This window comes from Pelodiscus sinensis, chromosome 1, assembly GCF_049634645.1.
Source record: "Pelodiscus sinensis isolate JC-2024 chromosome 1, ASM4963464v1, whole genome shotgun sequence".
NCBI lineage: Eukaryota > Metazoa > Chordata > Testudines > Trionychidae > Pelodiscus > Pelodiscus sinensis.
In genome coordinates this window covers 65,575,906-65,720,084 of record NC_134711.1, presented here as the reverse complement: position 1 = coordinate 65,720,084, position 144,179 = coordinate 65,575,906, and the positions used below count along the sequence as shown (strand labels likewise).

The 144,179-nt window shown below is 42.4% G+C and overlaps 2 protein-coding genes across 5 annotated transcripts in view; both read right to left on the bottom strand.

Annotated features, from left to right (window-relative positions):
- Positions 1–32,510, bottom strand: part of TPH2 (tryptophan hydroxylase 2) — a 92,023-nt gene extending 59,513 nt beyond the window's left edge. Inside the window, exons 1-6 of the mRNA XM_075919425.1 lie at positions 31,795–32,510; positions 24,465–24,617; positions 22,679–22,862; positions 22,481–22,581; positions 16,275–16,342; positions 4,235–4,431 (exon numbers count right to left, since the gene is read on the bottom strand). Coding sequence (XP_075775540.1) covers positions 4,235–4,431; positions 16,275–16,342; positions 22,481–22,581; positions 22,679–22,862; positions 24,465–24,617; positions 31,795–31,899 — 808 coding nt within the window. The 5' untranslated portion in view covers positions 31,900–32,510. The remainder of the gene's footprint in view (positions 1–4,234; positions 4,432–16,274; positions 16,343–22,480; positions 22,582–22,678; positions 22,863–24,464; positions 24,618–31,794) is intronic.
- A 15,693-nt stretch (positions 32,511–48,203) lies between these two features.
- TBC1D15 (TBC1 domain family member 15) lies at positions 48,204–126,617 on the bottom strand. 4 transcript variants are annotated; one of them, XM_006121546.4, is made up of 19 exons: positions 126,414–126,617; positions 103,963–104,074; positions 96,355–96,453; positions 96,026–96,100; positions 92,499–92,637; positions 86,176–86,386; positions 76,205–76,307; positions 75,092–75,142; positions 74,592–74,789; positions 71,679–71,807; positions 63,847–63,950; positions 63,450–63,544; positions 62,293–62,409; positions 61,382–61,482; positions 53,890–53,989; positions 53,338–53,435; positions 50,985–51,101; positions 50,247–50,333; positions 48,204–49,579 (listed from the first exon to the last, which is right to left on the bottom strand). In XM_006121546.4, the coding sequence occupies exons 2-19, from the start codon at positions 103,972–103,974 to the stop codon at positions 49,361–49,363; spliced, it is 2,055 nt and encodes a 684-aa protein (XP_006121608.1). In that variant the 5' UTR covers positions 103,975–104,074; positions 126,414–126,617; the 3' UTR covers positions 48,204–49,360. The 4 variants fall into 4 exon arrangements, with proteins under 4 accessions (XP_006121608.1, XP_006121607.1, XP_014428269.1 ...); XM_006121545.4 differs by lacking the exon at positions 103,963–104,074; XM_014572783.3 differs by lacking the exons at positions 103,963–104,074; positions 126,414–126,617 and adding an exon at positions 103,799–103,954.
- Between the last annotated feature and the right edge of the window lie 17,562 nt (positions 126,618–144,179).

Sequence of the window (144,179 nt, the reverse complement as noted above, 5' to 3'; positions counted from 1 at the left end):
CCAAGTAAGTCAACCCAGCCAGGGCTTTGTCAAGCTGAGACAAACACCTCTAGGGATGGAGATTCCACCACCTCCCTAGGAAACCCATTCCAGTGCTTCACCATGCTCCTAGGGAAATAGTTTTTCCTAATATCCAACCTAGACCTCTCCCACTGTAACTTGAGACAATTGCTCCTTGTTCTGCCATACATCACTACTGTGAACAGTCTGTCTCCATCCTCTTTGGAACCTCCCATCAGTAAGTTGAAGGCTGCTATCAAATCCTCCCTCACTCTACTCTTCTGCAGACTAAACAAACCCAAATCCCTCAGTCTCTCCTCATAGATCATGCGCTCCAGCCCTCTAATCATGTTGGTCGCCCTCCGCTGGACCCTCTCCAATGCGTCCACATCTTTTCTATAGTGCGGAGCCCAGAACTGTACACAATATTCCAGATGTGGCCTCACCAGAGCCGAATAAAGGGAAATAATCACTTCTCTGGATCTGCTGGCAATGCTCATCCTAATGCAACGTAATATGCCATTAGCCTTCTTGGATTCAAGGGTACTCATATCCAGCTTCTCATCCACTGTCATCCCCAGGTCCTTTTCTGCTGAACTGCTACTTAGCCATTCAGTCCCCAGCCTGTAACAATGCTTGGGATTCTTCCGTCCCAAGTGCAGGACTCTGCACTTGTCCTTGCTGAACCTCATCAGATTTCTTTTGGCCCAATCCTCTACTCTGTCCAGGTCACTCTGGACCTTATCCCTGCCCTCCAGGGGTATGTCTAAACTACACCCCTCTGTCAACAGAGGGATGTAGATTAGGCACATCGTTATTGCAAATGAAGTGGGAAATTAAATATCCCGTGCTTCATTTGAATAGAAATGGCCACCGCTTTTTGCCGACACAGCACTTTGCCAGCAAAAAGCGGCAGTCTAGACGGGGATCAGTCGACAAGGAAAGCCTTTTCTGACCAATTCTGTAAACCTCGTTACATGAGGCATAAGAGATCGGTTAGAAAAGGCTTTCCTTGTCAACTGATCCCCATCTAGACTGCCACTTTTTGCCAGCAAAGTGCTGCATTGGCAAAAAGTGGCGGCCATTTCTATTCAAATGAAGTGTGGGATATTTAAATCCGTGCTTCATTTGCAATAGCAATGTGCCTAATCTACATCCCTCTGCAGAGCAGAGGGGTGTAGTTTAGACACACTCCAGCGTATCTACCTTTCCCCCTAGCTTAGTGTCATCTGCAAACTTGCTGAGGGTGTAATCCATCTCCTCATCCAGATCATTAATAAAGATGTTGAACAAAACCATTCCAAGAACAGATCCTTTGGGCACTCTGCTAGAAATTGACCGCCAACCTGACATCGAGCCATTGATCACTACCCATTGGGCCAGACAGTCTAGCCAGCTTTCTATCCATCTTACAGTCCATTTATCCAATCCATATTTACAGTCTCTCTCCGACACCACCTGCGCAACCACGCATTTACTTCCTCAATTCGACGATCCCTTTTCCTTCAACCGGAAGGATGGATGAGAACACCACTTGCACTTCAAATTCCTTGATCCTCCTTCCCAGTGCTACATGTGACCCACTCAAGGTCATTCTTCACCATATCATTAGTTCCTATATGGAGAAGCAGGAAGGGGTAGCGATCCAAAGGTTTAATCACTTTCCGAAGATTCTCGGTCACATCCTGAATACGAGCTCCTGATAAGTAGCACACTTCTTGAGACTGCAGGTCTGGACGGCAGATGGATGACTCAGTCCCTCTTAGGAGGGAGTCCCCAACCACCACCACCCGTCTTCTTTTGGGGGTGCTGGTTGTGGAACCCCCATCCATACGACTATGCATCCCATGCCTTCCGGTAGATGGTGTTCCCTTCTGATTTCTTCCCTGAGAGGTCCTTGCCAAAGCATTTTCCACTGCAGTGCCTATGGAGAGAGCCTGAAAAGTGGTTACTTACCTCTACAGGAATGGGGGATACCTGAGTTGGCCGCCTTCTCCTTCTAGAGGTTACATGCTGCCAGTTTTCTTCCTTGTCCTCTACTGCTCTGACTGGCTCTTCAGCCTGCTGTGCCTGCAGGATTAAACGCTGCCTTCTATCAAGAATTCATCCTCTCTGATGGAACGTAGGGTTGATACTTGGGCCTCCAGTTCTCTAATTTATTCTTCCAAAATAGAGACCAACTTTGTGCAGATGAAATCCCTTCTTTCGTCTGGGAGGAAGATAAACATGGCACATGCTGTGCAGGTAACAACAGCTGACCTATCACCATCCATACCTGCCTTCTTCTCTGAGAGATTCCTCAGTTGTTATTAAATGCTTCCTTGAAGGGAAGGAGTGTAGTGAAAAGATGTTAAGGAACGGTGAGTGTATCTTATCCCTTTCCCAACTCCCTCTCCAAACTCCCTGTTAACAGCCCCTTGTTGCTCTTCTCTGGACCTTCTCCAATTTCTCCACATCTTTCTTGAAATGAGGTGCCCAGAACCGGACACAATACTCCAAATTGAGGCCTAATCAGCACAGAGCAGAGCGGAAGAATGACTTCTCATGTCTTGCTCACAACACACCTGTTAATGCATCCCAGAATCATGTTTGCTTTTTTTGCAGCAGCGATACACTGTTGGCTCATATTTAGCTTGTGGTCCACTATAACCCCTAGATCCCTTTCTACCATACTCCTTCCTAGACAGTCACTTCCCATTTTGTATGTGTGAGACTGATTATTCCTTCCTAAGTGGAGTACTTTGCATTTGTCCTTGTAGCAGGATGATGATTGGTAGGCAGCGGGCTCACCATCATAGCCCCCCCCCTTTACCTGCTGTCCTGCCAGCTTAACGTTTCCTAACCCCATGCACCCAAAAATGCCTGGCCCCAGTAGTCCAAGCCTAAGTCAACTCTCAGTCAGTCGCGTTGTGCGGGGCAAGGGCGTAGCTCCACAACGCCAGGCCTGGCACTTCAAAATCAAAACTTCAGAACTGTACTAGAATCCTGCAAAGTTAATTTGGGAATATTCAAGCATAGCTGGAAAAGTGCATGTCCACCATCCGTAACTTTTGCCATAGACACAGACAATATCATGAACCAGGAGCCATGGGCAACAAACCACAGAGCTAGGTAGTAGTTTTGCATATTCCTCCATTTATTAATTTCCTTCTAGCATAGCTCCCTTGTGTTCAAGTGTGAAACATATACATGCTATCTTAAGGGCCCCTTATTCTTCACAAAGGTCTTTTTGGTTCTGGGAGTCTCATGCTTGATAGAGGAAAAATGAGCATCTGCTGTGCCTGAAGCCATCTTTAAAATTCTACTGTCGCAACATTTAAAATTCTGTCTTCTTCCTTCCTACTAGGTGAACAAACAGGAGAAGCAGTATTCCTTCATTGCATTCATTTCCACAACACAGCTATCTGTACTTGCCGCCCCAGTCACACCACAAGACCTTTCTCTACTGCCAGGAGTGGCCCGAGGCTGGCTGCAGCAGCTGGCGCCCTAGGCGGGGTGGTGCAATTGGCACTCCTGCCTGCACGGCCATCAATGGCCATGACGTCATCATCGGGCGCCCGGCCCAGCGGCGCCCTAGGCAGCTGCCTAGCTCGCCTAGGCTCACGGGCCATCCCCGTCTACTGCCAATATAACTTTACTAGAAGATTTACCCAGCATTGCTCGGGTCCCTCAGGACAGGAGGCTGAAGGGGAGTGCAGAAGTCATGGCTAGGGGTAGAAGTTCAGGAGTCAGGGGTACAAGTTCAGGGGTTGGGAGGTGTGAGGGTGGCTCAGGGGAGGTGGTGGGGGCAGCTGATGGCTGTCCTGGCACAACCAAAACCTGACTTTGCTTTAAGTTATGATAAAAGGAAACGGCATATCAAATTTGGTGGTCTTAGATCTTACTGTTTAGGAGGAGTTCTTGAACAAACAGACTCAAAGACAGACAGAAGGACGGACACATACAGAAACTCTCTCAAATATATAGCAGATATGGTATGTGGTGTACAAGTATGTTACCAAGCCACTTCTCTGAACTTCATATATTCCTGTTAAAATAACTATCATACACTCCGATTTCCCTCCTGTGGAAAACATTACAATGCAACAGTGTGTGTGTTGACAAATGGCTTAATCCAAAATCCTTTTATGTCAATGGAGGTTCTTCCATTCAGTGGATTTTGGATTAGGTCCTAGGAAAAGATAATATTTTTCCATGATATAACGGCTATACAAAAACTAAACATGAACCTTACCTTTAAGAAAAATAGAAACATCTTCCAGTTGAGGTACATTATCCTCTCTATATCCACAGTACTTGGTCAGCAAAGGGAAGTTTTTTAAATATTCACGGCAAGCGTGAGTGGGATAGAGTTTGGTGAGTTCCCTGAATACTGTACCCCACGTTTTAATTTCTTCAGCTGTATACTCCACCCTGGGAATGGGTTGACCACTAAAAAAGAGGAGAAATATTCTTAACACACAACACAGTTGCTAGACTGATTTTAGACAGTAAAATCTTCTGAGCGGGAACATCACTTCCATGTGTCTTTTGTTTATTTCTACATCAGTAAATAACTGTGTGCACATTAGTGGTCCTATATAAATAATAAAAACTTGAAATCAAACCTTCTATTCAGACATATACAAACATTATTGGGAAGCTCCCTGAAATTGTTTTTGTTCTATATTTATAATGCATATATTGTGATATCAGAAAGGACTCCTTGTACCTCAAACTGTGTATTTCTGAATGTGAGGCCACATATTCTTTCACATCTGATTGCATTACTATCACAAGACCCTTTTTTTTTCTCTTTCAATCAATTTCTGGTCGATGACAGAATTTTATCCATCACCTCCGGGCTCATTTATCTAGTAGTCCCTTGTGAGGGACTTAAATTCTAAACAATTAAATCTACCAAATCTCCTTTGTCCGCTCTTTTGTGGATGTGGCCAAAGAACTCTAATAGATCAGAGAGGCACAATTCTCCTTAAAGAAGCTGTGTCAATTTGTCTCTATCATGTGGGTCACACCTTCAGAATTAGCCAGCTGGCATCCAGTTCAATTTAAGAGGGAGGGCACCATTCACGTGTGTGTAAGGCACCTTCATGCCCTACCCATCTTCAGATTGCCAGTCTGATCCTGAAGAGCACAACAGGGGCTGTAAGTACCATCTGCTGCAATGAGTCCATTCTATCTAGCCATGTCCCTTTTTAACCAGCCACACTGTGCTGGGGAAGTGAGGGAGAGGTTGGCACAGATCCAGCAACATTACTCAACAATTCCCTGCAAAAAGGGAAGCATCAGTTGGCTTCATATCTGCTTTGTGATTCAACAAAGCCAAGAATTTGGGAGATTTGTAACTTGAGTGTTTTAATTTACTTATTGTCCCAACTAATTCATTAGGCCCTGAATTAAGGTTAATTCACCTTTAAATTCCCTATCAGAAGGTGCATCCTGTCTACAGGAGTCTGTTTTTTCCTTCCTCCCTCTTTCCATCTCATCATGACACTAATTTCCTCAGCAGGAGGATCAGTGAAACTAGTTCTGAATTGAGCCTGCTCTACCACATCTATAGGTCACACACACAAATAATTCCATCTCACTGTGATCTTCCGTTTCAGCCTCTCTAGCCCCAGGCTCAGAGCCCCACAAGCTGCCTGTGTAACCATCACAGGGCAGATTTGAACGTAGGACCTCAGTATAGGAGCCTCTACTTCTTGACCGATAAAGCCAGCTGGCTCTCAGCTTAGGCTGTAGAGCTCCCTTGCTCTCAGCTCTTGCTTTAGGTGGTCTAAGTGCCACTACATGGGACAGTGAACTACACTAGGTGAATGTTACACCTGCATCAGAACAAAAGTGGTGGTACATTATGAATCTGCAATCTGTACAATGAACAGGGTAGCCTCAAACCTGAATTATGAGTTGTTGAACTTTTACTTCTGTTACTTTTACTGGAGGCTTTACTCCAATTGATTACTAAGAATTACCAAGATTTTATCCATGTCTAAGTTCAAAACTAGTTCCTGGCTAGCATCTTAAATACATACCTAGAATCTTGACTGTACTCAATTGTACTTTGGCAGCTAACCTATATCACTTCCTGTGCCATCACGGCCATACTGCTATTTGTAAGCAGACTAGCTTGGACAGAGATAGTGTATGTATGTCTGTCGGAGCTGGGAATTACATTTCAAGCTTCTGCGCAGACTTATCCTACCCAGACAGCTAGGTCAGACCAACCTACAGTATTTGGTAGGTCCATATCTATGTAAAAAATGTAAATAGGTAACAGTGAAAGAGAATGTAAGCAAGAGAGAAAATGTATTCTGTAACTAATCACAAGATAAAAATTTCCTCTCTCCTTCCCCACTGTATACTTATTAGTTTTATATAAAAACATTAAAACAGCCTGTAAAAAAGTTATGAAGGGTTTTTTCCCTGCCATGTTGTTTTTTCTACCAATTTCTTTACTTAAATAATCAAAGCAGATATAACCAAGAAAAATGAAAAATCTAAAAAGGGATGCATAAAATTGAAAAGAACATGAAATTAGTATGTTTCTTCCCCTATGTGCTAGGACTTAGAACTATTACAAATAAAATTAGAATGTGATTGGAATTAGTTTGTCTTGGAAGCTTGTGTGACAAGAAAATTACAACACAGCAGGTATTTGTAGGTAGTGCAGAAAAATTACTAACTCCTGGGGATGGTAATGAATTCAAAATATAGGCTTGATTTGGCAAGACAAAATTAAAAGTATGTAAGTGTTATATTTGTATGTGAAGGAACAGATACCATTAACTCCAGAGAAATTCACTAAATCAATCACAGTAGTGCTAGCAAGACTAATAAGGGTACTCTGCAATCTTCAGAATAAAAAAAAGCAGAGAGAAAAACAGCATATGACAAGAGAAGAAAATTCTGATAGCAACACTGAGAGCTTGGCTAACTTTAGCTTTTCTTTTACCAGGCCAGATCCTGACGAGAGGATTACATACCTTGTGCAGTAACTGAGGTTCTTTGAGATGGTTGTCCTGGTGAGTGTTCTACATTAGGGCTGTGTCTACATTGGCACCCTTTTCCGGAAAAGGGATGCTAATGAGACAAGTCGGAATTGCAAATGCTGTGGGGGATTTAAATATCCCCCGTGGCATTTGCATGAACATGGCTGCCGCTTTTTTCCGGCTCGGGGCTTTGCCGGAGAAAAGCGCCAGTCTAGACGGGATCTTTCGGAAAATAAAGCCTTTTCTTAAAATCGGGAATAAGGGATCTTCCGGAAAAGGCTTTATTTTCCGAAAGATCCCGTCTAGACTGGTGCTTTTCTCTGGCAAAGCCCCGAGCCGGAAAAAAGCAGCAGCCATGTTCATGCAAATGCCACGAGGGATATTTAAATCCCCCGCGGCATTTGCAATTCTGAAGTGTCTCATTAGCATCCCTTTTCTGGAAAAGGGTGCCAATGTAGACACAGCCTAGATGTTTTGGTATCCAGTGCTTATAGTCAAAGATTTTTAGCAGTAGTACTCTGGGTGGCGCAACACACATGGTACATATCTTGCACCCATGCCAGCAGTTAACTGCTGTGCACCATCAACCATCCCTCAGTCCTTCTCTACTCTGGATAGTCATGTTGATCTGAAGCAGAGGGAAAGAGGAAGGGTCATGGAGCACTCACAGGAACAACCATCTCGAAAAACCTCAGTTACTTCACAGAGTGAGTAACCCTCTCTTCTTTGAGAAGTGTCCCTATGGGTGCTCCACATTAGGTGACTGTAGAATATTGTCTTGCTGTGGAAGTCAGGGTGTAATTACCTATGTGGTGGTGGTGTTAAAACAGACTGTCCGAAGTGAGTGTCCACTGAGGAATGTTGCTCTATTGCATAGTGCTTTGTGAATGTGTGGATTAATGTTCATGTCACTGCCTTACAGATGTCTGTGATGGGAATGTTGTTGAGGAAAGTCCAACATGTAGAAACAGCTCTGGTAGAGTTTGTATGGGCTGTTTGGGGAGCAGGGATATTGTTGCATTCATAGCATAATTGTATACATAGAGAGATCCATTTAGAGAGTCTTTGTTTAGATATTGTTTTGCCTGTGGATCACTGAGTAATACAGAAAATTAGACATGGGGATTTCCTAAATGTCTTTATTCTCTCTAGGTAAAAGCCAAGTGCTCACTGCACATTGAGGGAGTGGAGCACTGCCTGCCTGGTTGCCTGTATGCAGCTTTGGAAAGAATACAGCTAAATAAATGGGTTGATTCAAGTGAAAGGGTGAGACTACTTTTGGGAGAAATTTGGGCTGGAATCTTAAGATGACTATCTTTCTGGAATAGCATATAAAGGGAGGGAGGGTCTGCCATGAGGGCAGCTAGTTGCCCTGCTCTTCAGACTATAGTAATTGCAATGAGGAAGGATATCTTCACTGAGAGCTATCATAGGGTGCAGGTGGCTAGATGCTCAAATGGTTTGCCCGTGAATATGTGAAGTACCATAGGGTATGTCTACACTACCCTCCTAGTTCGAACTAGGAGGGTAATGTAGGCATACCGCACTTGCAAATGAAGCCCGGGATTTGAATTTCCCAGGCTTCATTTGCATAAGCGGGGAGCCGCCATTTTTAAAATCCCGCTGGTTCGAACCCCGTGCAGCGCAGCTACACGGGGCTCGAACTAGGTAGTTCGGACTAGGCTTCCTATTCCGAACTACCGGTACACCTAGTTCGAACTAGCGGGGTAGTGTAGACATACCCATATTGAGGTCCCACATCAGGGAAGGTTGTTTTAATAGCGGGGAAGTGTTTAGCCCTTTCGTGAAACACTTGGTAGTTGGATGTGTAAAAGTGGTGTATATTTTGATTTTATGGTGCCACATGGAGATAGCAAAGTTATTTCGGAATAATGGCCGTTATTCCAAAATAACTATGCAAGTGTCTACACAGCAATTCTGTAATTTTGAAATAATTTCAGAATAGCAGACAACTTATTGCAACTTCTGTAAACCTCATTCTACAAAGAATAACACCTATTCTTTGTTACAGTTTTCAAGTTACAGTGGGGGAGATCTAGATTGGATATTAGGAAAAAGTATTTCACTAGGAGGGTGGTGAAGCACTGGAATAGGTTCCCTAGGGAGGTGGTGGAATCTCCATCCCTTGAGGCTTTTAAGTCTCGGCTTGACAAAGCCCAGGCTAGGTTGATTAAGTTGGGATTGGTCCTGCTTTGGGCAGGAGGCTGGACTTGATGACCTTGATGGTTCTGGTGGAAGTGTCTGCTGAGCCAGTCCGCAATGCTATTCTGTGTTCCCAGAAGATATGTTGCAAAGATGTCTTTTTGGGTGGCTATGCACCATTGCCATAGACGTATGGCTTTCATGCATAATGGGTAGGATCATGCTCCGCCCTGTTGGTTTATACAGTACATGCACCCCATGATGTTTGTGAGGATCTTGACAGTTTTGTGGCGTATTAATGGTAGAAAATGTTTGCATGCTTGTCTTACAGCTCAGAGCTCTAGAACACTGATATGTAAAGTGGATTCTGCTATCATCTATCGTCCCTGAATTGGGTGGTGTGAGATGTAGGCTCCCCACCCCTTGAGGGATGCGTCTGTGATTACTGTGGCTGAGAGGGTTTGTTGTTGGCAGGGGATTCCTGTGCACACATCCATTGGTTGCAGCCACCATTGAAGGAAACTCTGGAGGGCATGTTTAGTAGTTTGTGCAGTAAGTGTTTGTGGTATTTGTATGAGCTTTATAACCATCCCTGTAGGCACTGCATGTGCAGTCTTGAATGTTTAACTACAAATGTGGTGGCTGTGATGTGCCCTAATAATTGGAGACATTGTCTGACTTTTAGTTGGGGACTTCATGTGACTGTTGCAATTAGCTCCATTAAGGTGTGAAAACATGGTTGAGGGACCTTTACCTTCACTTCGATACAGTATAGTTGGGCTCCGATAAAGTCCAGCTGTTGAGTTGGAACAAGAAGGGACTTTTGGTAGTTTATCTGGAAGCCTATGGTGGTCAGTAGATGCACAGTGAGTCTGGTGGTTGTTGCCTCTTGGAGGGACAATGCCATTATTAGGCAATCATCAAAGTATGGGAATATTTTATGCCCAAGTTGTTCGGTGGGCAGCTGTGACCACAAAGACTTTTGTGATGACTCTAGGTACTGTGGTGAGTCCAAATGGTAGAATTCAATACTGGCAGTTTTGAGTGGTAAGCATGAAACAGAGGAATCTCCTGTATGCCAGGTGTATAACAATATGAAAATAAGCATCCTGAAGGTCCAGGAATGACAGCAAAACTCCTTTTTTTAGAAGTGGAATTATTGTTGCCAGTGGTACCATTTTGAAATGTGGATGGCAATTTAGTCAATAGACGTAAATCCAGAATAAACCGCCAACCCCCACTTTTCTTTGGTGTGAGAAAATAGTGGGAGTACAATCCCATTCCCCTTTGTTGAAGTGGTACCTCCTCAACACAGCTTCTAGGTGTAATAGGTGAGTGACTTCCTCTTGTGACAGAGTCTTGTGGGAAGGGTCCTTGAAGGTTGGTGAGTAGATGTGGTAGAGGTAAATGGGATGGCATAACCTTTGAGGATTATTTCTAGGACCCATCCGTCAGAGGTAACATTGCACCAGATGGGGTAATATGGTAACAGGCAGTGACTGAATAGATGGTAGGTTTCGCAACCTTGAATTGGTGGGAGAGTTGTTGAACCCGTGACCAAAACATAAAAAAGGTTGCCACTGTTGGGATGAAAATGATGAGGCTTGCTGAGGTTGCTTTGGGGAACACTGACATGTGGTGTCACTTCCACCTCTTCTTCCTCATCTGATGAGAATGGCAGTGCTGAACTCGCCAGTGTCGAGACCAGATTAGGTTGAGGGTGGACTGGTGTACCATGCGTACTGAACAATGGTGTCCCAGGTACCAAGGTTAGTGCTAACTCAGTGTATATCATAAGCAGTGTTGGGGTGCACATAGTTATCTGCACCAGTGGTGCTGAAGGTGCTTCCATTTGTGTGCCGGCAGTTGTTGACACTGCCTTGCAGGAAGCAGGTGCCAACTTCTTCAGTGTCAATGGTAGCCGGATAGCTGCTTCTTAGCTCACACACCAGTGATAGGGTCTTGCAGTTCCTTTGCCTTTGTCCCTCAGGATATCGGCATACCTGATGCTCCCAGTGCTTCTAGGTCCATGGTAAATGGTGCCGTCAGTACCAAGGCTGAATTTTTTGCCTGGAGAATGCTGCTTCTTTAAGTGTTCACTCTGAGGTAACGTTGGGAACCTATGTTTTGTAAGCTGTTTGGATTTTCCAGGTGGCAAACGGGGTCCTTTGTCCAAGACCGCTGCTGAAGACATCTCTCATGGAAGAGACCTAGTCTCGAGGTCTGAGGACGGCCTGAGGGATTTCTAAATTAGGAGGAGATTCAGTCATAGGTCTCTAGTTTTAAGGAGGGGTTTTCACACTCCTGTTGGCTAAAAATGATGAACTGCAGCCAATGAGAGCTGAAAGGCTCTGCCCTATTGATGCTTAGAGAAACAAACCATCTAGTGGCCCGCCAGTGGCTTATCTGAGTGGGCCCATGACCCAACTTTGAAAACCCCAGTGTTAAGGGATCTAGCTGACAATTTCTTGCAGTATGAACACTTTTGTGGGATGTGTGCCTCACCAAGACATTGGCTACACTGTGAGTGTCCGTTTGATATTGGGACAGTGTTTAAAGTGCAGTGTTTGAATCCCAAGGAACCTAGCATGTTGTTAGGAGCTTGGCTCCAATACAATCACCCAGAGAGTGCTAGGGCTCAAAAACAGGAACACTCGTCAAACAAATCCTAATTCACTCTTGTCTCATTTAATGTCAATGAGACTAAAGAATGTGCAATAATTACATGGAAAATAACATTAAGAAAATAACTAATGGATTTGTGACTTAGTATGTGGAAATAAGGGAGCAAGGCAGCCTACACCAAGTATACCATGGCTCGCAGTTTGTGAATCATTACAGAAGATCTTAGTTAGTGATTTAAATATTAATCAGACCATGGTCACTTGATCCTAGGAGCTGAAAGGCATTTTATTTGTGGATGAGTTTTTCATGTTGGTGGGGAACAAGGTATGAAGTATTTCATTCATTCACCTGTCCGGACAGCAACAAAGTATTTGCAGATAACTGTAACAAAATAATATACCTGATACAGAAAAGGCAAGACCCAAATATATTCGGCCCTCTATGAAATTTCCTGAAAAGACTGCTTAAGAATGGACTCAGTATTGTCTCATTAGCTTCCAATATCAGAGAATGGGGAGAGGAAACACCACCAAAATATAAGGAGAAAACAAGAGAAAAGTGAAAAGAAATATATTAAAATGTAACTGATCTGGAACAAAACAGAATGAGGCATAAATATAAAAGTGTGGGCTAAATCCTGACTCCTATTGATTCCTACTGAAGCAAGACTGAGCCTTTTCATGAGAACATTTCTTTGTGAGAATGGAAGCAGAATCTGGCCCTAGCAAATTTTTGTTTAAAAAAAAAACATAACAACAAGGATTCCACTGGTTATCAACCACAGGAGGATGATAAAAGGCCCCCAATTCTGTTCTCATGTGCCCTAGTTGCATATTGGTATAATTCTATTGATTTTCATCAGGCTTAAGCTATTGTATTCTTTGCCCCAGCAGCTTGACTTTTAACCTGTGAAAACTTTGTACTTAACTACTGTAATTGACGGTTGTATGCACCTGCTAAGTCAGATCTATCATTTTCTGCATTTTATAAAGGTATAAAACAGATCTTACAAGACAAGCTTTGAATGTGGCCGTCTCCCACACTGCAAGCAAACAAATGCATTACCTGTAGAGCTGTCACTTGACTAATATCAAATTAGCATCAGTTTATAGCTGAAGCATCCAATCTCAGAGTAGTAAATAAATCCTCTTGCCAGTGCAGGATTTAAGATATTTCTAATGCCCCAGTCTATGTTCTAACTATAGCTGAAATTAAGAACCAGGCCTTTTTCCTCACAAACATTTTGCGATTCTGTCTCTTGTTCCTCAGGAATGTTCTTTCATCTGTGTATGTGGGAACAAGGTAACATTTCTAACAGCTTGTTTTAATCCTAGGTAGTGACACAGGCACCCCAGTGAATGTGTATCATGTTCCTCTGCAGACACAGAAATCTATGGGCAATGCTCAGCATGTTTAGGCTTGCTTGCTCCTCTGTCACTTACAGGTTAATGTAAGCTTTGGAATGGCTTGTTTTCCTTCTTTGTACCATACAATTTAATGTTTTCCCTTACTTCTGTGGATTATATTATTCGCTTTGCCATTTCACAGTTCTGATAAAAAACTCAGAGATGTGGTACCAACCTCCAGTGGGATTCCTCTTGCCTCTTCGATAATTCTCACATACATCTATTCTTTTCTAGAAATTCTTTTCCCAATCAGCAGCCTCAAACCTCATTCTCTCTTTTTAAATTAATTTGTAACTGTCTATTTCCCCATTTTTGCTGTATATTCTGGCCTTATATGTTGGCACTCTCTCTTTCTCTTTGGCGCTGGCACATAGCTATCACCCCTCACCCAATACATATGCCTCTCTGTTTTCCTTTACCTTCCTTTGAGGGCTCATTTTCCAAATACAGCAAACTGGCTGGCACTTATTAATAAGTTAGAGATGTAGTGTAAATCTTTTCTTCCTCTTCTCTCCATTTGCCCAAAGACTGTGTGCGTCATTTCTGCAGCCTCCCCACTACCAGATAACAGTGATCTCCTTTCATACAAGTCCTAGGCAGTGTTTTGGGAACTAAGTATCAGTATTCTACTCCCAGTTCTGCAGATATGAGTGTGATTTATTTTGTAACTGTGATGGTTGTCTGTAGCATAGACAGTCTCTCCAGATGAACAGTAGGGCTGCGTCTAGATTGGCATGATTTTCCGGAAATGCTTTTAACGCAAAAAAGCCCCGATCGCCATTTTCACAATTGGGGCTTTTTTGCGGAAAACAAATCTGAGCTGTCTACACTGGCCCTTTTGTGCAAAAGCTTTGCACAAAAGGGACTTTTGCCTGAACAGGAGCAGAATAGTATTTCCACAAGAAGCACTGATTTCAGACAGTAGGAAGTCAGTGCTTTTGCGGAAATTCAAGTGGCCAGTGTAGACAGCTGGCAAGTTTTTCCAGAAAAGCGGCTGATTTTCCGAAAAAACTGGCCAGTCTAGACACAGCCTAGGAGTTGAACTCTTGTGAATCTCAAGTGAAAGGGATAAAGTTTGTCTAATTAGACAAGTGCATGGTGCATACAGCTGATTGAACTTTGTGATGTCTCTTCCACAGGACATTCTGAATCAGAACAAACACCCAAAGTTTCAAAAATCCCTTGGGAGAGAAAATTCTAAAAATACTTCATTCCAGAAAAATCAAAACTTTTTCATTTGATTTTGCTAAACAAAACAAAACAAACAAACAAACAAAAAAAGAGCAACCAGATGTCCTGATTTGGAAACTCTTTGTATTGCCACCAGCTCCTCACAGATTAGCCCAGGACATCACATGGGTTTGCATAGGAGCAGTTGAGCCACCACAGCTTCTAGCATTGCCACGCCTCATGCTTCATGGCTGGGAATGTGAAAGCCTTGAGACCCCTGTATTGAGCCTGCCTGCCTTGGCGCCCTAAAGGCTTCTAGAGCAGCAGTGTCCAACTTTTCTATGCCCAACATAATTTTTTAAATTTCAAGACAACCCAGCATCTATGCTGGCCCTTCTGAGGCCCCGCCCCTACCCTACCCCACCTACTCCATTTTCCCTCTCCTTGTCACTTGCCCTTCCCTACCCTCACTCACTTCACTGGGCTGTAAAGGGGGTGCAGGCTTGGGGACAGGTCTTTTGGGAGCAGGAAGGGGTGACAGGTGCAAGCTCTGGGAGGGAATTTGGGAACAGGAGGTGAATCCAGGCTAGGTCAGTGCTGGAGTACAAGAGGGGTGCTGGCTCTGGGAAGGGGTTCCAGGTTGGGGCAGAGTGTTGGGGTGCAAGAGGGAATAGAGGAGGGGCTTTGGTAGGGGGATCCGGTCTAGGACCTAGGTGCAAGAGGGGGGGTGAGGTGTAGGCTCTGGCCAGGAGCAGGTGTTTATCACAAGTGGCTCCCGGCAGGCAGTATAGCAAGGCTCAGACAGGTTGCCTGCTGGCCATGACTCCGTATTGCTCCCAGAAATTGATGGCTACGAACTTGTCACTGTGCAGCCATTGGGGGGAGGAAACAGCTTGTCTTCGCACACTGCCGCCATCACTGTCCTCACAGCTCCCCTTGGCCCAGAGCCAGCCAATGGGGCTGCAGGCACAGGCAGTTTGCAGACACGCTGTCCCCCTTTATCCAAAACAAAAGGAAAAACTATGTAGCACTTTAAAGACTAACAAGATGGTTTAATAGGTGATGAGAGCACAGAGATGAGTTTGAAGCTGGCAGGCAGCCTGTCTTGAGCCCTGCTGTGCTGTTGGACTTCAGTGGCCCAGAGATCGCGATTGACTGGCTGAGACTCCAGGATTGACCCATTGATCCTAATTGACAGGTTGGTGACTCCTGTTCTAGAGTCTGCAGCTCTAAGGCAGCTCCACCATGCTGACTGCTTCAGAGTCAATGACACTAGAACTTCCAGGCTAAAGTTGGAACCTCCTGCTGGGGCCTCAAGGCTTCCAGACTTCTTGACATGCAGTCTACATCTGGCTGGGGCAGAAATTTATAAAGATCTAAATGTTTCCACACTTCATTTTGGACAATTCAGCATCTTCTGATGAAAAACCACTTCCCAGCCAGCTCTAATAGTGTAAACCCTTTGTAAGCTACTGCCCTCTAGTGACTGTTCCACAGGGAGGAAAAGGGGTTCCACGTGTAGTGAGGAAATTCTTTTTTGGCTGAAGTGGTAGAGACCTGTGTTTTGGAGTTAAGAGACCTGGATTCTAGGCCACCTATAGGAGATGTCTGTGTCCCTTGTATGTGGATTCATTTCATCATAGGATATTAAAAACATTTGTAAAATAGCTCCTTACATTAAACTAGCCAGGAACATAATGATGACAATGCAGCACTTTGTGTCTAAATGCCTCACTTGCTAATCATTATATTGAAAAATTATATGATTTCATGCTTTAGGTTTGTCATCTATAGAATATGTTAAACTGGTCAAAGTTCAATAGCTCATTTGTCTGTTGCAAAACTTCATGCTAACAGAATTAAGTAGAGTGTGAATTTTTTCTAACTTAGCAACACAGTAAAGAATTATACCAGTACTTACTATTTATAACTCATGGCAACATCCACAAAATACTTTCTTCTCTGTCGATATACATTGTCCTTAAATCCCTTAAGAAGGAAGAAGAGACTAAATTATAACAAAGAGAAAGAAAATCAGTTGAAAGAATTTTTAAAGAAATCATAACAGTATCTATTTAGTGCTTAATTATATTGGTTTCTGATTAGCAGCTTCTATTTTACTGTGGGGAAAAAAGCCTAATGTTCCAAAAAGGAACATTTCCAGGAGAAGTGCTCTGTACGAATGCCATCACACAGCCAAAAATATTAAACATGGGGAAACTACCTATGACTCAACTTCAGGCCACCCAAACACCTCCATGACTTTCTCAAGCAGGCATGAAGCTAAGTCCTTAACTCATGTGTCACACTTCTTTAATGGCTTGAAAACTGAATTCATGAAGGGCTTCTTTTGAAGATGCTACTGTGATAGGCACCATCTTAACTATCACACTGGGGACCGAACAAAACACCTCTGGAGAGAAAGCAGGAGCCAGAGCCATAGACAGAAGGGCCCACTTGGATGGCCCCAACTTCATGTTGGGTGGGCAAGAATAGAGGGCAGAGGGATTAGGACAGGAGAGACGGGGGTAACACCCAACCCTGCTCCCTGGCCAGAGAGCTGGAGCAGAGCGGGGCAAGCTGCAGTACCAAGATGGAGGGGAGCAAGTGGAGCAGGACAAGTCCCAGCCCTGCTGCCTGGCTGGAAAGCTGGGTCAAAACGGGGTTAGCCCCAGCACCCTGGTCCTTCACTAGGGCTAGTTTGCCAGGTGGGCTCGAGAGGGATGGGCCTGGGTAAAAAGTGGGCAACTACATCTTGAGCTCAATCCCTATTACTGTAGCTGTAACTGACTTATTTTCTTTGAGGATCAGGTCCAGAGGGTGGTGTGTGTAACATACACACCTGTGCTTCTATACTACTTTAGGTTATTCAAAACCACATGCAACATCTCTTCTTTATACACAAACACACTCAGACTAGGTCTAGACTGCAAGGTTTTGTCGGAAAAAGTTACGCAAAATGCACTCCACATTTTGCGTAGATTTTCCTAATTCTTTTGTCAGAAGAGGCTTTTCCAACATTTGGCCTGTCTAGACTGGACCAAATGTCAGGAAACAACCCTCTTACGGAAGCCCCCTTCTTCCTCGTGGAAGGAGGAATACAGGAGCTTCCAAAAGAGAACGTTTGCACTTCCGCAAAAAATAGCAGAAGTACAAATGTGTTCCTTGGATGTGGCGGGGTTTTTTTAGGATACCTCTGGTATCCCGAAAAACCCCCATCGTGTAGACATAGCCTCAGACACATTTCAGTTTTCAGGCTATGTAACAAATGTTCACTTTAAGGGAAAGATTGGAATGGATTTAAATTTAATTTCAAACAGGCACAGTAGCCCAGAAAGTATATTTGCACTTGCTCCACTCAACTAGGCAGTAGTGTAACCAGAAAAAATACCACTTTCCCATCACTGTGCATGGACAAAACCCACAAAAATGATAGATAAACAGCTGTTGTTCAACATAACCTCAATCCATAGATTCCCAAACCAAAGAGACTATTGTGATCTTCTAGTCTGACCTCCTGTACCACAAAGACCAGAGAACTTCCCTCAGAACAATTTCTACAGAGAGCTTTTAGAAAAACCTTCAATTTCAACTTTAAAACTATCAGTGCTAGAGAATCCCACATGACCTTTGGTAAAATGTTCCAATGGGTAATTATCCTCACTAAAAAAAACTGTGCCTTATTTCAAGTCTGAACTTGTCTAGCTTCCACTTCCAGCCACTGGATCTTGTTCTACCTTTCCCTGCTAAGCTGAAGTGCCCAATACTGAACAATTGTTCTCCACGTAGATAGTTATTGATGATACTCAGTTAACCCCAATCTCCTTTTTGTTAAGCTAAACAGATTGAGCTCTTTGAGTCTATCACTAAAGGGCATGCTTTTTAGTCCTTTAAATCATTCTCGTGGCTCTTCTCTGAACTCTCTCCAATTTATCAATGTCCTTCTTGAACTGTAGGAACCAGAACTGGACACAGTATTCCAGCAGTGGTTGCACCAGTTCTAAATACAGAGGTAAAATAACCTGTCTATTCCTACTCAAGAGCGCCCTGTTTATGCATCCCACAATCACATTAGCTCTTTGGCCCCAGCATCACACTCGGAGCTTCTGTTCAATTGATTACCTATCATGATTCCCCCAAACTTTTTTTCAGCGTCCCTGCTTCCCAGGATAGAGTCCCCTCTATTGTAAGTATGGCCTATATTCTTTATTCCTACTGCATATATTTACATGTTAAAATGCAAATTGCTTGCTTGCCTAAATTTCCCAAAAAATTGGGTTTATAACTATCATGGGGCTTGCAGCTGCAGCTAGAGTACTCAAAGTGGCAGGAAGCAGCCACTATAATGTACATGCATATATGTGTGTGTATGTGTGTGCATGCCTGTACTTGTACTGCTGGGAGATGTAGGAGAGAACGCAAAAGGGACTGTGAACACATTCAAGCCTCCTATTCTGAAGCACAGACCAAGGCAGCAGGCCTTGCAACATCATTCAAATGTTTGGCAGACTCATTTTGTTTTGTTCCACTGGCATTACTCATCTAGTGTACATCTACCAAGAGAAAGTTATTTCATGAGCCCTACTTCTTCACAGGTCACGGTTTCCAAAAAACTTTTTATTCCTTTTTCCTCCCCTATATTTTTGTTGATTGCTTTATATTGTTTAAGTGAATTTCTAATGAAGAATAACAGTGACAATGATGAATTATAATGTATGGCACTTAATGGAAAAGGTTTCTTACATGCATAAAGTTGTTAATCCTGACTGGAGTTACCTAGGCTATTTCCTTTGTGAAGCAAGTGCTGAGTTAATCAGCTGCACACTTTGGATCAATAAGTGGAACTAGAAGTACACCTTTTTCCTCTTTTAAACAAAGAAAATGGTTCTGGAGGCCCAGACAGAATGGGACAGACAGCAGAATATCTAGTTTGTTGTGGCTCAAGAGTTTGTCCCCTGTAGCAAAATCCTCCACTCCTGTGTGGTCCTGGGACCAGGGTCTAAGTGCTGTGTTAGCAGAAAGAAATGGGATTAGATCTGAGTCTGAGTTCAAGCCCTGGTCTTACACTGCAGTGTAGACATACTCACGATGGTGTTGGACTGCCACTGTATCTGGGTAGTCCTCCTGGCCCTTTATAGCTTTTATACTCTGCCACAGAATAGTCAGAGCAGGGACCAGAAATAGTCTAGACTCTATAGGTGTCCAATAGTTAGGGTTTTTCTCCTATTTCTAAGTACTAGCACTCTATGTAGGATCACAAATGTGATGTAAATTATATCTATCCCATTTCTCTAAATTGTAACACATACTCTGCTTTTATGTCATGCACATGTATTTTTCATTGTCTATAAAAATCAATGTGATCTGCAGAAACCTGCCTTAAGTATTCGGTGAAGGCACCGCTTTAAAATGTAAAACAACATTAAATGACCCATCATAATCATCAATGTGAGGCTGGAAGGAGCCCTACTGAGGCTGAAATGCTTCTATTTGAAGCAAAGTTACTGTTAAGTGGCTGAAGGTAATCTGCAGATTTGGGAGTTCCCAAAGATACAGACTCTCATCCTTGTCCATGAAAAAGAAGTGAACAGAATGATTCAGGATTGGGGGTGTGCTCCCTTAGCCCAGGGGACTGGTCTAATACACCAGTCTTCAGCTTATTGAAGGGAGGGGCTGAATGTGCTGGCTATTTACCCTTAAAGATGCCCTACACTGAGGTGAAACAAAAAACAGGACTATGTAGCACTTTAAAGACTAACAAGATGGTTTATTAGGTGATGAGCTTTCGTGGGCCAGACCCACTTCCTCAGATCAAATAGTGGAAGAAAATTGTCACACCTATATATACCAAAGGATACAATTAAAAGAATGAACACATATGAAAAGGACAAATCAAATTTCAGAACAGAAAGGGGGTAGAGGGGGGAGGTAAATGTCTGTGAGCTAATGATATTAGAGGTGATAATTGGGGAAGCTATCTTTGTAATGGGTAAGATAATTAATGTCTTTGTTTAAACTTAGGCGTAAAGTGTCGGATTTAAGTATGAATGACAGTTCAGAGGATTCTCTTTCAAGTGTGGTCTGAAAAGGTCTTTGAAGCAGGATGCAGGTAATCAAGTCATTGAGACAATGTCCTTTCTGGCTGAAATGGCAAGAAACTGTTTTTTCTTTGTAATCCTGTCTAATATCTGTTTTATGGGCATTGATTCTTTGGAGAAATGTCACTGAGGTGATCTTCCCTACAGTATAGGACCACTTTGCACCAGAGGCACAAAGTAAAGAAGCCTCAAAACAGAGGAGAATCCATGACTAGTCCATAACATGACTCTGAACTAGAGGTACAGATTGTACCTCCAAAACTGGCACACTCTGGTCTGGCAAGATGCCTCATCCAGCAGGACCCTGGATGCTCCTGGACCACTGAGACTGGGAGCCTAAGGAGGGACAGCTGGGGCTGGGGCTGGGGCAGCGGGGGCAGCAGCCCTGGCTGGGGGCAGCATGGGACCAGGGCTTCAGCAGCCCACAGCAGCACAGGGCCAGGATAAAGAGCCTGGCAGCATGGTCCGCACAGGGCTGGAGTTTCTTGGCACCCTACAGGAATGCAGAGCCAGAGCACTGCAGCAGCACCTGGGAGGCATGGAACTGTAGTTGAGCTTTGCAGCAGCCCAGCGTCAGAGACCCGCAGCAGCCTGCTCCAGAGCCCCACAGCAGCTCTCTGGAGCATGTGGCCAGGGCCAGAGCCCCACAGCAGCCCGCTGGAGCACAGGGCCAGGGCCCCAAAGCAGCCCACTAGAGCACAAGGCTGGCAGGAGCCCCATAACAGCCAGCTGGAATGCAGGGCCAGGGCCAGGGCCAGGGCCAGGGCCAGAGCCCCACAACTGCCCCTGGATGTGTGGGGCCGAACCCTGGGGACAAGAGCAGGACTCTGTGCTGTCCAGGGAGCCAGCAGCATCTGAGCAAGCCATCCAGTCAGTTTGGGGGAATGGAGAGGGAGGAGGAGTCAGGGTGCTTGCTGGGGCAGCCTGCCAGCAGTAGGCGATGGAACTTGGGGCCGGTGGCAGGAGACCAGCTCAGTCTGGCAAATTCTCTTGTTTGGGACTGGACAGGTCCCAACGGTGCCGGACCAGGGAGTTCCAACCTATAGTAAGATGTGAAGTAAGAGTTTTCCAATCTGTAAATTCTTTGAATACATGTGAGTGATATTATTTCAGAATGTTTAATCCTCAAGTTACTAAATTCAAATGCTCTATATAGTCCCTCCCCCCATTACAAAAACCAAAAATAGAAGCAAGCCAACCAAAACAGTTGAGGAAAGTTTTTGATGGTTTCCATCAAATTTTGATGGTTTCACTTTAATGATTGCCCATCTATTAGCACAAATACAATGTGTGTACTATAAACAGAGAAGTTGTGCTAGGCAGCCAATCACTGTAGTTCACTCTTAAGGTCTTATAGGTTAGGCATATGTTGAAGTTAACTATGGGAGAATGAAACCAAATAATTACTAAGGGCTCACTTTCCTTTCTTTTTGATTTGGTATTTTTTGGCATTATACAGTGTATGAAATAGGGATTTATACACTGGCACTGATTTCAGAAAGCACAGTAAGTCATGCTCAGACTGGAGAGTGCTCTGATACTGTACCTTCCAACGATCCTCTAGTTAGAGGGCAAGCATCCTTTCACATGCTTTGTTTTCCTACACTCACTTTGAGATGCATTTTTATTTCATGTCCACATTTTTTATTTGTGGCAGAACTTAAGTTTACAATAACCCAAACTGTTTAGAATATCTATCCTCCATCTATTTGTAAAACATGGATGCAGGCTGTAAATGGGGATCAAAAGTGATTTTGGAGTGCCTCAGTGCTTAGGTCTCTCACCTCAGCAAACTGAATGAATTCATTTATGCAATCAGAGACCTGATTTTCATTAAGTGCTGAACACCCACCTGCTGACAATCAGGCCCCTACATTGAAATTCTTCGTAATAGTGCTTATAACTCAACTAGTTGAACAAAATGAATAATTATCTGCAAAATTATTTTTAAATTATGTTGTAGATAACAAATAGCTCTTCAACTAGGATTTAAAATCCAAATAAGATCATGACTTTATTTCACACTTACTGGGTGATCTGCATCCAGCTCAGAGCCATACATTAGAACTCTCTGTGAACATCTGTCTAATTCAGCAATCTTCCTGGGGAACCAAGGGACACAGTCAAGTTCTGTGGAAGATAGAGGGGAATTGAAAATATTAGAGGGGGAAATTGTTATAGTTCGCAAATTGAAATGTTTACTATTTTCTAAATAAAGCATCTTTACCATCTTCATCAGTCCAGATGTTTTCTGGTGGATTAAGAGTTACGATGTTAGTCTGAAACTTTAGCAACTGAATTAGTTCATTAAATTCTTTCTTACTGCAGTCACAGTCCACAAAAATTTCTACTTCTGAATTCCTTCTCTTGGATTTTCTTGATTCAATGTGAACCATACTCACATGTTTTTCCTGTGGGAAGATGAAACATTGGACTCCATACGTAAACGATTCATTTAGAACAATATAATTGGCAGCATATTAAATATATTTTTAAAGTAATAGAAGTTTACATTAAAGATACTCAGCCTTCACTTAAATGCATAATGAGGAATTTGAAGTGTGTTCAGGGGAAAATGACGCAAGCTTAATGTATTATTCTTTTCATTAGATGATGATGATTATTATTATAATAGTCCCAGGGAATTTAAAGGTGATTTACCAAGATCATCTTTTGCAAAGAATATTGTATTCGTTGCTTTAAAAGGGATAATACAATGGTACATTGATAAGAGACGCAGATACAAAATATTCAGTTGGTGTTCATTTCAGTATATTTTAGTTTTTCCAACAAAGGGCACAATTGGTACAAAAACAGCATTTTATTCAATATGTCTCTGACAAATAAAGCCAATATTTATTTTGTGATTATAAGTATATTTCATTTCTCATCTACTTTTCTTGTACTAAGTATGAATGACCTAGAATAAGAATAACAAAATGGAAGTCCAGACCAATTGATTCTCTAGAATAATGACCTTGGCAAGATCTACAACTTAGTGAATATGGGTGTCAAAATGGCTTTACCATTAATAATGCCTCTCCCATCACAACTTCTGATTTGCTAATGGATGTCAAACATTCATAATTATTTCTACTTTTGCATGAGGCACAACCGGTCAACCAATCCATTACTTATGACTACCTCCCTCTCCACCCACTAAAGGATGTAAAATCTGAAAAGATCTGGTCTATCTTTCTTGGCCACTATACTGCATTTTCATTCTGGGTGAAATTCACCCCAAGACAAAAGGCCAAACACAAGTTTCCAACAATGCTTACGCACCTTTAGGGCTTACATGTTACATAGTTTTTCCTCTGACCTTCGACATAGGGGTATGTTTCATCCTTGGTTAATACATTTTCATCTTTTATAGCTTCCATCCTGATTATTTGTTGTAAACTCTTGAAGATATTTCAGTTCTTGTTCTTGGGTACTGAATGAGTACCTAGTTGCATTAGTGGCATTCCCCCTGGCACTACAGCTGCTGACATACTAAAGCCTCACTCCTGTAACTGATAGGGTATAGATGACCTGCTATGCTAGTGACTCTGTCCATATGCACTGAACTGTATTAGGGCCTGACTGTATATTAATGCTCCATAATTCCCATTCTGCTGACCAAGACCCTGTTCTAACACTGCACTAAAGCATGTGCTTAATTTAAAGCACATAAATAGTCCTACTGGAGTCAACACCAACACTGGGAGTCAATGGGATGACTCGTGTGTTTTAAACTTTATCACAAGCTTCAGTACTTTGCTGGCTTAGGGCATTTAATAGCTAGAACTTTAGCAGTCCATTCACTTAATGGGAACTATGTATAGGCCCAAAGTCAAACACATGCTTACAAGCTTTGCTGGACTGGTTACATACTCTGTAGGTAATCAAATGGAAAGTATTATTTCATGTACTTCTTTGTCTTCAGTGGTGCTACACCAGTTTACACTAGCTGACAATTAAGCCAGATGTCCCTTCCTATTCCAATAATAATAATTATTTGCAATATTTACCTGGAAGAGTCTCAGAGCTTTCACCAATCCACCAATTTCATTTTTCAAGGAAAACACTACAGCTGTCTTTCCACTATCAGAAACCGATTCACTTTTGCCGCTTCCTTTATTTCCTTTCTTTTCATCATTTTTACCAGAATTGGCTCTGTTTGGCTGCAAGAAAGTAGATAAAAATGCATTCATTTCAAATGCACATTTTTGAAAAATATCAAACATTCCTTTCACACAGACAGCTTTTGCCAGAAAATACCTCAATTAAAATGATCCTGACTATAAAAAAAGGTAAGCAGCATATTCAAAATCAGAAAAAGTTGTGGCAAACGTCAAAGACATAAGAGACTAATACAGAAATATGACACAAATATCGCAATGTTATTATAAGTAGTAATCAGCAAAGACTGGACGGAACAATTCCTTATTTGGCTTTACTGTTGCATCTCTGACGGCAATGGAGTTGTGTCAATTGACACCACTGATTATCTAGCCCACAGTTTTGACTCTATTTGAATTGTCCATAAAATCCATAAACAGAAATGTTGTATTCTACATTGCACTAGATTTAAAGTTGACACCTATTTTTCATTGCTCTTAATGAACTAAAAACTATCCATTGATTATATCAATTAAACAGGAAGATATGTTTAGGTTCTATCTATCAGAAGAAATTTGAATTAGCTGAACCTTTTAAAAATAGTTTCAAGCCAAATAAATCTGACCAGTTACCCCAAAGGACATTTCTCTTTTTTAAATTTTCACATTGTTGAGCCTCCCACACCTGTAAACTTCTCTTACCATTCAGTTTACTTCCCTATTTCACAATAGCACATTATCATCAACTTCACAGCTTAAGTCTTTTTGAGGTGCTTCTAAGTAGTCCATCTATACCAAGAGCTTTAGTCATAGTGGCCAAGATTTTCAAAAGTGACTAGCAGATTTGGATGTCATGCTTGAGACACCTGAATGCAGACAAATCTTCAGAGGGCATGTGTTCTTCACTTTTGGTAAATTAGAAGACCCCTTTTAAATGTTTCAGATGTTTGCAACCAAAAAATATCATTATCTCGATCACTGTGTCCATTTCAGATTTAACTGTTCATTAGTATATTCTGTTCTTGAGATAAAAACAATAAGCCAACAATTTGGGGAATGGGGAGCCAACAATAAAAGGGTGCAGCTAAAAAGGCTTGAAACAGTTAAAGCCATGTTCAACCTGTTCTAAAAATTAGTTTTAAGAATAGGTGGGAACCCTGAGGCAAATCATCTCCTTGTTTCCATCAGATCCTCCACTGACTTCAGCAGAGCTGTGAATTTATTCCAACTGAAGATATGCCCTGAGTCCCAATCTCTGCTTTCAAAAGAAGCTTTAACAAGATTTTGCCTATTCCTCATCGACCAGGCAAAGTATTTTGAACTTATTTTACACTAACTCCTTTTAAAATTGGATCAGATCTTTTCTACCCAAATCTCCATTTGTGGCAACAAGGACTAATCTGTTAACTGGTGAAGTTTCACTACAGACAGTTCAGTGCATAGAGACTAACCATGCTAGTCCATACTAGAAGTGTCCTATACCATTTAAGTTATAATATCTTCTGGGTAAGTAGCATGCAGTTCCCAGTTCAGTTTCCAAAAGCTAGGCATTCTGGAATACTTCAGACAGACAGCATACATGGCAGAAAGTAAAGAGATGAGTAATGTATTTCAGCATCTCTGAGTCCACATTGGCACCAAGGGTACGTCTAGACTACAGGTTTTTGTCGACAGAGGCTTTGTCGATAGATAATGTCAACAAAGCTTCTGTCGACAAAGAGAGTCTAGACTACATCCAGATCTGTCGACAAAGCAAGCCACTTTGTCGACCTGAGACTGTAGACGCAAAGGACAGTGTAGATGCACTAACGCCTTCTGTCGACAGAACTCTGTTATTCCTCGTAGAATTAGGTTTACCAGCGTCGACAAAACTGCCGAGTTCTGTCGACGTTATGTAGGCTAGACACACCATACATGTGTACATTGGCAGTAACAAGCAGAAGCAGTTAAACTAACTAGTTTCAAAACTAATTAAAACCTGCACCCTGTTTTAACCCTTTATTAGAATATTTGTGAATTATCTAGGGCACGGCTACTCAACTTTGGAAGGCCCAGGGCCACATTAATACTCACAGCACATGCCGAGGGCCACAACCCATGTGACAGCACTTTTAATAAGCAATGAGGGTATGTCTACACTACCACCCTAGTTCGAACTAGGGTGGTTAATGTAGGCATTCGAAGTTGCAAATGAAGCCCAGGATTTGAATTTCCTGGGCTTCATTTGCATCTTGCCGGGCGCCGCCATTTTTAAAGCTCCGGTAGTTCGGACTCCGTGCCCGCGGCTACACGCGGCACGGAGTAGGTAGTTCGGATTAGGCTCTCTAATCCGAACTACCGGTACACCTTGTTCCACGAGGAGTAACGGTATTTCGGATTAGAGAGCCTAATCCGAACTACCTACTCCGTGCCGCGTGTAGCCGCAGGCACGGAGTCCGAACTACCGGGGCTTTAAAAATGGCAGCACCCGGCAAGATGCAAATGAAGCCCGGGATATTTAAATCCCGGGCTTCATTTGCAACTTCGGATGCCTACATTAACCACGCTAGTTCGAATTAGGGTGGTAGTGTAGACATACCCTGACAGTCCAGGAATTTAACTACTAAAGTGCTTATCAACAGAAGACCATTATATTGACTACTTTTTTGTTTTGGCTCCCACCCATGGGCCGCAAACAAACAGGCCATGGGCCGCATGTGGCCCATAGGCCTCGCGTTGGGTAGCCCTGATCTAGGGTGGTTTTGTCTGTATGGGCATAGATCATATTAGAGGATTTAACCAATTTAATTGCTCTTGTGAAAACTTGCTCTGCCAGCAACAAGCACAGGTGCACCAATGTGGTATACAGTTTAGCAGGAAAATAAGCTTGCACATAGTTTTTTAATTGTTTGGCCAGTCAAAACTTGTTTGAATCCAGTTTACTTAGAACTTGTGGAAAGGGCCAAGCAGTTCAAAAGTCATGTCTGGGCCTAGTTCCCTATTTTATGTTATTTTATGTTCAAAAACATTTAAAAAAAAATTAAACAATGTTTGCCCCCATATTGGATAATAGGATTGTCTGAAATCAATCCAGATGGAATTATGTTTAGATTGACTCCAAACTCAATGGTTAAAACATTTTTCAAACATGGGTAAAAGTTAAGTGTAGACAAGATCTGCATGGGTTTGCATTTATTAAATGGATCACCCCATTGTCTTTAGTTGGTAATCCTCTTTTAGGTCCTGATTCAGGAAAACAGTCTAGTGTACACTTAATTTGAAATATGTGCTCCTAATATATTTCTTTTTAATATTTTGTTATAATAAACATTTTTCAAATTATTTTTGGGAGATAGCTTATCTGTGAAGTATGCAGCCTACACTTGCTTTGACAAAATGCTATTTTTAATTTTGCAGTCTATCCTCTAGACTTGTCAGCTGTGTACACATTTTTGGAAGAAAAGTACATAGCAGCATGATAATTAACTACCCAATCCTGAAAGGTGCACAGCACCTACTGACTTTAAGTGGGAAATTATGGTATTCAGCATCTCTCAAGACTGAGCCCCCGTGTTCTGTAATTGTGACAAATGAATAATATCTGAAGCGACTGCTATAAGCCACCATTCCCCTTTGCTAAACTAGATGAGTTAATCATTATGAACACAACAGAAGAAATTGTGATACTGTGAGAACTAGCTTTATTAGCCATGCAAGTTACTACTCTATATCGGGTGCATCTACACTGCACCATTATTTCGGAATAATTAGCATTATTCCAAAATAACAATGTGAGCATTTATATAGCAATTCCATTATTTTGAAATAATATTAAAACAGGCAACTTATTCCAGCTTCTGTAAACCTCATTCCACGAGGAATAACTCCTCTTCCGAAATAGATATTTCAAAATAGCTGCAGTGTGGACATTCCACTGCTGCTATTTTGAAATAGCTCCTCACCAGGGTCATTCCTAGTAATATCCTCCCAGTGCTTCCTGCGGCTCTAAATCGAGATAGTGCATCCACATTAGGGGAGCCTGCCTCTGACTAATTTTTAAGCTTCCCTGAAGTGTGGACACTATTTCAAAATAAGTTATTTTGGAATATATCTTCTGGAATAGCTTACAGGCAGTCCCCGGGTTACGTACAAGATAGGGACTGTAGGTTTGTTCTTAAGTTGAATTTGTATGTAAGTCGGAACTGGTACATATTGTAGGGGAAACTCTAGCCAAACATTTCTCCAGAGCTCAGTTTTATTCTCCCACACCTCACTTCCCTCAGTCCTTTATTCTCAAGCTGAGGTGTCTGCTGAGAAAAGCCGCTCCGCATCTCCCTGGTCTGCTGGGGGCGGGGGGGGGGAGGCGCTAGCTTCGCGTCTCCCTGGTCTGCTGGGGGGGTGGGCGCTAGCTTCGCGTCTCCCTGGTCTGCTGGGGGGGTGGGCGCTAGCTTCGCGTCTCCTTGGTCTGCTGGGGGGAAGCAGCTAGTGCGGGGTTGCCTCACCCCGTTTGTAAGTAGGGATCCGATGTAAGTCGGATCCATGTAACCCGGGGACTGCCTGTATTCCGAAATAAGCATGCAGTGTAGATGTACTCTATGTCAGTATTTCTCAAACCACAGTAAAACTCCATTGGTCCAGCATCCAATGCTCCGGCACTCCTGATGGTCCGGCACCATCGGGAACCCAGCAGTGCTCAGGGCAGCTGGACAATTGGAGCTGCTTTGCGCCCGGCTTCCCCAATTCAGCCGCTGCTGAAACTGACCAGCAGCTGAATCGGGGAAGCTGGGGGCAGAGCATCTGGGGTGCTGCCGGGTTGGTCTTGCAGCCCCAAGGGGTAGCACTACGGGACCAACCCGGCAGCAGCTGAAACTGACCAGCAGCAGCTGAATCGGGGATGCCTGGGGCAGAGCCGGACTATCGGAAGGGGGGGCTATGAGGGGTCTGTGGTGGCTTCCCCTCCACCCCACCCCAGACCCCTCATAGCCCCCCCTTCTGATAGTCCAGCATATCTGATAATCCGGCACCTCCTGGGTCCTAAAGGTGCCGGATTATCGGAAGTTTACGGTATTTGGAAATGCAAACTTTTCCGCAGATCACCAGCCAACCACCCATGATGACAAGATGGGTGCAGGAACGTGTGGGAGTGTGAGGTCTGGGTGGAAGGGAGGGTGCAGGAGGGGGATGGGGATAGGTGTCTCAGTCTAGGTGGGAGGGGTGTGTGAGATGGGTGGGAGAAGGGATCTGAGCATTAGGGGGATACAGGGATTTGGCCAATGGGAACAGTGGGAAAGGCATCCAATCAAGTGGTTTCCTGCACTGCCATACTGCCAGCTGGGTAGCGAGGGAGCAGCAACGCACAGAGTCGCTTCCTGCCCCCACAAGCCGGATCTGGCCCGCAAGGCTCAGGGCTCTCTATTCCATAGCAGGAAGCTGGCACTGGCGCTCCAACCTTGCAGAGGGAGTGTGATCCTTAGTCTAAGGTTACCCATTGATATCAATAACGCAAATAAAACAGTGATGAATAAACACTTAAATAGTCATTTATGGTATTAGCACAAAAAGGGATATGTCATCTTTACTATAAAGGCAATGGATCAAACCCACATTTGATGTAAAATGGCATAACTCCAGTGAATCCAATAAAGCTATGCTGAATTACACCAATTGAGGGTTCGGCTCCATATTTTCCACAGGAGATGTATATGTGTTTGTGTATGTCTCTCTTTCTTTCCCTCTCTCTGTTTTACTATAAATTATTTAAGCAAAGATTATTAGTATATAGGAACTATGTTAACATTACAAATAAAAATATACAGATAATATTTGTTTGCATAAAATGTTGAAATACAATTATAAACCAGTTGGTGTAATGCTTTGAAAATACCAAAATATCTTCTGGGTGTTCAGATCATATTACAAAGATTAGTTTATATCTTTCAATAGTATTTTTACATGAAAAGACATTTTATCTACATGCTTTTTTCTATATGCTACTGTATCTCTTCCAGTTGAGGAATCAAAACGCTAATATTTCAAAGCCAAATATGCACTGTGTATTAAAATGCTGGACTTACCAATTCAGTGTAAATATATCCTATTTATAAATAATCTCAAAAATAATTGGTCCCAAATCTACAACCGACTCTGTGAAGATAGACTGTGGTGCCCATGGGGCATCAGTTGCAGAATCATAGTCTATAAAAATACTTAAGCACATGTCTAATACTTTTCCTCTTATTGACTCTGTCCGATTCAACCAAACACTTAAGCACATGTCTAATTCTGAGATGCAAGTTAGTTAAATTGACTTTTCTGGGACATGGAGTACTAAATACAGTGATTCGCTCGGATATTGCCTGTGGAATTTAGTATGCTGTTTGCTTTATTTTATCTGGAGCCACTGTTCAAAAGTTCTCCTGATGGTAATAAGAACTAGAAGGAATTGGTCAACCCTAGTTACAAATAAACAGCATTTCATTGAGTATTTTTAATTATTAAAAAAGAAGACCAACTCATAGGAGTGTGGTGAAGCACTGGGATGGGTTGCCTAGGCCGGTGGTGGGATCTCCATCCCTAGAGATTTTTAAGTCCCATCTTGATAAAGCCCTGGCTGGGAGGAATTAGTTGGGATTGGTGACCACCTGAGGTCTCTTCCAACGCTATGATTATATGTAAATTGAAGTGTGTTCCCAAGGTCTGTAAACTATTTGTGGCATGAACTATCTGAATAAAAATTGCTTATTTGGAAGCATCTAAGAAGAATGTTACCTGCTTTCCCTCTCTATATTCGTGGTTATGTTATTTGCCTTGCATGCTCCTTTCTTGTTTTTGCTGCTATCACCAATATTTAATTACTATTCTTAAATATTGGAACAAAGATTAAGACCGAGAGTTCTCAGGATCTTCTGTTGCTTTGCTTTGGAAACCACGTACTAGAAAGCCGGGGGGGGGGGGGGGGTGAGAGGGAGGGACAATTGCTGATGCTTGATGCTACTTTCTGCGTTTCAAAGGGAAAGCGGGGAAAGCCCCTTCAATGCTGAGCAAATGCAACCCCACTAGCTGAGCCCAAACCGCACTCCAGCCCGGAGCGACGCCGTGTGACGGGCTCGCCCCCCTCTACAGCTCGGGGCCATCCCTGGTCAAGGTTTGTGATCACAGCTTGGGACTCTGGGCGTCCTCCGAGACGACACTGAAGGCGCCCTGTAGCCAATGGTTAGCGAGCTGGGCGGCTGCAGCGCGACAGCCCGCGCGGGATACTCACTGTCAGGCTGCCGAGTCCCTGGTGCTCCCCGGGCACGGCTGAGTCGAGGGAGAGCCCTCGCCGGGCCCAGTATTTACTGGAGAACATCATCATCGCGGGCTGCATGGGGACCCGGGCGGCTTCCTTGCTGCGCGGCGGGCGGGCGGGCGGCAGGCGGCGCGCTGTGAGCTCTCCCCTGGCGGCGCCGCCGCCTTTTATGCGCCTGGCGGGAGCTGATGGGAGGCTGATAAGCGGGCTCGCGCGCGGCTGGCGGCGGCCAGCGCAGTCCCCCCGGGGCGGGAGCGAAGCAGGTGGCTGGGCAAAGGGGCGGCAGCAGCAGACTCCGGCGTTCAGCGGCAGGACTGGGCAGGCCAAGGGCGGGCCTGAACCCGCCGCCCCCGCCCTGCGAGGCGCTGAGAGCGCTCGGGATGTGGAAACGTCCTGGGCACCTCTGTGCTGAAACCCAGGGGACGCTGTGGAAGGAGCCCAGTGGCCCAGCCCCTCCTGCGGGCTGCCTGGCAGCTGGGGTCGGCATAACTTTCTGTGGTTTTTTTCTCCTGCTCCTCCTCTATACAACTCTTCTGTTTACCACCTTCCCTATCCCCCTCATGTAGCATGGACACTTGACTATTTCTTGCCCCTTTTTTTCCGCCTCTTCCCCCTCCCCTCTTTATTTAGACACTGAACCTTTCATAACTCCAGTCATTTGAAGAAGTGGGTTGTGCACACAACAGCTCTAATATCGTGCACCTGTTTTGTTAGTCGCTAAGGTGCTGCAAGACTATTAATTGTTTTTTGAATTTTTCTTATACAACACTGTCCCAATCACTGGCTATGCGCCAACTACAGCACTGGGACAACATGAACATCAAGCCAATAGGACACAGCCCCTGGGGCTGGTAGAGTCTGGTGCCTCCTTCTCTCACCCTGATCTGGGGGAAAAGGAGGTGCAGACAAAGGGCAGCCTGAGTTGTGGCCTGCAGCTCTGCACTATGATCTCCCAGATTTCCCTCAAATAATGCAGTGTTTAAACTAGGGCTCCACAGGAATAGTACTCAACTTACTTCTTGTTTGCATAAAATCAATGTTGTTAGAGATGGGGAGGACCTTGCAAAGCTTTCAGAGACATCCACTCTTGCTGTAAAGATTTCATCCTAATTAAACCTCCAGCTAGTACATGATCATTTTCTACAATATATTAATATTAGTAAGCTTTCAGGGGTCAAAGACATCCTATAGACCAGGGGTCCCTAAACTTGCAGCTGCCAGGGCCATATCGGTCAGTCTTATTCCTACGGTGGGCCAGAGCAGATCAGTTAAAGAAAATACATCATGTTGTGCTTAACTCTAAGGCTACATCTACATTGGCAAGATTTTGCGCAAATCCTTTTAACACAAGAGTTTTTGTGTTAAAGTATTTGTGCAAGAGAGTGTCTACACTGGCATGTGCTTTTGCACAAGAGATGTGCTTTTGTGCAAAAGCATCCGTGCCAGTGTAGATGCTTTCTTGCGCAAGAAATTCATGTTGCCTGTCTACACTGGCCTCTTACGCAAGAACACTTGCGCAAGAGGGCTTATTCCTGAACATGAGCGTCATAGTTTTTGCGCAAGAAGCACAGATTTCTTACATTAGAACGTCAGTGTTCTTGCGCAAGAACTCACGACCAGAGTAGACAGGCGGCAAGTTTTTGCGCAAAATCTTGCCAATGTAGACGTAACCTAAAAGTGTAAGGCTACTTCTACACTGCACCGTAGTTTGAAATAAGATATGCCATTTGAGCTACACATATTGCGTATCTTATTTCAATCTTATTTTGAAAGATCTGTCTACACAGCACCAAATTTCAAAATAACCCATTATTCCAAAACATCCCTTACTCCTCGTGGAATAAGGTTTACAGGGACATTGCAATTGCGAACCCAAAATAACTGGCTTGCTGTGAAGATGAAAGATCGCTATTTCAGGATACTCTGGTATCCTGAAATAGCGTTGCAGTGTAGACGCAGACCAGTGTTTCTCAACCAGTAGTACGAGTAGCCTTAGGGGTACTTGACAGAAGTCTGGGGGTTATGTCAAAACAATTGAAATTTGGCAAAAACTGAATTTTTGTTTTAAGTTTTACAGCACTTCATTATTTTTCTACTTTTTACACCCAAAAATTTCATCGCCCATCCAGCAATGATTAAGTTGTTCCTCATCCCCGTGGACAAGAGGGTCTCCATCTGGAAGCTGGCCATCCCGGACAGCTACCGATCGGTAGCACACCAGTTTGGGGTGGGCAGATCCACCGTCGGTGCTGTCGTGATGCAGGTAAGTCCTGGGGAGTTGGGGGGAGGGAAGGAGGGTGCTGCACTCTATGCCCGGAGGAAGGGAAGACTCCAAGCTGGGGGGATGGGGAGTGGGAGATGCCCCGTCACCCAGGGGTTTGGGCCATCCCTCCCTCGCATAGGCCAGCTGGTCCGGGGGGGAAGGGGCATGGGGCAAGGGGGCCCTGGTGTGTGTGAAGACAGAGGGCATCATGGGGGGGCACCCCCCAAGGGAGCATGCACTCACCCTGCCTTATGTGAAGCGTTCCCCTGTGTTTCTGTGCACCCTTCTGCAGGTCATCCACACCATCAGCAACGTCCTGCTCCAGCGAGTCATCTGCGTGGACGCAACGGTGGCCGGCTTCGCTGCCCTGGGGTTCCCCAACTGTGGGGGAGCCCTGGATGCGACCCACATCCTCCTCCATGCCCCGGAGCATCAAGTGGCCCATTTCATCAACCACAAGGGGTACTTTTCCATCATGCTCCAGCCCCTCATGGACCACTGTGGCCGCTTCACGGACATTTACACGGGGTGGGCTGGCAGGGCACATGACACCCGCATCCTACGACACTCTGGCCTGTTTCATAGGCTGGAGGCAGGCACGTTCTTCCCACAGCGGGAATTGGGGACATGCCTGTGCCAATATGTGTTATGGGGGACACAGCCTACCCTCTGCTGCCCTGGTTGATGCGGCCCTACACGAGGCAGACAGACCCCGACAGGGCACAATTCAATGATTGCCTCAGCCGGGCCCGCAACCAGGTCAAGTGTGCCTTCGGTCGTCTGAAGGCCCGCTTCCATTGTCTGCTCACCCATCTTGAGATGGGTGAGTGGAACGTACCCGAAGTAGTGGCTGCGTGTTGTGTGCTCCACAATGTTGTGGAGCGGAAGGAGGCCTTCCTCCCAGCATGGATGCCAGCCGAGGGCCAGGCTTTCGAGCAGCCCCGCACAGCTGCCACCCGCCAGGCGCACCATGATGGGGTGCGCATATGGCAGGCCCTGACGGAGATGTTCTCCTAGGCCCCACGGTAGGAGGGAGGAAAATGTAAAGGGAGACAGAGGCTCTGTCTCCCTTTACATTTTCCTCCCATCTCCAACCCTTCCCTCCCCCCCCCCACCACCGCCCAATAAACAACACAGTTTTTTGTGTCAACCCATTGAACTTTTTCTTAACAATGGGGATGTAGGGTGGGAGGAGGAAGGGGGCTCTGAATTGGGAGGGGGGAGTGGGAGCTACTGGTGGGAGGGGTGGCCATTGCCACTGCCTCTGCGGGGGCAGAGGACTGGATGGCCTTCAGGCCGCATCGGGGCAGGCAGCACGAGGAGCCCCCCCGTGTTGGGCCCACTTGGTCCCCCCCCATTGTATGTTTGCATACAGGACTGCCCCCGGAGTAGAGTGCTCCTCCATGGATTGTAACTACCAGTCTGTGTCCTGGCCCCCTGGCATGTGTTGTGTTAACCTGTGGAACTCCCTGCCAGGAGGTGTTTCTAGATGTACCCAGATGTTTGTTTTGATTAAGTTCCTCATGGGTAGGGGCAACACATGGGCCATTATCAGGGGTTGTGCATGCCCCCTCTCCTGGGCAGCAGGGGCAAGGGGCTAGTCAGCAGCCAGCAGGAGAACAAACAAGGGGGAGCTGACATCCGTAGAAAGAGTCTGGCCCTGCCCCTGCGCTTACCAACAGCAGCAGGCGAAACAGAGCAAGGAGGCCCCCAGCTGCTTTGTTTGCCTGGCCATGCTTCTCTGCCGGAGCAGGTGGGTCTGTCCCACACTCCCTGGAAGCAAGTGGAGCGAAGCAGCGGCTGCGGAAGCAAAGCAGCTGGATACGCCTTGCTCTGCTGCCTGTGAGCACAGAAGGGGACATGGTGGACCCCTGCTACTGCCACCAGCTTCACTAGTCCACAGGACACCTTAGTTGGAGGAACAGGTGGGGAGAAGCAGGGGCAGGTCTGCTCTAGGTAGAGGGGAGTTGTCCTGGCCCTTCCCCAGATTCCCCCTGACCAGTCCCCTCTGCTTGTGGGAACCTCATGTTGTATAATTGCATTTCTACTGGCCAGTAGAAACAGTGTTTGCCACAGGAGCAACATATCCTGAAAGGCTAGTGGCCCAGTGGTTAAAAATTGTGCTTTAAAATTGGAGTTGTTAAACTTAGTATTCAAAAATGGGGCTGTGTTTGAGTCTCTCCAGAGCACACCTCATCCAAAACTCAAGCTGACCACTTCTCACCAGAACTGTCTTTGAACATCTGCAGATACAATTTCCTGCAGCTTCCAGCGGCTGTGTTTTGCCAGTCCCAGCAAATAGGAGCTGCAGGAAGTGATGACCAGTATGTATCTGCGGCCCATACCATTCCCAAAGCTCCCATTGACTGGGAATGGCAAATCACAAATGCCCAATGTAAACAAACTCTCGTAACCTGCTGACAAATGAGCTGCATGTAAATGTAATGCCACTGGACTCAGCATGCTGTTTAAAATGTGTCGGTGGGCTCAATGTTGCCCATGCACCATAATTTGAGGCCCACTCCTTCTACAGAGCTTGTAAGATCTATTACTGAACTTTCTTTGGGTGTTCTCTACAGACACAAGAAGATCCATGGCTGCAGCCTAACCCACACACTAGGATTCAAGGACCACATTTAGCATTTCCAAGTTTTCCAAGTCCACAGGCTTTGAGTAGGATCACAAACTAGGCTGGATATTTTCAAAGTTTGTGGGATGATTATGCAGAATTTGTAGGCTGTGTTTATTGCAATTATACTCATGACTTTTCTGAAGTCTATAGCCCACTGATTACATTAAGTTAGCTTACAAACAGTACAGGCACCCCCATGAAGTGCATAAATTTCATGAGCCAAATAACTCCCATTAAAGGAACTTACAAAGCCAGTGGAACTGAATTCTGTAAGTTATTGAACCATCTGAGGTTGGTCCCAAAGGGAGTAAACAATCAAATCCTTCAAACAGAAAATGTTTAAAGCAGTACACTTACAGAAAAATCCTGATGCAGTGAGTTTCTGTGCAAAAGAGAAAGAGACTTTCATATAGTTGTTTTCTTTCTTTTTGGAAACTCAAGATACAGAAAATTTGCTTCATGGAAACTCATTTAATTTTTTTCGTTTAATGTGAAAAAATTGAAGACAGTTCAGAGAAGAGCCATACAAATTATTCAATGACTAAAAAAAATGCTTGATCTAAGGCACTCACTCTAATTTATCAAAAGAGTTTAAGAAATGATCACTGTAAATAAGTACCTTACATTCAGAGACTGTGTCTGATTGTAGAAAGCTTATTAATTTAGTGGACAAAAGCAGATCCTGTGGACTGGAAGTTGAAAAAGACAGTTACATACCTTCTCTAACCGGTGCTCTTCAAGTTGTGTTGCTCATGTCCATTTCACATTATGTGTGTGTGCCCCGCGTGCACAGTCAGAAAGCTTTTCCCTAGCAGGATTCCATACAATGGCAGGAGAAACCCTTATAGCGATGCCAGCATGGCAAGGTATATAGTCCACTGCCAACCTGTCCTCCCTCAGTTCCTTCTTGCCAAAAGTTACTCTGATAGAAGGGAGGTGGGAGGATTTTGGAATGGACATCAGCAACACATCTCAAAGAAACCAGTTATGGAAGGTACATAACCGTCTTTTCTTCAAGTGATTGCTCATGTGCATTTCAAGTTAGATGATTCCCAAGCTGCTATCCGGTGGAGGGTTTGGAGATCACCGGTCTGCAGTCTGTAACACTGCCCTTCCAAATATAGTATCCTCTCTAGCCTGATGCTAGATAGCATAGTGGGACATGAACATGTGAACAGATGACCAGATAGCCACTCTTCAAATGTTTTGGATCAGGACATGAGTAAGAAAGGCCTGTGCCCAGATTGAATGGGAAGGGATCTTTGCCAGGTCATAACATGTGCAGATACAGGACATAATCCAAGAGGAGATCCTCTGGGAGGTGTCAGAGCCAATTGTGTCAAACTAATTCTACTAGTCAAATACACTGACACACATTGGAATTACAATTCATCTGCAAGTTCAATTCTCATGCTAATGGACTGTCATGATAAGGGATAGTTGGGACACTATCAACCTAACATTCAATGAAGGTGCAAACAGCTCTTGGTGTAGATTCCTGTGTTGGTGTACCCTTCCTATCTATTGCCTTTGATTCTTATCTGCTTTAACTACCTAGTCTTCAGATTCTTAGTGATTCCCAGTTCTGCCTTCCTGTTTTTCCCTTTGATATTTCCATACCCTCTGTTTCTTGTTTCCAGCCCCTCCCCCCCGCCATTTATTTTGTGTCTGCACATCCTAAACTCAAAACTCCAGTCATCTGAAGAAGTGGGCTGTTCCCATGAAAGCTTATGATACCATCTACATGTTTTGTTAGTCTATAAAGTGCTACCAGACCATTCGTTGTTTTTTAAGTTTATCCTGTACAGACTAACTCGGCTACCCCCTGAAGCTTTTAAGCAGCCCAAGATGACCTTAAGTGTTGGAACTGACGGTTATTGTACCTTAGGTAAGTACAATTTAATTACTCAAATGGTAATTCAATGAGAACATAATGGTTGAATGTCCACATTTCTGAGGACTACTATTGGAATTGTTTTGAGGTTTAGTTTTAATCAATACAATTATCAATTTTAGACCAAATCTAATATCTCACTTCACATGGCAACCTTTTATTGCTTTCTCATACCATTCTTGTTGTTCTTTCCTTCTTCCCTTTTTTCAGGCTTAGCCATACAACATATTGAATGAAGTTATTTTATATAGGGTAAAAGAAACTGACAATGCAATGGGATTTTTAATTATAAGTGTCAGCATCTCTGTAAAGTCTCATTCAAACATACAGTTTCCAGATTTATAGTGTTCTTTATTGCCACATGTGGGCACTGGTTACTGTCACATCAAATGAGTCATCAACACAACTTTCCTGCAGCAGTCTCCCATCCAGATACTGACTAGACCCAATCTGGGAAAGACGGTCATCTACGAAGATCAAAGCCTTAAATGGCATGACTTTAAAATACATACAAATGGCACATGAGCAACTGAAAGTAGATATCAGTAACAGGAATGTTAAATATCAGTTAATTGAATAGTCGAGTAAACTCATGAAATTGTATTGTTTAGTCCACTATTCTATAGTCCTCGGGGGCAGAGCTGGCAGCCACTGTATCAGAGACAGCAGCGTGGGGTGTCAGGTGGGAGCTGCTCTGTGAGAGGAGCCAGTTTAGAAACCAACTCCCCTCACGGACCAGCTACTTGTCCTGTGCTGCTGCTGCTTCTGAGAAAGAGGCAGCAGTGAGGTGTGGCATCAGTCCCTGTCTGGGGCGGGAGGTCTGGCGGTGCAAGCCAGGACTGAGCTGGGCTGTTTGCCCGCCCAGCTCCCAATACACTTTAAATGCAGAGCCGCAGCAGGGATAGGTCCCAGACCTGTCGCAAACTGGGACTGAGCCAGGCTGCTAGCAAGCCTGCTAAAAAAGTCTACTGACAGGGAGGGGAGGGAAATGCATGTAGTCTATAGCATTAACCTATATGCTTTTGCTTATCAGTTCAACAGTTAATTGACTATACTATTATATCCCTAGTCAGTAACTCTAGTAATAAGTACAGTCTTACTAGTCCAGGTCTGTATGACAAAAGTTTTATGGGCCAGCAACCCTCCCTGCTGTAAACTCATCTTACACCAGAAAACAAGGCATTGCTGTACTAACATTCACTTTTAGCTGGTATAATTAATTTCTAGCACTTCTGCCATTGTAGAAATATTACAATTAATAAATCCCCTAACCAACATTGCTATACTGGCAGAAGTTTCTAGAGTAGGTCTAGCCTTTGTCAATCAAGCAACTTCTCTAAGGAGAAGCATAGTCTTGTGGCTGAGGATCAGGAATGGGAATTCAAGTGTCATAGTTTCCATTCCCAAGTAATTTAATCTCTGTTCCTCCATTCCCTATCTGTAAAAAAAAAAAAAAAAAAAAAAAAAAAAAAGTGTCATTCTTCTTTTCTCCCACTGTTTGCTTGTCTACTTAGATAAGTAACTCCCGAGAGCAGGGACTGTTTGTGATGTGTGTGTCAGGTCCTGTAGTTGCTACTGTAAAACAACAAAGGCTTTACTGTTGCTGATAACCCTCATTAAGGTAGTTTTTCCCCTATTATTTTTATTGAATATTCCTATTTTCTTATTTGGGGTAATAATATGCATGTGTATGCATTCATGCACATAAATTCCACGGCCTTGTACCTGGATACCAAGCTTATTCATTATTGTTTGGGGAAAAGAAATGTGTGTCATCTTCTCCAGGCCCTGATGTACAACACCGATATATCTGAGGCATGTTGACAAATTTCCTGAGGTTGCCTGACTCATGTGAACAAGATTGCCTGTCACTATTTGAAATGCTCCAGTGACTACAACAAGCTGTGCTGCCTAAGTTTTTCTTTTATTGGAATGACAGAGCAGGGCCACCTTTGCTGTTAGATTCTAGTTTCCCAGCTACGACATCAAACAAAACTAAGATGGCCCTGTTACCCAGACACAGTACCATTGTTCATCTATCACAACTGAGTTAGGTAACAAGCATTTAGTAAAGTATTCTCTCATTCTTTTAATTCTCTTTAGCATAACTGATGAAGAGACAGTGAATAACTGATCAGATTATTCAACTGTTTTAACAGTCCTACTCCTACAATTCATTTCCTAAAGAGAAATGGTTCTTTGTGTTCAATTTTAACAGTTGGACTATTCCATATTTAAAGCCACCCTGAGGGACAAATGATTACTGGAATAAAAGTTTATATCATATCTCATTACTTTACAACATTGTACATATTGGTCTGTGTTCATGTTACAGGAATCATCCAGAATTCATTAAACAGAACTACCTACCTCCAAGTTCGATACTGTAGGCAAAGAAGGAGGACACCTGAGTAAATACTCAATATAAATTCACAGACCAAAAACTACATTAAGATGCATTTAAAACAGTGTAAAACAATCATCATGAAATAACCATAGTATGATTAAAGGGCATTTTAGAGTTTGTAGGGCCAGATTTTTAAAGAGATTTTTCTCGTTTTTATCATCATCAGGGAAGAATGAAATTGTTTGGGTGCCTTCATGTTTCTCTCTTACACTTAAGGTTGTCCTAAAACATTTGGATTTTTCTTAACTCTGAGTTTCCTAGATTTAAAATGGTTAGTTTTGAGATAATTGCAACATCTTTGTAACTGGAATTTCCATGGAAACTCAAAAATGCTAGCATGTGATATTTGAAGACCTGTAGTATCAACCATAAATCTTTAAGCTATTTTAACATTCAAGGGAACATTTCATTAATACACTACAGAAATATAGCTAGTGCACAGTCAGCAAGAATAGATTTAACAACTGCTTTGCACTGTTTGGTCAACAAAAAAACACCTGACATGCTGGTGAGTCTGATCCTTGATCTGCAGTTGACATATTGTCTTCGAGTGGCCCTCCATCTGGTGGCGAACAACCTGCTGCTGCAGCCCACTGGGGTTCAACCTGTGGCCCGCACACCCCTCTCTGCCTTTCCCCATGCATCTCACACACACTGGGGCAGTGCACTTCCTACTCCTCCCCCACCCTCCCAGCACTTCGAGTGCCATGAATCTCCTGCTTTGTGCTCCAACCCTGCTACTCCCCCTCCCTCCCAGAGCTAGAACAGCTGATTCTTGGCATTTCAGAATCAACAGATTTGTAGTGCTCCAAAAGTACTGGGAGGGGGAGGAGTAGAAAAGATGGTGTTTCAGTGTCCCAGTGCATGAGAAGTGCGTGGAGGGGAACAAAGGGTCCATGGGCCACAAGCGGAACCCCAGTGGGCTGTAAGCAACTCACAGCTGCTAGTTGTCCACAACTGCTTTAAGCAATAATGCATGCAGACATGGAATCTATAAAAAACAATGACAGTTTAGCCAAGTAATCAATCAATCGAGAATGCTTGACATCTCAAACAACTTTGTTGTTATACCAACAGAACTCCTGCATGCAAATTACCTGTAGTGGAAAGGTGACCATTGAGTTATTTTGGTGTCTTGGACATCCTTTCAGCTTTGCCTTGGAGAAAAAGGTGCATTCTTAATTCAAGTTACAATCCTGTGAAGATGGCAGTTTGTAGTTTTTACAGAAGTCAGTAGTAAAGTTGAGGAAGAAAATAGTCTGACAACTTGCTAACATCTATGAACTGCTTTGGCTTTGCTTTACTTCAGGTTAAGAAAAAAAGGTGTCTTAACTAATGAAAACAGTCTAAGAGTTACCTCTAAGACTGTTGACCTTAAACAATCACTGCAATTAGATAATTTAATTTATCAACAAAAGTAACTACAAATTGGTTTCTTCAAATGTAGCCAATGTAGAAAAGTTCACTTAATTTTAACTGTATGAACAGTTTGGAAAGTCTGTTTTATTCTATTGTAAAGATCACTGATGAAAAAGAAAACTGACAAGTGTTAATTAAAAGCGGATCTTTTAAGAAAACTCAAATTATAACAAAATTTCTTTGAATTTTCTGAGAATTTAAATCCGTTCCAAAGATTAGGTGGTGGTATTTTGGGGAGAATACACTGTATTTTTATACCAAAAAATAGAGGTTAAACTCTGTGCTTTACTGTGCTTTAGCTGCAAAATGGAACTCAGACTTAAGCCTGGAGTAGTGAGCAGTGCCTGCTAACATAGATCTTCAGGCACTAGACATATTATTACTAAGTTTAATAATACAAAACACATTTTGAATCATAATTCCTTTTCTTTCTTCAACCCTGGAGTAAAGGTTCCTGATGTCTTCACAGAAGGAACAAATGTTTGCACACCCAAGTGCAATGATTGCACATGTAAATATCTATTTATGTACTCAGCTGGATATTTTGTGCATGCTATCACTAAATTTGCATGAGCAATCACAGCAATAATTTATCCAAACGCAGGTGCACTGGACAGAGCTTCAGTCTTCTCTTTAAAAAACTGTCTTTTAAGGGCCAAGATAGATCCCCCCATTTTAAAATAAAGATGATCTTGTGGATCATCTCCCCCCATCCCATCCATGATTGTATGGACCATTTTCATCTTATTTTGAACTAAATGAAGAAATCTTCCCCTCATATTCATAATCACATAACACAAATGTGGCAAATACAACAATTTTTAATGTGATGATAATTTTAAGAAAGCACTGAATATATTCTAGCTGCATTTTAATCTGTATTAGCACCCAGAGCCACATGACCAGCCAACTCTCCATGAATTATGAAGGACATCTGGGGAAATTCAGTGAGGGCTTGTTTACATAGAGAAATTGACTATAATAAGTATTGTGGAATACTTCTAGCTGAGTTACTTATTACAGGATAACTCCCCCTGTGTTTGCTATTCTGCACAAAACTAATTTTATTCCAGAATAATTAGTGCCCGTCTAAAGAGAGTCCGTTTTTCAGTATAAAGTCACTTTTGTTCTGAAATTGTGTTCATGAGGGGAGCTATTTTGGAATTGCATTTCCAGCCACCTTCTCCAGGCAAACTATCAAATGCAATATGACACCAGTTTTTAACAAGGGGTCCCAGGCCCCTTGGAGGGGGTCCCAAGCATGTTTCAGGGGATCTGCCAAAATAAACCAAAGAGCAGGGCTAATATTAGAGTAATTGGGGCTCAAGGCAGAAAGCTAAAGCCCAAACCCTCCCACCTGGGGCTGAAGTTGAATCCAAAGTAACTTATCTTTATGGGGCCCGCATTGTGTGGAGCAACTGCCCTGCTATCTACCACCTAATGCTGGATATGCAGCAAAAGAGTAGTTGTGTCACAGGCAGGCTGTGGAGCTTTTACAGCATGTGGAGGAGAGAGAGGTTAAAAAAAAAGGTTGAAAACCCCTGCAATATGAGTATGTAACAAACATCTCTCTCCTTTTTTAAAAAGTGGAATTTAAAAAAAAGCAGCCTGATGGTGGAGCTGGTCAGGTAAAGAGACACTTTTCTTGTGATATTTCTGTGGTGGACAAGGTCACTCTCTAAGGGCTCGTCTAGACTACATTCCTCTGTCGCAAGAAGAATGTAAATTAGCTCCATTGAAAGTGCAAATGAAGCACGGATTTAAATATCCTGTGCTTCATTTGCATATTCGCTTCTGATCGGTTTCGAAAAAGGGTTTTTCAAACGTGAAACCACAGTCTAGATGCGGTTCTTTTGGGAAAAACCCTTTTTGAAAGAGTCCATACTCATTTTTTCTAAAAAGGTTTTTTTTCCCCCCCAAAAGAACTGCGTCTGGACTGCAGTTTCACTTTCGAAAAACCCTTTTTTGAAACAGCAATCATACATGAATATGCAAATGAAGTGCAAGATATTTAAATCCACACTTCATTTGCGCTTTTTGATCGGGCTCGTTTACATTCCTTTTTTGACAGAGAAATGTAGTCTAGATGAGCCTAACGAGAGTGATTCATTTGCATCACACTTGAACAGCCATGAGCAGCTACTGGAATAGAAGCGTTTTAATATCTGGCTGCCCCAAAATTCCTGTTAATGTCTCCAATAGTGAATGCCATTGAATAAAATGTACTTCCAAGTTGGGGTGCACATTATGAAATGGGAAATAAATGTGTACTAAAAAAATTCTAATGCACACCAGCAGGGCCCATACAGGCCAGTTGGTGCATGACAGTAATTTACACCCCTTTGGTGCAGACTAAAGCATCACATAGAAAAGCTCTAAGTCAGTATAAAGAACAATCACTATACAAATACAATTAGAGCAAAATAATAAAAAAAATGCAACATTTAGTGATTTAATTTGTCATTTGAAAAAATATATGATATTAAAAAATCTCGGAGAGAGAAAAAAATTAACAAGGGGATTTCAAAATTCTTTCAGTGCTCAACTTCACTAACTTATAGTTCAATACTCAAAAATAGCTAAATACAACAGAAATAAGGAAATTATAATCCTTAACCATAAGTCTTATAGTCCCCCTAACAGGGTGCAAACGTTTAAAAAGCATGTTTTGCCCCAAACCATCTTCACATTCATGCCAGTTGAATTCAACTATATTTAAAATTTCAAATGTGGAAAATTAAGTAAAGCTCTTCCTCTGAGTAATCAATCCTTTCTTTCTGACAACATCAAACACTATTATAAATCAAACACTTGACAGGTTTAAGCTTTCCAGGAACTGCTGATGTTTCTCTTTCCCTATAGCTCTTTTTCCCAAAACAAAAAGCAAACACAACCCAAGAGAAGGCATCTTCAAAATAAGTTAACTTTTATATGAACAGGCCTATAAGGACAAATCGCATATTGTGGATAGTCAGATAAGTATAATTAGCTATTATATTTTTTTACAGCCAATGTAAAAAGGACTAATATTCACTCTCAACTTTAACAGTAAAAAATTATTACAGAGATGTTATAAACTTAAAAAAGCAACAAATAGTCTGGTAGCACTTTAAAGACTAACAAAACATGTAGATGGTATCATGAACTTTCGTGGACACAGCCTACTTCTTCAGATGACCAGAGTGTTGGGTATCCAGGACCAAAATAAATGGGGGGGGAAGGGGGAAGAGAACGGGAGAAAGAAAAAATGTTATAGTTATCCACAAACCAAACATTACAAAATCCAAATATTCAATCTAATTTACACTTAAAATAAATCCACGCTCTTACCACCCACTAAGGTATTAAAGCATTTTACTGTTTGTAGACTGAGATTAAAGTAATACATCCTTAAAAATCAGTGGTAGGGTTTGTCCCTTCAGTTGTTTTCCCTTTCAGTTGCATCACTGAACTGGATTGTCTACAGAAGACGCCTCTATTAATGAGTGATCTTGCAAGGGAACCATCACTGTCATCTAAACATATTCAACCCCACGCCAAGCCTTCCAGCAGCTCTTCAGTATCAGCTTAATTCCAGAACAGACTCTTTTCAACTTCAATCCCAAAAGTGGCAAAGAACTAGCAGTCAATGATTGGGTCATTACAGTAACTGAATGGCGAAGAGTTTAATCAGGTAAGAAAGTTGCAATCCTTCTTTAAACACTAACAACATCTTCTGTTTAATACAAATAAGCAATTAAAAATTATTGAAACAATTCAACCTGGATATATTCTTCCTAAACTTCTAACATACTAATATTCAAACTATTCAAATCTTGTTGAGAAAGGAGTAACATTTAGCATAATTTTAAACACATTGTACAAGCTCAACACTTTTTCTACAAACAGTCAATGAAAAAGGAGGACTGATACTGTATTTGCCATAAATGTGTTGAAATATGCATCGATCACAGAATAGTCCTTGATCTGAAGATAGGATTAGTTTTACCCAAGGATAGAACTCTGTAGAGAAAGACCCAATTTACAAAAGTAATTTGAAAGTGGCTTTTTGCAATTTCATGTGCTTGACAAATTACAGGCTGAAGACACTTCTGTTGCAATTTCAATGAAAATATGTCTTGATTTAATTAACAAAACACTGGAACCACACAAAACACTCCAGATATATGATTGAGCCAGCAGAACTGATTTAAAAAATAACTGTCATAGCATGAGCTCATGTGAAGATCCTTGTATGAGGAAGAATGAGCTTAATCCTAGCTGATGAAACTAACATGAGTTTCTTCATTCTCTACCTTTTAACATCAACAATTCAGATTTGTATCCCAAATATATATATTTGCAAAGGGTTTTTTTTCCCCAATAGTTCATTATGTCCGAGTGTTGACAGTTTGTAGAAGCCAGGATATATTGATTTCCCAATTTTATACAATTCTGAACACTGCATTCCTTCTAGCTGGCTCAGCAAGAATGAAACATGTTTGTGCACACTCATATTGCTTTGGTTTAAAAATCTGTACTAAGGTTAGGTATTACAAAAGCAAGTAACTCGGTAAAAGTTACTGAACTATCTAAGGGCAGGGTGAAGATTGGTAAACCTACCCATCAAAATGAGGAACTGTATTTTTACATTTTAATGAACAGAAAGGCAAGCATTTAATTTGGAAAGTATGTACCTCTTTAGGTTTGAAAAATACGCACACAAGTTGAATCACACAATGTCTTTTTCTTAAAAAAACACTGTCTTTGTGCATTTGGGAGAGATGGGAGCCTGTTTCATTGAGCTTTTTCACAAGTTGAGGGGAGGGACTGGGGAGAAAAGAAATCACAATACTGAATTTTACACTTTTTGTACATTTTGGTGTGGAGAGGGATCAGTCATCATATAGAATGCATGAGATAATGGTGAGGAACTGAGCAAAGTTCCTAATAAAATTTCACAATTTGTGTATGGTTTAGCAATAATCCCTATATAAACATTACTTTAACATAGATTATTTGTCTAAATATTATAGAAATATATTGTGCAAGCCTTCTCAGTGAAGCAAGGTATTTTGCTCTAAAACATACTATGGCAGAACTTATTTAAAGTAACTTGACACTTTTAACTCATGTAATATACTAGACCAAAAAAAAGTATTCAATTTTGTTACATAAAAAGAATTACCCAAAAACTCAGTGCCTAAAGGGGGACAAAAGTATCATGATGCGCCAAAGCAATTTCCTGTAAAAGAGGAAATTAAAGACTGTGGAGATGCTGAGTTCTGTATCCTTGATTTTTGCTGAATGGATTTCTTAGTTATTAACTGATGAAAGATAATACACTGACGGTATTAAAAACAAAACCTATATTGATTCAATCCACCCTTCGCTGTGTTTGTGTAGAAGAGGTGTGAAAAGTTTAACCAAGTCTCAAGTCATTTCAATGATTTATTTTACATACTGAAGTCTTTGTGTATCAATTCAAGTATTTGCTTTGGACAGTACCATCATCATTAATAATACAGTAGTAAGTTTCTCCAAAGTAGGAGGGGGAAAATGTTTCCCTTTGCCTACTCACTATCAACAATGGGCTCGAGATGACGAACAGTACACTCTTCTCTGGAGAAATCAGATTTTTCCATTGCCTTTCATTACCCACTCAAAACAAAATTTAAATGACTTGGAAACAGCCATTAGCTATGCACAATTTTCTACTAATTTTCCCATATCACCCACAAAACTAAGTTTGTGTGTCCCTAAATAAGATTTAAACAAACACACCAAATTGGTTTTGAGGTTTATTTTATAATATAATATGTACAATAGTTGTGAAATAACAATGAATATATTGGATCAGTTATGTTAAATACCGCAAGACTTAAAGTCAGACAGCATGGCATGGTATAAACTCACACTCCCTTTTTCATATACAAAGAATGTTTTATTGAGATCATTGTGACTACTATATCCAAGTAGTTTTGTATCTGCTTTTACGTGTCCCAAAGAGTCTGGCATAGAAACAGTTTAAATAGGAGTCTACTGATCAGTTAATATACTATTAGAAAAGATGATAAACATTATTGGTAAAGATAAACTTTGCAAGAAATTAATTGTAAAATTACACCAGGCGCAGAACTGATCATACCTACAAGAAGTAGTGGTTATTTAGAAAACAGTTTTCAAAAAGAGCTCAGCTTGAGTTTATTAATTTGGTCAAATTGACTTGTATGAACAGTCAAGTTTATTCAAATATTGAAAATATGCTATCCTTTTAGTATTCACAAATAATTGCTTATGTATACAGGGTATATATATGTATGCATGTAAGGGAAGAGATGTTAAATGTAAAAAATATACTGTTCATCCGTTCCTAAATTACACAAAAAAAATCAGTATCTGGACATGAAACTGTGCAAGTCAAAAACGTCCATTTCAAATCTACATTCAAACAGCAACAAATATTTTTGTAAACATTTGAGAAGGAAAACCCCTGTTCATTTACAAAACATTCCTCTTCTGGAAATGGAAATGTCCCTCTTCCATGGAAATGATGTACAGGTTGCCTATGCTGAATCTGATCAAACCTAAGAATCACCAAAGCTTAAAATTATAAAAGTAAAAACTCAGCAGATGCATCATTTCCAAATCATTCACCTTTTAACTATTAGCCATTTCCAGTTCATCACCAAAAAAAGAAATGCACTTTGCTACAAAAATAGTAAGGAATGTTATTGAAAACAAAAGGCTATTGTGGTAGAAGTTACTACAAAAATAAGTAGGTCAGGTTATGTTGTAAAGCTTTAATGCAGGAGCATTACAGTACAGAATTTCTTTCCAAAACCTTAAAGCTTAATCAAACACCAAATTCTAAACATCCACCCCTCAAGTGCTTGAAAAAAGAGCTGCAATAAAGAGTCTCTTCAAGAATTTAACCAGAAGTAATTATGTAGGTGTCAATCTATGGGCACTGTGTGTGTCAGCCATCTGTTGTGAGTTATCTCTTGTTCCATTGGCAGCAGTTACGGGCATAGAGATATTTTGATATGTTGATGCAGAAGGACTCATCACAGTAACACTTTCATCTTCTCTAGTGTCTGAATCTGGGGTTGTCACAGCACTGTTCTCCATCCCTAGGACCTCACAAACTGCTTGAGGCAATTCCTATGAAGAGGAAACATTTATCATTGTATATCTTATTCTACTAAACATATTAAATAGAAGAGAGTTAATTGGAACACATTAACAAACATAATACTCTTAAATTCCTGAAAGCATTTATAAGAATAAAGTCTAATCTGTAGTGAAAATATGTTTAATATTAATATTGCATAAAGATTGATTATTTTCAAGAAAATGTCCAGCTGCTATCTTTGCTGCCTGAAAAAATAAACTGTATTCATGTAATTATTATCTGATTAACAATGTTATTCATCTGTCCTATGAAACCAAATGAAGTCTATGTGCTTTTTGTCCAATAGGCAGTAGTGTAACTCCGACTCCCCCCTCAACTTCCCACATATCAAACGTGAACTCACCTGTATATCAGCTAATCTGATCTGAACACATCAAAATAACCTATCCAAGAGCAAAATTCCAGCTTTCTTCACACAGTAATATACTTCTGATACCAAATGTTCAACTCTGACTATAGAGGTATATGAGGCTTTTGTAAAATATCTAATCAAAGGCTGACTACATATTCCCATCACATCTAAAAACTGAACTATTTCAAAAGGAATTATTTCAAGAGCTCTATATTTATTTTATTATGGACAACTATGTATTTTTTACTGTATCAAATACTCATATAACTTTAAAATAACTTTACCTTGCAATTCATCATCTGCACAGAAATTGCTTCCGCTTTACAGAGTATATCTTCCACATCAATTTTCATAGACAGTTCATTGATGTGCTAAAAATATGTTTATAAAAAACAGAAATGGCAAATAGCAGATTAGAAAAAAATACGCTGTTGTGTTAAAATAATATTCTCCTCTGTTGTAAATGCCACATTGAGATTAAGGCTTCAAACTTGAAAAAAAAGCTTAAATCGCTTCACATCCATTGATAAATGGGAACTGAATGTGCTCAGCATCTCAAAGCAACTGGTCAGCATTTATAGGATTCTTAATATGAGTCCTTATCAATGTTCCTTGCTGTAGTGTAATATACAAACGCATCTCACATCAGGCAATTCCTAATTCCAAGAGCTCAAGAGGTAACACTACATACATTTAGAGAAGATGAAGTAACAATGATTTAGATTTATGCAATTTACTAAGTGGTTCAAAGAGAGTTAAATACTAATATTCTATCTACTAAAGTGAAAATATTGACACTTATTAACCCAAGTGTTTAACCTTTAACAGGTGGGAAATGACTGGTCCATGATTACAATTATTGGGTTACCTTGCCCCTTAAAGAATTCTGGAATGAATTAACTATAACCACTCAGGAGGACACACACTATACATTCATGTCCTTTTTTTTCCAAATGTAAAACCAGAAAAGAATCCATTCGAAGGATTAATTTACACTTAAAATTAAGAACCGTATCAGATACCTTTAGTATTTCATTAAAACCATAATGCTTGTCCATTATTTGCTGCTTTTCAGATTCCAGGATAGCACAACAGATGAGAAGATGAAAATTCTGGCAAGGCAACTCTGTCCACATTACCTGTTAAAGTATTAAAACTGCTTTTGAAATTGGAAATGAAAATTGATGGCTTTCTTCTGAAGACCAAAAAAAGACAATGAAGTACAACTTTATACACTGAGGGTACATCTACACTACAAGGCTATTTCAAAATAAGTTATTCCAGAATAACTCTTAAAGTAACTATTTTGAAATAGAACGTCCACACTACAGGGAAGCCTCAAAATTAGTCCAAGGCAAACTCCCCTAATGTGGATGGGATGCACTACCTCAATTTGGAAGCACTGGGGAGTAATTACTTTGAATAGCCTTGAGGAGGAGCTATTTCGAAATAGCAGCAATGGAGCATCCACATTACTGCTATTTTGAAATAGTAACTCTGAAATGAAGCCAGTGGAGGTGGAGGGGAAACAGCATTTGGAAAAAAAGACTAAAAAAGGGGTGGGAGGTACAGCCCTGCAGCAGTGCTGCCTTTGAAGTTGGAGAGTGGTGGCCCCTGACCAGGCACCCAGCTCTGAAGAAAGTAGCACCAACAGCAGCAGCATAGAAGGGTGGCAATGCCATGTCATCTGTAGGGCTCTATACCCTAATTTTTTTGTTTTGTTTTATTCTCCCTACCCTTTTCGCTAGCTTTGTACTCTGGAGTGCTGCCCTGCCCTGGTTATGGCCTTGTAGTTATACCAAATTAGTTATTTTAAAAAATTGAAGGTGTAATGGTTGATTGTATATATTGTTTCAGCAAATTTTTCTTAAAGCCACAGTACATATGTTTGCTTTCCTAATTACTACTATTTAAAAAGGTCCATTATTACTTTTCCAAAATTTTGCATGTCCCCTCCATACCTGTCTGAGAGACTCACTGCTTTGTCCTCAAAAAGAAGCAGCTGCTGTACTGAGGGAGAAGTGCCCATCCCCAAGCCAGGCAGCTCTGAGTCCCTGAAGCTCTGAGTCCCTGGCTGGCGGGGCTTATTAAGCAGCTGTGGGGTCATGCTACCACACAGCTTAGTGGGAACCCTAGCCACAGGACTACTTATTGTTTTTCCAGGGAAGTGCATGGCAGTAATGTTACATACCACCAGATGGAAAAGGAAGTGAAAATCACCAACAAAAATTGATCATACACAAATACTATCAAAATGCAGAACCTCAAAAAATTTGAGAACAAGACTTCCCCCAGCACCACCTTATGCCTTTTCAGACACAATCATAGTAGGGGATTACGTGTGCCCACTGCTATCCCACTGAATATGAAAATCTGTAATAAGTTATAAGACAAAAGTCCCAATTCACCATCATTCAAGTCTTATGTTGTTTGTGTTGCACTAGCTTAAAACTGGTTGAACACACTAAGAAAGCCCTTGCATATTTTTAGCATATATTGCATATACCCCATGACAACAGTCCAACTTGCTAAATCACAATTCTGTCTGAAAATATTGGATTTACTGTAGACAAGTAACCCTTACTTTTACTGTATCTGAAAGAGGTTTGACTTAAGAAATTGGGTATTTTTTCTGTTTACATTGTACATTTGACAGCACTCTATTTTTGTATTGGTAGAATGACTTGGGTATAAAATTGGAGTGATGTAGTGGTGAATCAGACCCTAACTTTCTAAAAGAATGGCATTAATCTTCAGATGGAGGAAATGTTGGCATAAACGCCACAATTTGATTAGATGTTAAATGGGTTTTTTGAACATTTTTAAAAGCCAACAAAGCATGTGATTTGTAGTATCACTTCTCCTGGCAATGAAACTGAAAAATAATGTTTGTATTCCATTTTTTAAGATGCACTCAGGAGAACCAGCACATTTTAGTAGGATTCTACAAACACCTTTGATATCTTTATTCATTAGTTGAAAGGGGTAAGAATAGCAAAAAACAATCACTACAGAAAATTAAATTGCACACACACACACACACACACACACACTTACTTAAATGGGATTTTATATCCCTAATCTAAATATTTAGTGTATGTGTCTGTGTGTAAAAATGTGAAGTTTAACCAATTAAGGGACTGAAGCACCTCCCCACCCGCCCGGGCTGGATTGGCTCCGCTGCACCAACCCAGACAGAGCATTTTTACAGTGTAAATTTAAAAAGTCTTCTTATAGGTAAGAAAGGCACAATTTATCTACAAAAACTGTACTAGTATGTCCCCACTGTGTCATCACCGGTCTTTTTTTGAAATCAACCACCTTCCAAAGACAAGTGGAATTAAATTTAGATTAAGTATCTAATTGTTTTCTTACCTCCCATAATCGAAGAATATCTTGAAAGCTAAATTCTCTTTTAAATCGGATCAGAAGCCATCGGAAGCAAAAATAAAGGTATCCCGAGTCTTGAGATTCTAACAAAAGAATGACACATTTCTTCCGAATATAAAACAAAGGAAATATGCATTTTATAGGGCTGTTATCCTGCCATTAATTTATTAAAACTAAGTCTCCATTAAACTTAGTGGGAAGTTCTGCTTAAATATCAATTACATGACACAGCAATTTTGCTATTCATGAAAACCAATTAAAATCTGTTAAATGTTTTTAATTTGAATATTTATTGTTCATGTAGGACAACAGCATACATAATGACACATTAAAGATTTTGCACTCTAGGGCACAAAGAAATACAACAGTAAGTTTCTTTTCTTTCAAAGACATTGTACTATGGCCAAATTACAAGAATAAAGCAGTCCTGCATTAAAAATATAACAGATTTATGTTGGTAAAGTGTTTAAAGGACTTTAGAATGTCTAGGCTTATACTACTCTAAAAACAACAAGTTGTTTGAGATGTTATACATACCTAAGTAACTGCAAAACCCACTGTCTAGCAAGCGAAGCAAAGTACTCAGTTGAATTAATTGTGTCTTCATACCCTGCATTTGTTCCTCAAAATTCTCATGCTTGATGGGAAATAAAATATTAGCACTCTGTCAGGTATTGATACTGATAAATAGTACACTAGATTAAAAATGGTTATAATTCACAAAAAAACTATAGGTTTACACATAAGTTAGAATAATTGCTCTAACAACAGAAGGTTACTGTTAACTATTTCATACAGTAAGGCTACGTCTACACTGGCCCCTTCTTCGGAAGGGGCATGCTAATTTTGAATTTGGGAATAGGGAAATCCGCAGGGGATTTAAATATCCCCCGCGGGATTTAAATAAACATGGCCGCCGCTTTTTTTCCGGCTTGGGGAAAAGCCGGAAAAAAGCATCTAGACTGGCGCGATCCTCCGGAATAAAGCCCTTTTCCGGAGGATCTCTTATTCTTTGAAGTAGGAATAAGAGATCCTCCGGAAAAGGGCTTTATTCCAGAGGATCGCGCCAGTCTAGACGCTTTTTTCCGGCTTTTCCCCAAGCCGGAAAAACAGCGGCGGCCATGTTTATTTAAATCCCCCGCGGATTTCCCTATTCCCAAGTTCAAAATTAGCATGCCCCTTCCGAAGAAGGGGCCAGTGTAGACGTAGCCTAAGTGTTTAAAAGAACAGAGCCAAGGTCTGGTAAATTTTTGCCCTCAATTGGAAGCTTAAGCAATAAATAAGCTGTCTCTCTGGCTCAGGGATATTTGTACTTAATCTTCCACAGACATACTTACTCTGCAACTTGGATACAAGATTTACAGCGAATAAATTCCTCTGTCTCCAAATAGGAGCTAGAGAGTTTAAGGCAGAAATCATCATTTTAATAATTTTCTATACCCCGTCAGAGGACAATTGAGGGCATTTTATGCTAAACCATTGTGTTCATTTCACAACATTCCATATGCAAAGTTGTTCTTGGAAAAGAGCATTTGCTTAAATGAATAACACTATAATTTGGGGGGGAAAAAAAGTATATTACCCCTACAAGAGCTCAGGCATACACAAATTCATTTTTCCAGTGTATCATACAGGCAGTATTTCATATATGTTGTAACAGTCATACTTTATGGACTAGACTCACTGTTGTGCCCAATCCAGCAGGACAGAAAAGGACTTTACTCATCTTGTGCACTAATATGGTTCTTTGAGAACCCTAACCCTATGCAAGTTCCACTGTAAAGATGTTTGCATGTCTGCACTTCTAATCATTGAGTTCTGGTAAGTGTCTGTTCGGCTCATCCATGCACTGTGCCACCCTCTCTTATGCTCTGTCATAAGGCTAATCAGTGTTGTGCAGGTGAACCATCCTCAGTTTCTCTTCTAACGCAGAATCAAAGATGAGCACTCCAAAGCAGAGAGGAGGCGAATAGGTAGTGGAGCACCCATAGGAACACACGTCAAAGAATCATAATTACTGAACAAGGCACACTTCTTTTTCCCTTTGAATAGTGTCCCTACAGGTGACTGCTTCCTTCACCAAACTCCCTCCGAGACCCCACTCTCCCTCCTGCACCCCAATCTCTTACCCCAAGCTCCATTCTGCACCCAACCTCCATTCCAGACCCCACATCCCTCATTAAGATCATGGAAGAGTGCAGCCCTCAACCACTTTCCAAAATCTTGGAGTGGCCTCCCATCAACAATTTAGATATTGGCATAGAAAGTATGCTTATTAAGTTTGCAGATTATACCAAGCTGGGAGGGGTTGCGACTAATCTGCAAGTTAGGGTCATAATTCAAAATGATCTGGACAAATTGGAGAAATGGTCTGATGTAAACAGGATGAAGTTTAATAACGACAAATGTAAAGTGCGCCACTTAGGAAGGAACAATCAGTTTCACACATACAGAATGGGAAGCGACTGTCTAGGAAGGAGTACGGCAGAAAGGGATCTAGGGGTTATAGTGGACCACAAGCTGAATATGAGTCAGCAGAGTGATGCTGTTGCAAAGAAAGCAAACATGATTCTGGGATGTATTAACAGGTGAGTTATGAGCAAGATACGAGAAGTCATTATTCCGCTCTACTCTGCGCTGGATAGGCCTCACTTGGAATATTGAGTCCAGTTCTGGGCACCACATTTCAAGAAAGATGTGGAAAAATTGGATAGGGTCCAAAGAAAAGCAAAGAGAATAATTAAAGGTCTAAAGAACATGACCTATGAGGGAAGGCTGAAAGAATTGGGTTTGTTTAGTTTAGAAAAGAGAAGACTGAGAGGGAACATGATAGTCGTTTTCAGGTATCTAAAAGGGTGTCATAAGGAGGAGGAAGAAAACTTGTTCATCTTTGCCTCTGAGGATAGAACAAGCAGCAATGGGCTTAAACTGAAGCAAGGGAGGTTTAGGTTGGACATTAGGAAAAAGTTCTTAACTGTCAAGGTAGTCAAACACTGGAATAAATTGCCCAGAGGTGGAATCCCCATCTCTGGAGATATTTAAAAGTAGGTTAGATAAATGTCTATCAGGGATGGTCTAGACAATATTTGGTCCTGCCACGGGGGCAGGCGACTGGACACGATGACTTCTCGAGGTCCCTTCCAGTCCTAGTATTCTATGATTCTATGATCAAAAATTATTGCCCACCGCTGCTGTGTTTGTTCATGTCCATTCCATTAGAGGTGACTCCCAAGCAGGACCACTGGAGGTAGGTAGGAGTTCATGGACATGCAGACTGCAACACAACTCTGCTGAACCCAAGTCCATGTGGCCTGCTGGCTGACAGCACTATTACAGACATTCATGATGTATTAAGACCACATAGCAGCCCTGCATATGTCCTGAATTGGGACACGTGCAAGGAAGGCCACCAAGGATGCTTGTGCTCTGGTCAAGTGGACCTTCACAATAGGCAGCAGCAGGACCTGAGCCAGCTTGTAACCGGTACGGATGCAGGAGGTAATGCAGTGCAAGATCCTCTGAGTGGATGCCAGAAGGCCCTGCATTCTTTCCACTGTCACTACAAAGAGCTGAGTCAACCTGTGGAAAGGTGGAGTGTGCTTCAAATACAATGCCTGTGCATACCGAATATCTGAACTATGTAGCTACTTTCCATCACTGGATGAGTGTGGCTCTGGGTTGACATGCAAGGGGGACACCACCTTCAACAGGAAAGCCGGATGGGGTCACAGTTGGATCTCATCCTTGCAGAAGACCATATACATGGCTTTGACATGAGAGCTTTTATTTTGGGGAATTTCCTTACTTAGGTAATGGGACAGAAGAAAAGCAACTGTCCACAACAAATGAAACAGGAAGTATGAAGCCATAGGCTCAAATGACAGCATTGTGAGCCTAGTAAGGGTCAAGTTTGAGGACACACTGGAGAACCAGGTCCCTGGCCTCCAGTAAGAGTACTCCAGGCCCCTTTCAAGTTCCTTTCATTGCATGCGAAAATACCGATCAATCTTGAATGTGCAGATGAAAAGCTGATATGGCTGCCAAGAGTATCTTGATGAGGGAAAAGGCAAGGCCTTGTTGCTTTAGATGAAGCAGGTAGCCCAGGATGAACTGCAGCGATGACTGGGTCAGGTAAACATTACATTCTGATGCCCAGCAGAAGAATCATTTCCATTTTGCCACCTAAGTAACTCTAGAAACCTACTGCATCTGACTGTAACAGGTTAGTTCTTCTGTGTTCAGCCACATATCACCCAAACTGTGAGGTGAAAAGGGCGAGGTCCAGGTGCAAGAGCCAAGGTCTTCCAAGAGCAGATCTGGGCATTTGGACAGTGGCCACAGAGTGGCTGCAGCTAAGTCATGAGCATGCTGAACCAGTGCTAGCAAGGCCATGCTGAGGTGATCATGACGACTCATGCATTGTGTCTCGATTTTTGACAGGATTGTGCTCATGAGAGGGATCAGCCAGAATGCATACATCAGATCTCCCATCCCTGAAAGAAGAAAAGCATCCAAAAGGGAATCCTTGATGAGACCTTGAATGAGCAGAACTGGAGACATTTCTTGATCTGTGCCATAGAGAACACGCCCATGGGGGGGGGGGGGGGGTCGCCATATTTGGAAAAACATCAGGGTTACATCAGAGTGGAGCTCTCAGTGATGGGGAGCGCATAAGAAGGCTATCTGCCAGTGCATTTTAGAAGCCGGGAAGATGTACAACGTCCAGGTAAATATCATGTGGGGGACAAAAGTCCTACAAAGCGGATGGCTTCCTGACATACAGCTAATGAGCATACTTCCCCTTATCTGTTTACATCAAGGCTATATTGTCCATCAAGACCTGTACAACTTACTCAGATAACACAAAGACCCGCACAAGCTAGGTGGATGTCCTTGAGCTCTCTAATGTTTATGCGTAGTGCATGCTTTTTCAGAGACCAACTTCCCCATGATCACAAAGTCCCAGGATGTTCCCCCAGTCAAGGTCTGAGGCATCCAACAACAGCAAGATCATAGGTCATGGACTTACAAATGGCACTGTCTCAGGCACCCACCTTGGGTTGATCCACCACTTTACAGGTAAGTATGCTCTGTGGGATCATGAGGACCTTGTCCAGGTGGCCAGCACAGATGAAGAGACTGCTTTTTGTGCTGTGTGTAATGGATCACATAAGTGAAAGCTGCCAAATGGCCCAGAAGTCTGAGGCAGACCTGGGCTGTTGTGAATAGGTGTGCCAAGAGGCTGGTGATGAGATGTGACAGTGTTGAACCTGCTGTGTGGCAGGAATGCTTTAGTAGAGTTGAGCACCGCTCAGATAAAGCTAGTCCAAAGGATACAGTTTAACACTCATTTTTGTTTATCAACAACTCCAGAGCCCAGCAAGTAGCTTGCAGCATGGCAACATTGCACTGAACCTGGGTTCTAGAGCAGCTTTTGACAAGCTTGGGTCTGCATAGGGGGAGGAAGGGCAGGGGTGTGTTGGAAAAAGTTTTGGGACATTGGCTGCAGGTGGGCTGGTCATGTAGTTGCTTCATCTGCAGTGCCTGCAGCACCTCCAGCATGTTCACTTGGAGCTCCATAACGCTTAGGAGCCACAATGTGCTCTTCTTTAGCTCCCTCCGGCCATTATCCCTCCATTTTATGTTTGGTGTCTGCATGGCAACTCAGGATGTCTCGCAAAAACTCCTCTCTAGTCTTTCGTGGGTGCTTCCATGCCCATCTCAAATACTCTGCAGGAGTTATAACTTCCTGAGACTGGTATTCCAAGGCCAGCCCTATCAAGGACAAAATTACTATGTCACAGAAGGCCCATGCTAGACACAGCGCTTTCCCAACCTTTTCAAAACACTTGCACTGTCCACATACCTAGCACTGCCAGTCCCGAAGTGAGCATACGTAACACACAGGAACCCCACAATGGTGAGTTCACCACTAAGGGAAACCCTAACTGCAGTGGGGAAGGGAAAAGGGCCAGAAAAACCTTTGCTGCAGTGGCATGGGTATCCCTTGAGGCCCTGGGCAGGGGAACCCCATGCTACAGAATCCCTTGGTGAAGGACTGTCAGTCTTCAGGGGTTAAATGCCACTTTTGCTCTGCCAGCTAATCTGAAGAGAAGGTTGGCACAGCAGTCTCATGAAGCTTTTGATGAGATTCGTGAGGCAGATTACCAAAACGTAAGACCATAGCAGCATCACACCGAACCAAGCCTTCTTTCTGTAACCCTCTCACTACTCCTGCTTGACTGCTTTTCTAACCATTTACCAGTTGCATCAGCCACAGCCTGGGGGTACTGTAAGTGCCTGGGGATCTTCTCTTCAGGGTTCAAAACAGCTCCCAACTGTGAGCCTCTATGGATAGTGAGTCCTCCTCTGACTCTGGGTCCCTCTCCTCCTGAGCACACCCAGCCAAAACTTCCTCCTCCTGGCTCAGTTCACTGTCAGATGCTCCCTGAGGTGTCCATGGCGGTCTTAGGAGTGGAAGTGGGGTCGCCTCCAACTATATCATCTAGCTCTTTGTAGTAACTGCAGGTTGTGGGCGCAGCACCAGAGTGGTGATTTGTTTTCCGTGCCTTGTGGTAGGCGTTTTGCAGCTCCTTCATTTTGACCTACACTGTAGTGTGCCCCAGTCATAGTCCCCGTCGGTCATGCACCTATAGAAGTGCCCACAGATATTGTACTTCTGATGGCTGAAATGCAGCTGGGACTGGACTGCCTCCTCTCCCAAATGCTAATGAGGCCTAGCACCTCAGCATGGCTCCAAGCCAGGGATTTCCTGGTACATAGAGCAGGCATGGCCACATGTCCCTGAGTGAACAGAAAGGGGACTTTCAAATTTCAAAAAGAATGCAAAGACGGGTTTTTGGTCACTTGGTTGATTGGTCGGTCGGTCACCTGAGAAGGGCAGCAGAGTTCAAACAGATGACCAGAAAGGCCAGAACAGACATTGTGAGATGGGTACCGGAGGCCAATCAAGATGCAGTACTACACCATGGTGTCCATACTGGCACCCCACCCAGTGCACTATCCAGAGCACAGCAAATTCTATGCTTCTCACAGAGGTGCTATACCTAGAGTGCACTAACTGTGGAACTAGTCAACACTAAGCCAACACCAGTGTGGACACCACGAAAGTTTCAGCACTGAAAGCTGATTTACTGCACAGTAACTTGCCAGAGTAGGCTTGGCCCTATAATGGAGCACCCATAGGGACAAAACTCAAAGAAGAATAAGAGCAGCTTCATCTTGGTGCCAATTAGAGTCTATTTTGTCCACCAGCACAATTTAGAGTATCTTTAGGGGTGCAAGCCCTCCCAAAAGGACTATGATCTGGCATATGGGGATCATAGTTGCACTCAGGAAGGAAACAGGGGTCCTCAGAGAAGGCTATGTTGGCTCTTTGTCACCTGAGACCTACTTTTACGCTAGGAGAATTTCCCTGTAGTTAAGAAAAAAATTTCTGGAAGCTTTATGTTCTCAGAACATCAAAAGCTATCAAAGGCTATGTCAAAGACAAAGCATATTTATCATACATATATATATACAAACAAAAGAAATAAGAGAAAACTGGAGACTTGATTTTTGTCTGCTACCAAAGTATGTGTGCACACACATTGTAAATACAGAGATAAATTCTGGGTAACACAATATGTTCAGCTTCTTACTGGTCATGTAATGGGACTTGGAAGCTGAAGGGTTATGGTTGTGGTAGTGTACTTTTATCAGTGCATACATGCTGTAAACCTCTGGCAATGATGGGTATTTCATCCTGCTATTTTTAAAAAAAGAGAGAAGATAAGTGCCACCTAATTTACATGGGCATAGTCCATCTATTCTGCACTCGTACATACACCAATATTGAAGTGTTTCTTTCTGCTCTGAAAACATTAAACACCTCTTTCCATTAAAGACAGAGGAAGTAGTGCAACACTTTGAATTGTAGTCATAGGAGATAAAATTGAAAAGTTTTATAACTAAATTCAAATGATAAAAGTTGCATTAACACCACGAAATAAATAAATCTTGTTTTTACCAGTTGATCCATGTAGGATACAAAGCACCAAAAGGCATCAACTTCATTTTCCATCACATACAAGACAGGAGAAAGCAAGTCACTCATTCCTTGAACATACCCTTAAAAAAAAAGAAATAATTAAACTTTATCTTGGACTGTTAACTTACTTACTCAATTATGAATTCTAAGGTAACTGATTTGCCTTCCTTATCTGCCAAGATGCCAAGCTTCAAATGTGTTACTGAACAACAATTGTTTACATAATTATTCAGTGGTACAGCATACTGGTAGATATATTTCAAATAAACTTAACCAAATGGTTTGAAAACTCCATTTTCCTCTGTGTCATAAAAAATACCTACATTTGATTAAAAGTTTGTGTTCTGCAAATCTATTGTGACAGAGCAGGGGTGATACAGCAGGTGAAAGAGCTTGATGGAAGGGGGAAGAGGCAGAGAGAGTCAGCAATCCTGGCTAATTAGAGGCAGCTGAAAAATCAATTAAGGCCCAGATGAAACTAATTGGGGATGCCTACTGAAGAACTTCCCTGTGAGTGAGGGGAGAGAGAGCTGAGAAATAGTTTGGAGAGAGAAAGACATCAGAGGAGCCAAGAGAATGGCATCAACCTTGTTAAAGACTACAGGGAGACAACAAATCTCAAACCAAGGCCAGTGAACTCCTAGACTGTGGGACAGTGGGCTGAACAGGGGTCAGGGGCCCAGGAGTGGGACTGACCCTGTCACACTATATATCCTTGTGTCTCAATTTTTTTGAAAATGTACACCCTTATTTCTGTTTAACTTTACTAACCTTCATAAAGTAATTCTACACTAAAAGACTTTTAAAATGCAGTAATACTCTGAGAAGTGATCCTTGTTAACTAACCATTTTTTTTTTATAAAAAAAAAATTCAGAAGAGTCCTACTTACCTAAATCAAAGTCATACATACAATAGGTCATCAAAATGTCATGAAGTAAGATCAGTCCTGGATTATCTTGACCTTCATAGAACTTGTTTGTTCTGTCTGTTCTGTTTACATCTTTTTCTGAGAAAGAGCCCTCAGATATAAAACATTTCCCAAATAATTTTTACTAAGCCTATATCTACAAATGAAAAATGCTCTTCAAAGTTACTAATTCATAAAACACTATTGCAGAGCTTTGAAGTGTTTAATAAATCATCTATACTCCATCAATGTCATTATAAAATGCTTTAAAAGGGTTTTTAAGAGTAAGTACTTAAGAAAATTATTCCCATCTGGAATAAGATGATTTATTTACAAGCAGATTTTCAATTTTTTTTAAATTGTTACACACTTGTTACAGAAACCTCATGATTAAATATAAAAACATTTTACTGAAATCAAAGTAACAATGAGGACTACTTTAGATGAGTTAACTGTAAAATGCTACTCATGAATGCATATGATATACAGCATAATCTTAAAACTAAAATGGGAAAAGGCTAATGTACAAACAAGCTTAATCAAAGGGATTTTGTTACACTTGTTATTCCATGGTTTCTTATAGCGAGTATTATGAAATTTTAGTTTGTCTTATTTCTGCAATCATTACTGGGATGAAATTGCCTGCTTGTTCTTAGATACAGATGGAACATTGTGTGTCATTTCAATAAACACAGTTCACACTACTGAATTTGATGACAACTGTACTCAATGTTGCTTTCATAATTTCAGAGCCACTGAACATTGGATGGTACTCCTTTGGAGCAAGTCAGTGCCCTTCTTCACTGGCAACATCTTTAATTAAAGACATGCCCTTCCATTCCAAGAAGTTTTTAAAGAAAGTTACGTGAAAGCTGAGATTTTGGAGCTTGACTCTGCAGCAAATTCTCTGGCCTTGAAATACACTGAGGCAGTTCTTTTTTTGTATTTAAAAAAAAAAAAGTGCCAGTACTCCAGGGGAAAAACTGTTGAGCTCTGACTGAAGGTGCCGGTACTGCGTACTGGGCATTACCGTCACAAAAAACGCACTGTGTTGAGGAATGGTGCTAGTATTCTAAATCTCACCATTAACCTAATCCATATTCCAATACTGCACTCTAAATCTGTAAAAGGAAAATTACCTATAAGACTCTTATAGTCTCTTAATCTTGAATTTCGTTTTTCTTGTTCATCACTAACTGATTTCCACTGAAGTTTCATCCTGAAATACTCGTCCCTGAATAATTAAAAAAAAAGTCATTTTGAAACTAAACGTAACTTGCTAAGTCATTTTACTTATTACTTGAATATCACAATATCATAAAAATAAAAAAGCAGAGCAAATGGAAGGAGGAAGTCATGATAACAGACTCATTTATATTTATGCAGTAGGCTTTTTAAGAAGGCTCAAATATTGCATTCAATAATATTAAACAATTAGCTTTCTGCAGACTAAGAGGACTTCCATATCACTACAATAAACATACACTTGAAAAAATTCTGAAACTATTTGTAATACAAAAGTATGTCTCTACTCACGTTTTTCTTTTTTGCAAATTAATTCTTTCCTCTCTACTACTATGCCAAGGAAAATAACCCAAAAGGAATTTCCATACTTCTTTTCTCAAAGCATGGCAGAGTCCCTAAGGGAAAGTATGCATATAAAATACATAAGAATCAAAGAATATAAGAGTCTAGCTCTACTGATGAAACAGTGCCACAGCAAGTAATCACTTCTTAAAGCAATAACTGAAAACAAAATTTAAGATGACTTTTCAGGTTATTGAAGGCAAAGAGTATCCTTCCACAGAGCTTTACAGTACCTGCAATCTCACTTCATTATGGGGTTTCAAAGGTTATGGCTACATTACAAGCTAGAAATGTGATTCCTCAGCTTCTGTACACATACTCACATTCTCAATCACACTAACAAAAGTAGAAATGGCATGTAGCTACTGTAGCACAAGCAGCAGCAACACAGTTGTGTTGAATACATACCCTCCAATTTCAGATGGGTTTGTACTCCAAGCACAGTTCAGGTGGGACTACACTGTCATTACCCATGCTACTGTGGCCTCACTACTATTCACACTTGCACTAGCTTGATGACTAGGGACCTACCAAATTCACAGTGTGAAAAAGGTGGCATGCACCTACAATCTATAGATTTCATGGGAAAAAAATCAGATATTTCTCCTGTGAAATCTATATATTACAGGTGAACAGTATTGACAGGGCTGGGGATGTCCCATTTGGGGATCCTACTATGCACTGGTCTCCAGCTATTAGTACCAGCAGGTGTCAGGAGGGATGGTACGTCCTTTTCCCCTGCTTGGCTGCTCTTGGAGGGAAGATCAGACCCACCACTGGGGACCTCTGCTCTCTACGGAAAATTCCAAGGCTGGGAAGACAGCATCTACAGAGCTTCCTGTAGCTAAGAGATTCTTGGATATGAGTCTGATCTCCTCTGTACTGGGTGGCAGGAGAGGGACTGCTTGAAGTTTCCCTGTTCTGTTCACTCCCTCTGGGGCATCTGGCGCTGGCCACTGTCAGAAGACAGGATACTAGGATAGATGGACCTTTGGTCTGACCCAGTATGGCCGTTCTTATGTACTGGGAGTTCTTAGCTGCTGGGGAGGGAATGGGACGACCTCCTTCCTTGCATAGCTCTGGCTGTTCTTGGAAGGGGAGTCAGATCCACCTCTGGAACTTCCCTTGGAAGGCAGTACAGAAATGAGGGTAGCAATTCAACCTCCCTCCCCCCCCCATCATTACAAAACAGTGAAATTTCAGATGTATGTATCTGAAACCTTGTAATTGACTATTTTAACACTATGACTGAAATGGATCAAAACGGAACCTAATTTGGTAGGGCCCTAGTGATAAGGAAACATCAATGGGGCAAGGAAAAGGAATCACGCCCCAATTCTGTAGTCCAGACAGCCACAGACCTGGACAGAGAATCCAATTAGCCTTTACCGAGAAAGGCATTTAAAGAACAAATGCAATTTGTTTGACAAATGACTGGAACAAAATCAACAGATTACACAGATGCTGGTGAAAACTACGGAAGCATCAAGCACAACTTGGAAACCGTGAAGGAGGAATCAATAGGTAAGTTACATTTCACCCTATACTACTTTTCCTCACCAAAAATATCATTCTTGAACCTTTGTATAAGCATTAAAAGACAAGATAAATTCTAATAAATATTAACACTTCTGTAACAAGTCCTAATTTTATTTTGTATCTCTAAAATCTGCTCTCTCCTAGACCCAATTACCCAATATTCCAAGGCCTGGTACACTGTTTTTAATATTAAAATACCCTTTGTGTCATAACTATAAATAAAAACAAAACATGGAAATGATCCCACCATACAATTCAAAATATTGGTGCATACTCAACAATCTTTCATAGTTAAGTCTTCCTACCACATTTCTCTCCTATATCAAGGATTACTCCTGCCTGACCATTATCTGCCCTCAAATAGGACGAGTCCTTGAAGCGCCTATGGCAGTGCTTCCCAATTTTATTTGGCCAAGGAACTGTTTTAAACTCAAAAGAATTTTGCGGAACCCCTAATAACAGTCTTATATATGGAACTGAAAAAGTAGAGCACAAATAAGTAAGGATAATAATAAACAAATGCTAAACAAGGTCGTGAGAGCAACATTTAGTTTAACTGCACATTTAAAAACAGAAATCACAAGGTGTACAAAAAAGAAAACTAAAAAACTAATATGCATTAAATATTAATTATTTTTTAAAATAAAAATGTTATTGTAATGGAATTTTCTCGTGGAACCCTTATTTTCATTTCGTGGAACCCTGGGGTTCTGTGGAACACCATTTGGGAAACACTGCCCTTTGGGCAAGCATCCACACTGTACCTGTGAGGACAAAACAAACATACTTCTTGAACTGGCAATGCTATTGTTCAATAATCCAATATTAGCCACGACAGTAGCAATATTATTTTACTCCTCACTATTCCTCTCTTCACCATGTTAAAATAGCTGCAGCAGTGCCACAAATATCTGCTGTATCACTTACCACCAAATCAAGTATAATCAGACCCAATAGATGAAAAGCAAATTGAGACGTGTTCAGAAGGAATCTCAAGAATTCACTTCATACACTGTCAGGTGCTTTGGCATTAAAACATGCTAGCCTTCTTAGTACAGGGCTTGTAAACACGCATATGGGCTGCACTGCAATGACAGCCAATCAATAAGCTTGCTACAAAGACACCAAAATGAGAGGGTACAGGGTAGCTAAAACACACAGCATAGGTGGAAGAGATCCTCACTCTTGCTCTACCCTTTAAGACAGGTTTTCAATCTTGATGCATATAAGAAATAATTAAAACTGTATATGTGCAAGAAAATGATGGCCCAAAATACAAAAACGTGGGGATAATGCTGTTACTCAATTTTAAGATGTTGTGCATTTCGGAATTCCTGGCTCAGACAGACGACCTCTCCAGCACACTGTAAAGATTAGAAAGCGAGCAAGAGAGCCTACTGGGCACCTGGAGCAACCCGAAAACAAAAAGAAAGCATCACACACAATAACTGATTAGGAACTGTGCTCCTGCTATAACTCCTGCATAACTTCATTTTTAGTTTGAAGTTATTATTAGATTTGCACCACTGAAGCTGAGTTCACATAATGCAGGATTCCACAAAACATGGATAAATGTAATAGTAATTTTCAGGGTCAGCTTCAACACAGCCCACAACAATCTTGCTAACAGAACAAACCACAGTTAGAAAAAAAACAAGGTCAGGATAGGAAGGGAAGACCACAACAAATTCAGAAAAAAAGGGGACTGGCATCCTAAAGAAAATAGCACTTTCATTCAAGTGTAAAACATTAGTGGTTTCTTGGGAGGTACCTTCTTAGGCCTGATCTGCGCTATAGAGGAGGGGTGAGCAATCATTTTTGACTGGGGGCCACTTCAGAAGGGGCAAGACCTCAGGCAGAAGGGGCAGGACACTTCCCTGCTTCCCCTCCCACAGACCCTGATTGGTTTGAAATCTTTGCCTCCCCCAGAGAGGACCTCCAGCTGTTCATACTTTGTGTGCTCCCCACAGCCTCCAGGTCAATCAGGGCCTGGGGAAGACAGAGCACTCAAAGTCTCTCTCCTTTCCCCTGCCTAGTAGCTGGCAACTAAGTGCCGTGCCCCTTGCAGAGTGGGAGGAGACTGTGTGTGCTCTGCTCACCCCCAGGCCAATCAGGAGTTGGGGGAGCATGCAAAAGCACTGTGCATTCCTTGCAAGAGGGAAGGGCAGGATGAGACTTCTTGCGCTTCTCCCTGCCCCCAGGGCCTGAATGCCTTGAGGGTCGGGGTGAGTGCACAAAGTCTCTTGCTTCTTGCCCTCCAGTGCACGATGCTTCGAGTCAACCACCAGGGTTGATTCTAAGCTCTGTGCACTCCTCCATCCCTAGGCCCTGATTGGCCTGGGGACAGGGGAGCAGCAGGATCATCCCGCTTGGTGGGCCGGATCTGGCCTGTGAAAGCAGTTTTGCCCACACCTACTACAGAGTTAGCTTGATGTAAGTAGCTTTACATCAACCTATTTGCATATGTGTTTGCACTCAGATTTATCTCCTGTTGATGTAAATGCCCATTACAGTGATGCAGCAATTATACCTCCTCAAATGGCATTAAGCCCCGATCGACATATTGTGTTTCTAGTGCAGACACTATATAATCCATGTTGATGTTAATAGTCTTCCAGCAGCTGCTCCATGATGCCCAATAATGACTGCTCTAGTGAACTCCATTGCTGCATATTTCACGGAAGCCACTCCTACACATCCTTAAAACTCAATGCATTTTTAAATGTTTTTTTCCTGATTTCACTCCTTGGACAACACACTTAGTAGCTCTCCCAAATATGTGACTGACCAACTGGCCTACCACAAGCTCCACGTTTGCTCCTGCCAGCGTGGACAGGGATTATAGGATGCCCTGGGTCTGTAGGAGAAGAGAGTGGTACAGATAAGTCATAGAAACATACAAAATGATTGCACAGGGTATGCAGGTGAAGGGGTGTGACAGATCAGTAACTGTGCCCAATGAAAGTGAAGGAATGGTGGCAGGCACACCAAAAAGCCAGGAAGACCAAAAGTTGATCTGATGCGGAGCAATAGGTCTGCCACTTTTACAATGAGCATATTTGGTGGAAACCCAATCAAGCACTTCACACACCACTGTGGATACCTCCCAGAAGCTCAAGACACACACTCTGCCATGAACAGCAAGGAAGAGGCAGAAGAGAGAGATGCAGCAGGAGGGTCCAGCTATGCTGTAAGCCAGAATCTTTAGGAGACTCCACCAGGCTACCCGGTTGGCATGGGTGAGCTCAGTGAAGGAATGGAATCTTAGGTGCATGCATGCATTCTTCTTTAGTGTGTTTAAATGTGAGGATGGCATCCCGCCCACTTCCAAGTTAGCACTACACAGTTATCTATTTGTCACTGTTTTCCTCATATAAGAAGAGATGCAAACAAACAGAAGTAGAGCTCATTTTTTTTTTATTCTACTGTAGGACTAAGTGGCAAAATGGGAATCATGTGGAAAAATTTGTTTATGTACGTGAGGGCATTCCTAGCTTCGTCTTGAGAGATCTTGATGAAACTTTAATGGAGGTACTCTCATATCCTTCCTTCTGAAGGAAGAAACCTTATTTCTTCCACTACTGTAGGACAATCCCATGCCATTCTAGTATGACATCTGCAGGCATAATTACAACAAACAGATCAGCAGCATACATACTCAAGCAGCTTTGGAACACCAGCAGCAGCTGTGTTCACTATGCCTTTGTTACCTGCAAGAATGAGGTATCAGCTAAAATAATAAAATAGTGCCAGCACTCATTGTCACTATGCAGTGCTTATAACACATGGAAACGGGGAATTAAATTTTATTGTTTATGCAAACAACTGCCTCATTTTCTACCCTACAATCCATCCCTGGAAGGTCATACTCCTCACATGCAGATGCACTCCAAAGCAAGAGTGTCAATAAATATATCTTATTTAAAACTCTCATACGAGTAAGGGAAAAAAGCTCTGCAACTTATCTTTTACTTTCCACTGTGACTGTAAATACAACATCACATCTGTCTGTTTTTGCTGCAGCTGCTGTCATTGTAGCCTTGAGAGATGCCCCTTCAACCCCCATAGAAACATCTGATCTTGAGGAAGAAGAGGGAAAAAAAACAGACTAGGGAGAACATACTCAATAAGATCCTGCAAGTCAGTCAGACATCAGACTATGAACAGAGGGCCTGGAGGATAAATATAGCAGACAACCTGGAGAAGGAAAAAACAGACAGGAGAAAGGCACAAAAGTATCAGGAGAAAAAGGAGGGAGAGATGCTCTCAGACATAATGGAGCTTTTCAGGCAACAAACACAAATGCTGCAAACTCTTGCTGACCTCCAGACTCTTGCTGGCCCACAGATACAGACTGACACCCCTTTTTCCCTATGCAGTCAATGGATAACTACATTTTGGCAATCCCCATGCTTACCACCACCACCACCATCCCACACACACCATTCTAGGTGGCATCAGGGGTTGCATTCTTACTCCTATCACTCCACAACATAGAACAGTAAACCACAGCTTCACATACCCTGGCATGTCAGAGCTGTGATGGGGGCAGGTTTATCAGAAATGGATAGGCAGGAATGTTTTCTACATTCTAATTTTGAGGTTCTGTTTCATTAATTTAGTTTGCACCATACTTATTAATCATACTATTTTTTGCATTATTTTTGCTTTGTAATACACTTTTAATTTTTTTTAAATACATTCATCCACTGGAGTTCAGGAACCCAATAGCTAGCAATCTATCCACAATGTCTGGTATATTACCTGCAGTCACAGTCCTGCATAGCAAGATACAATTAACTGCTCTATACATGCATAAAAATGGCCCGCATTATGGATTTTCCAACTCCAAAATGACCTCCCACTGATGGGTAGCAATCTAGCACTACAAGCTTCCAGAATGCAATCACCATTTGCTTGTCAACTGTCAGTGCAGCTCTCATTTTGGTGTCTATGTGCTGAAAGGCTCAGATGAACTCTGAATACAGATCCAGAACGTAGCCTGTCACATCCAAAAGTCCTGCAGCCACTGTTCATTGTACTAAACCTGCATTACAATGTGATCCCACCAATTGCTGCCCATTTCTCAGACCTAAAAGCTCCATCATCTGCAGCTACTCCATTCATACCAACAACCTTGAATTGTTTTTCACTATGCCCCACAGCCATTGTTGCAGAACTTCCTGCAGCTATGAAGATACCAGAATATTGTTCATTCTGTGTTTGCAACGTTCATGACCATAGCACAGAGGGCTATGAGCTCCATACTTTGTTCAGAGATGGTAGACAGTGAAAAATGCCATGAAGATTTGTATGATTTTCAAAAAGGTATAAAAGTTACTGGATGGTGATGGTGTTATGGGATGGGAAAAGATACACAATGGAAATTTGACTCCTGTCTCAGTCCCCCCTATACAACTTGTATATGCTTCATAATGCACTGCAAAAAATCTGCAAAAGGCAGTGGTTTATGGCATGCTGTAATATTATGGTTTATGGCCGTGGTTTATGGCATGCTATTCATGATGTGCCACACATCAACATAAGCGCTCCTGGTGAATATGCAAAAACTGACACGAGCAGCTAAACACAAATTCTCAAGTGATGTAATAACTACAAACGTTTTACACCAATGAAACTTGTGTCGACAAAAGTCTATTATGCAGACATGCTGGGTTAGAACACTTTCCCTCCCTAAGTAGTCATGTCTCTTCTGTATTGACCAAGACCCAGTCACCTATCTCCACCTTTTTTTATTTCCAAAGTCTCTTATCAGACAACAAAAGTCCTCTGTCTTGGAACAGCATTTTTTTTGTGTTGTTGCAGACTTGCCTTAATGTTGTTTGAACACTTCAACAGCCTTTGTATAACCTGTCCAACAACACTGACCAGTTTAAAACCTTCTAGAAATTGCAAGCATGATAAGATCAGTTCAATGGCAGTTTGCAAATAAGCAGAAAGTAGCGCCTTCCTCTGTAGCATGGGGTACAGATCACAGCTAGAGGATCTCTGCATCTTGGGGTCTTCAAAGTATTTGAAGGCTTTAATATCTGAGATATAGATGAGAGGATTATTCTAGGAGGGGTGGGTGAGATTTTGTGGCCTGCACTGTGCAGGGGGTCAGACTAGATGATCATAATGGTCCCTTCTGACCTTGGAGTCTATGAGTCTAGTGAAATCTGATCTGAAGTGATTGGTTGATTCAACTCCTAGCAAAAGCTTCATCAATGAGCATTACTTACCCCTTTGAATATCATTTGCTTTATGTAGTCAACATCTAAGATTCTTCCTTCTGAATCCATGTTCTTAGTCCATTCCTCAGTAGACACTGGCTCTCTTCTGATAATTTCAGGCCGTTTACCTAGATCAATCTAAAATATTAAAAAACCCTATGTTACATGAATGCTATTGCACTGATCCATTAATTTAAAAATAAAAACACCATCACCACACACAATAGTATTAAATCCAGCTCGCTCCTCCATATGCACTTAAGACTATGGCCACAACAGATGCACTAAGAACATAAGAATGGCCATACTGGGTCAGACCAAAGGTCCATCTAGCCCAGTAGCCTGTCTTCCAACAGTGGCCAGCATCAGGTGCCCCAGAGAGGGTGGACAGAAGACAATGATCAAATGATTTGTCTCCTGCCATCCCTCTCCAGCCTCTGACAAACAGAGGCCAGGGACACCAATTCTATCCCCTGGCTAATAGCCTTTTATGGACCTAACCTCCATGAAATTATCTAGCTTCTCTTTAAACTCTGTTATAGTCCTAGCCTTCACAGCCTCCTCTGGCAAGGAGTTCCACAGGTTGACTACACGCTGTGTGAAAAAGAACCTTCTTTTATTAGCTTCAAACCTGCTACCCATTAACTTCATTTGGTGTCCTCTACTTCTTCTATTATGGGAACTAATAAACAACTTTTCTTTATTTGCCCTTTCCACACAACTCATGATTTTATATAACTATCATATCCCCCCCTCAGTCTCCTCTTTTCTAAACTGAAAAGTCCCAGTCATTTTAACTTCTCTTCATATGGGACCCGTTCCAATCCCCTAATCATTTTAGTTGCCCTTTTCTGAACCCTTTCCAAGGCCAAAATATTTTTTTGAAGTGAAGAGACCACATCTGTACACTGTATATAGGAAGTTAAAAAAGGAACGGGGGAAGGACATATTTGAGGAGCATGCCACAGTTCCACAGGGGTTTCTTGTACATCATAACATAGTAGGGATTTCAGAGTGAGATGAGAAAATTAATTGCTGTATATACACACTGGCCATTCTTCTCTCACGCCGAAGACAGGGCAGTTTTGAAAGTGCAACAAAGCACCATGACCAAAAAATTATTTTCTCCTCAATCCCCAACCCAAATATGTGCGCACTGAGTATGGCTCAAGCTTCAGATTTAGTTCCTATTTTAGCCATGCAGTACAAAATGTTTGCTCATAGCAGCAACAAAGCCTACTTAAGCTCAAGTTGGTTTTAGCTACTTAGAAGGCAGTTTAACATATCAAGGCATGATCAGCATGATCTCAAATATACCATATATATTTCTCTGTAATGTCCATGGTTAACTGAACAATTGCTGGATAGTAAATATTAGGAATCTAGAGATTATGTAGTTGAACTGAGAATTTTTGTTTTTGTTTTCAGCTGTTGAGAAAACCTGAATTATTAGAGTTTTAAAAAGTTTTATAAACATTACTCCTCATCCATTTAATGTCACCTCAAAGCATCTGGCCATGAATCACTTCATAAAATAATTGTATTTTATTTATATAACTGTACAAATATCCAGAGTTCACAGTAAGTCATTCATGGTCAAACTAAGTGCATGGAATTACTTGCTATCTCCAACTATTTACAATACAGCTACAACTGTAACTGAGCATTCAACTTAATATTTTTAATACAGTCAGACTTGTTTTAAATAGAAATGGAGATTCTAAATTGTTACCTATGCAAAAAATAAAGTTAATTGCACACATATCTTCAGTCTCTCAATATATAAGTGCATAAGATAGATCTAAAATCAGTGCAGGAAATAAGCCAAGCATGAAATGAACCAGTTCAGTTTTTGTGGGGACAGCCTTATAAGATGAACAACCTGAGCTTCCACTACTTTCAGTTAGGGATGTTAACTATTGGGTATGTGTGTAAACATGTAATCACTACTTATGGGGAGCACCACTTAAAAGCCGTCTCCCCATGCATGCTGGCTCTGGCCTGTCTCCTCCACCCCTACTGCCTCTGTGGAAGGCAGCAGGGGGGAGGCGGCTTCGCAGGAGCCAGTTCCCAATGCATTTAGGAGCCTGCCCTGCCCCTTGCTGCCTCTGATATAGAGTGCATGTAGTGAATAGGTTTAACTGATAAGCCCAGGTTTACCGGTTAATTGTGTAATCAACTACATGTTGACATCCCTAGTTACATGTTGACATCCCTAGTTTCAATAAGAGCTAAACTGGACTCTAAAGTTAGCAATGACACTTCAACATTTTTCCTTTCATGAATTCAGAGAAAAGTTTTAACTCCTGGAAATTTTGTAAGAAGATAAATGATGTACACTCTCAAACTATTAGTGCTGATCTTATGCTATGTCATGGTTTACAGTAGTGTCCCATTGAGTTGCAGGACACAAGTGACTGTACCAAAACAGATGGGAAAACAACTAGAATATTTGCAGTTTTCCTCCTCTAGGCTGCAGGACTGGCACAGTAGCGAATGTGTCTTCTCTCACTGGCCACTGCCATTTTTCAGCATTGTGCCTCTCACTCTGCAGCACACACACAGAGCGACAATGATCAGTGATTGATAGAAGCAGATCATATGGCTGTTGCCACGCCAAACCCACAGGCAAGACAAGAGCCGACCTCATGGACAGGAGGTGGCAAGATTCGAGGGGAAGGGTCAAGATCTGGTTGTGTTGGAAAATGAATCAACCCTCTCAGGCTTAAATTAGCATAGGTGGGCTTAGATACAGCCTAAAAGTTAGGCCGGAACAGACCTGTAGTTTATAAACAAAACATAAACCAAAGCCTCAAGAGCAAACACAACATGCTTCAATCATTTTAAAATCAGTAAATGCAGTAGTGAAAATATTCAGCATGTGAGAAAACGTACTTTATGTCTATATTATATTACACTTACTCGTGTAATAACTTCAAATCCTGGTTCTTCCTGTTGATTGATCTTTAGCCCTGGAATAGCATCATTAAGAAAGTCTGCCATTTCAGATGGTGGTCGCTGTTGAGTTGAAGGGTCACTTCCTCGCAAACTATCAAAAATATAGTTTGTCACTTTGGAAAATCCTCCCATAGTTGCTGTATACGGATCCTTCTTCAATTTCTATGTAGTAGGAGAGGAAAACAAGTTAACAGTAACAGCCTAACATTTTACACACCTATTCTAACACAAATATAAATTAAAATCAAGAGTAATTTCTCAAATTATTCTGGAAGTTAAAGATATTGTAATATCAATTTTGCATAGTAGAATTCTAATGTGCTAAAAAGCCTAAAATGAGAAAAATCAACAACAGGTATTAGTCTAGTCTAAACTAATGATTTTATTTCAGAGATTGGCCAGCGATGTGCTAGTTAAATCTGGCCTACTTATAATTAGAACAATAAGTCACATCCAGTGCTTACTTTCCAATGATGAATGGCCCAAAATGTCTTTCTTCTGTCTAGTTGCTCTACCTTCACAGAGAAAATACATCTTGAAGAAGCATCCTGCTAGAAATCTTATAAACTATCTGTGATCACTAAATCTGAAAACTAATACAATTTAGTTAATATTACTTCCCTTGTAAATCAAATCAATCAGTGGGATGAGATTCTGATCCCAAAGAAGTCAATGGCAATATTGCCGCAGCCTTTATTGAGGCCAAGATTTCACCCAGTGATTGGCACTTCTAAAACAGAATAGTTTTTATTTGTACAATATTGTGCAGTGAACAGCACATATTCTAAGTGAAATAACATTACTGGTAGAAATCATTCTTTCCTCTAATAATTACCTAACACATTTGGGCAAGATTTGCCTTGTGTTTCTTTCCTCCCTCCATGAAAAAAAATGGATTGTATTTAAATAATCTAAAATATTTATACAGTAAACTTCTGATAATCCAGCACCTTTAGGACCCAGGGGGTGCCAGATTATCAGATATGCCAGAGTACCAGAAGCGGGCTATGAGGGGTCTCGGGTGAGGGTGGGGGATCAGCAAGGAACTGCGCAGTGTGGGAGAGGGCGGCACTGCGGGATCAACCCTGCAGCACCCCAGCTGCTCTGCCCCGGGCTTCCCCAAGTCTGCCTCTGGTCAGTTTCAGCAGCAGCTGATTTGGGGAAGCCGGGGGCAGAGCAGCTCCAATTGTCCGGCTGGCTGGAGCACTTCCAGGTTCCAGTTGGTGCCGGACTATCAGGAGTGCCGGATCACTGGATGCCGGACAATTGGAGTTTTACTGTACCAATATGTATAATGCTTTAGACACAGCTGAAGTAAGCAGAATTTTATCTGAAATAAAATCTGTACAATATGAAGTAGCAGCACTGGGAGCTTATGGAATGGCTTAATCATATGATAATTAATTTTTATGAACATGTAATAAAAGTAGAATATAAGTTCTGCACTTACTACACAAAGTATAATTAATTGTTTGGGAATTCTTTTGGCAGTGGAATGGCAGAGCCATTTTTAAATAACAGTTTTAAAACCAGAAAGGAATACTGATGGATAGGTTGTTTTTTTATATAGTCCATACCTGTATTAGACCATATGTTGGCTCATCAAGGAGATTTTCAAAAGACTGGGAAAGGCTTTTGTTCTGACAATTGACAAGAAGAATTCTTTTATCCTCTGGAGATCTGTAATAAAATACAGTTTTTCCACAAACGTTTTTAAAATTTTAGGTTTTGTAAGTTAGAGTTGGTGCTTTTTGTAAGAAAAGCTGATGAGCAACATAAAATCCTCTCTCTCCCCCACCCCGAACATAATACACTTACTAAAAGATTTACAGAATCAATTTTTTTCATTTTTATATATAGTTCTCAATCTTTTTAATAGCCAGAATCTGAACAACAAAATACATTGCTCATTAACAAGCTAGCATTTTGTCTAAGACAACAGTACATAGTGCCTTAGGACTTAAGTGCCACAATTCTCCTTTGACATTACTTTATGAGCTGTTGTGAAACAGGCTTAAATAAAATAAAATGTAAAATAAAACATAACTGCAAAGGAACGTAAGAGATCCATTATATTCCTTATACTTTCCAGGGATTGTTCTTACTACTTGTAGATTTCATGCTAAGGTACCCAACAAAAAGTTGTAAATGATATAAGAAATCTAGCATATAAATGTGTAAGTAATCGAGTAATAAACTGTCTCTCTCACAAGAATGCAGTCTTCCTGATTTTATTTTGTGAGTTCTTCAATCAACAATATTTACAATCATGTCGTCTACTTTCAGCCAAATAAGTACTGTATATAAAATTAATGAAGCTTGTAAATAGCATAGCTATTCTATTCTGAAACAGAATTGTCATATTACAGTCTTGCAAAAGGTATTCTAGTTTGGAATCCAAATGCCAGCCTGACCATCAGATGGCTGAACTAGTATTTCAGTGAATCACTTACAAAATTATGACAATCCTTCCCCTCCATTGCTCTTCAGCTGTCGTTCACTATTTAGAAAATCAACTGGTTAAATTTATTACTTCTAGTCTTTGAAACAAAAATTACTTTTTATTTCATTGCTACAAAGAACACATACTTTGCTATTAAAGCCTAAGATAAGAACTTTAATAAATATTATCTCTTTTCAATTCCAACATGACAGGATACAATGTTCATACAGAAGGATATGAAATTCAACAAGAGATCTCATTTCGAGTCTGCCAGACCACAGTCAATGGCAGTTAATAAACCACAACTGGGTTTTGCTAAAAGCAGCAGTAGGCGGCAAAGGTTGAGTCACATATTACGCTTTGCCAAGCTATGAGAATGAAAATTCTTGTAAGAAATTTCCATTTTAATTAAACGTTCACCCTCTAGACAGATACTTCAAAACAAAATGTGGAACTACACACCTTCACAAAAGCATTTATTCACAATATTTCAGATTTGACAACGTGACATCAGAACAGGATCGTATTCAATAAAATGAGAGATACAAAGCCAAACTAAATAGAACAGAATATTTAGAAGTGACAAATCCAATCATTGTATTTGTTCCATCTTAGCCACTTCAGACAGACTGACTTTAGGAGTGACTGAATACTTTTGGAACAGATTATTATTACATGGAAGGCAAAAAGGTTAGCCAAGTTTGAGGAGAGGGGAGAGAAATGACAGCCTATCCTATTATGTTGTTTTAGAAAGCCATATTGTTATATGGCTCTCAGGGGCACAAAATATATATGAATAATGCAAATAGCAAGAAACGAAACATTAAATAATTGATAATTTAACATTTCTATACAATATCAGAAAATAAAGAGAATGTCGTTTCTCAGAAAATATTTTAACTAAGGTTATATATGTCAAAATAAAACAAGGAGTGATGATATTAGCAAGAGGACAGGAAGAGAGAATACATTAGGGTTAAGTTGACTGTTTACACAAAGACCATATGTTTTCTTTTATTTTTATTTAATATTGACCATACTAAGCTGTCACAAAAAATTGAAATATTTGTTGGAGAAACTATTTAAAGAAGTAGGTTTAGAAGAGAGGGAAGGTATAGAGTACAGAATGAGAAAACATTATTCCAGGTGAGTAGGGGGAAAAGATTGAGGAATTTTTAACATTAAGATTTTAAAAAGCAAATAAGTCAATGACATTTATAGATAGTATCGTGCTCTCTCTATGCAGATCTAAAAACAACCTCAATTTTTGTTAGCTACCACAACCATGTATTATTCACAAGCAGTCAAGGCACCCTACTTTTCACCATATTAAAATAATCATTATTAGTCAAAAACTCCTTAGAAAGCATTTGTAATGCTGTTATAACCACCTATTATGCACAGTAGTAAACTGAAGAGCAAGTGATAGGCAGGACAAAGAAACACCTATAATGATGCAACAATAAAAATGTTAGGAGGGCCATGCTTAGCAGGAAATGCCAGGTTTCTTAGGAGGGAATGGACAGAACAGGACTACTATCAAGTAATCCATCCCGTCATCCACTCCCAGCTGTTAGATGCTAGGGATACCCAGAGTATGGGGTAGCACCCCTGACCCTGACTATCTTGAGTAAAATCCATTAATGGTCCAAGCCTCCATTAATTTATCTAATTCTTTTTGGAATCCCACTATAGCTTGGCCTTCACAACATAACCTGCAACAAGTTCCGCAGGTAGACCATGCACTATGCAAAGACCTGTATCATAACTCTTCCCCCCACCCGAATCATCTATTTTCCAAGCTGGAAAGCCCCAATCTTTTTACTCTATATGCATATGGAAGCTATTCCATGACCTAAATAATTTCTTTTGCCCTTCTCTGTACGTTTCCCATTACTCATATATCTTTTTCAAGATGAGGCAATCAGAATTGCATGCTGTATTTAAGGCGTGGTATTTATATACCGGAATTTGGTAGAAGTATATTTTAAGTAGCAGTTATATATTTGAGCCTCATTTATACTTAAAAGTTTTGCTAGTATAGCTACGTTGCATAAGGATATGATGTTTTGCTGACATAATTATGTAGGCAAAAGCCTTAATGGATATGCCAGTTTTGACTGGACTTGTCCTCTCCAGGTCCCTTTCAGTTCTAGTATTCTATACTAGCAAAAAAATCCTTTTGAAAATACAGTTTATTTCACTTGGGGAACAGGTACAATGTATCCCAGTACGAGAGTTTGCCAGTGTAGCTATACTAGAAAACCATTTCTCTCTCTATATATTTTTTTTTAAATTTCCTGCAGGACAAGAGTGACATTATCACGTCATTTGCATCCTCATGCCATCACATGGACTATTCCAGCTCTGGCTCCCGCTTCTCGCCCAGGTTGGCTGCGCTGCCAGGGAGGAGCTGCTGGGGCTGGGTCTCCTCTGGCATCTGAGCCTAACACACAACCCCAAGCTGCCCCACGTTCCCCCTGTCATTCGAGCCTCCTCCCCCCGAGGCCATCCTTGGTCCCCCTCCAGCAGATAAGCCCAATCCTTCTCTCTTCCCCCCGGGCCACACCAGGTCCCCTCCGCCCAACCTTTCTACCAGGCTTCCCCGCGTCCCCTCCACCATCCGATCCCGATTCCCCCCTCAGCCCTGTTACTCCTTCCACCGAGACCCCACATCCCCATCCCACTCCTGCCCCCTCCCCCATGGCCAGACATTTACACCAACCTACTCCTGCCTCCTCCCCCTGACCAAACAACTACTCCCAGAGAGAGTGGGGTAGGCAAGCATAATGAGCAGGGGGAACAGCTCCCTAGTAACTGTAAAGAAGATCTAATAATCCTACCCTGTTTCTTTTTGTGATACTGCTATTATCACATTCACGGGCCAGAAAAGAAGGATTTTTTTTTTATTCATAGCACACTTAACATCTTAAGTGTAGTACTGATTTCATGTTGTGAGAAAGTACACACTTTTGTCACAAGAGTACCACTTCAAAGGAGAGTTGTCAAGAAAATAAAAGATCATATATCCATCTTTGGGCTACAATAATGCAACAGCAGATTATGCTGAAAAGGGAGTAGTAAAGAGAAATATGAGCCTAATGGAACAGGTGGAGATAATGATAATTAGTCTTATATTACTCTCAATGCATCATGTGTATATTCAGCCAAAAAACTAAATTGACTATTACAATTACTGTATTTACAGATTCAAATTTATCTTGCTACTTGCCATAAATTACTTTTCTAATGTAGCAAGAAAAATAACTATGTTGCCACCTTAATGTTATTTCTAGAAAACATTTCGTTTTTTAAGAGAATAAACTCACAAATATATGTAACATGTTTTTTAATGTCACTTAAAAGTATGTAAATATGAAGTACTCACTCTAATCCCCAAAACATTTTAAACACCAGATATTCTCTATTTTTTTTTTTACAAACTTTAGACAGCCTTTCAAATTAGGGGGGGTTGAACATCTAAAGGATATTTCTCAAAGGATACAGAGACTAAATGTTAGCACTATGAAGCTGGTCACAAGGTGAACCGGTCAAAATATTTCTTAAAATTTTAAAATCACTATTTCCCTTTTCAACAAGGTGATATGTATGAAGATTTGTATTGAGAAAAATTGTTGGGTCAGATGGAAGTCTTCACTAAAACCATGTATTCCCTTGCTTCTACCTTGCAGATCAATACAGAAATTTGCAAGCAATTATTAATGACGGCACAAGTCCCTCTGTAACAAAGTCTCCTGCAGTTCCTCTCAAAGGATGGAAGTACCTGAACACACAGAGTTATCTACATCGGGTGGGTCCAGCACAGGCCCCACTTCCTTACTACTTGTAAGGCTTCCGCCCCCTTTGTGGAACTTAAGTCTCTCCAAGTGGGAAACTAAAATTAAATCACATACTCTAACACGTTAGATGATTTGCCTGTGGAACCTCAAAAAGGGTGGAGGGTAGCAAGTTTACAGTCTGCCAAAAATTCCCCACTAGCATAGTGGGTTGTGGGAAATTGCTCGGGCTGGGCCACTGTACAGTACTTTCCTTAGAGTCAAAGTGAACATTCCCTGGCTGGTAATTCATCCATAGCTTCAGCAGTTATTCCTACAGTCTGCTGCAATACTGTTGTTCCTCCTAATTCCTGACTGCAGTTCCTTCCCTTTTAAAGGCCTTTCCCCGTGACTGAGAAGGCTGGAAGGGGTGGGCTAACCCTAATGCCAAGGCCTTGCTGGCACTACCTTGTCCATGTGGAGTCTACACAATCCATCACGTTTCATTTAGGACTTCAAAAAATTCTCCACAGTTATAAATTTTATATGTTAATCTTTTCTCATCCCTGGACAGCACAATTGGGAGAAAGGCCAGAACGAACGATACAGCTTCCACATATCTAAATTAATAGTCCTAACCCACAAAAGTGTCGGTTAGGGTAGTGTGCGAGCCAGCTAATGTCTTTGTTCATACCATTTGCATAAGAATTAAACTTGTAAATGAAGTTAAATTCCAATTGTTCTCTGTGTATTTGAACTTGTGGAATTTGTCTGAAACAGAAGGGTGACTTGCAGATCCATTAATGAATGTCCAGGTAGATTCAAGTGTTCTCCAACAGGCTTTTGTGTATTCCCTTTTCAGATATATGATTTGTGTCCATTAATTCTTTCCCATAGAGACTGTCCAGTTTGGCCAATATACATGGCAGTGGGGCACTGTTGGCATAGATCACATTAGTGGATGTGCAGTTAAATGAGCCTCTGATTTGGTAGCTGATGTGGTTGGGTCCAAAGAGGACATAGCTGGTGTAGATGTGTGGGCAGAGTTGACACTGGGGCTAACTGCAGGGGTAGGTTCCTGAATGATTATGATGGAGGTGTACTGTGTGGTTACTGGAAAGAATTAGTTTGAGGTTAGGGGGTTGTCTGTAAGTGAGGCCTGTCCCCTGAAGGCCTCAGAGTGAGTGGCCATTTTCCAGGACAGGTTGTAGATTGTTGACGATGCATTGGAGGGGTTTAAGTTGGGGACTGTAGATAAGTGGTATTGTGTTATTTTCTCTTTTTGGCTTGTCTGGAAGTAGTTCATGACTGGGTACTGTTTGGTTCTATCAATCTGTTTTTTCATTGCTCCAGGTGAGTATTTCAGTTTTATGAATGCTCTATACAGATCCTGTAGGAGTCTGTCTCTGTCTGTGGGACTGGAGAAAATACAGTTGTATCTCAGGGCTTGGCTATATACAACAGATTGAGAAATGTGTCTGGGATGGAAGCTAGCCACGAAGGTAAGTGTAGCGGTCGGTAGGTTTCCTGTATAGATTGGTGGAAATTTGTCCATTATTTAATTGTACTGTAGTGTCAAGATAGTGGGTCTCTAGTGTGGACTGACCCAGACTGAGGTAGATGGTGGAGCAGAATTTGTTGAAATCCCTGTGAAATTCTTCAAGGGTTTCTTTCCTGTGGGTCCATATGATGAAGATGTCAGTACAATTAGCCTGTTGTAACTATTTAGTCTTTAAGGTGCTACTAGACTATGTTGTTTTTTAAGTTTTTCCTGTTACAGACTAACTCAGCTACCCCTATGAAACTTATCTATTCATTGTCTCTTTTTTTCCCCTCTCCCCTCCCCATTCTCCTCCCTCCCTCCTTCCCTTATTTATTCTCGGATCTGGACTTCTAACACTTCTGTCATCTGACAACGTGAGCTGTGCCCACGAAAGCTCATGATATCATCTATGTGTTTTATTAGTCTTTAAGGTGCTACTAGTCTATTCATTGTTTAAGTTTTTCACAATACAAATAATAATTAAGACACCGAACAACAACTTCTTGAGTTAAATACAATAGTGGGTATTCTGAAACATAAGCTATGCATCTGATCAGAAAAACTCCACTAAGCCAGAGCCTAAGACAAATGAAGTTCCTGCAGGACAGACTGTCAGTGAGAAACCAGCACTTGTGATATATCACTATTAGGCTATCAGGAGGGTATCAGAGTTCAGGATTTGTATTTGGTCCTTCATTTCTGGGTCAGCAAGAGTATATAATTCCATAACAGAACAGGTCTCTCAGACACTTGAAATCTCCATAGTCATTTTCCAGGCCATTTTTTTTAATTCAAAGTTTTAAGAGAATGTGAAGTAGCTAAAAACAAACACATAAATTAGCAATAAATGTAGTTTTGAAGACAATTTTGGAGGAAACACATATATAGATTTAGATGTCAGAGTGACACTTTTTTTACAGCAGTTTAACTTCTTGACTAATGTATGCTGACAATGTCTAACGTAGTGAATACAAGCAGAGAGAGGGTAAGTTTAGAAGATAGGATACACAAAGAACAAGTTAAAAATCACTTAGGAAAGTTAGATGTCAGCAAGTCACCAGGTCCTCATGAAATGCATCCCAGGATACTCAAGGAGCTGATAGAGGAGGTATCTGAGCCTTTAGCTATGATCTTTGAAAAATCATGGCAGACAGGGGAGATTCCAGAAGACTGGAAAAGGGCAAATATTGTGCCCATCTATAAAAAGGGGAATAAGAACAACCCAGGAAACTACAGACCGGTCAGTTTAACGTCTGTCCCAGGGAAGATAATGGAGCAGGTAATTAAGGAAATCATATGCAAACACTTGGAAGGTAATAAAGTGATAGGGAATAGCCAGCATGGGTTTGTGAAGAACAAGTCATGCCAAACTAATCTGATAGCTTTCTTTGATAAGATAACGAGCCTTGTGGATAACGGAGAAGCAGTGGATGTCATATACCTAGACTTTAGTAAGGCATTTGATACGGTCTCGCATGATATTCTTATTGATAAACTAGGCAAATATAACTTAGATAGGGCCACGATAAGGTGGGTGCATAATTGGCTGGATAACCGTAGTCAGAGAGTAGTTGTTAATGGTTCTAAATCCTGCTGGAAAGGGATAACAAGTGGAGTTCCTCAAGGGTCTGTTTTGGGACCCGTACTGTTCAATATCTTCATCAATGATGTAGATATTGGGATAGAGAGTACGCTTATTAAGTTTGCAGATGATACCAAACTGGGTGGGGTTGCAACTTCTTTGGAGGATAGGGACATAATTCAAAATGACCTTAGCAAGTTAGAGAAATGGTCAGAGGTAAACAGGATGAGGTTTAATAAAGAGAAATGCAAAGTGCTCCACTTAGGAAGGAACAATCAGTTCCATACATACAAGATGGGAAGCGACTGTCTTGGAAGGAGCATGGCGGAAAGGGATCTAGGGGTCATAGTGGACCACAAGTTGAATATGAGTCAACAGTGTGATGCTGTTGCAAAAAAAGCAAATATGGTTCTAGGTTGTATCAACAGGTGTGTTGTAAGCAAAACTCGTGAAGTCATTCTGCCGCTCTACTCTGCACTAGTTAGGCCTCAGCTGGAATATTGTGTCCAGTTCTGGGTGCCACATTTCAAGAAAGATGTGGAGAAATTGGAAAGGGTACAGAGAAGAGCGACAAGAATGATTAAAGGTTTAGAGAACATGACCTATGAAGCCAGGCTTCATGAACTGGGCTTGTTTAGTTTGGAAAAAAGAAGATTAAGGGGGGACATGATAGCGGTTTTCAAATATCTAAAAGGGTGTCACAAGGAGGAAGGAGAAAATTTGTTCCTCTTGGTTTCTGAGGACAGGACAAGGAGTAATGGGCTTAAAGTGCAGCAAGGGAGGTTTAGATTGGACATTAGGAAAAAATTCCTAACTGTCAGGGTGGTCAAATATTGGAATAAATTGCCAAGGGAGGTGGTGGAATCTCCCTCTCTGGAGATATTTAAGAACAGGTTAGATAGACATCTGTCAGGGATGGTGTAGACGGAGCTTGATCCTGCCTTGAGGGCGGGGGGCTGGACTTGATGACCTCTCGAGGTCCCTTCCAGTCCTATTATTCTATGATTCTAATGACAATAGAAATCATCATCAATAATAAATTATTTTGCTTATATAGGAAACAAAGTAGGTGAGAAAATCTTTTTAATGTACCAACTTATATTCATGCACGGCACAAGCTTTTGAACTTCAAAGAAATTTTCCAGTCTAGAGAAGAAAGTTGGTATCTTCAAGGATATATGACTGACAATAATTGGTGATCCCAAAGTAATTTACATAGGTTGACTATTATCAACCCCATTTTTAGATGAAGAAACTAGGAGAGAGGATAAACTGACAGTCACAAAGTCTTGACAACAGTGAAGTGAACAAAACATAAACCTCTTCATTTCCACTCTGTACTCACTAGAGGGTGCTAATACCATGACACAGCTTTTGCAGAGGTTGTATGATTTTTTATAGATTGATGAAGCTCGTTGAAATGTCAAAACATTTTAAGTGAAAACTATTAAATCAATTGTTAGAAATGAGATAAATATTAAAATAGTGAGAAAAGATTAAAAGGGAGGGAATTTTATTAACTGCTCAATGTTAGATTTTCAGAACCTAGTTTGACACTGGCAAGTGTATTGCTAGAATTCACAATTATTGCATTTATTTATATTGTATACTAGTAGATTTACCAGGCATTGCTTGGATCCTTAACTCAGTTTTTGTTTTTCTTCAATTAAATCATTGCTCTGGGATGGGGATGAGGGGTTCAGTATGCAGACTGTCTCAGGGAGAGAGGATAACCCACCCTCTCTCACCACAGCCGCTTGGTGCTAGGTGAGAAGCACCTGTCCGTGGCCACTGCAACCGCAGTGGGCAAAGCTGGGGGGGGGGGGGGGGACGGACACAAACTCTCGCAAATATATAGTAGATAGCTTTCTCCACCCCTGCTGGCTGCAGCTCCAAAGAGGATACAGTTGTCCCAGTCTCATCTTTGGCCCCTTGCTGCTCCCCTGTAGTCATTATACAGTCTACAGTCCCATTATACAGTCCCTACCAGAGCCCCCTCCACTCTATTTTATGAGAAACAAGCACATTCCAAGCATATCACATTGTCCTGGCACAACCAAACGCTTAGCAAGCTATGATAAGAGGAAGCTGCATACCAAATTTGGTGGTCCTAGCTCTTACTGTTTAGAAGTTCTTGAACATACAGACTGACAGAAACTCAAATATATAATAGATTAATAGATTAAGAACTGTTTGATACTTACTCACACAGCACCACATATTTTTCAAGGGACACAATCAATAATTTGCTATCACCATGATGGAAATGAAGAGCTGGGAGGATGACATCATCCTTCAGACAGAATACCAAATAAGACCATCCCATGCCTTCTTTATTTTGTTTGATTGATTTCAGATCTGTCAAACTGAACTGGAATGACCACTTGCTTTCGCCATTTGTATGAGTTGTAGCATCTTTAAAGACAAAATTGTGACAGTTATGATTTGGTTTCCACTATTAGCATCTATATACCTCATATCAATACTACCAACGTTCCAGAAACATAACAGTACCTCTGGGAACAGAATGTACACTGTAACATTCTTTAGTTCCCACTCTACCTGTCCTCATCCCAGTCTTCTAAACAGTTAATACAGCTGTCAGACTTCATTCTACTGCTATATACTACAACATTTATCTAGCACCTGTAGATTCACTGGATGAATGAAATCCCAGCTACAAGTAACATATCCCAAGACACCCCTCAGTCCAGTCAGAAATAAAAGGTATTCACTTGTAAATTAACTGAATTCTTTGAGATGTGGTGTCCATATGTGTATTTCACTCTAGGTATGCATTACAGAGCCTAGCAAAGTACCTCCTCTGGGCCATCCACTAAGACTGTTGTGAGGAGAATCCAAGCCTCTCTTGCCTAGGATTACCATCGTGTTTCAAGCTCCTGTAAATTTGATACAGCATTGGTCCTCTCTTGACCCCTCTACCACATTTCCTGCTAGCTACTCCTTTTCCTCCAGGACGTTGGCCACCCTCTTGTAAAGTTCTTGGAACGACTTAAAATCGTCTCATGCTGTGGGAGGAGGGGACATCATTGTGTTATCAGGGAAGATGATGAGATGTGCATCGGTGGGTATGACGAGACAGAAGACTCTTCATCACTTGAGGCTGATTCATCTTCCTCCAGGTAAGTTGAATATGTCCAGGGAGGGTAAAGAGGTGGCCCTCGATGGTGTAGATGAAGTTGACTGAGGCTGTACCTGTTGCACTTCCTGGGCTCTGTAAGGGGCCCAGGGTCCCAGTACAGCTAGTTGGCTGACAGTGGTACTGGAGGGGGCAGCCATTAAGTTCGCCACCATTGCAGAGGAGCTTGTTGCTGCTGCTGCTGCTAGGGCTGCATTGGGGAGGAATGCCTTGGTATATGAGTATTAACCAAGGTCTCCCTGTCTTCATCGCTTGAGAGTGGCAGTGCTGAGCCTGTAGGAGAGGAGAGAGTAAACCTGCTAGATGTGGGAGTACCGTTGGTGCCAAATAGTGGGGTCACTGGCATGGATATTACTCTGAGCTTCTCTACCATTGTGAAAAGCTGTGGCACCGAGGCCACTGGTGCTGAAAGCAATATGGAGAGCATTACGGCCACCATGATGCTGATCGTGTTGGATGTGGGGTCACTGATGCCAGGTGCTTGTGCCTCGTTGGAGCTAGAAGCAGCATAGGTGCCAATAATGCCGAATGAGACCTAGGTTTCTTCAGTGCCAGCAGTGCATCTGAAGGAGCTGACTTAGCCCTTGCTTTCATCGGTGCAAAGGCAGAGGCACACGGTGCAGCAGCACCAATTTTGACTTGGGCTTGTCTGGTGCCTTAGCACCTGCCTTACTGAGGTCTTTGGACTCTCAGGAATCTATGTCAGACAGCCCCAGTACCTCCCTGTCTGGTGCCCTAGTCAAGGTCGGTGCAGGGGTTATTTTGGGGGTTTGCTCCTAATTTTTGGAAGGAGAGTTACACCTTTACTTGAAGAATGGGATCTCTTTCTAGGCTGGTCAGAGGAAGAGTCCGTGGCACCAGAGACTGAGGGAGCAGCCTTCTCAGACACGGCCAATGGAGCGGGCTGTCAAGGTGGAGTGGAGTGCTCCGGATCCGAGGCTGGTCTCATGGTGTTCTCAAGGGAGTGAAGCTTCATTTGAAGCTCCCTGCCTTTATGTACATGGGTTGTTAACTGCTTGCAGTGCTGGCACTGGGAAGTGGCATGTGCCTGCCTGAGGCACCAAACACACTGTAAGTGCCCATCAGAGACAGGGATTAAGAGCCTGCAGGACAGATAGTGTTTGAAGCCTGCAGAGCCTGGCATCCCAGTAAGGAAATGTTATCAAGGCAAAACAGCCCTGACAGCAAAGAAATTTTGTTTTAAACAATAACTGTTTTAACTATTAAACTGAAAAACTATACTACACTATCACTAACTGTTACCCTAACAATAACAATGAACTATGAAGTTCTGAAAAAGGCTGGAGAGCAACTGAGGTTCTGACGGACACCGGCGGCTTTTTGAAGGGATAAGAGTTTCCAATAAACAAAAGACAATATTGAGTATAACTAGGAGGAAATATTACCTTGCAAGAAGAGCAATATTTGAAGTAGGGTGTTTCAGGGTGAGGCATTATCACCCAAAAAGACAAAAAAAAAACAACCCTAAATTGGGAGGGAACGTGAATGAAAGCTCCTGAAAAATTACTGAAACCTAACCAAAATATTATAAAACAGCTATAAAATGATAATTGTCAAAAAGGAATCACTAACCTAACATTAAGCAACCACTATGTGCAGCAATAAAGCAATAAGAGCTAACACTATAGGTGTACAGGACACTGAGCATTCCATTGCAGCCATTGACAGAGAGAAGGAATTGGAGTGGTGGTTGGTCCTACAGTCCTTTATACCTGTGGTTTAAGGGGTACTTAAGGTGCAGGAGTAGACTCAACGGTCTCTACTAACTAAATATCTCTAATATTAAGCACAGACAGCTCATGTGCACCTGGAATGGAATACAAATATAGACATGCACTCTAAGAACCACCATCATTGATGTGTTGCCACATGAACATAAAGGGTCCCTGTCACCAACTCCTAGTGTGGTCTTTTGTAGAGTCTCTGCTGCCCTGACTGGCACTCCTTAGTTTGCCCCAGGCACAACAGTTTTTGGACACACTAGAAATTGTTTCAGTCTTTTGGCCGCGTTCTTGGAGGCAGCCTGATGCAAGGATGTTACCCATTAGCTATTCTAGGGCTTTTTAACCTTTCTTTCCTTCTCTGTACTCTCCCCTTTATAGCAGGCTTTGTTTCCTCTACTGGGTGAAGTTGTTGGAGCCAGTGTCCATGATTGGCAGTTTGGGCAGCTGTGTGATTGCTGTCTAGCTGTTTACCTGAAAACAGGAGAGGCTCAATACGGGGTTTGTAGGCCCCATTCACTCCTCAAGTTATAGGACTGGATTCTAACACAGAGCAAGACAATGAATATAAAAAGATGGAGGGGGATTGCAGAGGGAGAACAAAAGTAACTAGTAGAGATCCCACAATTACAAGCAAAATAATGAGAAACATAAGAACTGGGCATGTTCTAATTATAAAAACTTGATGGTCTAGATCAGGAGTGGCCAATAATTTTTGACTGGGGGCCACTTCAGAAACTGTTCAAGTGGCTCTGGGCCATCCCACAAGGGTCAGGGCCTCAGGCAGAGGGAGCAGGGCCAGGACACTTCTGTTCTTCCCTGCCCAAAGACCCTGATTGGTCTGGGGATGGGGGAGCATGTGAAGTCTTTGCCCACGCCCCCTTCCCCAGAGAGAACAGCCAGCTGTTCTGAACAGGTGGCAGCTCTCTGTAGACACCTGCACCCCTGGTGAGGGGAGGAGACTTTGCACGCTCCTCCCCTTCCTCCCCCTTCCCCCCCCCCCACCTGTCCCCACGTCTATCAGGGCCTTGGGGGGAGGGGAGCACACTAAGTCTGCCCTCACCCTGCCAGGGAGCGCTGCTTACCATCACCCATCAGCTGAGCAACAGCTGGCAGTTGACTTTCAGTGTCAAGCCCCTTGCCGGGCAGGAGGAGACTTGGCACGCTTCTCCCACCCCCAGGCCAATCAGGGCTTGCAGACGGAAGTGTGCAAAGTCTCCTCCTGCCCTGCCCGACCTGCAAGGAGTGCGCTTCTAAGCATCACACGCTCGTTGCAGGGAAAGGGCAGGCCGGGAGGAAACTTTGCGTGCTCCCCCGTCCCTAGGCCTTGATTGGCCTGGATGCAGGATGTCTGCAGGCTGGACCAATCCACTTGGCGGGACAAACCTGGCCCGCAGAGGCCCTTTTCCCACCTGGGATCTAGATATAAAAAACAGATGGTTCCAACTTCTTTCAGTTTTCCAATATTTATTTTCTTATTTTACCAAATAAGAAATGACCAGTATTTGGGAAGAGGAAGAAATGCCATCTGACCTCCGTGATGCCGTGATAGTTGCTCTGTACAAGAATACGGGTGCAAGAGCCGATTGCGGGAACTCGCTGCTTTCCATTGCCGGGAAAATCTTTGCCCGCATCATCCTGATCAGACTGATTTCGACAGTTTCAGAAGGGAGTCTCCCTGAGTCACAATGTGGTTTCCGCGCGATCGCAGTACTGTCGATATAATCTTCGTAATGAGACAGGTGGAAGAGAAGTGCCTTGAGCAGAATATGAAACTCTACTCTGTCTTCATTGATCTGATGAAGGGAGTCAACACGGTTAACAGAGATGCATTGTGGATCATCCTCAGGAAGCTGGGTTGCCCAACAAAGTTCATCTCACTCATCAAGCTGTTTCACGACAACATGACAAGAGAGGTACTCTCAGATGGTGCGCCATCTGAGAAATTCAACATCTCCAATGGCGTGAAACAGAGCTGCGTATTTGCCCCGGTGCTTTTTAACCTGTTCTTCGCTCAAGTCCTCATGCATGCTGTCAGAGACTTAGATCTTGGTATTTATATCAGATACTGTTTGGATGGTGCAATGTTTGATTTGAGACGCCTTACTGCAAAGACCAAGACACTGGAGAGGCTTATCACCAAAGCGCTGTATGTTGACGACTGCGCCCATATGGCACACCAAGAGCACCACCTGCAGACCATCATTGACAGATTCTCTGAAGCATCTAAACTATTCGGTCTCACGATTAGCCTCAGAAAAACAGAAGTCCTCTTCCAGCCTGCACCAAGTAGTACTCCTCCACAGCCATGTATCGCTATTAATGGTATACAACTGAAGGTAGTACCTGGGCAGCACAATATCAAGTGATGGATCCCTTGACAAAGAGATTATAGTGAGGATCCAGAAAGCCAGTCAGGCACTTGGGAGATTGCGTATTAAAATTCTTCAGCACGAAGATATTCGCCTATCAACTAAAATCAAAGTATAGAATGCCGTGGTCCTCACCTCTCTCCTGTATGGCTGTGAAACATGGATCCTGAACTGTAGGCACATCAAGCGGATGGATCAGTTCCACATGTGCTCCCTACGATAAACCATGTGAGTACGCTAGCAGGACCGAATTACTAACCAAGATGTGCTTGACAGTTCCACAAGCATCAAAGCCAAGATCCTCCAGATCCAGCTTTGATGGTCTGGCCAAGTTCTCCACATGGACGAAAGCAGGATCCCGAGGCAGCTGTTCTACGGGGAGCTGGTACGTGGTAGTTGCAAACAGGGACGCCTGAGGAAGAGGTATAAGGATAACCTGAAGACCAACTTGCAGTGGACAGGCCTTTAACCTCGACAACGTGAACTTGCTGCTGCAGACAGGACTAACTGGCGTTCCCTTACGAGAAAAGCAGTGACAAAGTTTGAGGACAACCGTCGCCAATGCCTCGCAGCTGCACGTGAAAGACAACTCAGAGCTGTGTTCTCTCCTGTTCTGACAACCGGCGTCCCATGCCCTATTTGTAGCCGCATGTGTGCTTCGACCTTTGGGCTCCGGAGCCACATGTAATGCACAACATGTCTTCCTCGGCTCCCGAGAGGCAACCAACAACAATTTTACCAAAATTGTAGTATTAAGTATGAAACAGAGTACAATTCTCCAAATACGTGTCTTTTTTTTATGTGCATGCTTTCACTGCATAGTAGTATATTAAAACTTCTGCTAGTGTTCCAATAGTGAAGTAGCATCTGCCTAGTACAGCATTAATTTTCTCATTCATTTGTTCAAATTTCACTTGCTTGAGATACATGTTAGTTTTATGCCCTGTAAGACTGTCATAATGCATTACTATGCCTCAGTAGGGTGAACTTTTAAAATGCTAGCAAGACTAAAGCTTCAATCACATTCTCCCTAAAGTTTTTTTAGAGAGGAAATTAAACTGAACCAGACAGCTTTGTGGGGGCAGAGATCAACTGACTTGAAAAAACGTGATTCGAGCCACAAGTTACCTCAGCAGTTCAGTGTCTGAGGGAATACATTCTAGAGTATTTTTATAAGTAAACAGCTCTTTTAAAACTAAAAGTTAAATAGCAAATGAAATATTTGAAGTTTCAGCATTTATTTTCGCATGCACCTCCATTAGAACGTGGCTTCTTTTTAAACGATACTGTGTTGACCATGTCCCATTCTGCTTCATAATTATTCTGGTGGTCAGACCCCCGGGGAGATTTTTCTTTAGGTGTGTGTGTCCATTCTACAACTGAACTGGAATCCTGAACAAAAAAGACAAAAAAACAACAAAAGACAAAAACTAAAACTGAATTTTATCAACAGCTAATTTCAAGATTCAAAAAACACAAACACCTTTGATAAATTGGAGGTAAGGCCAAAAGTACAAAGACATGAGTGTTAAAATCCTCAAAAGAACAGTTGTCAAATAAATTTAAAAAAGAAAAGAAATGCCATGTTAAATTTAAACTCAGAAGAAAGCCAAACATTAGAAATGTATATAAAAAGACAGTGAAGATCACCCAAATAATCTTAAATCGTCCCAGATAGAGATGCACTAGCATTAAGTAGAAATTTTAAAACAACCTTACATATTCAAAATTGACAAACCGATCTCATCTCAGTAATGACACACTGTATATACTGTTTATTACTCTAAATTGTAAAACGCTCAAGCTACTTCTGCCCTTTCTTACGACCACAACAAACAGAAAGGGAATGATTTTAACAATTCTAGGTTAAATACATAGTATTTTTAAAACAATCATTCCCAACTCCCCACAAAGATTCCATGTGTCAATGATACTAAGAAAAAGAATTGGCATTTGTTCTAAACCAAGATCACAGTGTTAAGGCAGCAACATGGATTAAAAGTAAAAGTTAAGATGGCAAAGCATTACGCTTTGTATTGGAGACAGCTATATACTAAGGTCAATATAAAATCAAATGCTTCCATAGGTGCTGGAACTAAAGATGCTGTGACAATGGTTGACTTATCATATACAGGATTTGATTCAATGGCTCTCAGCATACTAGCTATAAAACTAGTTTTAGCACCCCTGAATACTTTGTGATTCTATTTCAGAATTCCACTTTCTTTTGAATACACCTGCAGAATTTTCTCCAAATGTCAAGTGTGGTCCAACCCTTTAAAGCAGGGGTGGGAAACCTTTTTTGGGCTTGGGGGCCACTGACCCACAGAAAAATCAGTAGGGAGCCACACAAACAAAAAACAAACAAAAAAAACCCACACTGAGGTGGTCCTGACAGAGAAGGGAAAAGACACTCCCCACATTCCCCTCACACACCAGAGCGTAGGGGGGCCCTATGGGGTGTGGGCTGAAATATTGTGCCAGGGTGGGCTCCCAAATGCTGGGGGGAGCCCTGAGCATCAGGGGCCAGATCCACGGAAGTCGGGGACCACATCCATCCTCCAAACCTTAGGTTCCCTAGCCCTACTTTCTTTTTTTAAAGTGACCTTGTAACAAGGGCTGTGGGAGCATAGACCAGATTAACTTTTTTACTCCATAATCTCCATATGAAATCTGATCACTCTGCAAGTAAACACATTTTTCTATTTGTGTGCTCCACAAATTTACAAAAGGCTGTGAGACAAGTTGATTTATACCTGCCTTGTCTATCAACACAAAAAAGGGGCTCTTCAACCTAATTTAGCCCCTCTGGTAATCCATGCCATACCACTGTCTGCAGATTGTCATCAATGACAATTTGCACAAACTCACTGGTCATTTACTAGATGCTATGCTGACTGTCAAAAGCTGATGTTGAGTTTGCTGGGACAGTGACTTGCAAGTTTGTTTGCTTAATCTGCGCAAATTTTATATGGAAATCCATAAATATAGTGAATAAGGAATTCTGCAATATCCTGCAGCCAAGTAGACAGGCATCCACCACCACCCCTTTAAAGGGACAGGAAATCTTGAAATTCCACATGCTGTTTGCTAAGCATGGACAATTCATGTGGCATCTTTACTGCTCACCAGTGAACACTCACACACTAAGCAATCTCCCACGTGAAGTATATCAGAGTTGTAGGTTCTACTGCAGAAGCCTCAAATTCACAGCCCACAGGCCATCTATGGCCAGAACATATTCACAATCTGGCCCAGGAGTCCCAGTGGCCTGGGGAGGGTATGTCTGTACCCATCACCCCCAAACCCTGCCATGGAGAATGGGGGGAGGGGAGAGGTACAGAGGCTCAGGTGACCGCTGTTGCCTCCCTGCACCAGCTCCTCCCTCCCCTCCCACCCCGGTAATCCCAAAGACCACGTCTCTTGGAGGATGGAGCCTGGGACACAGGCACAGACGGGAGATCAAAGCTCTGTGGGGAGAGCTGCAGCCCCACCTCCTTTCCAGCTGTCAGAACCCTTAGTACATACAGGAAGATTTCTCACGGCATGTGGAAGAAGGGCTTTTAATAGGACACAAATCAGTGCCGTGCAAAGTTCAAGGAGCGGGGCAGGCATATCAGAAGTCAAGAGAGTGAAACCATTGCTCTAGTGCTACAACAAAGAGCTGCTTCTACAATAAGAAGCTGGATACCATCCTCAGCTACAACCCCACCCACATGGCCCATGGATAATTCAGGGGGAGTGGATACACTGACAGGTGGCCTCAACCCCAAAGAAAAAGTAGCAGATGAGGAAGTGGAATTAAGAGGATGAGGTGGCACAGGTGACAGGCTTGTCCAGGACCATGGTAAGCCAAGACCTTTTATTGACCCTAGAGGATTCAAGCCAGACCCAGCACTCTGTAGTAGGCATGATGCAGGAGAAGAGAGTTCTCATAAGTTTTCGTTTTGATTTGATACCGCTCTGTACAGGTGTTTTTAAGCAACTACACTAAAGGATCTTTAACATTCTAATGTTTTATGAGGCTTTTATTTCAATAGATTTAGTAGGCAGGGTCCAAAATTGGGCTTAGTATAGTGGGGACTTAGAATTACTATAGCTTAGGTAGATATGAGTTTACCATAGGCACACTTAAAAAAAATTCAAAAGTTAACATCTACACACATAGTAAGACTGCACAGATCCTTTAAAGGCCAACAGAGAGATTTCTGCAACATCAAGAGAGGAGGAGACAATTACTTGTCTTAGGCCTAGTTTTTCTTGACTATGAATTAGAGGTCTGATGTTTGATCATGTTACCTACTTCAATTTAAGATCTTCCAAAATTTAACCAAAATAGGCAAGGTTTAATTATTTGTATTATAATAGCTTTATTTTAGTACATTCCAAACTAGTACAGTTAAAGACAAGATCTTTTCTCTTCTAGATTTAAACCATTTTTGTTAGGGTGTATGAGCTAACATCTTAACACAATATCTTTAAACCTAGATCCACAGAGCAGATCCACAGAGGTAGCACTTCCCTTTTTCATAATCTGAAGACCAGGTTTCACTGGATCCTAGCGACCTCCACTTGGAGGGCAAAACATAACTGTCTTATAGTTCTGTTTGTACATAATGGGGTCCAAGTACAGGCATCAATCCTAGGCATTGCAGTAACAAAATTAACCACCACTCTGAAGAAGTAAATTTCTATTTTTAGGATCGTCTAGCTAAATTTAGCAGATAAACAATAAACCAAACCTGCAGAAAGGGTGAATGCCAGTAATTAATAAGCATACCTTTCCAGCACAGAGGATATTGGACGAGTCCAAAGTATCATCCGATGGTCTCCAGTCTACTATTACTTCAGCTTCCTATAATCCAATCCATCAAACACAACCTCAGTAAGTTGATAATTACAAAAATGCAATTCTCCCTATTTATGCAAAGAATTATATGCATTTATTTATGTATATGTTATTTTAGGTACAGCGGCCAAACAGGATAGTGTTTTTTAAAACACAAACACTCAGGATTTTTATTTTAAACTTACAATATGTTTGGTATATTAGATGCACTGAAGGTAAACAAAAGAAAAAAAATCTAATGAGCTGTATCAAATTATTACCTTTTCTATGACACGTAGTACTCCTGATATTAAACTATCCTGGTCATCATTTTTTGCACAGGATGAATGAATGAAAACCCCTTCTTGTTCATATATAACCTGTAAAAAAATGGATCAACATGCTGAGTTTTTATAGCAAACATTTAGACAACCTAAATAACTAGACAGCTAATACAGAGGGAACTTTACTCACAGTATTATTAAAGGCTATAAAAGTCACATTTACAGCAACAAATGGCACTATACAATTAACCTATACAATTAATCTATAATTTTGATTTGCCCTGAAATTCAAAATTAACCCTGATGTATAAACACAAAGTGAGTTGTCACAGACTTATCCTGGACAAAGAAATGATTGTTGCACAAAATGTTTGATTTCAACTTCAGTATAATGAAAGATTAATTTATAGCAGTGGTTTCAAGTGCCAGTCAGCAGACCAGTGCCGGTCTGCAAACTACTGGCTGCCGGGCCACGATGGCTGCTGGAGCTGAAGCCAGCAGTTTGTGGCGGCTCAGCTACAGTAGCTGGTTTTGCCCAGCGGCAGCATTAAGGTTAATGCGGCGGAGCAGGAGGCAGCAGAGTAGGAGACGACGCCTTCTTTCCTCCCCCCTCCCATCCAGGTAAGATGAAGGGTCGGATGGGGATCTGCACTTCCTCTTGCCCCTGCCTCTATGTATCAGGGCACAAGACATGCCTGGGATGGTGGGGTACAAAGGAAGAGAGAACACGTGTGCTACCAATGATCAATCCCCCCTACTGGCATGGCAGTAACAGCCACACTCCTTAGAAGGGGGCAGCCTTGCTCTGGAGTGCAGGGGTGTTGGGTGAGCATGTGGTGGGGTCACAGGGCAAGAGGGTATTGGCATAGGCTGTAGGGGCCAGAGGTTAAAGGGTCAAATGACATGGGGCATAGGGGCAGGGGTCAAAGTATGTTAGGCACTGGAGAGCCAGGGGCTGGGTTGGGACTGGGCAAACAGGTAACATTTTACCTGTAAAAATGTTACCGGTCCACAAAAAGTTTGTGAATGGGTTTGCTGGTCCACAGTATAAAAAAAGGTGTGCAACCACTAATTTATAAGATCAATGAAACACTGTAGCACAAAGTTACTTGGGGGAATTTTAGACAATTAAAATTAATTTGAATTGTGATCTCTGCTTGTATCTGGGGCGGTCATGTGATTAAAATGATTTGTGTCAACAGATTACCATTTTACTTCATTATTTTTGGATGTTTTCTACATTTTCAAATATATCAATTTCAATTACAACATAAAATATAAAGTGTACAGTATTCAACATTTATTTTTATATGTATATTTTTCGTTACAAATATTTGCATTGTAAAAAACAAAGGAAATATTTTTCAATTAAACTAATAACTACTGTGGTACAATCACTACATAAAAGTTGAAGCAAAATGCAGGACAATGTAGCACTTTAAAGACTAACAAGATGGTTTATTAGATGATGAGCTTTCGTAAGTGGGTCTGGCCCACGAAAGCTCATCATCTAATAAACCATCTTGTTAGTCTTTAAAGTGCTACAGTGTCCTGCATTTTGCTTCAGCTACCCCAGACTAACACGGCTACATTTCTATCACTACATAAAAGTTGAACTTACAAATGTAGAATTATATAAAAAACTGCATGAATAAAACTGTAAAAGTTCAGATCCTTCATATCCACTCAATCCTATTCTTTCTTCAGCCAGTCACTCAAACAAGTGTGTTTACATTTAGCAGGAGATAATGTGACCCATTCTTGCTCACAATCTCACTGGAAAATGAAAACAGGCATTCACGTGGCACTGTTGTAGCTGGCATCTCAGGCTGTGTCTAGACTGGTCAGTTTTTCCGGAAAATCAGCCACTTTTCCGGAAAAACTTGCCAGCTGTCTACACTGGCCGCTTGAATTTCCACAAAAGCACTGACTTCCTACTGTAAGAAATCAGTGCTTTCTGCGGAAATACTATGCTGCTCCCGTTCAGGCAAAAGTCCCTTTTGCGCAAAACTTTTGCGCAAAAGGGCCACTGTAGACAACTGAGATTTGTTTTCCGCAAAAAACCCCCATCGCGAAAATGGCGATGGGGGCTTTTTTGTGCCAAAGCGCATCTAGATTGGCCACAGACGCTTTTCTGCAAAAAGTGCTTTTGCGGAAAACATCCATGCCAATCTAGATGCGCTTTTCCGAAAATGCTTTAACGGAAAACTTTTCCGTTAAAAGCATTTCCAGGAAATCATGCCAGTCTAGACGTAGCCTCAAGGTATTTACATGCCAACTGCACTCAAAATTCACATGTCCCTTCTTGCTCCAACCAGCATTACAGAGGACATTCATCCATGCTGATGACAAGTTCTGCTTGAGTTCAGACTGACACACGTTCATTTTCATCATCTTAGTCAGATGCTACCAGCAGAAGGTTGGTTATGGGGTGGTTTTGTGTGCGCGTGGTTCTGTAGTTTCCAAATTGGATGTTACTCTTAAAACCTGAAAGCATGCTCCATACCTCATGCCTCTCAGATTTTGGAAGGCACTTCTGATTCTTAAATCTTGGGTCAATTGCTAGAGCTACCTTTAGAAATTTCATGTTGATATCTTCTTTATGTTTTGTCAATTCTGAAGTAAAAGTGTTCTTAAGCAAAATCTGAGACCACTATAACATGAAATATATAGCAAAATGCAGGTAAAACAGGGTCAGAGACATACAATTCTCCTCTATGGAGTTCATTTACAAATTTAATTAATGCATTATTTTGTTAACAAGCATCTTCAGCGTGAAAGCATGTTTTCTGGAATGATCATCAAAGCATGAAGATATGTACGAATATGTAGTATATTTAGCATATAATACCTTGCAATACGAGCTACTTAAGTCCCAGGCGAATACCTGTTCTCACTTTCTGGTAACATTGTAAATAAGTGAGAAAAATTATTTGCCATAAATGTAAACAAATGTGTATGTTTTAGCAATTAGCTGAAGAAAAAGTAGGACTGAGCGGATCTATAGGTTCTTTGTAAGTTTTACATTGCATTCAAAAACAACAGTCATTTAACAAAAAAAAAAAAATCAACATTTGTAAGTTGCACTTGTGATAGAGAACTTATATGAAGTGAATTGAAAAACACTTGTTTATCATTTTACAGTGCAAATATAAAGAGAACAGTGTAAAGTTTTTATTCTGTATTGTAACTGAAATCAGTATTATTTAAAAATGTGAGTTAACTCTAATCAACTACCCTATTATTTTACTCTATAAACGGAATTGAAGTGCATCAGAAGTTGAAGATTTGTTATGTAAACTGTTTCTGCTGAATGAGACGATATTTTCCCATATATTAAAAAAAATGTATCTTCAAAATAATCTAAACACAGTGTTCTCCTCTACCAAGATTCAACATGATCTCCTGTCCTGTTTGATATAAATAACCTTAATCAAAGGACATGAAAACCAGGGTTTGTGTGAATCTGAATAAACTCACTATTTGGCTGGGGAATAGGGGAATCTAGTGGGAAAAAACTTCAAACACTCAATATCAAGGTTTTGAGAAAGAAACATAAAACATGTAATTCACTTTGTAGGCATATTTGTTCTTGAAATATAAAATGGCATGAATTGATCAAAATGGATAAATGTACACTTCTGGAAATAAAATCTAACAGCTGTCTCTACTAACTACTCAGATTTTTTAATCTGTGTTAAAAACCAATACCCTTTCACAAACTTATTTGTTTTTTTAGACCATTTAAACCATTATATTTTCAAACACAGTAATCCAAATTTGGTAAACACATGTTACGTGGATGCTGCACTGGCTGGACAGAGTACAGGGCTGAAAAAAAAAAGGCAAAACTGAATTTAACTCTGCAGTCTTCCATAAATGTATTATAATTTTTTATGTAACCAACAATCTTATTCACAAACATAAAATTGAATCATTAATTTTAAATGCTAGAGACAAGAAATGAGTGGGGTTGCATATCACCAGTTTTGGACAATCTAGTACAGCAAAAACACAAAAAAAAATTGAAATATCCCTATGTTCAAATGTTACTGATCTGGTCAAGCTCTCCTTGCTGGGCACTCACCAGACTTCTGTGAGGGGATCCAAATACTGAATCCCACATGCTCATGGCTTAATGGGACTTAACAGAGTACAGGCACTGTCCCTGACTACAGTCTCACAGACATGTCTTTCAGATGCAGACCTTATTTCTAACAGAACTCTTAGCAATGGGAACCCAGTAGTCCAAATGCCTAGACAACAAAACTATGCCTTCTGCCACAAGCCTCTCCAGTTGCTCTTGCACATTCCCCAGAATTCCAACAAGGTGTGAGCCTTCCGTAGGGTTTAGCATTTGACTAGCCCAAAAATTACTGGCATATCGACAGATCAAATATTGCCAAAAATTGTCTAATATAATAAAGCACTAATTTATTAGACAGTAAACAAAAAGAATGAGTTCATAGTCTCCAAAACTCTTACCCTTAGATATTTATGCCTAATAAAAAACTGTTATTTCCATTCTATTCATCTGATGAAGTGGGTTTTACTCATGAAAGCTCATGATTCTATATATTTTTGTTAGTCTCTAAGATGCCATAGGACTACTCATTGTACAAAAAACAAGTTACTTAAGAGATGTTTGTGACAGGGTGAGGTCACAGACGACCCCGGGGAAAGGGGGCCTTCCTGGAGTGCTGACAAAGCCACGGACACTCGCCTTCCTGTTTTCTGGAGCTTCTCACTGCCCTGTCCTGTTGAGTCAGCTCCCTGGTCTCCCGCAGCCAAAGCACAGAGCTGAAATCACTGCTTCCCACCACAAGGAGCAGTACAGACACTGAAATGCTTCAGATCCAAGGAAAATGCAGTTTTAGGCCCAGCTTCCTGGGATACTACTCCCCAAATGGGATCAGAACCCCATTTGGGTAAGCCCCCTTTTACAATGGAAGGAGGATGTATACACTGATTGCTCCCCCAGGTAACAATTATTTTCACTTGGCTTGATGATAATAAGAGATTTTATTAAGTACAAGTGGTAGGATTTAAGTGGTTGTAAGTGATAAAAGGAAGAGCAAAGTAGATTACAAATTTAAAAACAACAAAAAATGCTTAGCTAATCTAACATTAAAACCTCAGTACAAACTTATTACAAACTCACCCTGAAACTGTTCTTATTCCTGCTAAACCTTCAGAACCAGGGCAGTCTCATTTTCCCTGGGATCTCTGGTTCACTTTCTTAGGAATGGCATGCCACACAAAGATCAAGACCCTGCTAAGCTTCCCATTGTTTTACAGATTCTCATTTTTACTTGGCAAGTCCCTACCAGTTAGAGAGATCACATAGCTTCCTCGGACCAACCATTGCTATGACTTAAAGGACAAAAGGGGCTGCTTACATATGATTGCCCAGACACTGAGGCATCCCAGCATTGGAAACACACTTGATGGCTTTCATTTGCACATTTAAAAACCATTTCATACGCCATATATTTAACTTTACACACAAGAATGATACATACACCAAAATACGATATACAGATCCAGTGAATTAAGACATTCAGATTGATAGATAACATGAGGCAATTTGTCCCAAGCATCTCTGAGTTATGCATATTTGTGTCCATAAATCCATTTCATGAAGCATGAGGGTGTGACAATGTTAACATCACAATGTTAACTCAGAAAAATGCAGCACACAGTGAAATGAAGTTCTTAAATATGAGTTTTACTACTTTAAGCAGTGTTATGCTAGTATTTAAATGTGAACATTATTCAATACTGAACAGTTGCAAAAGAAAAGAAAATTAAATTAAATAAATATACAGTAACTATAAAAGAAGGTCATTTTTACACTCTAGTGGGAAGCAGGGTCGTCCCAAGGAGGGGGCAGAGCAATTATAAAAGAAACAGGTACATTATGCACTGATGGTACGCAGGGCCATCCTGAGGAGGGCATAGGGCCTGGTGCAACCTAGAGATGTTAAATATCAATTAACTGAATAGTTTATTAACCTCATGAATTCTTATCCGTTAGTCAACTATTCTATAGTCCCTGGGGGCAGGACCAGCAGCCAGTGCGCTCAGGTCCCACTCCCAAGGAGCCCCCAGCCACTCCGCGCTGTTGCCTCTGTACCAAAAGCAGTAGTATGAGATGCCAGGAGGGAGCTGGTCCATGAGGGGAGCCGTTTTTAAAACCAGCTCCCCTCCCAGATCAGCTTGCCTCTTGCCCTGTGCTGCTGCCTCCGATAAAGAGGCAGCAGCATGGGGTGGCAGTAGCCCCTGTTAGGGTGGGAGAGGTCTGAGCTCCCGGACCCAGCATGAGCAGGAACTAAGCTGAGCTGACTACCCACCTGGCTCCTAATATACTTTAAATGCAGAGCCACAGCAGGGGTAGGTCCCAGACCCAGTGAGAGTCAAAGCTGAGCCGGGCTGCTGGCCAGCCTGTTAAAAAATGTACTGGCCAGCCTATAAGTTTTTGCTCATCAGTTAATCAACTACACTATTACATCTCTAGTGCAACACACACACACACACACACACACACACACACACACAACTGGCTGCTGAGAAGCCACATGCAGTGGGCCAGGAGACAGTGGTGTGGTGTAGTGGAGCAGAGCAGGCTGCCAGGCCACTCTGGCTCCCATCATGTCGTCGCCTCACCAAACCCCCATAATCCTCCATTCTTTCCTGTCCATAGACCAGTTGGGGCAGCCACCACGGAGGCCACAACGCACAGGGCCTGGGGCAGCCTCCCTGATTCATCATATGGATGGGACAGCTCCGATGGTAGGCAAACATCAGGACAACCTTTCAAGCATCTAAATGGCTATGCCTGTACTGTCTTTATGTTGGGGAAGCAGGTTTAATGACTGTGAACCTTCCTCTCTCTCCCCCACCCCTCTCCCTTCTGAGTTAATTTCTGTATATTGGGTAGACAGTTTAGACTGTCAACTTATTGCGATAGGAACTGTGGCCTTCTGGCTTTTTTAATGTGTTCCGTAAACCACTATCTGTATTGATGATCTGGTATACAAATAAAGATATACGTGGTTACATACAACATTTATTCTGGAATATTCCCCCAATCAATATGTTCAGTTTTCCAATAGTTCAGCTTTTTTTCCCCAAAAGGTGGTCTTAGCGTGAAGTGAAAAAACAAGGTATTTAAATAGGCTTTCATACAGATGGCACCCTAACACGATCAAAAAGATAAACTATCACCTATATCAGGTCATTCTTGTTGGAATATATCTGAAAGTGGACAAAATATAGGCAGCCAGTTGACTAGCTAACAAACCTAGCTTACTGGCTTACAGTTTACCTAGTCAGTGGCACCTGATCGTGAAAGCCACTCTTTACTTACATAGCATGAGAAGTACATAGAGCTATACAAAATAATCAACACACCTACATTTCCCTGACTCAGGTTACTCACCACGCTTATGAGTTATTTGGGCTTGGGTAAAATCCTCTGAAGCGTCTGGAATCCTTCTGAAACTCAGCTTCTCTTCAAAATCACGGAGACTTTCTAGCTCAGCTAGCCTTCTCTGACTCAGTCTGTCCCACAATTAAACAGGACTCTGCTTCTATGAAACATACCTGCCTCTTCATCTCTCCTGACCAAAGCTTTGTGTCAATCTCAAGACTGTATGTCCTCTTCCAATCCCTGGGTTCTTTGTTCTTCTTCTGGGAATGTTCCACTCCTCCCTCCCTGCAAAGAAGCTGGTGTAACTAACTTCTTTGTTAACTTCCATACCATATACCCATTATCCCAACGTTCTTCCACCAGAACAGGAGACCATACAGGTCTAATTGTTCTCCATTATATCCAGGCTTGTGCTACAGTGGCTTTCTGAAAATCGTGGATTTTGCATCCATATAGAGGCATTCCAGGACACAAGAGTTCGTAATATCAACCAATATTCATAAATCAAACTTTCTCAGTGAAGAATTCAAAGGCAGTGATGTTAGATAGAGGGTAATAGAAGAGTCGACTAACCGCAAGAATTCGTAGTGGTTAGTCGACTATTCTATAGTCTCCAAGGTCAGCAGCCAGTGTGCTCCAGCCTCTCTCCCAGGAAGTCCCCTGGCACTCTGTGTCACTGCCTCTATATTAGAGGCAGCAGCGTGGGGGGGCCAGCAGGAGCCGGTCCGCCAGAGGAGCCAGTTTCAAAACCAACTCCTCTCACGGACCAGCTACCTGATACAGAAGCAGCAGCGCAGGATGGCAGATGTCCCTGTCCACGGGGGATCCGAGCTCCTTGTGGTCAAAGGCTGCTGGTGAGAGAGGGGCTGCTGCCAAAGCAGCCTCTGTCCATGGCCAGCTCGGACCCCACACAGACAGGGACTGCTACTGGGGACCAGCCTCTGTCTGCAGGGAGCTGGGACTGCCCCCATGGACAAGGGCTGCTGCTGCAAAGCAACCTCTGCTCAAGGCGGGCCAGGCCCCACCATAGGGAGAAGCTGCTTCATGGCAGTCTCCCATGTGTCCCGGAAGCAGCACGGGGAGGGGGGGGGGGGAGTTCAGCACCACAGAGTCCGTGCTGGGGGAAACTGGTTTTTAAGCCAGCTCTCCTCAGCTCTGGCTCCTGCTTCCCCCTGCTTGCCGCCTATGATACAAAGGCAGTGGCAGGGGAGGAGGGGGAATGCAAGTAGTCAACTAGACTAACCTTTAAGTCTATGCTTATCATTTAATCATCTGGTTGTCTATTCGTTCACATCCCTATTCAAATAAGTGCTATTCTCTCTTGAAACCAGTGTTTTAACATTTTTCCAACTACAGAAGTCTTGAATATTTTAAGATAGGGGGGGAAAAGCCCAATTCCTAGATTAAATTATTTTACCATTATTTTCTTGCTACCCCTCTGCTCCTTCCACAGATAGCAGCCTCCCTTTCCAAAGGACAGATTAAGTGCTACTATCCATGGAAATCCAATTACCAAGTAATTCAAGATAATGATATTGATCTACACACCTCCTCAGGGTTTGTGACTTAAGAAATCACCTCTTTGCTAATGCTGCAATGCAGTAGTTGAGGAACTTAAGCTAAGTGTCCAGACTTTTAAAATCTGGTTTGGTAGGACATTCTCTTTCATATCAATCCGTAGCCCAAGGTATGAGAAGCGATGGGAAGAACATTCTTGTGGTGAGAAGAACACTTCAACAGTCCAATACTGTGGCATTTAATTTCAAGAAGGGGAACTACGCAAAAATGAGGAGGTTAGTTAAACAGAAATTAAAAGGTACAGTGACTAAAGTAAAATCCCTGCAAGCTGCATGGACACTTTTCAAAGACACCATAATAGAGGGCCTACTTAAATGTACACCCCAAATTAAAAAACATAGTAGAAGAACTAAAAAAAGAGCCACCGTGGCTTAACAACCATGTAAAAGAAGCAATGAGAGATAAAAAGACATCTTTTAAAAAGCGGAAGTCAAATCCTAGTAAGGTAAAAGAGAAAGGAGCATAAACACTGCCAAATTAAGTGTAAAAATGTAATAAGAAAAGCCAAAAGGAATTTGAAGAACAGCTAGCCAAAAACTCAAAAGGTAATAACAAAATGTTTAAGTACATCAAAAGCAGGAAGCTTGCTAAACAACCAGTGGGACCCCCTGATGATCGAGATACAAAAGGTACACTTAAAAGACAATAAAGTCATTGCAAAGAAACTAAATGAATTCTAACGAGGATGTTAGGGAGATTCCCAACCTGATCCGTCCTTTCTAGGTGACAAATCTGAGGACTTGTCACAGATTGAAGTGTCATTAGAGGAGGTTTTAGAATTAATTGATAAACTTAACTGTAACAAGTCACTGGGACCAAAGAGCATTCACCCAAGAGTTCAGAAAGAACTCAAATGTGAAATTGCAGAACTATTAACTATGGTTTGTAACTTATCCTTTAAATCAGCTTCTGTACCCAAAGACTGGAAGATAGCTAAAGTAATGCCAATATTTAAAAAGGGCTCTAGATGCGATCCCGGCAATTACAGACCAGTAAGTCTAATGTCAGTACTGGAAAAATTAGTTGAAACAACAGTAAAGAATAAAATTGTCAGACACATAGAAGAACATAATTTGTTGGGAAAAAGTCAACATGGTTTCTGTAATGGGAAATCATGTCTTACTAATCTATTAGAGTTCTTTGAAGGGGTCCACATGTTTGTTGACAAGGGGGATCCAGTAGATATAGTGTACTTAGATTTCCAGAAAGTCTTTGACAAGGTCCCTCACCAAAGGCTCTTACGTAAATTAAGTTGTCATGGGATAAGAGGGAAGATCCTTTCATGGAGTGAACTGGTTAAAAGACAGGAAACAAAGGGTAGGAATAAATGGTAAATTTTCAGAATGAAGAGGGGTAACTAGTGGTGTTCCCCAAGGGTCAGTCCTAGGACTAATCCTATTCAACATATTCATAAGTTATCTGGAGAAAGGGGTAAACAGTGAGGTGGCAAAGTTTGCAGATGATACTAAACTGCTCAAGGTAGTTAAGGACCAAAGCAGACTGTGAAGAACTTCAAAAAGATCTCACAAAACTAAGTGACGAGGCAACAAAATGGCAAATGAAATTTAATGTGGATAAATGTAAAGTAATGCATATTAGAAAAAATAACCCCAACTATACATATAATATGATGGGGGCTAATTTAGCTACAACTAATCAGGAAAGAGATCTTGGAGTCATCGTGGATAGTTCTCTGAAGACGTCCATGCAGTGTGCAGCAGCAGTCAAAAAAGAAAACAGGATGTTAGGAATCATTAAAAAAGGGATAGAAAAGAAGACAGAGAATATCTTATTGCCCTTATATAAATCCATGGTACGCGCACATCTGGAATACTGCATATAGATGTGGCCTCCTCATCTAAAAATATATATATACTGGCATGAGAAAAGGTTCAGAGAAGGGCAACTAAAATGATTAGGGGTTTGGAACCGGTCCCATATGAGGAGAGATTAAAGAGACTGGGACTTTTCAGCTTGGAAAAGAGGAGACTAAGGGAGGATATGATAGAGGTATATAAAATCATGAGTGGTGTGGAGAAAGTGAATAAGGAAAAGTTATTTACTTGTTCCCATAATATAAGAACTAGGGGCCACCAAATGAAACTAATGGGCAGAGGGTTTAAAACAAATAAAAGGAAGTTCTTCTTCACAAAGCCCATAGTTAATCTGTGGAACTCCTTGCCTAAGGAGGTTGTGAAGGGTTTAAAAGATAACATCCATGAATTTATCTAGTTAAGTCCATAAATGGCTATTAGCCAGTATGGGTAAGGAATAGTATGGATGCCTCTAGCCTCTGTTTGTCAGAGGGTGAAGATGGATGGCAGGAGAGAGATCACTTGATCATTACCTGTTCGATTCACTCCCTCTGGGGCACCTAGCATTGCCCACTGTCAGTAGACAGGGTACTGGGTTGGATGGACCTTTGATCTGACCCAATATGGCCATTATTATGTTCTTAGTCCATCTGCTTAGAGAAAGCTTTGCCGACAGGCAATCAGGATGATCTAGTTGTGGAAACTGTCCTATAGTCAAATTTATTATGATCAATCAACTCTTTCACAAGACTAATTTTAACACATATAACATGGGATGTTGGGTATAAAGCACTTATTTTTGAATTCATAAAATGTTGAGACTTATTTAAAATCATAAATACATAGAGAGACTGAGGATGTGTTAATGTGGATAAAGATTTGTGAAAAAAATTAATCTCACAACAGAATTCCTAACTAGGGATGTTAGCATATAGTCATTTAAACAATTAACTGATAAGCCTGGGCTCACTGGTTAATCCAAATGACTACACACGACACACCCTTGCTGCCTCTGAATCAGAGGCAGCAAGGTGGGGGAGGTAGGAGCCAGTGTCTGTGGGGATAAAAGTCGGCTTCCCATGTGTGCTGGTTCCTGCTGAGTAGCCTGCCCTTCTTTCCCTCCCCCTGCTGCTTCCCACAGAAGGGGAGGGAAGTTGTGCTCAGGGGGGAGCTAAGTACCAAATTCCACGGAGCTGCCTGCCCTACCACACCCACGCTGTTGCCTCTGTTCCTCAGTTTAGTAAGAAAAAAAAAGCAGAAGCTCTAGAACAGAGCAAGCCATGTAACACTGGCACTCAGTCAATCAAAATCTTCAGTCAATAATATTTAGTTTAATGACATTTTTTAGTTTCAAAAGCAACTCTCTCATGGATGAGCTAAACTAGAAATAGCAATATATATTTGTTTAAACTATTTTATTTTTACATTAATATTTCTGTTGCACAATTTAATATTCTTAGATTTTTTTTTTTACCAAATAAAATGTAAGTGACTTCATCTTTATGTCAAAGAAAGTCTTATGAGAACAAAATTAACCAAGGAATCAAACAAGACAGATAAGAAATTCTTAAATTGCTATATACTAATGCAGTGGTTCTCAGTGGTCTAATCAGCACAGAGTTGCAGCCCATGTGACATCCTCAGGGACATACAGGTAGTACTGGATGTGGCCCACAACAACAAATAGATTGAAAACCACTGCACTAGTTGTAACAAAGGAATTCAAATTGTTCAATAATGAGCATAAATTGATCTAGCTGGTATTATTAAAACTTGATGGAACGATCCCCATGATTGGAATGTTAATAATCGATGGTTATAATCTATTTAACAGGAAGGATAAAGAGGGCAAAGGAGGAAGAAAGGGGCACTAGCAAAAATAACATTACAGTAGAACTTCAGAGTTACGAACATCAGAGTTACAAACTGATCAACCACACGCTGCATTAGGAAGGACGCAATCAGGCAGTAACAAGGACCATAAAAAGTGGCGAGGGCAGGGCACATACAGTACAGTGTTACAAGTAAACTACTAAAAATAAAGGGAAAGTTTAAAAAAAGATTTGCCAAGGTAAGGAAACATTTTTAACTGTTCTTTTAAATTAAAATGGTTAAATGCACTTTTCTTCTTCATAATAAATTTTCAAAGCTGTGTTTAGTCAATGTTTAATTGTAAACGTCTGAAAGAACAGTAACATTTTGTTCCACAGGTGACTCGTGTTAGCATTCAGGAGATGCGCTGCTCTCCTTCACAAAAATTTTGATTGCCCCCACATGGCCCCTTCCTGACTCCTCCTGCAGGCACCAGTCATCCCTGTTTTGTTCAGAGTTATGAACATTTCAGCATTATGAACAACCTCCATTCTAAGGTGTTTGTAACTTTCTATTGTAGCTGTTTCCAAGTAACAGGTAACTCTGAAGAAAACTGAAATTGTATGAAACAATGAGAAGTCCTGTGGCATTGAGAAGACTGTGGGGGTTTATCAGGATACTGCTTTTTTTTTTTTTTTTTTTTTGCAGAAGAGCAAACACGCTCTTTCAGAAGCCTCTGTATTCCTTGTTCTATGAAGAAGAAGGGGGCTTTGGAAAGAGGGGACGTTTCAGCCATTTGGCCCAGTCTAAATGGGCCAAATGTCAGAAAAGCCTCTTCCAACAAAAGAATCAGAAAAAAGTACGCAAAATGCAGAGTGTATTTTGCATACCTTTTTCCAACAAAAACGTGTAGTCTAGCCATACCCTCTGAGACTAACAAAAATATACATCTTTCATAGGTAAGACCCACTTTGGATGAAATGCTTATGAATCAATCTATCAAAAAGCACAACTTGTGTTTGCTATAGACCAGCAAATCACACTAGAGAACAAGCAGAGTGGCTTCTTATGCACCTATCTATAATGTATAAGAAAACACCCTGTGTGGTCACGGGTAGCTACAGTTTGAGACACACATGTTGGAAAGCTCATGTTGCCAGTATTAAAATGTCCCTGCAATTTGTAAATATTATAGATCAGTGATTCTCAGGACCCCAAAGTGGATTGTGGCCCCATTGTAAGGAGTCACCAACGCTGACTTAGACTTGCTGGCACCGAGGGCTGAAGCCTGTGGGAACATACACCTTCAACTTCACAAAACTGAGTGCTTAAAAAAACCACACTAATTAATTTGACCTTATCTCGTAGTATACACAAGGCCTAAATCTCTAGAGTGTCACCAATAAGTGCGGATGCTCAAGCCTTGCATTACAAACTCATGGTCCATGAACTCAAGTCCTGATAATCCTTAGTTTACATAGTCTTTCATCTTCTTTCCTCCATCTTTTAAAAATAGAGCTCTAAGGACAATATATCAACATATCATTACTGATTTGTACTGCAACTTCTTCTACATCAGGAGATTGGGAATCAACTGTAGTACATCCTGTATTCAAATCTTATTAAATGTAATCATGAACTACTACAAAAAAAGTTGTGCAAATTGAATATCCCTAGACTGGCACCCGAGTGGTCCCAAACAAGGAAATTTGCCAGAACAGGGGAGGTCAGGTGTCCAGGCTCTCCCAGGGCTCCCCTTCCTGGCTGTTGCCTCAGAAGAATCGAGAGGCCTGACCTCCTCTGACCCACTTGCCTGGTTCTGCTCTGCACTCTGGCCCCATGTAGAACGGTAGCTGCTCCAGGGGTTCCCCATCCCAGTGCAGGGCAACAGCTCCTCCTGAGGATTCCTGACACCCAATCACCTAACCCGGGCAAGACACTAGCCATTCTTGGGGCTCCCTGTCCCCTCTAATCCTCCTTGTGCTGGGCCACACCTGCTCCTGAGGGTCCCTGCTCCCATCCCCCATGGGGCAGCAGTCTCTCCCATTGCTTTCTACCCCCAGGTCACTAGCCCTGTGGGCTGCTTCCTGCCAGACTGGCTCTACTCCCAGCCACTCTCAACGTTTGCGGCCAGGACTCTCTGGCCTAGCAACAGATGTGGTCCTCCTGGACCATGGATGTTACCAGACCACAGAATCTGGGACGAAAGAGGTTTAACCTGTATACTGTTTTACAGATATACTTTTTGATAAAGCACACTTTTCCTCTCAAGTTAATAGGATTTTAATTCCTACTTCTTTTATGACTAACATGGTACATACTGTCCCTGAAATAAAAACTAGGGATGTAAAAGAGTAGTCAAACAGTGGACTACTCGCATTCTTCCCCCTCTCCCGTCCCCCCGCTGTTGCTGCCTCTATATCAATCGGATGTAAGCAGTGCGGCGGGGGGAGGAGGGGTGGGAGACGGACAGGAGAAGCAGATGTGCTGCAGGGAACCCGGCATGAGCAAGGACTGAAGCAATCCATGCTCACACCAGGTTCCCCACTGAGCCTCTGCCTTTGAAATGTAGCAAAAGTTGCCAGCAGTGGGGATAATGAGCCTCGCCCCCCAACTCATCAACTACTCAATTAGCTGGTTAATCGAAAATTTAACATCCCTAATAAAAACCTGTGATGAAAATGCAGAAGTAGTAACAGAACTGTTTTCTTTTTGAGTATGACTCTTGGATAGCAAAGAAACATCTGAAACAACATGATACCTGTAAGGAGAAACTATGGGCTCATCTAGACTACATCCCTCTTTTGAAAGAGGGATGTAAATGAGCCCGATTGAAAGTGCAAATGAAGCGAGGATTAAATATCCCGCACTTCATTTGCATGATCGTGTCCCAGCTGTATTTCGAAAGTGAAACTGTAGTCTAGGCACAGTTCTTTCAAAAAAAAAAAAAAACACACCATTGACATTCTTTGGAAAACGGGTTTTTGCAAAAGAACCACATCTAGACTGCAGTTTCACTTTCAAAATACCGCTGGGACACAATCATGCAAATGAAGCACGGGATTATTTAAATCCTCGCTTCATTTGCACTTTCAATTGGGCTCATTTACATCCCTCTTTTGAAAGAGGGATGTAGTCTAGACAAGCCCTAAATGAAAGCAAAGAGTAATACTACTTGAAAATGAAGTAAAAAGGAAGAGAAGATGGGCTGGGATTGATATGAAGATGATGTAAGATATCCATCAATATCCAGGAGGAAGATCTCACAAGCAAGAAATTCCTGTTTGGAATAATAACAAAGATATCAGCTTTGAATTAATTTTGGATAATGAACTACAGAGTAAAACTACTGAAGAGCTGGCTAGTAATGATCCAGTAACATGGAGATGGCTAACAAGTACAAACATTTGTACCCATCAAATGGAGTTTCTAAGAATTCAGCCTCTTTTCCATGAGATTCCTGTAACCATGGTTTTCCAGTAAATATTTCTGAGGACTTTGCTGAAAGAAAAAACTTGTCCAAAAATTGGTCTGCGTGGAATCTGTGCACTCAACTGTTTGACTTTCCCTGCTGTCTTTTTGACGGATGCAATGAACAGCAACAAAAGTAACAGTGCTTGGTAAATCTGATGATGAACTCAAAAGTAATTGGAGTGCATAATATGAACGGCTTGAAAGCCACGAGCATATTTCTGTGCATTTCTCACTACACTTTGGCTGGAAAAAAGTATGAAGAACCACACTGAAACTGAGGTTCTCTTCTAAACAAGTTGAGGAAAAAACCACAAAATGATATGAAATTTTGAAAAAATTCTTTGATGCCACATTGGTTTTAGCTGAATGATTTCATTTTACAGATCTAACAAAACAGGGGACCCAAGGAACAGCCTTTTGTACTTTACAATTGCTTGAACTATCAGAACTTGATAAAAGAGAACTAAAAACAAGTCCTTGACATGTTATCCAAAACCTACAGAAGGCATTCTATGATGACATGACTGTTGACTGAAAACCGGATGCTTCCTACAGAGAGCACGGTATTTTTCATTGTGTGATACACTCAAGATAATGCATGGGAAATTAAATAGTGTTTTCTGACATCTGAGGACTACAAAGGAAAAAAATAAAAAAAAAATTGCAAAGCCAATATACAGAATACTTGAAAAGACCTTCAAATCCATAGAGGTCAAGGATATGACAATGTTAAACGCGGCTGGAATTTGTGAAAGAGCACAGAGTAATTTTTTACAGAAGACTCTTCAGGCAATCTATTCATCAAATAATACACCCATCAAATACACACATCAAATAATACAAATAAGATTTGTTTGGAAACAAACTCTGTACTTGTTCATTTCCAGCCCTGCCTGATGAAAAGTTCAACAGAAAGCTGCAAATATTTAGTGCAGGAATGGGGAACCTTTTTTGTGTCGGAGGACACTAAACCACAGAGATATCAGTCACAGGCCACACACAAGTGAGAAGCCAAAAAAACCCAAAAAACAACTGTGTGCACACACACACAGGCGGTGTCTAGACTGCAGGGTTTTTTTGAAAAAAGTAGCCTTTTTTCAAAAAAACTTCACCTGCGTCTAGACTACAGCTGTGTTCTTTCAAAATTAAATCGAAAGAACGCGGCTTTTCTTTCAATGATGGTAATCCTCATTTCACGAGGAATAACGCCGTTTTTCGAAAGTGTTCTTTCGAAAAAAGGCGTTCTTGAATGCAAACAGGGCTTTTTCGAAACAGAGCATCCAGACTGCCTGGGTGCTCTCTTTCGAAAAAGCGGCTCACTTTTTCGAAAGAAGAGGTTGCAGTCTAGACGCTCTCTTTCGAAAAAGGCATCTTGAGTGGCATAATACAGTTCTTCTAGACCAGTGGCGTGCAACCTTTTTTGATCTGCGACCATCGTGCCAGCCAGATATAGGTGCTGCACTACAGGAGCCGCCAACTGCTGGGCCCAGCCACTGACCAACTGGATCTAAGAGCCCCACCATGCGGCCATGCCCAACCCCCAGCAGGCCAGATCGAAGCACCGTGCCATGTAGCCACCAATGGCCGGGCCCATCCCCCAGCTGGCCGGATCTAAGTGCCACGATCCCCGGCAAGACATCTGCGACCCCATTGGGGGTTGCAATCCACGGGTTACACACCACTGTTCTAGACCACCGCTGAACCTAGTCAGCAGGCACTCATTGAAAATGCATGCCATCATCTGTGTTGCAGCACAGTTGTAAAAAGGGCTGCATGAAGGCTCCAGAGATATTGATTGTCTGCACAGAGACCTGGCACAGTCTGAACCTATTCAACAAGGACCAATGATGACAGTTAAAACCAGGCAGACATATTGTGGGGTTGGTAATAAGAGACTGGCTGGGTATTTTAACTGAAATCCATTGCTCTCAGAATGTTTGCACCCCAACAGCCTAACATGGCAGATGAGACCATAACAGGGATGTTAAAAAGCATTTATTCAGGTAAATGTGTAACCACTGAAAAAATTCAGCGGTTACATGTTTATATGCAGGAGCACTACTACCTCTGTATCTGACACAGAGGCGCAATGCAGGAGAGAGGGGGGCAGGCAGCTCCGCAAGAGCCGATGCCCACGGGCAACCTGCTTAAAAGCTCCCACCTGCCCCCTCCCCTTGCGCTGCCGCCTCTGATACAGAGGAAGTAGCGCAGGGTGGTGGGGTCCCCCACATGTAACCATGAAGGTTAAGCAATGAGCCCAGGCACATCGGTTAACAGTTTATACAACTACTATCACATTCCTACACCATAATGGGTGACATGATGGCAAATGTGTAGCTGGCAATTTTTAAAAGATAATTGTACAGCAGCAGGTTTAGGTCAGCATGTACTTTTTTTCCATAACCTGCCAGTGGCAGCCTTTCATTTGATATGAGGAGGAGCAATATTGCTCAGAACTGGAAGCCATCAGATGAAATCGGACACGAGGTACCAGAGATGATGCACATGGCGGTCTACAACTGCATATCCACTAATTTCATGTGTGATAATAGACTCCATACTAGTGCACAATATTCTGCCACTAAATACGAGGTAGCAAGAACTGACATCTGTGGGCCTGGAGTACCCCAGGACAAGCCTGCCAGTTTGCTAAGAAGACTGTATCTGACTAAGATCCTGGAACACACCAGTCACTTTCTGAACAGCAAATTAACATTTTTAAAAAGCCTAAAAAATATTATAATTTAACTATAATTATCAATATATGATAATTAGTGAGTTTACTAGTTATGCTATATTGTACTGAAACAGAAGTAGGACAACTGATTGTACTAAGGCTAAACTACATAACTTACAAGCAGAATAAAACAGAGGAAAATGTTTCCCTCATTAATATTCCAAGAATGGAAACCATCCACTAACTGTCCATTTTTTTTCCATATCTGATGCTCTTCTCCTTTAATTCTCGGATGGCTCAAATTATGAATATGAATATATGCTAAAAAAAGCCACCATATAAACACCATCTTTCCTTTCTTTCTTTTTGAACCATGGGGCTTATTACAAAAAACATACCACTAGGGCAATTTCTTTTCTTTTTTTTTATCATCATCAGAAAGGAGGTGATAAAGAAGTAATTATATAGATCATGATAAAAGTACAATTAGCTTAGCAAAACATTGTGAATGCTGTCTATGCCCTGAAAATGTACTTATGTATTGAAGATACTCAGGATATGTGTACACTAAAAGTTAATCTATAGTAGGTCAACTTACAGCCACACATCCACATTTCCTTGGGTCAGTGGTGTATGTCCTCACCAGGAACAAGTCCTGGGCAACCTTCTTGTCAATTTCATGACTCTGTTAGAGAAAGCTAGTGCATATAAGTAACATACTGCATCACCCTAATTACACAACAGTAGCAGGACAAAGCTGTGGTGTAGATACTGACAAATAGGTCAACATAAGCTACCGTATATTAATCTAACTATGTAGTGCAGACTATGCCTTAGAAATGTTTAAGTACTAACAAAACATTTACTAGTGTTATATTTCAACCAGTTGGAATAGTTGCAACTTTAACCATGAGTCTATTACAAAAACTGTTTAGTTCTAATGACGCCAAAACAAAGAGCAGCCTCTGTCTGACCCCCATGGACAAGGGCAGCCGGCTGTTTTTTAAACTGGCTCCCCTTACAGACTGACTCCCATGTGCCACACTGTGCTGCTGCCCCGGATAGAGAGGCAGCAGGTTAGGGTGACGAGGCTCCCCACTGCCAGCACCATTTCTGGGGACTATTGAATAGTTGTGTAACCACTAAAATTTGATGCTATTACATGACTATTCAATTACACTCTAACACCCCTAGTTCTTTAGCAGCTTTGGGCTTAGGAAGAACTGAGGCTGAAGATTCAGGATAAAAGCAGTGCCAACATTTTGGAACCTGGTATTGCCAACCATAAGCACTCAAAAAACAGCAATCAGGCCCCTAAAAAAATCATGAGACTACTTAGAATTCAGAAGCTTTTAAAAAAGCTGAGTCGTGATGTGTCTTCTTCCTCTGGAGCATTTAGGGTTAATGTCTTCAAGCTCTCTCACAGCAATGAAGAGAACTGGAAAAGTCAGCTTTTTCCTTTTTTTAAGTGGAATTTGCATTACATTCCAGGAGTTGGGCTTCAAGTAAAAAGCCATCAAATATTGACAAGTTTATGATAAGCTTGCCAGAGTTGGAAAGTGTCTCGCGATATTAGAATAGGTGTTACAGCTATCTGATTATACGATAACAGTGGTATTTAAACTGAAATACAAGTGTCTCAAGCATAAAAAGGTTAAAAGCCTCAGGGAATAAGACAAATTTTACTGTGAGTTCTGCAATGAATACAAAATGCAATTAAGAATATTCAGAAACTTTGGAATTATGAGTAAAAAAGAGTTATACTTTATCTCTTCGGCTCAATGAAAAAGTAATTGAAGTCTTGTCTATACTTAAAAGGATTTACCAGTTCAGACATACGATATAGCTTAAACCAGCTTCCTGAATATAATAAACTATACTATCAAAAAGACTTTTTGCCTGCATAGCTTTTGCTGGCATAGCTATGTCAGTCAAAAACGTGAAAGAGAAAAAATATCACATTCCTAATAGGTATAACTACACTGGTAAAAACATTCTAATTTAGACAAGACTAAAGAAGAACCCTATGCAGTCACAGGTCTCTCCTCACAGCACCTTATGAGGATTTGTCTACACTAGCAACCTATGTTTGTATAATTACACCACTTATGGGTGTGAAAAATTTACACCCTGGAGTGATGCAGTTATGCCAACCTGAATTCTAGGGTTAGACAGCACTATGACAATGGGACTGCTTCTTGGGAAAGTAAAGTATGCTGACAGAAGAATTCCTCCAACTGGTGTAGACAACATTTTAACTATAAAGAAGCACTATATGAATCCTTCTGTTAAATGGTGCCTTAGACCGGGGGGTGGGGGGGGTGTTCTCAAACTCCTGGTCCACAGGCCATCTACAGCCCAAGCATTTCCTAAAGCCGGCTTGCAAAATATTTTGAAAAAGTTATTTAATCAGGGCCATGCAACTGCCAGCCTGGGGGGACAAGGAGCACCCAGGGACCCACCTGTGCACATGGCTCCCAATAGCACCCAGGGCCTCAGTGCACATAGTCCCAGGGCCAAGGGCACTGCTCTGTCCCGGAGGCCACAGGTAGCTGCCTCCACTGCAATGCAAACAGCACTGGCCAGGAAGCTGCTTGAGCTAATGTGCTTCTGCAGCCAGTGGGGCAGAGCTGGTGGGTTTCGCTTTCAGTCACCCCTGGCTGTGGTGGGGAATCCCAGTGTGAGAATGTGGATGTTAGCAGAGAGGGGGCAGGATCTCAATGCAAGAGTGCAGATGTTAGTGGGGGGCCATCCCAACATGAAGACATGGGAGTTTCAGGGTGAGGACCCAGTTGTATGTCTTTTGTAGGATCCTGGTCTCTCTCTGGGCTCCTGGACAAAGGGGGAAACTGTCAACTTGCATGTACTGTATGGCCAATCCCAAGAATTCAAAACTTATCCTCCAAAAATAGAATGGCTTCTTGAAATCACAAACAAAAATCCCTAAGTATATTTTTAGATTTGCCATCTGGTGTTAAACATCTTTGGATGAACTTGGGGCACACTGTCTAGATTTTCTCCACAAACCATGAGATCTAAAGGTAGTGGGGTGTTGTTGTTCTTTTGTTTGTTCGGTTGTTTTTAAGAAAAAAAAGGCTGTGATTCTCTTCAAATACTATACTCCAAACAAATACAATCTACTAAGTCAGAGCAGTCACAGTTGATAATAGTGCATAAGGCATCACGTAGTGAAGTTCCCAGATCCAGCTTAATTCTAGTAACCATGGCTGGGGCTTTCCAGAAAAAAAAAAAAGCCCTAATTATCAGGAGGCTTGTGATCAAATTAGGAGAGTTGGCATCAATGATACCTAGTCAGTTTACAAAATGAATTGTTAATTTCACAGCTTACACCTATGGAAGGGATAGCTCTGCACACACCTTCCCCACACCACAGGATGTGCAGGCAGAGGCATAAAGTAGGGATGTTAGTGTGTAGCTGGTTATACAATTAACCAATAAGCTTGGGTTTATTAGTTAATCCTAATGACTACATGTCCCTCCCCTCCTCCCCCTAGTTGCTGCCTCTGTATCAGGCAGGAGCCGGTACTTGTAGGAAGCAGCTTTCAAGCCAGCTCCCCACATATTTCAGCTCCCATGGAGCAACCTGCCCCTCTCACTGCTTCCTCTTTATCCTACCTTCCCCCAACCCGAGTGCAAACTTGTAACCACTAAAAAAAAATCCAGTGGTTACAAGTTTACATAAATACATGATAGTTAACAGCCCTAACATGCAGTAGCAGCCTGAAGCCACTCAAGCCCTATTGCACTGCTGTTGGTAGTCGAGGAGATCCCCATCCTCCAGCAGGTTTTACCCGGGCTGGCTGGCAGCACTGGGAGACACACAGGGATGCAGAGATAGGTACTTGCAGGCACAGAAAAAACATGGTGACTGCAATGAAGGACAGAGAACTGACACCATGTTTTAAGGTAGATGGTCACTATTTTTAAAAGAAACTGAATAATGAACCATTACTGAAAAAAAATAAATTAATACTCCAAATTGCCCATGAACATAATAATATAATAATTGTACAAGAAACAAATAAGGCTGTTCAAGGGTCTTATGGGAGGTGTGGCAACAGCAAAGAATCCTACCAAAGGGAGCAGAATAAACTATAGCAAAAGCCTAGCTGACATGTACATCATGGAACATGATTTATACCAGTGGTCCCCAACCTTTAGAAGCTCCCGGGCGCTCGGGGGTGCAGCCACTCACGCGCCGGGCGCCCGGGGGCGATGCCACACATCCTGGGGCACGCCAGGGGCAGGGATGCCCTTGCACCCGGCGCCGGCATGTGACCCGGGGCTGGGGCCACCCGAGTGTCACGCGCCTGGGGCCGGCGCCTCCAGTGCGCCGCGGCCGGCCCAGGTTGTCGGCAGGTGCGCACAAATGCCTCGGCGGGCACCATGGCACCCGCGGGCATCGCATTGGGGACCACTGATTTATACAATAGAGGCAATATATGAAGCAGAAAACAGAGCCACAGAAAAAATGACTACTGCTCAGATGTTATCCTTACAACCGGTAAAGAGACACAAACAGAAGGAAGGGGAAGGAGAGCACTTGCCTCAACTGCCAGAAAAACTCCAATAATAAGCATCAAGAAATATGTTCATCAGGAGCAATGTTTGGTCAAAAGGCAGGACCATTACAAATAGGACCCAGAAAGTAAACCTGACTTGGGCAAACTGTAAAAAGTGAACACCCAATGAGGGAAAAATGAGTTAGGCTCTCAAGAAGGGACTGTAACAGAAATAAAAGTTCAAGTAAAAGAATTAGGACCTAGGATAACTCAGGAAACAAAGGAGAATTAATTTTAGTTTAGTTAATAAGAATTTGCAGTAAGCATGTATTTGTGCAAAATCTGAGATATTTATTAACATGGAGGGTTTGAGACTAACAGAATTTTTTATATGATGAACAAGATTTTCAATAGTCCTCATATTTGATTTGTCTTTGTGGGAGCTCAAGACTGAACTGCTTTAAGGGAACTCTATTTCTGGCTTCTGGATAACTAGTAAGGTGTTGCAGACATAGGCACCATTCCATGGGTGCTCCAGGGCTGGAGCACACATGGAAAAAAAATTAGTGGATGATTAGCAACCAACAGCAGCCACATTCCCCTTCTTCCTCCAGAGCCTCCTATCTACTGGCAACCCTGCTGATCAGCTTTTCCCCTTCTCTCCTAGAATCTCTTAAATGCCACAAACACATGCCCCAATACATCTCGGAAGCTCAGTGGAGGGGGTGGGAAGAGGGTGGTTAGGCATGGAGCGTGGAGAAGGGGTGGAATGGGGGCAAGGCTAAGAACAGATTAAGAATGATGGGGGCATAGGGAAGGAGTGGACTCAGGACAAACCTGGGTAGAGGGTGTGGGTTGAGCATCCCACCAGGTAGAGAGGAAATCAGCACCTATGAGCGTACAAGCAGTTTTGTTGCAGGCTTGGTAAATCTAAGTATTAGAACAACATCTAGTTTGGGGGAGTGTTCACCCCATTCTTTGCAGTTTGCCCTATTTGAGTACTCTCAGTCTGTCAACTCTGAGGCTGTCTACACTACACTTTTTTTGGGAAAAGGTATGCAAATTGCACTCCGCAATTTGTGTACCTGTTTCTGATAGTTTTTTCAGAAGAAGTTTTTCTGAAATTTGACCTGTCTACACTGGGCCAAATTTCGGAAAAACCTCCTCTTTTGGAAGAGCCCTTCTTCCTCATGAAAAAAGAGCAGACGCATTCCCTGAATGCCTGGTATCCCGGAAAAAAGCTCCATAGTCTAGACATAGCCTCAGACCAGTCACACATGGCTATACTGATGTAGCTGCTGTGGCACAAACCCTGAGGGGAAATGATCTGCACTAGCATAAACCATGACTTACATCCATGGACATTTACCACAATATACAGAATTCCTTGGCAGGAAAAGAAGGTTCTCTTTCGGGATGTTAGATAGCGTGTAGTTGAATAGTTGTGTAACCGCATCAAATTTTAGTAGTTACATGACTATTCAACAGACTCCGGAGACAGCAGCCAATGTGCTCCTGGCCCCACTACTAGAGAGTGCCCTGCCACTCCACACTGTTGCTTCTCTATCAGAGTCAGCAGCGCAGGGTGGCAAACAGGAGCTGGTCAGAGAGGGGAGCCGGTTTAAAAAAGCTCCTCTCGGACAAAGGCTCCTTCTGTAGAGAGGTCTCTGTCTGCAGGTAGCATGGACCCCCCACCCATGGACAGGGGCTGCTGCCACAGAGCAGCCTCTGTCCACAGCAGGCCCAAGCTCACCATGCACAGAGGATGTGTCATGGGATGCCGGAGCAACCTTTGTCCATGGGGAGCTCAGACCCTCTGCGGACAGAAGCTGATGCTGTGGAGCAACCTCTGTCAACAGTGAGCCTGGGCCTGCCACAGACAGTCCACTTCACAGCAGCCTCCCCTACCACCACCATCCTGCACTGCTGTATTTAAGCTGCATGCTCCCAGCTAGTTCCTGCCTGCCCATCTCCCCCACTGCCTCTGTGGGTCCATGGCACCAGCACACTTAAATGCCAGCTCCCACACTTTATCAATTCCTGCCTATCAGAGGCAGCAATGCGGGGATGGGAGGGACAGGCAAATCCAGGCTTGTGGGGAGTTGGCTACAGGCACTGATACAGAGGCAGCAAGGGCGGGGGGGGGGGAAGGGGGGGAGAATGCATACAGTCAACAAGATAAACTAATAAGCATGGGCTTATTGGTTAATCATGTAGTTGTCTACAGGTTGTCATCACTAGTTTTCTTCAAGCCCACATGTCACCTTGGAGTACGCATTTACTTGGCACAATCAACACTCCACGTATTCTAGCTTGTTTATTATGACATTTGTGAGATAGAATGTGAAAAAAACCCAAGTGAATTATGCGAAGAATATATGCACCTTACCTACTCTTGTGAAATGAAGTATCCTTCAACATTCATATATTTTGAAAGAAATTATTTAAAAAACAGTAGTTAAGCCAAAAGACTATCCTTTTAAGATAAAAATTACCTATGGGATCCACAAATAGGTTTTGATCTGTCATGGCTTCCAGATATGAAAAAAGAAAACACTTGTGTATTGTATAACACCAGCTTCTACTTTTCTCATCATTATAGAATCCCACACTAGTATTGTTCCAATTTCCATTTCAATTTGCATTGCTGAACTATTGAGAATAAGGTACCAATTCCCCGATTAAGGAAAGAAGAGTGATGGGGATTCCAAAGGAACAAGCAGACACCTAGTAATGAAGAATGAAACTGAACTAATGTTGATCATCCAATAAATTACTGGCCTGAAATAGACAATCTAAAATTTGACCTAAAATTTAGTTTTTTTAAAAACTACCAAAGACATTTTTCCAATGACTAGTGTTACTTCAAAACAGCTATTTCCTGTAGCCTTTGAAACAAACATTGCTACTCTAGAAATCTGAAAGTTATACAGATTAAAAACAAAAAATTTATTTTTGTTCTATTCACGAGAAATGCAAAAAAAAATTCAGTAACAAGTTAACAGGTTTTTTAAAAATTCAAGTATAACATTAAAGAAATTTATTTGCAAAATATTTCTAAATAGATAAATAATTCTGGTTGAACTGGCAGGTCACATTCAACTTTCAACTAAAAATGAGAAATGGCCTCCTACATTAGTTTTTGTATTCTCTCTCAAACATCAAGACAGCAATCTACTACTTAGTGCTCTCTACTAAATTCTTCCTCTAACTCCACTCAGCTAGGTGTAGGAGTCTTAAATGCCCTCTAAAAAGGGTACACTTGGATAATTATATGTGTTCTCTTGCGTTAAGACCAGCATCACTGAAACTGCAATGTACTTACTCTTTCAAGGAGACTGAAGTAGAACACCATTCTTTATTTTCAGACTTTGGTGAGCTGTTGGGCAAACAGGATACTGGGCTAAATGGACCTTTGGTCTGACCCAGTATGGCTGTTCTTATGTACCAGTGCGCTTCACACCAAGGATTTTCACTCGGGTACATACCCAAGCTACTGATTCTCAAGGGTGACACATACAAACATAACTTGGGAAATTTTTTTAAAGCAATTCATTCTGAATACAAAGAATTGTGATAAGCAGAATTACTTGTTAGGCAATAAAAATACTAGGGCAATAAAAATACACCCGCCCATACCTTCTGGTGTACGCCACTCCCTCCAGAGATTGCACCTTCTCCCCTTCCTTACAACCCCCAAACTTCCTCACCGAGCCTGCCCATCCTCCTATCCCCTGCTATAGCCCAGAGCCTGCACCCAGAACACAAACTCCCTCCCAGAACCCAAACCCAGAGCCACAGGGGTTCTTAGAGGGAGTTTGGTGGGCCCTATGGCAGCTGCCTCAATCATCCTAAATGGGTGATCCTTACTGGATCCGGGTAACTGGTGGGGGCTGGAGCAGCTTCCTGCCTTCCATGGGTAGGGGGCTGCTCCAGTCCCACAGTGGGCCCATTGCAAACAGGGGGGAGTCTGTGTGCCCCACAGGTATGGGCTGCTCCACTGGAGGCTGGGAGCAAGCAGAGTAAACCCTAGTCCCAGGACTGGGATTTGGGCACAAGTGGCAGATGGCTGGAAGCCAGTAGCCAGACCCAGCATGGGGTTGGGGTCTGCTACAGCTGGCTGGAGCAGTCCCTAGCTCAGACCCCACTTAGTTAGTTAAATGTTAGGATGATCCAACATTTAACTGGTTGACTAACTGATTAACCAGAATTTTATATCCCTAGTGATGAGGCCTGCTGCCACGCCCTGCCAGGCATGCACGCGCACACACACACACAAACAAACCTTCAGCTCAGGTTGCTTGGGGGAGAAGGCTTCTGAACTGGTTTGGGACTTCAAGGAAAGAGCAGAGCCTTGGGGTGGGAGGATTGTCCTGGGGCACTGGGGGCAGTTTTCCCAGGACATTTGCCAGCCCCTGGATGACCCTGCCTGAACACCTTGCAAACCCAAATTCCCTCTCAGAGACTTGAGGGAAGCAGGGGAAGAGCTTGATTGGAGAACGGGTGTGGGGTCAGGACATACTGGGCACCACCAAATTTTTGCAAACATGCCGCACCTGTTTGCAACAATGGCATACAGTTTATCCAGGCAGGAAAATTGGCAACTGTAACCCATATTTTTGTGTGTATTTGCCTTTCCTACAGAATCTAAGGTTTTTGCAGGTAAAAGTGGGATAAAAATAAATGAAATGATGTGGGAGATTAATAAAATAGTTCTATGCAGAGCTCTACCATGAATCAAAGGCTTAATGAATGCACCTAATGAGTGCTCATTTAACCTTTGACTCATGGTAGAGCCCTGCATATATTGAATTATTAGATTTATCTTAAACTATGTTCTATTTACAGACCACACAACATCCTAAAGCAGGAGTCAGCAATCTACGTCTCGCAACAGAATCAAATATGGCTCTTTTGGCAGATGATGGGCTAAGTTCCCTGTAGGGGTGCACACAAAAAATTTCCCCACGGGTGCACACAAAAAATTTTAATCCTGTCCATTTCCTCACACAGCAGCTGTCACCCTCCCTGGATATGGAAAGTAAGCTGTTGCTGCTGGTGGGCTTGGTGGGAGAGTGGGGGGCCAAGGCCACGTGATGGCTGCTCGGCTGCTCCCAGGGCAGGGCTGCATGGCACACAGTTGCCCCATGTGCTGGGGCTAGAGCTACGGAAGGACTGGTGCCAAGGCCACATAGCTGCTGCCCCAGGGGCTGGGGACAGCCGTACCACAGCCCCGGCCCCAGTGCCGGACTGAGCCATACTTGCGCCCTGGGCAGTAGGTGCACAGCGCGTGCACGGCCCATCCTCTGGGCACACAGCGCCCCTTACCATTTCAATCAGGTGCCCCCCATAGGTTGGCGCCCCGGGAAGTTGCCTGGCTAGCCCCCTCTTAATCTGGCCCTGACAGTCCCAGGAGCTGCTACAGTCCCCACTTCAGGAACAGCTGGGCAGCCATCATGCAGCCCTGGCCCCAGCTCCAGCTCAGGGGAAAGGTTCAATGGCTCCAGTGTCTCCCTCCTGCCTTCCCGGGGGTTCTGTGGAGAGTCGCTTCCCACCGCCCCACACCACAGGGCTGGTGGGAACCTGGCTGGTAAGTGCTCGGGTTCCTTGAGGTCTGCAAAGGACAAGGGCACCCTGCGGGGAGCACATGTGCCCAGCTGGGCCCCAGCACGGTGGTAAGGTCAAACCTGTAGTTCTGTCTCCTCCTCCCCCCCACCCCCCAGGCCCTGTAGCGGCCCAGCCCCATCTCTCAGCAGTGCTCTCCAGAGCCTTATCTCCTCTGCCCACTCTTTTCCTTTTCTCTCCTTTGTGTCACCTCCGCTCTGTTGCCACCTGGGGGGGTCCCATGATTCCCTGCAAGTCCGTTTGTGGCTGCAGAGCACTGGCCAAAGGGAGTCTAAGTAAAGAGTTTCATTTATACTACTATCAATCATCATGTCAATTATCAAGAATATTAAGCTGTGTATTTTCAGGCACGGCCATTCTGATACGGCTTTTTGTTGACCACTGTTCTGAACTGTGATGCAGTTTGGCTCTTTGGTGTGGAAAGGTTGCCGATCCCTGTCCAAAAGTGTGGAAAGATAGATACATTCGCTGCACTCCAGCCAAAGCCTGGCAAGAAGGCTGCTGCACACCAGGCCAAGGACAACGGGACAGCTCCACTGCTTCACCAAAGCGCTGGGCTGGCCGGCGGCCGGGCGTTCTCCAGCGACGCACGCCCCGCCGAGTGGAGCGGAGCTGCCTCAGCCAGACTAAGGCAGAGCCGACCAACAACCCGCCGCCCCCAGCACCGGGGCTGCGGCACGACAGGCTGGTGGGAACGGGCAGCACGACGCCGCTTCGCCGGGCCAGGCACCCGATGTCACCAGCTCCCTGGGAGGGGCGAAGGCGGCCGCTGCCTGTCACCGAGCGCCTCCCTTCCCCCACTGAGGAGTCCCCCGAGAACCAGCGCAGGGATCCCATCCCCTTCTGCCCCCCGCCGCTCCACGGGGACACTCGGCGCCAGGGCCTGAGGGGCCCCCTCCCCAGCAGCAGAAGGGATCTCCCCTGTCCCCTGCCAGCCAGGCTACCTAGCCCTGCTCCCCCGTGCAGCCCAGCGCTCTGGGGGGCCTGGCCTCGCTCCCGCCGCCCAGGACAGACAGAGACACGCGGCAGCACCAGGGCCCGGCCGGGCCTTCCCGTCGGCACAGGCCGCGCCCGCTCAGGGCAGCGGGCGCCTCCCTACCCCCACACCCTCCGCTCGTTACCTTTCCGCAGGCAGGAGCCGCCATTTTCCCTACTAGTGTTTATGATGACGTTGCGCGCTTCACGTGCTTCCAACAGCTTCACAACAACCTCGGCCCCCCGCCTCTCGCGAGCCCCACGGCCGAGAGTGCGGCGCATGCGCTGCAGGCCGGTCGCCTCGTGGCGGCGGAGAAACCCCCAATGTGGCGGACGGTTGTCACGTGCTCGCCCTCACTCAGCAGCTGCCGGCGCGTGCTGTACCCAGCCAGGCCCTGTGGCGTCGCCCCTCCCCTACACCCCGCTACTGACCGGCCGGCCTCCAGACCTCACGTGCAAGGGTTTAACCCCCCCCCCAGGGTGTGAGGGGCCAGGGGGCGGTGCTGCTCCAGTTCCCTTCCACTGGTGCGTGGCCTGAGCTAGGCTCCTGTGTCCAAAGGGGCCTGTGTGCTGCTGTTCTTCAGGACCAGACTCAGAGGAGTAGCCATGTTAGTCTCTAAGGCTACATCTACACTGGCATGATTTTCTGAAAATGCTTTTAACGGAAAAGTTTTCCATTAAAAGCATTTTCGGAAAAGCACGTCTAGATTGGCAGGATGCTTTTGCGCAAAAGCACTTTTTGCGGAAAAGCGTCCGTGGCCAATCTAGATGCGCTTTTCTGCAAAAAAAGCCCCGATCGCCATTTTCACGATCAGGGCTTTTTTGCAGAAAACAGTACTGTGCTGTCTATACTGGGCCCTTTTGTGCAAAAGTCTTTCAGAAAAAGACTTTTGCCCGAACAGGAGCAGCACAGTATTTCCGGAAAAGCACTGACGATCTTACATGAGATCGTCAGTGCTTTTGCAGAAATTCAAGCGGCCAGTGTAGACAGCTGGCAAGTTTTTCCGCAAAAGCAGATGATTTTGCGGAAAAACTTGCCAGTCTAGACACAGCCTAGCTGTTTAAAAAGAACACACAGGAGGAGTGCACTATGGCAGACTAACACATTTGGGCTGCATAAGCTTTGGTGTGTAAAAACCACTCCGTGCAACAGACAAAGTGCTTTTTAGCCCCAAAACCTTATGCCCAAATAAATCTCCTGACTTGCAGGCTACGTCTACACTGGCCCCTTTTCCGGAAGGGGCATGTAAATTTCTCTAGTCGTCGTAGGGAAATCCGCGGGGGATTTAAATATCCCCCGCGGCATTTAAATAAAAATGTCCGCCGCTTTTTTCCGGCTTTTAAAAAAGCCGGAAAAGAGCGTCTAGACTGGCCCCGATCCTCCGGAAAAAGTGCCCTTTTCCGGAGGCTCTTATTCTTACTTCAAAGTAGGAATAAGAGCCTCCGGAAAAGGGCACTTTTTCTGGAGGATCGGGGCCAGTCTAGACGCTCTTTTCCGGCTTTTTTAAAAGCCGGAAAAAAGCGGCGGACATTTTTATTTAAATGCCGCGGGGGATATTTAAATCCCCCGCGGATTTCCCTACAACGACTCGTGAAATTTACATGCCCCTTCCGGAAGAGGGGCCAGTGTAGACGTAGCCTTCATGGTTTTTCTAAGATGATAGCTAATGGCATTCTCATTGGTTGATGTACTTCTTTGCAAGTTGGCCTGGGATATGTAAATTCCATCTATTCAGGAGCTGCCTGAGGCCAGCTGTGGCAGCTGGTGCCCCAGGCAGAAGACGCTCTCGGTGCCCCCACCTGCATGGCTGTCAATGGCCATGATGTAATCATTGGGTGCCCAGGCGCCCTGTGACGTCATCATCGGGAGCCCCGGGCCAACAGCAACGTAGGCGCATGGGCTGCCCCTGCATCTATTGCCCCACCAGTTAGGGGATCCCATTGCCTCAAGTCATCAAGCATTTCCCGCACATTACAGAGAGTTGCAGTTCTTTGTAGCAGGAGGCAATGGCTCTGCACACGTGTATTGCCACAGTCCACATGGTGGATTTTCCAACTCCAAACTGATTCACAACTGACTGGTAGCAGCAGTGGTTTAGCCACCCGTGGGCCTGATTGGGCCATAGCCCACCCACTGATGATCCAGGCCCTCCCAGTGGCATTTCAGCTTTGCTCCTGCCCCAGCACTGCCTGCCCTGCTCAGCACTCCCCCTGCTGAGGAGCAGGGTCAGGGTGCAGGGGCTTGCCCAGTTCCACCGCTCAGTGATCCTTCTGAGGTCTGGGGTTGCAGTACAGGGCTTGTCCCCACTCTTTGGGATTGATCCTGCCTAGAGCAGGGGGCTGGACTTGTTGACCTTCTGAGGTCTCTTCCAGTTCTATAGTTCTATGTTTCTATGATTCGATGATTCTTTCCTTCCAGTGCTCTAGCCATGGAGCCTGGTTGAGGACTTGACCTGCTCCTCCCGCCTGGCAGACTTGCCAGAGAGCCGTATTGGCTTGTAAGCCCCCACCCTGCTCCCCAGCACAAGCGCCAGGTATGTGAAGCAGGCCAAGTTATTTTGGAATAACTTTCCTAGCATCTACACAGCCAAACTGCTATTTCAAAATAAATTTGAAATAACGGAGTGCTTATTTCAAATTTGGTAAACCTCATTCTATGAGGAATAGCACCAAATTCGAAATAGCTATTTCAAAATAAGTGCTGAGTAGACACTTATTTTGAAATAGGGGGCCTCCAGCCTTCCCAGGGTTCACTGGTGGCCACTCCAGCCTCAACCAAGAACACTCTTTTCCCTCCCCTCTCCCGTCCCTGGAGCCCTTTAAGGGGTAGACTCTGGCCACAGTGCCTGTGCCAGCTCCAAGCCTGCTAGCCCAGAGCCAGCAGTCACTGCCCCTGACCCAGTGACCCCAAAACATGAGCCAGCAAGCCACTGGCAGCCAGCCCTCCACTGCTCCCCAGGAGCAGTCTGCCAGCTCCCAGGAGCCTGCCAGGGCCCAGAGAGGGCGGGCGCCTTCCTGGTCCAGGGTGGAGATCATGGACTTTATTCAGGTTTGGAGGGGGATGCCCCCAATGTCCATGATCTCCACACTAGACGGAGGAACGTGGCCATCTATGGCAGGATAGCTGCCAGCCTGGCCACCAAAGGCCATATGCAAACCCAGGAGCAGATTCGCATGAAAATCAAGTTGGTCCGGCTAGACCCCCCTCCACCCGTAAGCCCTGAGCTTCCCCTCCCCATTCTTCCCCTTGCTTCCCCCTTCCAGCTTCCTCCTCTCAGGTTTCCCCCTCCCCTCTCCAACCCTCTTTTCTCCCCTCTCCCGCCTCCTTTCCCCAGTCTCACCGGAGTTTCATCCCCCCTCTAGCTTTGTTAAATAAAGACAGTTTGTGTTTATGAAAAAACATGTATTTTATTTGACATAAGGAAAAGGAGCTGGGGCGGGGAGTAAGTGGAAGGAAATTAGGGAGGAATGATGCACAAGCCCCCAGTGGGGCAGACCAGGGAGATTGTTAGTGCTCCTCAGGGTGGAAGCTCTCCCGCAGGGCCTCCTGGATACTGACTGCCCCCCAATGGACCTCCCGGATAGCAGCCTGCTGAAAGTCCAGCCAGGCTCGCAACAACACGTCCAAGAGAAGCACCAGAGTGCACGGGGAAGCTCTGGCTCCATGTTGCAGAGTGCTGTAGTGTCCTGAGTGAGGGCAACCAGAGCACGCAGAGACAAAATGCTTTGCTGTCCCTCATCGAGGTAGGCAAGCAAGTAGGGAACCAGCTGTTCAGGAGGGGTCCCTTTAAGCACAGGCTTCAGACAGCCTCAGGCAGCAGCCACACAAAGTAAATCCTGACCTGATGCCCTGCCAGACCTGGTTCCAGCCAGCCTTAAGTGCGATTCAGTATCCACTCAGTGTGGACGCGCTATTTCAAAATAACAAAACTCTACTTCGAAATGCATTTTGTGTGTAGACACGTTATTTTGAAATAAGCTATTTCGAATTAACCATTTCGGAATAGCTTATTTCGAAATAACGCTGTAGTGTAAACATACCCTTAGAGACTAACAAAAATATATATAGTATCATGAGCTTTTGTAGGCACAATGCTGCCTCTGTGCCTGTTGCTCCACTCATCTGAAGAAGTGGGTTGTGCCCACGAAAGCTCATGATACTGTATGTTTTTGGGTTGTTGGGGTTTTTGTTTTTGTGCTACTGGTTGTTTTTTAAGTTTTTTTAAGTTACAGACTAACATGGCTACCTCCTCTGACACTCTTATTCTGAAGACATGTCCAACCACCGTGGATTTAGTGATTGGAAGCACATGTACCAGACCTGCTCCAGATACAAGAGCATTTAAGCACATACAATGGCATTCACTAAATACACCAACTACAAACAGTGTCAGTTATCAGGCTGTGGACATATTTTGAACCAGTTCAACAAAAAAAGCAATGAACACACACATAGTAGATACAAATCAGGGCACATTAAAATGGTGCTTGACATAGTACTGATCAGTGCTAACAGCAAATATCTTGAAGTTGGCACAAGCTGCTGCGGTGACAGAAGGTTGGGATAGTCCTCTCTCCCCGGGGCAGCCAGCGTACTGAACCCATCATCCCCAGTCACACCCTCGAGCAATGATTTAAATGGAGTGTGTACATTTTCATTTTATTTTCCGTAAAAAAAAATTAATCGAGTTAAGGGCCTGACCAATGCCAGGTAAATCTTCTAGTAATATACAGCAGTAGATGCAGACATCATAAGGTACAAATCAGGTGACGGGTACATGCTTACAGGAATATTAGGAGAATAAATACGCATTCCCTTGAGTGTTTCTCTCTCCATCAATTTAGGAATTAAAAGTGGTTAAAATGGTAAAATAAAAGATAAGTTTAGAGATTAAGTTTAGATTATTTAATTGTAATACCAATACGTTTAGCAATTATAATAAAACTAACAGCATATAAATAAGGGATACTAACAAACCAATATGTTTTAATACTAATAGTGTAGAAATAGTAATGTGATAAATAGTAAGATAGTGATCATGTCTTTTTACACAAATAGGGAAAGAAAGAGAGATGAAAATAATAGAAAGGCAGAAAGGAGAGAAAGAAAAAGAGAGATCGAATGGCAGGCAATAGATAGTTTGAAGATTTGCCTAATTTAAACGAAGAAGAGATAATAGGCTTCTTGGAGCTGCCAAAGGAAGAAGTGGAAAATACGACAGGTATTAGGTAGTATAGAAGAAGATAGTGGTGATCAGGGTGTAGAGGCATCGGAAGATGAAGAGACCATACCCAGAATGATTATTACACCACTATTTTTGGACCAGAACAGAAAGCTATTAGTTCCAATTATTTTTAACAACTCCAATATTGGAGTGGGAATGTCTTATTATATTATATAAGTTAGACCCTATCCATTTTGAATTCAGATACTGAAGTTAACCTACTTTCATTCACCCGCAAAATAATTTTGTACTTTAAAAGTGGTAGGAGGACAACTTTTAATGATTATAAGTGCACCATTATCAATTAACATAAGCCAAAGACAAATGAGCATTAGATTTAGACTTATATGTAGAGGAGTGGGAGAGTATGGCATCATAGGAGTAGATATAATAGAAATACTAAATTGTTTTATTGATATTAATAGCAGAGTGTTACGTAGTGTGAACTAAATAAAAATGTTTGTTAAAATTAATTAAAATTTAGTATAGGTAAAAAGGGAAAATTACTGTTAAAATAGCAATTTATAAAAGGATTTTCTTCTTTTTCTGTTACTGAAAAGTTAGAAAGTTATTTATACTGTTAAAATGCAAGATACATTTGTTTTGAAAGGAAAAGGGAACCTCGTTATTTATATCTTTCAGAAGGGGAAGTCCAATGATGGAAAGATGAGATTCTATTCATCTTGGTTCTTTTGGGTATTTGTGGCTCCATGATTTTTCTTTGATGGTACAAATTCTGGCAAGACATTCACAATCCAATGGTCTAAAACCCATCCAAACAGTAAAACCTTTGCCATTTACATAGAGGAATGTGATTCTAGAAGCTAGGAAAGCAGCAATTAAAGTAATTTTTGGACCTGTCAGAATAATAGAATTCATAGCCCAGAATCATATCAGGATAGGCTTATCTCTGATGATGCCCACAAGTATGACATTTTATTTAATGACCAAGAGAAAGGAATGTTAATGTGGCAAAAATCTGGGGAAAAATGACCATAACCCTCAAACTATACTTGGAAGTCAGAGGATGAATTAGGCACCATAAGTGGTAGAGTAGTTAAAACTGGATTATGACAATGTGCATTATTGGTAGGACTGAAAATATTTGCTCATTCAACTAACTTATTAGTAACTACAGAAGAAGTAATAGATTCAAATGTAGAAATTGTGATTACCCGCGTAGCAATTATGGGAAAAACAATAGACTTAGGCCTTGTCTACACTGGCACATTTTGTCACCAAAACCTGCCTTTTGGCAACAAAGCAGTGAGAGCATTTACACTAAAATGTGACATTTGTAGGGAAAAACGCTCAATTTTGGTGACAAAAAAATTCCAGCCCTGCAAAAGACTCCCTACCCCCGCTTTGTTGTTGACAAAGAGCCAGTGTGGACTCTGCTGTTTGTTTTGTTGAGAGAACTGGCTTCTGCCAGTATCCCACAATGCCTCTCCTGTTTGCTGTGCTCAGTATTTTGTACTCTCTGCTGTCCTGTAGGTATGCGCTCCTCCCCTTTCAATGCTCTGGGAAGTATCTGACAGCTGAGTGAACCACTCTGTTTGGGAAACAAACAAAGAGCAAATTATTGGAATGCTTTTGTTCTGTCCTGCTAGGAACACAGCAGCAGGCAGACTACTGCTGCAGGAGGAAGGCTGGAGAGACTGCTGTGCTGCTTTGACATTCCTTAGCACAGAGAGCTCACAGAGTTACAAGGGAATCCAAAAAATGCGGGAATCAGTTCTGCCTTCCAAAAACACTGCACTCTGGGGGTAAGTCTACATTGCAGAGTTTTTTCAGAAAAATGACTATTTTTCCGAAAAAACTTAAGTTGCCTCCACACTGCAATTGTGTTCTTTAGGGGGAAAAAATCAAAAGAAGAGGGGTTTTTCCAACATTGGTAAACCTCTTTCTATGAGGAAGAAGTCTTTTTCTGAAAGAACTCATTCGGAAAAAGTCATGTGTGAATGGGAAAGTGTGAGTTATTTCAAAAGAAGAGGAAAGAGGAAAAAACACAGGTGCCCTGGTGACCACTCCATCCATAGTGAACACAGATTAAATGCCAGATAGCATCCATTCAGTGTGAACGCTATCTTTCAAAAAAGCAAATCGCTTTTTCGATGCGCTTTTGCTGTGTAGACGTTCTCTTTTGGAAGAAGTTTTATTGGAAGATCTCTTCTGGAAAAGCTTCTTCCGAAAGAAGCCATCAGTCTAGACATAGCCTGGGATGCTTGCCCACATTGCTTTTCTATATTTCTTGACAGGGTGCTAGCAATGTGGCCACAAAATATTGCCAATGGGAGGCGGAAAAAACAGTTTGATCAGTTTTCACTTTTGGCAATTTTTTCATGTTGACAGCTCTAGCATTGCCAAACCCTCACAGTGTAGACATAGCCTGAGATATGACAGAAATAGTACAATGGATCACATTTTTTATGTGCATGGGGCATGTGTGAATGTGCCCCATCAGTAGAAACAAAACAAAAACAAATAAAACCGAGCTGTAGGTATTCTGCTACTCAGTTGGGCAGAATTTGAATCTCTCCTGAGTGACCCCATGAGTGCACAGTTTACAGGGGACACTGGGTTGTTGCTTTGACATACAGAATGTTACAGTTACATTTTGAGAACTGCTATAAGAGTGAACACTAATAAAAATGACTTAGGCCTTACAAATCAGGCAATACTCCATAAACAAAAATTACTTTTTAAAAGGAATTAAGAATGGTTAAGTGCGACATCCCTCATCAACATAAACCTTAAAAAACAAAGAAATGCCAATGTATGGGACACAGTTAAACCATATCCTAAGCCCATTCACTATGTTTCCATTGCCAGTGACAAACTCAGCATTTTCAAAATGAATTTCCTTCTGCCTCCCACTGATAAGAAAACACATCAATTACTCCCACAGAATAATGCAAAACCTTGATTACAATCTCAGCATATTAGCGAAGAATTAGTGTTCACATATGTGCTGTCCTGTAATATGTTGGTAAAGAAAGCATAAGATTTTCCTTTGCCTTCTGTGGGTTTTGCATCATGATTCATTTGAAGGGCATACTCTCCATGAGCTATTGTTTGAAGATATTATAGCTGTTTATGCATACTACTACGTAAATATAGTGACTTCCAAATTTTCAGTCCATAAATTTAATCCTTGTGACAGCCACAGGTAAATATCTTTTTGAAAGTCTTGCAAGAAGAAATGTCTGTTTTTCACATTCCCATATGCTATCATGAAGTAGCTTGAGCACAGTAAAGATGGCCTAAGTATTGACTGAGGCTCTGGACAAGTATTTATTGCATTTCATCTCTTATAAAAAAAGAGCAGATGTGTGCGGAAAGCACATTTGTGTCCCCTTCAGCTACATGTTTTGAAAGACTCTCTGCCCAGCCATGCACAGAAATGGGAAGAGAAAATTAAATTAGAGACAGAACCTGCAACCTTATGTGGTCATGTAGATGCATACACTAGAATGCCATAGATACAAGCATGTTGGACATGATAACCATGATAGTGGCCTTGTTGGAATGTAATGGGACTATAGAAGAATATTTTGGAGATCCCATCAAAAATTACACACATTGAATAGTGCACCATTGCAAAATATAAATATTAATAAACACACATTGAGGGTTAAGTTTCTAGTCTGCTCTCCTATTGTCCCTCAACTTGCCTCAATGACTGCATTGCAACCTATATCCTTATCTTGCTAGCACTCACTTTCATAGCTTCCTTACTGTTCCCATTAATCTTTCACTTTGTCTCTTTCTTCTCACAATACAAACATTTTAGTCTCTTCAAAACAAAACACACACTTTTGGTATCACTTATCTCTCCTACTACCACTCCATCTCTGTTTCCTTTCATTTCTAAGCTCCTTAAATGCAGTATTTTCTGTTAGTATCTCCTTTATCTCTCCTTCAGAGTCTGGTCTCTGGTCTGTTTTTCACCACTTGCACTCCATAGAAACTACTCTTGCCAAAATCTCTACTGACCTCTTCCTAACCAAAGCTCAGAACCAGTACTCCATCCTTACCCTTCTGATGAGTTTGACTCCTTTGTCTATACCAGGCATGTCCAAAGTCCGGCCCGCGGGCCAAATGCGGCCCGCGGTCGGATTTAATACGGCCCCCCGCTTCTCCCGGTTCCCCGGTGCTTTTTTTAACCGGCGCGCTCAGCGCGCCGCTTCGGGTCGCCGCCGCCGCTGCGGTCCCAAACCCTGCCCCTGCACTCCGCTTTGGGGCTGAGAGTGCAGGGACAGCCCCCGCTTCCTCCCCCTCTCCTGGCTCCCCAGCGCTCCTCTGACTGACGCCGCTTCCGGCCGTGCCGCCGCCGTCCATGGCCGCTGCGGTCCTAAAGTCCACCAAGTAGGGCACGTCCGCAGCCCCGCTCCCCCGCTTGGCTACGGGTTCGCCCTGCCCCCGGGCAGCCGTCAGGCCAGCGTGCCCTGCGCTCTCCGCCCGCCTCTGACCCTGCAAGCCCTCTACCTTGGGGCTGAGAGTGCAGGGACGGACTCCGCAGCTGCTGAGATCAGGGACGGACTCCGCAGCTGCTGAGATCAGGGACTGCCTTTGAACCAGACCTAGCCTATGTGCTGCAGTCCAGATCTCAGTTTCACCCTTCACATTAGTGTAGGCAAGTTTTTTTTTTCAATTGAGATGAATACATTGTAAAATCTCAGTTAATGTCAGTTGGTCTAAATCAGTTATAAATATATTTGGACACAACGGCTACGTCTACACTGGCCCCTTTTCCGGAAGGGGCATGTAAATTTCACCTTTCGTAGTAGGGAAATCCGCGGGGGATATTTAAAGTAGGAATAAGAGCCTCCGGAAAAGGGCGCTTTTTCCGGAGGATCGGGGCCAGTGTAGACGCTCTTTTCCGGCTTTTTTAAAAGCCGGAAAAAAGCAGCGGACATTTTTATTTAAATGCCGCGGGGGATATTTAAATCCCCCGCGGATTTCCCTACTACGATAGGTGAAATTTACATGCCCCTTCCGGAAAAGGGGCCAGTGTAGACGAGCCCAACATGTATAGTTGGTGTTATGTCGTTTGCCGTTTGCAATAAACTTTGCATAAAATAGTTAATTTGCATTTAATTTTAATGGTTCAAAGAATGTCAGGCAAAATGGTCGGCCCTCACGCATGTTCACTTCATCAAATCTGGCCCTCTTTGAAAAAAGTTTGGACACCCCTGGTCTATACTCTTCTTGAAATCTTGTCCTCCCTAAGCTTCTGTGACTGTCTTCTGCTGGCTCTCCTCCTATCCTAATTGCTCCCTCAGTGTGTCCTTTGAAGTCTATGTAAAGGCATAATTGTTTTACGTCTTTGTGTTTGCCATTGAAACACAAGTAGAATACTTCCATCAGCAGCACTTATGCTCCCACCTTAATTAATTCTGATGATGTGAAAGATGTTCTCTAGTGATTTAGACAAACTCATCCAGTCTGCACCAGAATCAAACAAATTGATCATTCTGCGGGACTTATGCAAGAGTTGGAAGTAATGTGATACCCTGGCAGCATGCAGACAGCGGGGGACTGTGGAAAAGAATAGCAACAGGACTCTACAACTCAGTGAATATGTGAAGTGACAACTAGTGATCATAAATGCCTTTTCCATCTACATGACAAAAAAAATGTCATGGATGCACCTAAGATCCAAACAATGGCATCATATTGACCACATAATCAGGCAGCAAGATCACCAGGACATACAAATTACTACAGTCAGACATGTTGTTACCAGATTTCCCCATTACTCTGGAGTATGCTTATTTATTAGGGATATTCTTATGGGGCTGCGGGGGTGAGGAATGTTAATAATTCTATCAGTGTGCTGTTTGTGCCACTTGTGCTCTCCCTGCTGCCAATTCCTCCTCCCAGTGGAGCTCTCCTGTAGGAACTATGTTCCTCAAGACAGGATTCTTCCCACCTTAGAAACACACAGACACTCAAACCCACTAACGGAGCACGTCTGAGAGGACTGGTTAATCAGCACTCACAAGCTGACCCCTTATACATCCCTGGACTTGGCAGACTGGGTTTAACAGCAATGCCACGCTGAACCCTCATGTGCCTTTGGACTCAGTGGGCTGAATTTAACAGCACTTTAAGCTGCCATCCTCATATGCCCGCAGGTTCAGCACCTTCCTATCCCCACTTTTGCACCACAATCATTCACTGGTAAACCACAGGATGAACAAACCCCACAGGATTTTGGGGGTACAAGAAGCATTGTTGCAATATATATATATAATCTAAATTAAAACCAATTACAAATGTTACGGCTAGCAAACAATATAATTGATTACAGAAGGCAGGGTCAGGAGGCTTTGTGGAGTGGGGGGTGGATATATATATCACACCACTCCATGGAGCTTGCACTGATTGGGGTTCCCAGATGGTGATGGTAGCCGAGGGGTTCAGAGGGCAGGAGACAAGCAGAGCAGAACTGTCACCACAGTCAGGCAGGAGCTGATGAAGTCTCAATGGAATTGATGCAGAGTTTACACCCAGGCATCAGAACAGTTTTTCTTGAGCAAAGGTAGGCGTTTTTGTAGGGACAGGACAATAGTTCAAGGAGAACACTGGATTTGTTTATGGGTAAACAGAGGTGAGACAATAGAGAGTGACTATGGGTGATGTTCCTTGAAAGAGCTCACAATACAACTAGGCAGCTTCAGTATTTTGGATATCAATAAGATCTATTACCAGAATTGGTCTGATAATGACTAATTTGGGGGTGAGCGGGCCTGGGTTCATTAGCATCTGGAGCAAAGATTTCCCATCAGGCAGTGCTTTTCTGCTTTCAGTATCCCATAGTTCAGTGTGGCTCTTGTTTGGAAGAGCTATTCTCCATTTTGTATGCTAATGGAGTCCTATCACGCTTATCTGGAGGGATTTAGGTGTGTCTTCCCCCGCCTTTTTGTTGCTTCGTCTTTGATTCAAGCAGAGGCCTAGGAAAGTGGGATTGTTTTCCTTGTTTATCACTCCCTGACTCCCCAAGAACACAGGGATGACAGGTTTCCATGTTCTGGTTCCCCAAGAACACAGAGCTGGTAGGTAACAATGTGGCCGACTCTTGGCTTATTACACTATATACTCCAAACCATTATTGTAATATGACCAGTGCATTGTAAGCATCATTTAAACCAATCAAATGTAGTGATTTTAAGATGAAGCTATTATAAGCACAGTTCTGCTACAATATCACAGTAGCTCTGTCCAGCCATGCTAGTTTGACCTCTTGTGCTACTGCTAGAAGTAAATGGGTGTCTTTCTGTGATACTATATGTCAAGTTGCCCTTGCCACTTTGAGTATAGTGAAACAACACTAAGACCAGTTCAACAAGAGTGATCCAGAAATCCAACAGCTACTCACTAAAAAACATAAGTTGCACTGCTAAATTAATATTCAGTCTGCTTTAAGAAAACCTGAAACAAAGCCAAAAGTCACCATCAGCACACCACACCACCACAGCTGAAAGCAATTACAGACATTGTGGAATAATGCTGCTATATACAAGGAACAGATAAGTCATATCGACAAAGCCTGCTCATCATTTGACAAACTATCAGGCAGAGTCTGGCAACTTCAAACAAACTTCAAACAAAATTAAAAGTCTATAAAGCAGTTGTGCTGTTGAACTTATTCTATGGGTGCAAGACCTGGACCATTTATGTGCATCACTTCTTCAAGTTTTTAGATAAGTTGAATGTACAACATCTGCATGCCATATTCCACATCAAATGGCAAGATACAGTTACTAATAATGAGGTTCTGGAATGCAGCTGTTCCACAGGGATTGAAGTTACGCTCTTCACATCACAGTTGCACTGGGCTGGTCATGTGTGGAAGATGGGTGACACCTGAATGTATAGGCATGGGAACTAGACATTTGAGGAGGTCGAGGGGGAACCTGCAACACCCCTGGGCTCCTCACCTGGCATCCAGGGTCCTAGCTGCTGGTCCCATGCACCAGGGGCTCAGCTACCATGCCAGACTCTGTGTGTTGGAGCTTTGCTCCCTGCCTCAGCTGGGGGAAGGCCAGAAGTAAGGAGGCTGGATTTCAGCACTCCCACTCATAAATATGTTCCCATTCACTGCCTCAATGCCAAAGCAGTTGCTGTGTGATAAACTGAAAGTGGGTAACTGCACATGAGGCAACCAGAAGAAACTTCCCAAGGATACATTAAAGCATAATTTAAAGCAGTGCAACACTGTCAACAGCAGAGAGTTACCAACAACAAATAGGTCATGTTGGCAAACAGCAGTCAAAGATAGGCTGTGCCAGCCCTAGACCAAATGGTGCCCCAGACAAGGACCATCAATGGTGTCCCCACTTCTCCATTTGTTAAACTTTGGAAATACCTTATTTTTATTGTATTTGTAGCCCATTTCACAACTTTGATGCACTATTTGTCCCTATCATATAAGGCAATAAATTTGCATACGAGGATTTGTAAATTTTTATTTATTCATGTCATATATAAGCAAATAAAACATTTGTTTCCTCTAAGCTTATAGAAACTTTTTAATTTTAAGAATAACTGAAATGTACTTATATTACAAAATTGAACTGTGCACGAACATTGGGTGAATCACTATTAGTGTTACAGTAGGTGATAATCATAGAATGTTAAACCTAGTCCTTTAGTTCAAAAGGTCACATTTCTCACCTTCACCCTCTCATAAACTTAAGTTTGGTGTCAGAGATATCCAAAGATTGACCAATGGCATTTTCAAGTGATAAAATAGCAAGTGACGTCAGTCCTTCATCAGCCATTATCAATCCAATATATATTTTAATGAGTCTGAGCTTCAAAAATCTACACTCAACACTTGTGACTATGACCGACCATGTAAGCAGAATCCTCAAAGCATTAGGAAAAGTGTCTTTCAGGCCTGCATCATGAATGAATTGGAAACCTAGAAGTGAAGAGTGCTTCCTGTGGTGCAAAATGTGAAAGATGTTGCCCAGTTTGCCACAGAGGCCTTTATCAACTAAAGTTTGACCATTCCCCATATATCAGCATCAAGTGAAGATCTACAATTCTTCAAGAGTATTTTCCTGTCTGCCAGCAGCTTGCTAAGATCATAAAATCACCCAGATCTTTTGGTGGTGCTTCATTAGTCAAAACTTATCGTTTATGACAATATTCAAATGTCCAATGAGTGAGCTAAAATCTCTGTCCTTGTAATCAAACTGTCTCTTCTTCCAATGATTATGAGTTTCCTTGAAAACAGGCTCAACTCCTAAGTTTTCTGCCATTTAATTGGAAGCAACGATGGCACATTCAAATTCATTATCTCTGTAGCCCATAATGAAGTTAAGACAACTTATCATCAAAGTAGTAGTGGTCACGATATCCATCGACTGAGTTTGTAATACCTTCTTTATTTGGAACACAAAACACAATTAAGATCAGAAATCTGACATTAGTGATCTGGTTTGCCAGGCTTTGAGCCTCATGTCAGATTCCAGCCTTGGTATTACTCAGTTCCCTCAGGGTATGTCTACACTACCCCGCTAGTTCGAACTAGCGGGGTAATGTAGGCATACCGCAATTGCAAATGAAGCCCGGGATTTGAATTTCCCGGGCTTCATTTGCATAAGCGGGGCGCCGCCATTTTTAAATCCCCGCTCGTTCGAACCCCGTGCCGCGTGGCTACACGCGGCACGAACTAGGTAGTTCGAACTAGGAAGCCTAGTTCGAACTACCATTACTCCTTGTGGAATGAGGAGTAACGGTAGTTCGAACTAGGAAGCCTAGTTCGAACTACCTAGTTCGTGCCTCGTGTAGCCATGCGGCACGGGGTTCGAACGAGTGGGGATTTAAAAATGGCGGCACCCTGCTTATGCAAATGAAGCCTGGGAAATTCAAATCCCGGGCTTCATTTGCAATTGCGGTATGCCTACATTACCCCGCTAGTTCGAACTAGCGGGGTAGTGTAGACATACCCTCAGGGAGTTGTAAACCTCAGTTACTTGGTACCTCACTGACCTTGCATTGCCAATGAGAGTGTCACTTAGCATTTCATGGTCAGATTTGATGAATCTGATACAACCAGGCTGAGGGAATTGAAACCACTGAACATGAAGAAAGCTCTAGGATTCAGTGCAAGAATCCTTGCCTAGATGTCACTATTTCTTCCTTTCATTGTCAAGCACTGTGGCAGTCCTGAAGCTTTATTTCATTGTCATTCAAAATGTTCATAAATGGTCCTGTTAGGTCTTTTCCAATAGAGGCATCCAGAGACTGGAAATAGATAAAATATTCCTTTACATCCTCCTCATCAACAAATCTTACAGTCAATGACATTTTTTCATTGTAACTAAAGTCAGAAGTGCAGTCTGTTATTAAGCCATAGTACAGTAGACTTCCAATAATCTGGAACCTTTGGGACCTGGGTGGTCCTGGATTATCGGACATGCCAGACTATCAGAAAGTACTATAAGATGGTTTTATATATATATATATATATATATACAATATATACTGTATATAAAGTGTTTTTAACCCTTTTTATTGTAGCACAAGGACTGTCCAGAATCACACAATGCCAGTGGCAGACCGACTCAGTCCTGTCTGGTTTTGCTCAGTTCAGCTGCTGCCGCTGCTGCCTTGTGACTCATTTTTTGCCGAAGCTCACTCACTAGGCTCTTGCCATCAGGAGTGACATAAAATTGGATGCCAGACTATTGGAGTTTTACTGTACTTCTCTTTGCAAGCCACTTCAATATATAATCAAGCACCTTCTTTGACACAAGGTAAGTCAATTTATATTTTAACTTTAGCAAAGCTTTTGATATGGTCTCCCACAATATTCTTGCCAGAAAGTTAAGGAAGTATGGATTGGATAAATGGACTGTAAGATAGATAGAAAGCTGGCTAGATTGTCAGGCCCAACGGGTAGTGATCAATGGCTTGATGTCGGGTTGGCAGTCAGTTTCAAGTGGAGTGCCCCAAAGATCAGTTTTAGGGCTAGTTTTGTTCAACATCTTTATTAATGACATGGATGAGGGGATGTATTGCACCCTCAGTAAGTTTGCAGATGACACTAAGATGGGGGCGAGATAGATATGCTGGAGGGCAGGGATAGGGTCCAGAGTGACCTAAACAAATTGGAGGATTGGGCCAAAAGAAATCTGATGAGGTTCAATAAGGACAAGTGCAGAGTCCTGCACTTGGGATGGAAGAATCCCAAGCATTGTTATAGGTTGGGGACTGACTGGTTAAGTAGCAGTTCAGCAGAAAAGGACCTGGGGATTACAGTGGATGAGAAACTGGATATGAATCAACAGTGTGCCCTTGAAGCCAAGAAGGCTAATGATATATTAGGTTGCATTAAGAGGAGCATTTCCAGCAGATCTAGAGAAGTTATTATTCCCCTTTATTTGGCACTGGTGAGGCCACATCTGGAGTATTGCATCCAGTTCTGGACATCCCACTATGGAAAGGATGTGGATGCATTGGTGAGAGTCCAGTGGAAGGCAACCAAAAGGATAAGGGGACTGGAGCAAATCACCTATGAGGAAAGGCTAAGGGATTTGGGCTTATTTAGTCTGCAGAAGAGAAGAGTGTCATGACCATGAGTTCAGCACTGTCTGCAATTTGGGGGGCGTGTCATGACCATGAAGGTTAGTCATCAGCCTGCGGATTAAGAGGTTAACTGTACCTAGCCAGGTAGCAGGCAGCCAATAGAAATGCATGTAGGAATTTCAAACTGGGACAAAGGAATTTTTGTTTTTTCCCTCCTTTGTCCCTGAGCAGTTTCTCTCCAAATACTGAGGGGGACAGACAAAATGTCTCTCTCCAAGAAAAGACTCTTCACTATCTGTAAGTAGGGTAAAGTTTAGGTCAATCTGTTAGGTTTTATTGTTTTATGGTGTGGGACTGTGGCTCTGATGTCTGTGCATTTAGAAATGGGTTTTCTTCTCTTTTGGAACTAAGTTTTGTTCCCCATGGGAAAATATCCCATGAGTTTATTAATTGTTGGCTCTCATCATCTAGCCAATCCAATTATGTTTGTAAAAGGAGTATTGTGGTGATAATAAAAGTTCTTTCTTTTTTATTAACCTGGTATTGGTTAATTTTTGTGTCTTGGTTTTACTTTTGGGCTGAGATTTCCCAAGTGATCTCTTCCCTGGTTTTCTTACCTTTACTTGGAAGTGGATTTTTATCCCCAAAATCTAGGTTTTTAAGGTTTATACCAAAGCCTGGAAAGATAAAGTTTTGGGGTACTTTTGTGGGCCTCCACTCCTGCATTCATCATGCTAAAGTGAGGAATCAGCCTTGACAAAGAGTAAGGGGGGAATTTGATAGCATCCTTCTACTTCCTGAATGGAGGTTCCAAAGAGGATGGAGAGAAGCTGTTCTCAGTAGTGATGGATGGCAGAACAAGGAGCAATGGTCTCAAATTACAGTGAGGGAGTTCTAGGCTGTATATTAGAAATAACAATTTCACTAGGAGAGTGGTGAAGCACTGGAATGGGTTACCTAGGGAAGTGGTGCAATTTCTATTCCTAGAGGTTTTTAAGTCCCAGTTTGACAAAGCCTTGTCTGGGATGATTTAGCTAGAGTTGGTCCTGCTTTGGGCAGAGGGCTGGACTCGATGACCCCCTGAGGTCTCTTCCTGCCCTAGGAGTCTATGACTCTATGATTCTATAATTTGTTTTGAAT

Excerpts from the sequence above, each read along its gene's own strand:
- TBC1D15 (XM_006121545.4), bottom strand. The coding sequence starts at position 126,437 with ATGGCGGCTCCTGCCTGCGGAAAG. Across the intron at positions 96,454-126,413 it reads CGGCTCCTGCCTGCGGAAAG|GTTATATATGAACAAGAAGG; the intron begins GTAACGAGCGGA and ends ATTTTTTTACAG. Across the intron at positions 86,387-92,498 it reads GAAGCCACGTTCTAATGGAG|ATGCTACAACTCATACAAAT; the intron begins GTGCATGCGAAA and ends TTGTCTTTAAAG.